This window comes from Saimiri boliviensis, chromosome 15 (assembly GCF_048565385.1).
Source record: "Saimiri boliviensis isolate mSaiBol1 chromosome 15, mSaiBol1.pri, whole genome shotgun sequence".
Classification (NCBI taxonomy): domain Eukaryota; kingdom Metazoa; phylum Chordata; class Mammalia; order Primates; family Cebidae; genus Saimiri; species Saimiri boliviensis.
The window spans coordinates 36,496,246-36,628,870 of record NC_133463.1 but is presented as its reverse complement, the minus strand read 5'-3'; the positions used below and the strand labels follow the sequence as shown (position 1 = coordinate 36,628,870).

Sequence of the window (132,625 nt, the reverse complement as noted above, 5' to 3'; positions counted from 1 at the left end):
TCAATAACTCTGAAGAGCTGTTTGACATCTTTGCTGAGCTCTTCAGATCTGGCCATCTTCTGTTTTCCTTCCAAGAAAATGGTATCGCATCTTACCAGAAATTGATGCAAGAACTTTCTTACAATTTCTGACCTTACACTGCTGCTGCCATTATCATAAGACGAACCTCTTTTCTTTTAAAATCTGTACCCATGCCTGTTCTTGTCTTCTTCTTCTTCTTTTTTTTTTTTTGTGACAGAGTCTCGCTCTATTGTCAGGTGCCAGGCTGGAGTGCAGTGGCATAATCTCGGCTCACTGCAACCTCTGCCTCCCAGGTTCAAGCAATTCTCCTGCCTCAGCCTCCCAAGTAGCTGGGACTACAGGCACACACCACCATGCCCAGCTAATTTTTGTATTTTTTTAGTAGAGATGGGGTTTCAACGTGTTGGCCAGGATGGTCTCGATCTCCTGACCTCGTGTTCTGCCCTCCTCAACCCCCCAAAGTGCTGGGATTACAGGCATGAGCCACTGCACCTGGCCTCTTGTCTTCTTATCTCTGGTTTCATGATATGATTTTACCCTTCAGTTCAGGATCAATTTCTCCATGGGCTTACACTCATCTCCTCTCATCTCCCCAGGGTTTTGCTTTATCAGCTATCCCTTTCTCCTACATGTTTTTGGTTTCTCTCTTTGGTTCATTTACCTTACCCCAAAAGCATTTACTTTGTCCTCTCCCCCCAATTCCATTAACCCTGCCATTAATCTCTACAAGGGATCTTATAGTTCTATAGTAATCTCATTTATGCCAACACTCCAGTTTTATGGATGAGGAAAATACAGCTGACAAAAGTTAATTTGTCCAGTAGCAGAAAGCCAATTGATCGCAGAGTTGTGACAAGAGCAGTATCATCAGGTGGTTTGCTTCTCAGTACAGCTCTCTTTCAATCCCTTCAGCTCCCAATCGGAATGGACTTAGCTCCGGGAACACAACACAACTCTTTTTTTTTTTTTTTTTTTTTTTTTTTTTTTTTTTTTTTTGAGACTGAGTTTTGCTCTTGTTACCCAGGCTGGAGTGCAATGGCACGATCTCGGCTCACCTCAACCTCCGCCTCCTGGATTCAGGCAATTCTCCTGCCTCAGCCTCCTGAGTAGCTGGGATTACAGGCACGCGCCACCACGCCCAGCTAATTTTTTGTATTTTTAGTAGAGACGGGGTTTCACCATGTTGACCAGGATGGTCTTGATCTCTTGACTTCGTGATCCACCCGCCTCGGCCTCCCAAAGTGCTGGGATTACAGGCTTGAGCCACCGTGCCTGGCCAGCACAACTCTTGAGCAATTCCTGTGATGTACAATCTGGGGAATGAAGGCAGGATCAAAAACCAGACAGGCCAGCACGTGGCTCACATTTGTGATGTGGAGGCTGAGGCAGGAGGATTGCTTGAGCCCAGGAGCTTAAGGCCAGCCTGAGCAACATAGTGAGATGCCATCTCTAGAAAAAAAATAAAAAGCAAACATCCAGAGGGAGGAGCATTATTAACTGTAACTCCCTTTTCTCCAGCTCAGACCTGCCCTTTAAGGATGTCACCGATCACATGTCTGTCACCTTCCACTAGAGGTAAGCATGACTCTCCCTTTCAGGTGAGCCTTACTGATATTCTTCAGTAGTGTGTCAGAAATCAGTCAAGGAGTGCCACAGTTCATTTATTCTATTTCCAAAACAATGCGGAGAAACCCTCCAGCCATTTCTGAAAGACATGGTTCTTCCTCACCGCGGCAGCACAGGCCGGTGTGACAACATGGCTTTGGGGCTGGGTGCCAAGGGGTTTGCTTGCAGCTTACTGCTATTGGGGATGTCTAGTTAAAAACAAAATCTCCTGCCACCCTAGAAGACAAGAATTACAGGCAATCCACTAACGATTATGAAGACAAAAATAAATCTCACATTTCATATAGGCAAGCAGATACAGCCATTTTATATGTGTTCTTAAGAGAACAATAATTAGTCCTCAAGTAAGAGGACTTGACAGCACCCTCTGTCACACATTGTTCATGCCAAATTCACTTGGTAATTAGGGCGACCACTCATATTAACTAATTGGGATGATACAAAGGAAAAGTTAACTTATTTTATCTTTATGACAGGAAGTGGGTTTAAACTTGAAGCCAGGTAAACACCTGAAGCTAGGCTCTCAGTCTCCCGCAGAAATAGGAGATAGGATAAGGGCATCATCTTCTTTGATTATTACTTCTCAAAGGAATGGCTGTCCTTAGAGAGACACTGTTGCGTTGTAAGGCTGGCAAGAGGCTTACTTAGTCTTAGGGGGAAAAAAAAGATTTGCATACATTTCACAGAGACAAAGAATCTGGAATGACAAGATTTATAAAGCAAATGCTCTAAGAAAAGGGAGGAGGGAAAACCTCTTCCTTTATTTTCAACAGGGAGAATTAAGCCTCTTACTCTTAATTTGTGTTTGCCCTTACATTCCCAAGCTGGCTAAGCCTGATCACCCTCTTCAACCTCTTTTCCTGGGGCAGAAGCTGTGAGCCTTAATTTCATTCAAACACAACACTGTATTTTGGATACTGTGTGTCCATTTTTAATTTTTTAAAATTAATTAATTAATTTATTTATTTATTTATTTTTGGGACAGAGTTTCACTCTTGTTACCCAGGCTGGAGTGCAATGGTGCGATCTTGGCTCACCACAACCTCTGTCTCCTGGGCTCAGGCAATTCTCCTGCCTCAGCCTCCTGAGTAGCTGGGATTACAGGCACATGCCACCATGCCCAGCTGATTTTTTGTATTTTTAGTAAAGATGGGGTTTCATCATGTTGGCCAGGATGGTCTCGATCTCTTGACCTCGTGATCCCCCCACCTCGGCCTCCCAAAGTGCTGGGATTACAGGCGTGAGCCACTGCGCCCGGCCTCATTTTTTAAAAATAAGACTCTAACAAAAATATTAAACTACACTGGCAGGGTGCAGTGGCTCATGCCTGTAATCCCAGCACTTTGGGAGGCTGAGGTGGGTGGATCACCTGAGGTCAAGAGTTCGAGACCAGCCTGGCCAACATGGTGAAACCCTGTCTCTACTAAATATACAAAAATTAGCTGGGCATGGTGGTGGGCACCTGTAATTCCAGCTACTCAGCAGGCTGAGGCAGGAAATCACTTGAACCCAGGAGGTAGAGTTTGCAGTGAGCAGAGATTGTACCACTGCACTTCAGCCTAGACAACAAGAGCAAAACTCCATCTCCAAATACATACGTGTGTGTGTGTGTGTGAGTGTGTGTGTGTGTCGGTGTGTGTCTGTGTGTATAAAACTGTACTAAGCATAATTTCTAGACAACAATGCTTTCAATAAGGCATTTTGTAGATTTTTCTTTTTCTCCCTTCGGGTACTTTATTTCATGGGCAATGATCTTGTTGAATTTGCCTAGTAGTTATAGCTTGTGATTCTGTGAGAAAAGAAAAATAATTAAATAGTGGTATCAGGGGCTCTCTGCTAATTTTGGGCTAATTACTGGCCATTCTCTATGTGCGTGATGATAGTGAGCGTTTGCTAGCTGTTCTGTATGTGCCATGGTCTGTTCTAAGTGCTTTAAATATATTATCTCCTTTAAATCTGAGGAGAAGTTTGTGAGGTTGGGACCCTTACTATTATATCTGCATCTCACAGATAAGGGAATCAAATGAGAAACTTTCTAACTTGCTAAACATTATACAATTAGTTAGACATGTAGCTTGTCTTGAACCTGAGAGGTCTGACTCCTAAGGTTCCACCCCACCAGCAAAGAGTAAAATACAGTGGCCGAAAGCAGGGATCCTGTAGTGGAACAAGTCTAGGTTCGGATTCCATCGCTGTTGTTCATTAGCTGAACAGTTTGCCTACCTGTGTTGTGCCTCAGTTTCCCAAATGCTGATAATGATAATATAAGCCATATAAGTGCTTGTGACGATTAGCGAAATGTGTATACAGAAGGTGTGCAGAATCTGACACACAGAAAATGTTAAGAAATACTAGTTTTCTTGAGAAATACATCCTCAGACACTGAAGTCAGGCTCTATGGCTCCCCCTCATGGAAATACTGTAACACTGCATTGGAATGGCCTCTTGGTTTTAGGCCCGTCCTCTGTTCCTCAGTAGCACCTATCAATGCTACAAATTCTCCTCTAAATTACTTTTGTGATAACTCAGTTAGAAAATGGTAACAGTCTCAGTACTTCATTCAACAAAGCGTTTGAGGGCTCACCATGCACCAAACATTATGCTAGTTATGAGGGATAGTGGATGGTAAATTTAAAAAGGTAGGCACCCCACCCACAGCCTCTAATTCATAAGAGAAAGAGGCAATTGCAATTGTAATAAGAGCCACCCCCTCCAAAAAAAATCAGTGCTCTATGAAAACATATAGTTGAGACACGGGCTGATTTACCTGAAGCTAGTAAATTTCAGGGCCTCTCGGTTGCACAGCTCTTCCAAGGCCCCAGGGCCATTTTTTTTTTTTCAGTAAAATTCACAAAAGGAAGTTATTTTAACAAAAAGAGTTAAAATAATTCTGTTTCCATTCCTATTTCTGTCAAAATTCCTCTCATGTTGGATGATATTGGAGTGATCACCAGCAGTGTGGGTTTCTGCTAAATTGAATTGGGGAATTAATTCATTTCTTAGATTAACTGAGAAAAACTTGTGTTATTTTTTGTCACTTCAGTATAGAGTTAATGCTAGCTGTCCTTTGGTCGGGCTGTCTTCCAGCAGACTGGACTATACTTTCTGCTCACCTTATGACACGTACATGCAGGGCCAGAGGTGGTATTGAAACGTAGAAGTGGTCAGTGGTACCCAGCCCTGGAAGTAAATGGGAATTGGAGGAGGAGCAAAGTTCGAATAGTTTAAAGTGTATGGAGCCATATGCTAGTATCAAATTATGTAAAACTGTTAGCAGAGGATATGGTTTCATGGATGCGTAGTCAAAACAGAAGTTTGTTCCTGTCATGAATATTCACAATGCAGAATTTACTATTATGAATGTACCATACTTTTTCTGTATATGATAATAATCACATGCAATAGAAATTTGTAGATCTGTAGTGGTCCTATGAACGGCAAGTGTTAGTGTGCATATGATTTAACACTTGAACTCCCTATTCTCTCTATTAAAGATATGCTTGTAAAATCTTCAATAAATGAAGAGGTGATCAAAGAGAATGCAGCCCAGAAATGTAGATGGAAATTATAAATAGAAATGTGTTAGACATTTAAGCAATTTGAAACATTACCTTACATTTGTGTGAAATTTAGGATACTATGACTTTTTTGGCATTTGTAATTTGTTATAATTTCTTCTTATATTCTAAGTTAATATTCGTTTTTGCATCTATTTTGTATTCTTTTTCTTAAATGGCTTCCCAGAGTTTGTAAGCTTCAAATACCACCAAACTTGGATGCTTCCCTAGTGTGAAGACCTGAATTAGTGTAGAAGTCAAGGTAACTTTTCCAGAGAAAACAACATCAAAGCTGACCCCTGATTATGCGGTCAGAGGCAGCCATACTAGGGTGATGATGTGGAAGTGGGGAGAGGAGGCATGTGTGTGAGGGGAGCAGCCATTACTGGAGTGTAGGAGTCTGCCAGGCACTAGGGCTGAACCATCAGATAGGAAACCAGAAGTCATGGTATGTTTTTAGGTCCTTTGATTTCAGAAAAGATTAAAAATAAAAGATAATATAACCAGTTTCTTCTGTTCATATTCAAGACAAACCAGTAGGTATAAATGTTCAACCTTATATCCAAGGGTGAAGGTAATATCTTATTTTATTTAAATTCCATTCCTAGCCCTATCCATCCCGCCATGATTGTGGGAATTTGGGGAAATTCAACCTTAGTTATCTTTTTTTTTTTTTTTTTTTTTTTTTGAGATGGAGTTTCGCTCTTGTTACCCAGGCTGGAGTGCAATGGCGCGATCTCGGCTCACCGCAACCTCCGCCTCCTGGGGTCAGGCAATTCTCCTGCCTCAGCCTCCTGAGTAGCTGGGATTACAGGCACGCACCACCATGCCCAGCTAATTTTTTGTATTTTTGGTAGAGACGGGGTTTCACCATGTTGACCAGGATGGTCTCGATCTCTCGACCTCGTGATCCCCCCACCTCGGCCTCCCAAAGTGCTGGGATTACAGGCTTGAGCCACCGCGCCCGGCAACCTTAGTCATCTTTAATGCCCTGTCTCCTTTCTTTCCTCTCAGGATCATGAGAAGGATCTTAATTCATACAGGCTTTTGGGGAGGCCTCTCTGATTTTCAGCTCCTAGTGGTTATATTTTTCCTAACTGGTTTGTTCGTTTGAGGTTTCAACCCTCTGCTTCTGTATTGAGCTTGGGGAATGACAGTAAAACAGAGCCCAGAGTCCAGGCTGCCTAAGTGTTTCATGTAGCTTTTTCCCTCTGACACATTGTAGAGTGTGGGTGATGTAGTTTGAATGTGTGTCCCCGCCCACATCTCATATATTGAAATGTAGTCCCTGGTGTGGGAGGTGGAACCTGGTGGAAAGTGATTAGATCATGGGGGCAGGTTTCTCATGAATGATTTAGCACCATTCCACTTGGTGCTATCTTCAGGATAGTGATGGAGTTCTCCTGAGATCTAGTCATTTAAAAGTGTGTCCCTTTGCCTTCCATGAGTGGAAGCTTCCTGAGGCCTCCTCAGAAGCAGACGCCACAATGCTTTCTGTACAGCTTGCAGAACTGTGAGCTAATTAAACCTCTTTTCCTATAAATTACTCAGTCTTAGACATTTCTTTATAGGAATGCAAGAATGGACTAATACAGTAGGTCTACCTAAAACTTTGGAACCTTCTGTCTTTTTCATATCTAGTGCATGGTTGTAGTAGACAGACCCTAAGATGGTCTCACGAGTCCCGGTCCCTGATATTCACCTGCTGTATAATTCCCTTCTCTTGAGCATGGATAGGAACCATGACTCATTTCTAGATAACAGTATGCAGCAAAGGTAAAAGAATTTTGCAGGTGCAATTAAGGTCCTGTGAACAGTCCCAAACTCACTGTTCCATAAGGAAAGTTAAGCTTGGGAACTCAGTCACCAATACCGTCTTTTCCGGTTCCCAAACTGACAACTGTCATTTCAAAATCCTAGGACGTGGCGCCATTTCCTCCACTCCCTCTTTTCACATGTTTACTTTGTCTTATGTAAACTGTAGATTTACAGAGGCTAATCAGAGCCTCAAAAGAGTGAAGCCGTCTGCTCTCTGCCTACCCCACTTCCTTTTTTTTCTCTCCTGTTTGCTCTTTCTCCTTTAAATACGGAATTTCCTAAAACCCCGTTTGGAAAAAGCACAGGTCACAGATGCTCCTGTGAGTTGCATTTTTTTCCCCCCGCATATCCTCAACCTTGGCCAAATGATCTCTAATCAACAGAGACCTGCCTCGGTCACTTTTTGGTTTGCAGTCCCAAGTCAGTTGATTTTAGTTAATCTAAAGGAGATTAAGACTATTTTGAGTGGGCTTCACTTAATCTGGTGATTGTCCTCAATAGACGGGCTGGGGCTTCCCTGAGGTACAAAATTATCCTTGCTGGCCTGATGTAGTAAGCAGTCTCTTGAGGAAACCCACAAGGAGAAGGATAGAGGTGACTTCTAGAAGCTGAAGGCAACTCCAGCCAACATCCGCAAAAACCTGGGGCTCTCAGTCACATGGCTATGAGGAAAATCATTCTGCAAACAATCTGGAGGAGCTTGGGATCACATCTTCTCCAGTTGAGCCTCCAGATAAAAACAGCCTAGCTGACACCTTGATTGCAGTCTTGTGAGACCCAGAGCCAAGGATCCAGCTAAGCCTTGTCTAGACTGCTGACTGCTGGGAACTGAGATAATAAATGAATAATTGTTTTAAGTTACTAATTGTGTTACCCCATTTTCACAGAGCTGTAAAGAAATACCCGATACTGATTAATTTATAAAGAAATGAGGTTTAATTGAGTTATGGTTTTGCAGGCTATATATGAAGCATGGTGGGAGAGGCCTCAGGAAACTTACAGTCATGATAGAAGGCGAAGGGGAAACAGGCTGGTTACATGGCTGGAGCAGGAGGAAGAGAGAGGGTGGCAGGTGCCACACACTTTTAAACAACTGGATCTGCTGCGAACTCTCTCAGGGGAATAGCACCAAAGGGAGGAATCTGCTCCTGTGATCCAGTCACCCCCACCAGGCCCTAATTCCAACATTGTGGATTACAATTAGACATGAGATTTGGGTAGGGACACAAATCCAAATCATGCCACTACTGTTGCAACGTCTTAGAAACAAGATGAACCCTACTTAAAATTTGGTTTGGAAGTCAAGAATGATGGTGCCATAAATATATCAAGAGCATAGGAAAAGGTTTATTATTGATATATTCTCAAGGCTTTTTTGGGAGGATGGAGCAGGCCTCCTAAACTGGTCTAAAAGTTATTTAAGAGAACAAGTGTTCTGGGCTGAATTGTGTTACTTCCCCCTTCCCCCAGCCAAATATATACGTTGAACTCTTAACCCCCGTAAGTCAGAATGTGACTATATTTGGAGATAGAGCCTTTAGGGAGGTAATTCCAGTTAAATGAGGTCACTGAGGGTGGGCCTTAATCCAATATAACGGGTGTTCTCATAAGAAGAGGCAATTTGGATACAGAAAGGTGAACAGGAGGATCATGTAAAGTCACAGGGAGAAGATGGTCTCACAGTGACTTCACAGGAAACCAACCCTGCCAACTTCTGGCCTCCAGAATTCTGAAAAAATAAATTTCAATTTAAGCCATCCAATCTGTGGCACTTATGGTCCTGAACCAAACTGAGGATCAGGCTATTTCTCATGGCCAATAACAAGATACGGATGAACTGAGGAGGAAGAGAGTTTTTATTTCTCTAACTGGTTACAGGGAAAAGGCCTGGAAATTATAGCCAGAACAACTCAAAATTATAAAGTTTTTCAGAGTTTATATACCTTCCAAGCTATATGTCTACATGTAAATGTGCATTCATCTAAATACATAAGTGATTAACTTCCTTTAATCTATAACTAAGGTCTGAGTCCTGAAGACCTTTCTCTGGAGCCTCAGTAAATTTACTTAGTCTAAATGGGTCTCGGTGGTGGGTGATTACCCTTATCTTGTGTCCTGCTAAATTACGGAGGTTTGGGGAGTTCCTTCAGACCTCCAAAACACTCATCTGTGGAGGCCTGGGGAGTTTCTTCAGACTCTCAGTAAAACTCGTTTAATCCTAAACGGGTGCTGTTAAGAATTCCTTAGTTATTTTTGTCATGCTTTAAGGCCCAGGAAAGGCCTAGGCAAAACTCTTGATGGGCTTTTGTTACACCCCAGCCTTTGTATAAAAAGGCACTGGCTTTTTTTTAGCTTTCAATATTTAACTTAACCTCTCAGTCGGTACTTAAACAGTTGTGATGGAGGCCTACCTTAGTGAAACCTGGCCTGCCACCCTTTCTCAGCCCTAGGAAACTAATATAGCAAGAAAAAAGAGAGTCTTGGTTTTTTTTTTAAAATAATGGTTAGGGGATGGCGTTAGACAAAGGGTTTCCACACATGAGAAAGGGCTTGGCACCCAGAGCCAAAAGAGGGAGCGTCTGGGCTTTCTTATCCACTTGCCCAGATGTGAGAAACAGGGGAAGAGCTATCAGCAATCAAACATCACAAAACAGAGTCAGACTTTTATCACAGCTAAGTTTGTGGTAAACACTTACTATTTCAGGGCACCATCTAACTCCAACGACAGTGTCTGTGTCTCTTTTCTTGAGCTCTTGCTCTGAAGCAAGCCCTGATGCCACTCTCACAGGCCAGAGTGCTGGGCAATCAACAGTCCTCGCCTTCAACTGTTGATGTGAGAGTTTGTGTGCAAATACTCCAGCTTCCTCATCCCTTGGATGGGATTTCTCTGAGGTGTGTGTTCTTCATCTCCATCCAGAGTTTCTCCTGTGGCATTAAGCTACAGATGCCCACAGTGCCAGCCGGTCAGATGACTTACCTGGGTTGTCTACCTTCTCTCCCCTCCTGGTGCTTCCCAAGGTTCTCAAATGGGTCACTTGTACTGGATACTGGCCTCAGGGTTTGCTTCAGGAAACCCAACATTGAGACAATGAATTAATACTGCTATCAGGGCATGGTCAAGGCCTTCCAGCCAAAGATCACTAGGGACAAACCTGCAGTTGAACCAGCTGAGTTTATTATTTTTTGCAGTGAAGGATACATGCCATGAAAAATTATAGGGTGTTTCAGTAAGAGGGTGTTAGAAAGAACTTTCTATTTATTTATTTATTTATTTTTATTATACTTAAGTTCTGGGGTACATGTGCAGAACATGCAGGTGTGTTACATAGGTATACAAATGCCATGGTGGCTTGCTGCATCCATCACCCCGTGATCTACATTAGGTATTTCTCCTAATGCTATCCCTCCCCTATCCTCCCACCTCCTGCTCTCCCTCCCCCAGCACCCCACCACCCAACAGGCCCTGGTGTGTGATGTTCCCTTCCCTGTGTCCATGTGTTCTCATTGTTCAACACCCACTTATGAGTGAGAACAGGCAGTATTTGGTTTCCTGTTCTTGTGTCAGTTTGCTGAGAATGATGGTTTCCAGCTTTATCCGTGTCCTTGCAAAGAATATGAACTCATCCTTTTTTTAATCCTAGAAGAAAACCTAGGCAGTACCATTCAGGACATTGGCATGGGCAAGGACTTCATGACTAAACCACCAAAAGCAATGGCAAGAAAAGCCAAAATAGACAAATGGGATGTAATTAAACTTAAGAGCTTCTGCATAGCCAAAGAAACTATCATTAGAATGAACCGGCAACCAACAGAATAGGAAAAAATTTTGCAATCTACCCATCTGAGAAAGGATTAATATCCAGAATCTACAAAGAACTAAAACAAATTTGCAATAAAAAACCAAACAACCCCATCAAAAAGTGGGCAAAGGATATGAACAGACACTTCTCAAAAGAAGACATTTATGCAGCCGACAAACATAAAAAAGAACTTCTTACAGGGTTTGGACTTTGATTTAGGAGATGGTCTAAGGAAGTTGGAGTTCACTCTAGAATGGATGTTGTCAGAAAGGTAGGCAATTCTGTGAGAATCCTAGTAAATCTTATTTATAGGTAAGGGAGATTAAGTCCATAGGTAGGGGAGATTAGAATCAGATTTAAGTTGTAATTGAAAGAGAAACAGCAACTCATTTTGGCTGAAAGCCATTATGTTTGGTGTTTTGTGGGTGGCACCATGAGTCGTTTTCGTTGATGCTTAGAACTATGAAGTTAACTTGCTTTGCCTCACCTTATTATGATCGCAGAGCAACCTTGTCTGAATTGGTACTCTGTGTGATGGTTTTAAAGTTTAAAAGGAGATTAGCATGCCCTAGGTGTGAGTCCCGGGTCAGGTTCTGAATATCAAGGTCTGCTTTCTTTTTCAGCATTTGGAAAATGCCTGGCACATGGTAAACGCTCGATATCATCCACCATCAGCCTGAGCCTGGGGCGCCACACCCATCCTGAATTAGGTATGAATATTCACATTTTACGAGTGAGGAAAGAAGAGTGTGATCGGAACTAAAGCATTGTGTCAACAGGTACATCACACTGGGATGGAGAGTGATGTCCTGAGTCTGCGTTTGCTTCCAACGTGTGTCACTTGGAGAAGAAAGCCCTGGCCGGGCGGTCGGAGCCACGCCGCGTCTCGGCGACAGGGGGCGCTGTGTCCTGCGAAAAGTCAAAGCGCCGGAAGCCGCCCTGGGTGTCTTTCAGCCTCTTGGTCTTACCGAAAGTGAGGCCGCGTTTTACAGCCAACATATTATTATTCGGATAATAGGTAAATTAGCGCCACCCGGACCCCGCACTTCAACACGCACTGAAGGGATAAACACATACTACCGAAAAAGGTTTTCGCCCTTGGTGGGCAGGGTATGGGGCGCGCAGCTGCAATCTGCAAACCTTTGCAGGGCGCAGGGGTTCGTGCACCCGCTCAAGAACACAGAAACCTCCATTCTCCGCCCTGTAAAGCACTCCGGGCCCAGGGGGCTGGAGAGAGCACTGGCGAGGCCGAGCCAGGCGGCGCCCTCGGCGTCAACCTGAAGGTCAGGCTCGCGGGCGTCCGGGCCCAGCCCCGAGGACTTTGCGGTTCCTGGCCCGCCCCCGCGCCCCGCCGCGGCCGCCGCCTTCCGGCCCGAGTTCCGGAGACTCAGCATGACGCTGCCGGCCAGGGTTTTCTTTGCTCGGGGGTCCCGGCTGCCCGGTGGCCTTGCTCCGCGGCGGGTAAGGCGCCCGGGGGTACGGGGAGCGAGGACAGGGCGTCCCGGGGCGCAAAGAGGGAGGACAGGGCGTCCTGGAGCGCTGAGGGAGCACAGAGCGACTCCGGGCGCGGGGAGAGAGGACGTCTCGGAGCGCAAGAGAAAGGGCGGGAGGTCTTGGGGTACAAAGAGAGGGCCCGGCGTCCCAGGGGCTCAGGGAGCGAGGACAGGGCGTTTGGGGGCCCGGAGAGGTCCCGGAGCAAAGGGCAACGCCGGGAGTGAGCACCGGGGCCTGGGTCGTCTTCGGCTGTCAGATGAAGCCCTGGTGTGTGGAGAGGGTTAGGAGAGACACGTGATTTTCGAAGTTTTCAGTTCTGCAAGTTTCCAACCTGTGCATAAATAGATAGAAAGAGGTAGGGAAGGATACAGCGCACGTCCGACCGTGGAGGCGTGAGAGAGGGACCTGGCCGAGCGAGCACTGGCCTTTGACGTCCTTCGTTGTGAGGAAAGCCCATCTATGTGTTAGTTATGGAATTGAACACTAATACAAACAAATTCTCAGTAAAAATGAAAGAAAAACAAAACCTCGGCTGTTTATAGACTCCCCCTCCCAGATGTGTAGCTGGGAGAGGTACGTCTCACGCTGGTTCCACTTCTCTCTCGCCCATACTTCTGTCACCATCTCCCCATTGCACCCATAATGGAAATAAAATACTGCAAGTGAAAAGAGCTAGGAAGAAGAAAGAGAAACCAAAACAAAAAAGAAGCAATGCTATCCAAGACAGGCCCTCCCCACAACTAAATTACAAAATCGCAATAAATAAACTGAAAAGCAGATTTTCTTTAGCCAGGTAGAAAAATTAATATGTCCATTGTGAAAAAACTTCTTTTGATTTGATAGAATGGGCAGCCACAGTGTTCTTTTTTTAAAAAATATGAGCAGCAGTAGTTCCAAATATGAACACAAAGAATTAGTATGGTGGTTGCCTCAAGAGATCTTTCTTTTAAAAAGTGAGCTCTGTTCAAGGTTAAAGTTTTGCTGATTTTTTTTTCCTCTTCCTGTGAAAACTGGGTTATAGGTCATTGTAAAGGAAGCCTGTATATTCTGATTCTTTCTCAGTGACATTTCTCATTTGAAATCTACAACAGCTCTTTGATGCCTTCAGAGATTTTATTTTATTTATTTAGTTTTTGAAAGACGGGGTTTCACCATGTTGGTCAGGCTGGTCTTGAATTCCCGACCTCAGGGGATCCACCCACCTTGGCCTCCAAAGTGTTGGATTACAGGCGTGAACCACCACGCCCCGCCTGAGATTTTATTTTTTAACACACATCATTAGGATCATAGTAATAAGGTCACACAGACCTTATCCCAGCTCTTCTGACACCATTAGACAATACCATTTGAAAGGGAGAAAATGAACTCGTTTAAAAATTAATTGTAATCTGACAATTTTGGAATTTATTTGCTGAAGAAAAAAGTGGAAGTTTTGAGGATTGGGGTTGGGAGGCATGAGAGGCCCACCTGATAGTGTGGTTTGTCCCCTTCCTAGCACATGTAGCCTCAAGTTTGAATTCCTGGGAGAATAAAAGGCTTTGCATCTGTGAAGTGGGAGGTTGTTCCAGGGAACATCATGTTTTTGTGGGCAAATACAAGTTGTTATAATTAAAACCCCTAATTTGAATATTTTTGTTACCAAGAACCAAGGCAAATGTTTCATTTGTCATAAAACCTATTTGTAAAGTGCTATATTAAATTGTGCTGCTGGCTAGTAGGCCCCAGTTCAACTGAATGGATATTTATTGAGGACGAGCTTTGTGTCTGGCCCTGTGCTATGCCCTGGGACTCAAGATAAAAAAAAAAAAAATGAGCCCTGCTCTCAACTGCTCTCAAGTTGCTCTCAGTTCTATGGGGGAAAACATTCAGTCATTCAGTTGCTTATGAGGAAATACTAATTAAGTAAGTACTTACTAAGTGTTGGACATTTTTGGCAATTTGTGGTTGAAAGACATTCCTACCTTTAATGCACTAATAGTCTCATATATGTTTTTAAAGCCATAAATAATAACCAATAAGTAGGCCTTGAAATCAATTTAGTGAAACAAAATAGATGTTAAAAAAATTAATGGGAATAGAATAGGATGTATCTAAATTCATCTCATATAGTAAGGTTGTTTTCTGTGAAACTTTAAAAAAAACACTTTGTTTTTTAGATTCATTCTTTGATTACTATCATGCACACTGCCATTTTTCTTTTCCTTTTGTTTTTATCGAGTAAAATCTAACTATTTTTAGAAAAATGATTCCTGACCAATATTAATTCAGCAGCGCAGTTAAAAAAACAGTAACAAATGACCTCAAACTGGCCACCCAAAAATAACTAGGGTTAACATTTGGGGAACGTCATTCTAGGCGTCTGTTCTGGTGAAAGGATGGATAGGCATGATTTTACTTGGATGTCACATTTTCCCTTAGAGTGCCGTCAACATTGTTTCATTGTTTTCTCGTGATGAATATTGTCTTGGAGCAGTATAAAACCAGCTAGATATGTTTTTTTTCTTTTCTTTTTTTTTTTTTAAATCTGGAAACCTAAATATTTCTTTATCCAGTGTAAAATTCTAGAATATAGGCTCTGTGCAGGCAAAGATTTTCACCTGGTTTGTTTACTATTTATATCTAGAACAGTGCTTGGTATAGAGTAAACATGGAACAAATATCTGTTAACATGAAGGAACATGTGTACTGTGTTGCTATGAACATGTGTATGTTGCTATATAAAGCAGATTTCTCACTATGGCTCACGTTCAAAAAAATCTGAGAAATGATAGTCTAGTGAGTCACCAGCAGACATCAATAGACTGTGAAGATGCAGACATGTATTATAATGACCAAAACTGTGTGTACTTTAGAGGAGGCAGGGAGGGCTTCATGGAGGAGGTGGCCCCAGGAGCTTACTGTTAAACCAGGAGTTGGAATTTCTGTGGTCCCAATGGCAATCTAGACCTAAGGAATAACATGTATCAAGAAGTGAAGGAGTGGCTTATTTATGAAAATTCAAGTGGTTTGGAATTGTGGAGTTGATGAAGTATGGGAACAGAGAGAAGCATGAAGAGATGATATTCGTCAGGTTGCTGGGGTCCAGGGCATGGTGGGCTTCTCTTATGTAGCAAATTGAGCACTTACTATTTGCTAGGCACCTTACTAGGGATATGAGGGTGAGAAGAAGAGCTGATTCCTTCTGTCAAGAAGCTTAGAGTCCAGTGGCATTATGTTACGATGTGCTGCATGTTAGGTTGGGTGTTCTTGCTTTTGGAGGGGATCCAAAATAAATAGCATCTGTTTTTTCCAGTCTGAAAAACGAGTGAAGACGGAAGCCAGAGTATCACTTTTACTGTGGTTTGTGAGAGGCAGCCGGGCCCGTCAGCTGGATTTTCTGGAGTAGACAGACTTACCTAATTCTGGAGGAGGGTTGAACATTGTCCTCTGAAAGCAGCTAGATCCCAAGAGGAAGAAGACCAAGGAGATTGTTCATATTCAATGATTCTGTCAAAATTTGCCAGTCATATCAACTGTCTCTGCAGGGACAGATTGTACCTTACTTTGTGTTGCTATAAAGGAATACCTGAGGCTAGGTAATTTATAAAGAAAGGGGTTTATTTGGCTCATGGTTATGATGCCTGGACAAGTTCAAAACTGGGCATCTGCATCTGGTGATGACCTAGGGCTGTTTGTTCTTGTGGCAGAAGGTGAAGGGGAACCGGTGTTTGCAGAGATGGAAGTGAGGAGGTGTTGGGAGGTGCCGGCAAGAGAGGAAGTGAGAGAGTGTTGGGAGGTGCCAGATTCTTTCACACCCTGCTTTAGTGGAAACGAATAGAGTGCAAACTCACTTGCCACTGCTAGGATGAGGATGGCACTACGACATTTGTGAGGGATCTGACCCCATAACCCAAGCACCTCTCGTTAGTCCCCACCTCCAAGGGGATCACATTTCAACATGAGGTTTCAAGGGACAAACATCCAAACATCCTTAGTGGGTTGACTAAGGGGACAGAGAGAAGCCTTGAGTTGTACCACCTGAGCTTCTCACAGCAGGGAGAGGTCCGGACTGGAGAAGAAGCATCTCCTGCTCATGGGGGAAGTACGTCCAGTTTTATGAGAGCGTTGTTGTTGTTGTTTGGTATATATCAAAGCTGAGACCTGAAAGTCGAGTAGGAGTTAGCCAAAGGGAGAGATGTAAGAATGTTTTAGACAGGAGAGTAGCCTATGGGAAGGCCCATCATAGAAGGCCCGTCATAGAGAATGAGGAGGCAGGAGGTGAGAGACAGGTTAGTGAGCAGCCTATGGGCTGCGTAAAGGAGTTAGAACTTTCTCCTGAGGGGTGGGAGTGGGGATGAGAGTGGAGACAAATAGCCAAACCCTGGGTAATCCTCTCTTCTGATAAGCAGTGATGGTAGCCTCAACGAGGGCATGCTTTGAGTGTCAAGTGATATTTAGGAGGTAAAATCAGAGGCCTTGGTAATTGGTTGGTAGTGAGGATGGGAGATGGGGCTGTGGTCGGGTGAGATGTTGCCATCCAAATTGTGACCGGAAATGTGATATCATCAGGTAAAGATTGGAAATAGAGAGACCAAATGTCAAAGCACCAGTAATGAGGGTCTGAACTGAGGGTGGCATTAGAGCTATCGGGGACTGAAATGAACTGGGTTTGGTTTGAATGTGTGGGGATAAGACAAAGATTTTTGTGTTTGGCCCCTGAGCTAAGGACAATGCTACTCTCTTGAGTGATGACATTAAGTGGGGCCTGGAGGGAGAAGAGGAGTAAGTGACATTAGTCTTGAAATGTCAGTAGGGTCTGGAACTCCTCAAGTGGTATATAGATAATTAAGCTGCAGATTTGGAGGTAAGTAATGTGAATTCTGCCTGGGAGTGTTAGGGAAGACACCAGAGCTCTCACAGCTGTGTTTGAATGATGGGAGCAACTTGTGTAAAGACAGGGAAGAAGGAAAGAGTTTGTGTTTGGGGAACCCTGAGTACTTTGTTTTCCTGAGTGTAAATTTCAGGGGAGATGAGGCAGGAGAGAGGGGCAGCTAAGTCATGAAGACATGTGCTGTGGGGAGCGAAGGAATCTGGATGTTGTGTAGCTACCAGGAGCATTTAGAAGTTCCTAAGGAGAGAAGTAGCGTGATCCCATTGGCAGTCCTCTGGAGATCAGTTAGAAGATGACACAGAGCAGGCCCTCAGTGTTTGTGAATGTTGTGAGACGGGTTTGAAATCGGGTGGTGGATAAAGAGAAGGACACTGGGGAGGTAAAGAGGAGGAGGGAGCCACCGAGGTTGGGGGCAGGACAGGGGGTAGGGTTGGCATTAGTGGATGAATCCTGGCCTTGGAGCTTAAGTATGCATCTGAAGAAATTTCAAAAAAAACTTTCTCCCCAGACTACAAAGAGAACTTTATAATATTATTAAAAAAATCTAGATCTCAGATATCTCCTAAAGGCCATCATACCTATGTATGGGGTACATGTGATATATATGGGGTACCTATATATGGGGTACATTCACATCAAAACAGGGGTGAATTTTAAAGATAACCAGAGTTTTTTATAGCCCATAGTAGAAAGCATGCCATTGATGTTTAGCAACTTTTAGGTTTTGCAGAAAATTCTAGGCAGAAAATGATCAGCATTCTCAGCTGTCCTGTGCTCTTCTCTTCCTAAGTTGATAAATCACTCTGAGATCTAAGTGTCAGGGTAATTATAAGTAAGTCTAGAAGAAGAGGCCAACTGTGCTTTGATCCCTTCTAGTCTGGGAAACACTCACACTGCATTGTGCCATAAAAGCAGTGACAGAACTGTAGGCTTTCGTAATTGCTGGAATGATGAAATGATGTTGCCATTTACCTTTAGCCCTGATTTGTTCTCTATGCTTCAAAACCATATTTCCTACTGCAGCTTATATGTCTCTACCTGACCATTCCAGAAGCATCCCAAGTGTAGTGTTTCTAATGCAGAACTCATTATCCTCAGTGCTCCAACTTTGTCGTCTCAGGCCCATCCAGTCATTTCAGTTAGGGCATCACTCTGCATGCAGCCACTTAAAACTAGAAAATTCAGTTACCGTCTGCAGCCCTCGCCTTACCACATCTGGCTAGTTGGCTTCTGAGTTTAGGCTAATTTACATGTTAAATGTGTGTGGAATATGTTGTCTCCTCTTAATTTCTGCTGCCCTCAGTATCTCTCACCTAGACTCATAACTTCTGTCTGATGAGTCTATTTCCTTTTTTTCTGGCTCAAAGTGAAACCTTAATTTTTCTAGAACTCAAAGGCAGTGCAGATGGAACAGGGATATTGAGGTAAAGGTGAGAGAGATGGAAAAATATCTCTCAGTTCTTTTCAGTAAACACGATACCTGTTTATATGCTTTTAATGCAATAGGCAAAAGTGTGATGAAATAGATCAAGTACAAAAGCCAATGCTCATGTTGTTGAGCATGAGGCAAGAAGAAATCACAGAGCTAGTGGATATCCTAAATACCCTGACTTGATCATTACACATTCTGTGCATGGAACTAAATATCACATGTACCCCATACATAGGTAAAAATGTTATATATAAATAAAATATTTTTTTTTTAAAAAGAAATAATTGGACCAGGCAATATTAGTTACACTGGTAACTCATTATGTCCTCATTTTCTGGGACCTTTGCTCTTGCAAGTAATTTTATTTGCTAACTTCCCACCACTTCACGTGATAGCCTCCTGGTCTAAGCCATCATCATCTCTTGCCTGGCCTGTTACACAAGTGTCCTGATAGTCTCTGCTTACAACCTTGCCCTCTACTCCATGGCAGCCAGATCCCCCTAAAAACTTAAGGCAGATCATGTCCATTCTCTGCTTAAAACTTAGCAGATGTTTCCCACTTGACTTAGAGTAAGTCTGCATAGTGGCTGACTCGGCCTGCATCATCCAGTCCCCTTTACCTCACTGATCTCTTCTCCTTTTCCAGCCACACTGGCTTCCCGACTATTCCCTCATCCGTAAGCATGCCCCTGCTTAGGGCCTTTGCTCCCATTCCTTTTTGCCTAAAACCCTATGATTCATTCTTCTCCTTCAGATCTTTGCTCCAATGTCACCTTCTCAATGAGGCCTTTGCTGACAACTCTATTTAACATAGCAATGCTCTACCCCTATTCTCTTATTTTCCCCACATTACATATTAGCTTTCAATATACTACATATTTAACTTAATTCCTGTATCCCTCATTCCTCCAAGGATAATCTTGCTGAGGTTAGAATATTCTGTCTTTTTTTTTTTAATTGCTGTACTGCCGTGTCTAGAACAGTGCCTGGGGCATAATAGATGCTCAAAAAACACTTGCTTAAAATGAATAAATGAATGAACTCTATATCCATCATAATGTCATGTTTATCCCTAACACATTTTTATGTAAGCAAATTCTCGAACCCTTTGCAAGAGCAGAGATTCTAATTTTTGGTTTAAAAAAATTGTCATTATAGTTTTGGTTAACATGAATAGGGGATCAATAAGAGATGACTCAAATCAGAGGCAGGCAGGACTGAAGACCATAGCTGAAACCATCAAATTGCCTCTTAGCTCTGTGATTTCATCTCTTTTTATTTTTTAGTACTGGAGAGGAATCTGTTTAGTCTGCATCTAACTGAAGACAGATAAGTACTGTAATAAAATGGGATGTACACCCTATAGCACAGAGCACCTACATTTTCAAGGACTCATGTTCACTGCTATAAAATATATCATTACTTAAAAATGTAATTTCTGTCTTGCTCCTGGGCAACTGCGTAGTTCAGCCTGGCCATTGGAGCTTGGAGTCCAGCTAGACACTTTCTTTTATATTTGTTCAGTCTTACCTTCAAGTTGCTGTGGCAACAAGGTCTGTGCTTTGCAGAAGCTGAGAATATCAGTGGCCTCTGTTTAGTGCCCTGCTGTAAGTTAAGGAGCAGGCAGATGTGCTTAAGCAATCCATACAGTCATGGAGCATGAGTTAACAAGGCTTGTGGCAAGCCTTGGGTGTGTTACTCAGTTATTTTAATGTCCTCAGGGCAACTATTGGCATTTGGGGTGAGACAGTTCTTCATTTTGCCATGCTGTCTTTTTCTGCACTGGAACATCCAGTAGAATATCCCACCTAGAACTCCTGATCTCAGGCGATCCACTCGCCTCACCTCCTAAAGTGCAGGGATTACAGGCATGAGCTACTGTGCCCAGCCCGATGATTTAGATTTTCTATTCTTGGGCTTATTCTAACTTTTAAGATGTCATAATTTAGGGTCACTGGAAATGACTAATTTTTTAAAAACAGTGGCAAAGAGCTGGATTTCAATCATATATTCACGTAAGATTCTGCATGTCTGTATACATGCATTTTCCAATGGAATTGGAGTCTGGCCAACCAAATGTTGGCTCAAGTTTTAAAAACATTGGCCAGGATGACAAAACATATTTGGCCTAGAATCACTAATCTACCTCTATTTGAGATATTTACCCTAGACATTTTAGACTAGCCACATATACTTAAGTAATTTAGGTATGTATCTCATTGATACACATCCCTTATCCTTGAGGGGAAGGTGTAGTGTCAAGACTCTCAGAGTTGTCATTTTGAAGATTAAAAGTGTGATCATGTCTCATTAGTTTAGATGCTGTGATTCTGGAATACATGACGGAAGAAGCTGTTGTTTATATGATGTAGGAGAATGATGAGTATGGTGAGGAAGGTGGGTGATAGCTAATTTTTTGAGGGAGAGATTTAGAGCCTGTAACTAAAAAATAATTCTGTATTGTCAAAGTTGGAAGACTAGAAAGTTTTAAGAATTTTAGATCATTAAACATCTCCAGAGAATTCAATCTTGATATGAAAGATGTTATTTATATTTTTGAAAACAACTTATATCTCTAAAAACCACAAAACAAGACTTGAAAATCTTTAAAAGCCTGTTTTGTGTCTACTTTTTATAATTAAATAAAAAACCCAGCCAAAATAATGTTTCATGTTATTAAGGATGCTTCTTTGTAGAAACAGGGGATTGAATATGATGTGATCCTGTGAGGTCTGATCTTCTTGATGGGTCTTAATGTTGAAATGAACATCTTCCTTTTAGGGAGAGAAGATGGCTTGAATTTATATCAACATATATGCTGTGTATTGTTAGAGGGTAATGTGAATTAAAATAGCATATCAATTTCTTCACTTTGGTTTGGTGGGGAAGTGGAATCATAAGGTCAGTATTGATCAGATCAAATAAGATAAATAAAACAGTGCCACATGATAACCTGTTACATTATAGACACTGTGAATCACGTGTGACATTTTTACCTTTATATCCTTTTCTCTACCGGTTAGGAGGTTGAGGAAATGTTTTAAAATAAATTTAAAAAGAAAGTTTGTATGCAAATATCTTGTTTAATTATTTTCATGAAGTCCCACATCAAATTCCCTATACACATGAACATTAAAAAGTTAAAAATTGTGGTAAAGCCTTTAGAAAATTAGAATACATTTTTTTCATTATTATTACTTAATGACAAATTTATCATTCTACTTGAGTAAACTTCTTGATTCATCATCTTGATGTAGTAGTTCTGAAGGCAGGTCACAGCCTTAAGGAAAACTGCCACTGATGTAGAAAAAGATTATTGTAGAGTTACTTGGATTACTATGCTTTGGCAAAAGGATATGAAAAGAAAATGCTTTGTCAACATGAAGCTAAAATAAATATGATGACTGGCATGGAACATAACAAGATTTACAAATTTATCTTCAGTTATTTTATACATGATCTCAAGTTTTATCTTTTGATAACTTTTTTTTTCTGCTTACAAAGATCTAATCATACGTATTGGATAGATATTGAAAGTGCTAAAAACCAACCAAACATAAAAATCCCCAAATAATTATCTATAATTTCATCACTTAGCTATAACTGTAAAGTAATGGGTGGACTCTGAAGTTAGAGTCTTTAAGTCTTTATTCCTTATTATTATTTATCTTTAAAAGTTAGCTACTTGACCTTTGTATGCTTCAATAATTTTTTTCATCTATAAAATAGGAGTAACAATAGAATCTACCGTATTGAGCTGTTTTGAGGACTGTGGTAAATATTGAATGTACTACTTATTGTTGTTATTTCCTTCTAGTCTTTTTTTTCTAAGTATATATTCTTATTTGTAGTTAAAAACATGCTGTATATTTGTTTCTTTCTTTTTTTTCATTTAACATCACATCATAAACATTTTCTTGTGGAATTTCCAGTTGATGAACAGCCTCATTCTAAATCATTGGCCACATTTCTTATTCTTTTCTTATGATAAATTTCAAGATACCCTGAATCAACTGATGACAGTCTATTTAGCTTACAGGAATATTCTGAAAGGAAATGGTAGCTTCTGGAGTTTTAACTGTAGTTTTAATCTTGCCACCATGACCTAATGGAATATCACATAACCTCCCTGGTGTGATCATTAAGCTTAGCAGAGCTTAGAGAACAGACAGAGGAATATGCAAGCTTGTTATAAGAGAAGGCTTAGGAGCCTGTCAGTCTATGTTTGAATGTTGATTCTGCAACTTCGGCAATTTTTAAAAATCACTCTGAGCCCTTTCTGTATAATAGGATAAAAATAATACCTATTTCTTGTTGTTGTTGGGAAGATTAAATAGTTTGATATGCAATCCTGGCAGGTGGTAACTACTTAATGAATATTTTTGAAAACAACTTATTCCTATTGTTCATTGTATTAAATACCTAAAGTTTGTTTTATGATTAAATGTGAGTGAATGGCAGTAATGTTCACATGTAATGTAAGTACAAGCTGTTATATATAAAATAGGGTAATAGAAATATTTTTACCCCCGAAATGGATTGATTTTTCCTCCATGTAAAGTAAGTAACAGAAGTATTCTGTTTTATGTTTTGTGTCCAGAAACCAGCATGGGAAAAGGCATTTGATTTAATAAATCTTATAAATAATTTTTAACAATTTTCTTCAGTGATTCAAAGGTGGGAAGTGATTTTCATCCAGATTATTCTTGTTGAAAGACAAAAATACTTTATGTTCATTTTTTAAAAATTAAATTTAAGCAAAATACCTACAGATAATAATGATAGCATTTATAGTGCCTACTATATGCTACACACTGCTCTAGGTACTTTATTTATTATAACTCATATAATTCTCACAATGCCATATGAAGAAATTTATTTTATTGTCCCCATTTTGTAGATGAAGGAACTGAGGCACAGAAAGGTTAAATAACCCATATAATACTCGCAATGTCATATTTATTTTATTGTCCCTATTTTGTAGGTGAAGGAATTGAGGCACAGGGAGTTTAAATAACCTGCTGAAGGTTATACAGCTCAGGACAAAATTCTGTGACATATAGTCTAGCTCCAGAGCCTGTACTTTTAAACCAGAAAGCAAAGAATAATAATGAGTACAATGCCAATGTGTTTGCAGTGAGTTTATGTTAATACAAGAATTTGATTACTATTAAATTCAAGAGCATGTTTTAAAAAATTCATCTGTTATTTGGAAATACATGTGTGCAAATTTCAATTCATTTTTCCCCTTTTAGTTTTTCAGTTATGGGACAAAAGTATTATATCAAAACACTGAAGCTTTACAGTCTAAATTCTTTTCACCCCTTCAAAAAGCGATGCTACCACCGAATAGTTTTCAAGGAAAAGTGGCATTCATTACTGGGGGAGGCACTGGCCTTGGTAAAGGAATGACAACTCTTCTGTCCAGCCTGGGTGCTCAGTGCGTGATAGCCAGCCGGTAAGTCCATCACATCAAGTCTATTGGTGACGCTTTTGAAGAAACTGTTCTGTGCCCTAGTATTGAAAACACCATTCCCAAGAGTTGTTTGATTTGCATTTTAATCTTATGTGATATATTTGAAATATTCTTTAGATTATTTATATAAATCTTTCTAGAAAAAGTCAGGTACTGATAGAGATGAAAAAAAACAATGAAAATTGTGGAACTGATGTGTTTGAGTAAACATCCACAATTTTCATTACTTGAATTTCCCCAATTTGGTGGTAGAATATTTCTTTTTCTCTATGTAAAGATGAAGTTAAAAAGTACTACATGGAGCCAGGTGGGATGGTGTGTGCTTGTAATGCTGAGAAGCTGAGGCAGGAAGATTACGTGAGGCCCAGAATTGGAGACCAGCCTGGGCAGCATAGTGAGACCTTGTCTCAAAAAAAGCAATTATTTTTTAAATACTACATGAAGGTTGCTTTGTTTTCAGTGGGAATTATTATGATTACTACTGTAATTAATAATTAACTTTATTCTGGGATAATAGATGCAGTACTTTCATTTTCTTTTCTTTCTTTCCTTAATTTTTTTTGAGACAGAGTTTTGCTCTTGTCACCCAGGCTGGGGTGCAGTGGCGCGATCTTGGCTCACTGCAACCTCCACGTCTCAGGTTCAAGTGATTCATTTGCCTCAGCCTCCTGAGTAGCTGGGATTACAGGCACTAGCCACCATGCCAGGCTAATTTTTGTATTTTTAGTATAGACGAGCTTTTGCCATATTGGGCAGGCTGGTCTCGAACTCCTGACCTCAAGTGATCTGCTTACCTTGGCTTCCCAAAGTGCTGGGATTATATGTGTGAGACACCGTGCTTGGCCAGTACTTTCATTTTCTATAAGGTAAATAGATATTTCAAAATATCTATTATTATGATGAATATAGGAAGAGTAAGACCAGGTGGAAGGAATTTCTTCTTATTAGGCATATTCTGGTACCCTATAACTGTAAGTCTGAGGCTTTAGAGACTGGTTTAAAAATTCACTCTTCCACCATTTTGAATGGTGTAAAATTTTTGGTAGGCCAAGTAGTCATCCAAACAACAGTCACTGTGTCATTTGCAACTTCAGATTTTCCAGAACATTTTTATTTTTACATTGTGATTTTTTTTTTTTTTTTGAGATGGAGTTTCACTCTTGTTACCCAGGCTGCAGTGCAATGGTGTGATCTCAGTTTGCTGCAACCTCTGCATCCCAGGTTTAAGTGATTCTCTGCCCCAGCCTCCTGAGTAGCTGGGATTACAGACATACACCACCACTCCCAACTAATTTTTTGTATTTTTAGTAGAGATGGGGTTTCTCCATGTTGGTCAGGCTGGTCTCGAACTCCTGACCTCAGGTGAGCTGCCTGTCTCAGCCTCCCAAAGTGCTGGGATTACAGGCGTGAACGAACATGCTTGGCACATTGTAATGTTTTTAAGCATTTTAAAATATTTTCATTTTAATAATTCATAATTTTTATTCTTTTTTTTTGTAGAATGAGAGACTGTGTGAATAAATGTAGACTCTTTGAAACCATAAATTTAGTCCAAAACCTACTTACATTATACCATGAATGCATTTTCTTTGTAAAGCCAGCTTATTAAGGAAATAATTTAAATTTGTAAGTAGATACTGTTAAGTGGTTTAAAAGTGACTAATAAATTAACATCAAATACAGAAAAATGATTTAAATTTGACTTTTAGAAAAAATTCACATTGATTTTTGTATATAAATAATGTCTATACGTTCTCAGAAATGCTTTTCTTTACACTGTATTCTTCAATTTATGAAATTGAAAAATATAATATGAAGTCATACAAGGCGTTTATTTCTAGGAAGATTGATGTTTTGAAAGCCACTGCAGAAGAAATTTCTTCTCAAACTGGAAATAAGGTACGTTAAAAATCAGTTATTTAATTTAGATTTAGGAACTATAACATTTCAGTTAATTTGTTCATGCTTTTGATTTAAGAAATCTGGAAAATATCATATTATTTTTGTTATTTTGCAGGTTCATGCAATTCAGTGTGATGTAAGGGATCCTGCTATGGTTCAAAACACTGTGTCAGAACTGATCAAAGTTGCAGGACATCCTAATGTAAGTGTAGTGATGATGAAGCCAAAGGACAAGACACTTAATATTGATAATACCCACCAACATGTACAAAGGAAATAAAATATTGATACACATGTAGGACAGGGAAGCCCCAAGCTGGGGCTTAGCCTGGGAAGGTTCTTGCCTTCACCCAGGAAATAATTCAAGGCTGAGCTACTAGTAGAAAACAGCTTTATTGAAGCAGCAGCAGTGGAATGGATCTGTGACTGCTCCTTCAGAGCAGGGCAACCCCACAGTCAATGTGCTGGGCAGAGCAGTGGAGAGGCAGTTTTATAGTCATGTTTATACCCACTTTTAATTACATACAAATTAATTAGGTTTATGCAGAAATTTCTAGAAAAGGGTTGGTGACTTCTGATTCGTCAGTTTATTGCCATGGAAAGGGGCAGTAACTTGCTGGCATTGCCATGGCAATGGTAAACAAACATGGTACATTTAGTGGGTATGTCTAAAGAGGGGGTGTTTCATTCAGGACATGGTTTAACTAATCCTTAATTTGCTCCTGTGATGGAGCTCTGCTTCCAGAGTTGAGGTCCACCTCCTACCTCAATATGAGCAAGTGCTGTGTTGAGAAGCACTTATTTTCTGTCCCTAGGAAAATGCCAGCTCTGCTAAAGCATCGAACAGAGTAGGAAGACTGCTACACAACTTCCTTTCAGGAATACTTAAAGAATCCATCTATGACTGATCATAAAACAAACTTGATTTCACTTTAATAAGATTATGAAATAACAAGAGCAGTCATCCAAGAGCACAGCATTGAGTTTAAATGATTCAAGGTCTTTGCTTCTTCTAATAACTTTTGATTATCTTCCTCAGTGAAGGAGAACAATACAAACATGAAAAACTATAAGAAATTCAAAATTTCTCCTTTTAATACCTGAAATATGCATTAACATTTTGCTGTTGCTTGGTACATTTATTGGAATAGGAAGCTATTTGTTCTAGTAGTCTCAAAGAGGGCACTTTTCCATGTTACAGATATTTTCAGAGAGACCAAAAACATTGAATCTCCTGTAGAACTAGGCAGAATCTTTATTGATGGTAAATAGATCATCAACCACAAGTTCCATTGGTTAAGTTAAACTAAAATGACACAAGAAACAAAAAGGCATTTCTTGAGATTTCTTGAAATTAAATGTGGTCACATTGTAAATATGTTTAATCTGTATTTTCTTTTTTTTTTTAACTTTTAAAATTTTATTTATTTATTTAATTATTTAGAGACAGGGTCTTGCTCTGTCACCCAGTTTGGAATGCAACTGGCACAATCACGGCTCAGTGGAGCCTTGACCTCCTGGGCTCCAGTGATCCTCCCACCTCAGCCTCCAAAGTAGCTGGGAGTACCGGAATGCACCACCACACTGTGCTAATTTTTAAAACAAAATTTTTGTAGAAATGAGGTCTTGCTTTGTTACCCAGGCTTGTCTTGAATTCCTCCCAAAGTGCTAGGATAACAGGCATAAGCCACTGTACGCAGCCTTAATTTTCTTAACAAAGGGAGTCTATCCTAATTTAAAGATGGCTTAGGATTCTGAAATTTGGTACCTCACAAAGGAGATTTTCACAGACTCAGACTACCAAATCTCATGGTATTGTTTTGAAGTTAACTACGAACTTCCACTTTATTGTATTATTTATATTAATACATTTCAGAAACAAAAACCCTGCACGGAAAATGTTTTTCCTCATCTAAAAGTTTCTGTAACTTGCCTTGTTCATTTATTAGATTGTAATCAACAATGCAGCAGGAAATTTTATTTCTCCTACTGAAAGACTTTCTCCTAATGCTTGGAAAACCATAACTGACATAGTTCTAAATGGCACAGCTTTCATGACACTAGAAATTGGAAAACAACTAATTAAAGCACAGAAAGGTATGTTTATTTGCTTTTCTCATATTTGTCTCCTATGTGTGCAAGGTTCTATGCTAAGCTCTGTGATACTTTAAGAGTCAATGAGACAGTCTACACTTGTATAACTCACAATGTAATGGAGAAAAATGATAGTTAAATAATTGTCATGTGTTATGATTTGAGCAGTAATAAATAATATGTTTCAAGTGCACTGGCAATCCAGAGACAGGAATGACTAACTCTCCCTAGGGTCAGTGATCAGATTGAGGAACAAGATGCAATTTAAGCCGAAAGTTTAAAGATATAGATGTGGAGAAGGAGGAGGGAAAGGACACATGAATGCCTGTGGCTGGAGGCTTGGTGGAGAGGAGGTACATAAGTACATAAGGGAATGATGAAAAACTTGATGTCATTAGAGATGGGGAAAGGAGTAGGGAATGACTTTGGGAAGGTGGTTTAGAGTGTAATTGGAAGTTCTAAATAGCAGAATAAGGAGTTTAATGTTAATTCTGAAAGAAATGGGAAGTATTTTTGTATGGATTTCCATTGAAGGCAGAACAAAGAATGTGACTTGATTGGAAAGGTTATTGACAACAAGGTGGACAATAGCAGGAAAGCCATTCAGGAGGATTTGCTTTTTCTTTTAGCTTGTGATTGATTGGATGGGAAATAAAGTAGGAGACATTTAGAAGATAAGATTAACAGGCCTTACTGCTTCAATGAGAGTGTTTTCAGATGGGGTGAAGAGTTTGGGTAATGATGATATCACTGAGAATAAGAACACTGGAGGGAAAATAGATTTAGAGGGAACTTACTAGGAGAACATTTTTGTTAGTATATGAATGAATTTCTTTATAAAAGTTCATATGTGTATGAATGGTAAACATATTCAATGTATGTATGTGTACATTCATATGTATCTAGAACCAGCATACGTTTATTCACTTAACAGACACTTACTAATGACTTTTGTATAGCAGGCCCTATTGTCATGCTGAAAGCACTGAGAAGGACAAGACTGTCCCTGAATAATTTGGGGAACTTGAAAGATGGGGTATTTTCCCAGCACAGGTGGAGAGTATTCCGAACAAGGAAAATGAAGCAGAGTTCTCATGCTCCTCAGAGGATGTCCTTTGAGGGTTGTGGGGAGGAAGGAAGGAATGGAGCTGGCCAGGTTCCTCCCTGTGGTTCAGAAACCTTTGCCTTATGAGATTCAGTTTCTTCTTTTGTGCAGCACAGGTGATCCTAGCACCTGCTTGAGATAGGATGTAGGAGCAGACAGTGGGATGCTACAGAGGCACTAGCTCTTGTGTGTGTGTGTGATTGTGCATGTGTGTGCATACATATGCACACTAATAGCTTCTATCCTTTCTCTATGCGGTTATTGAGATGGAAGTTCCTGCTTACACATTTCCATGACAGCATAGAGGATATGATTTATATTTGGAGTTTGGATGATAAGTGTTTGATTTTTTTTTTTTTTTTTTTTTATGGAGGGGCAGGAAGATTGATGAGTGGGAAGGGAGAAAGGGAAGAGTGTGACTCCTCTCTCTTCCCGTCTCTGCCCAGGGAACCTTGGTCTCTGTATCTCTCCTGTGTCTCTGCCCCTGTCTGATTTTCTTTTTCTCTACCCCTTGCTCATGTCTCAATTTCATTCTCTACTGCTCTGCCTCTGTCAACTCCTCATTTTTGGTTCTCTGTTTCTTCATCTCAGTCTCTTTCATTTATTTGTCCTTCTTTACCTCATTGTCTCTTATTTCTTCCCTCATTCATGTCTGTGACCCTCGATTTCTGTCTGACTCTCTCTTCTTTCCTCATTATTGTCTTTCATTTTAACATAGACTCTGATCTATTTTCGTTCATCACATTGGATTAAAATTCTATGGGCGTCATTAAAAATAGATTAGATATCTTTTTAAAAGATGGAAGCCAGTTTTTATTCTTCCAAGATTCCTGTCAGTTATTGATGCTATAAAATCACACTTCGGAGAACTTGGACCACTGGGCTGAGGGGAGTACATGGTTAAAGGATTTGTTCTGGTACTGCATCGGCAGTCAAGGAATTCAAGTGTGTTAGTGTGTGTAAAACCTGGAAGTCAGCTCAGGGGCCAGCAGTCTGTGGTAATCTGTGATCAGAAGTAGGTTAGATGATGGCATCTAGGAAGTCAGCCAAGGTGAGATATCTACAAAGTCAGAGCAGAGAAGACAAAGGTACCAGAAGCTGGAAGACAGAAGCTTACTTGCTGTGGAGAGGAACTGGTGGTGACTCGGAGGGGACTGCAGATGGCTGAGGATCAAGAGTGCAGTGGCCCTAGGAAAGGCAGAGAAACTAGAATTTGTCAGGCGGCACTGATGCAAAATGGACAATTATAAATAAACCAAAGATTTAAGAAATTTCCAAAGACATTAGCTGAGTGAACTCTCACAGCTACAAAGGTCAAAAAATAAATAGGTCGTCCTTATTGGGAAGGATATTGAAAGTATCATGGTGAGGTTCATTCCTCACTAGAATCTAATGTACAAAAATGAAAAAAAAAATAGTAGTATGGAGAACACTACCCAATTTTATTAAAAAATTGAGAGACCTTGCAATCACAGAAGACTGAGAGACTAATACAGAGTTTTAAGAGTCTGAGCATGGAAGATATGGATAGGATAAATATTGAATTTTTCCATCAAATCCTAGATTGTTAGGGAAAAAAAGTACTTCCTAAACCTCACAAGAAGTAATTTTAGGACAGAAAAGAAAATTATTTTGTTGAAGTGACTTTAATAATTGTCTTTTTTTTTTTTTTGAGACGGAGTCTCCTTCTGTTGTGATCTCAGCTCACTGCCACCTCGACCTCCTGGGTTCAAGTGATTCTTCCACTTCTTGACTAGATTATAGGCATATGCCACCATGCCTGACTAATTTTTGTATTTTTAATAGAGATGGGGTTTTGCTTTGTTGGCCAGGTTGATCTCGAACTCCTGATCTCAAGTGATCCTCCTGCCTTGGCTTCTCCAAAGTGCTGGGATTACAGGCATGAACCACAATGCCCAGCCATAAATAATTGTCTCAGTTTGGACTGCTATAACAAATTACCACAGACTGGGTGGTGTAAGCAACAGACATGGTCAGATTTTTGGTGAGGGCTCTGTTCCTTGCGTCCTTAGATGGCCTTTCTTTGATGTCTCCACGTAGCTAGGGATCTCATATCTTCTTATCTTTCTATAAAAGCATTAATCCTACTATGGGGCACCACCCTCATGACCTAATCCAGTACAAATTACCTCCCAAAAGTCTCACTTCCAAATACTAGCACATTAAGGATTAAGGTTTGATATAGTTTGGTTCTATGTCCCCACCCACATCTCATCTTGTAGCTCCCATAATTCCCACATGTTGTGGGAGGGACCCTGTGGGAAATGATTGAATCACGGGGGTGGGTCTTTCCTGTGCTCTTCTCATGAAAGTGAATGGGTCTTATGAGATCAGATGGTTTTAAAAAACAGTAGTTTCTCTGCATAAGCTCTTTTTTTGCCTGCCACCATCCACGTAAGATGTGACTTGCTCCTTTTCTTCCACCATGATTGTGAAACCGTCCCACCCATGTGGAGCTGTAAGTGCAATTAAACCTCTTTCTTTTGTGAATTGCCCACTCTCAGGTATGTCCATCAGCTGCATGAAAATGTGCTAATACAGAGTTTCAGCATCTGAATTCTCAGGAGGCATACACATTTAGTCCATAGCAGAAATACTTATGTACCATTATAGTGTTTTAGAACTTACAAAGCTCTTTCATACTAGTATATAGTATGAAAAAAGTACAAAACTCAAGTATAAACCTAAATACAGGTAGATTTTTAAAAGATGTAACAGGTAAATCAATGCCATAATACAACCTCTTTTGAAAAAAAAAAATTAGAGATGGGGTTTCTCTACGTTGACTAGGCTGGTTTTGAACTCCTGGCCTCAAGAAATCTTATCTTGGCCTCCCAATGTACTAGGATTGCAGGCATGAGTTACTATGTCTACTTACTATAATATAATTTTAACATATTATTTTTATAATAGTTTGCTAAAATTGAGGTAAAATCTACATATAGTGAAATGCAGAGATCTTAAATGTGTACAAATTTATGTTTCAATAAACTTACAAACTTAGACACACATACCCCAATCAAGACAAAACATTTCCATTACCCTCAAAGATTCTCCTTCGCTACCTTCCAGTCACTATCTATTTAAATCCTTAGCCCATTTCTTATTGGATTATTTTGTCTATTATTCATTTGTAGAAATTCTTTATATATTCTCTACTGATTACTTTGTCAGATATAGTGTGTATTCAGAATATTTCCTCCCAGCCTATGGTTTGTCATTTCATTTCCTTAACAGTATCTTTTGATGAGCAGAAGAAATTTCAAATTTGGATTAAGTTTCCAAACTGTTTTCTAAACCGGCTGTACTGTATTGCCAATAGCATTCCCGATAGCAGTGTGTAAGTTGGAGTTGCTCCACATCCTTGCCAAATGCTTGCTATAGTTAAGCTTTTTAAACGTCAGCCTTTCTAGGTTTGTGTAGTGGTTTTTCATTTGTGGTGTTAACTTACATTTTCATAGTGACAAATGATGCTGAGCATCGTTTCATGTGCTTATTTGTCATTAATATATATTTTTGATGAAATGTCTGTTCAAATCTTTTGTCTTTTTTAAAAGTTGAATTGTTAAAATATTTTTTCTATGCTTTTTCTATCTGAGAAATCTTTGCCTAACACAAGGTCACAGGTAATTTCTCCATTGTTTTCTTTTTGGTAGTTTCATAGGTTTCCCTCTTACTATTTAGGGGAGACAATAATTTTAAATTAATGTGTGCATATGGTATTGGGTAAAGGTTGAGCTTAATTTTTTTGCTTACTGTATTCATTCTTTTCCTCATCAAACTGCCCCAGACTATTGTTGAAAATCATTGAACATATACAACATGTGCCACATGCAAGTGTACCACTTTTAATCTTTTATACTGTATTTTTACTGTGTCTTTTCAGGTATATGTATATATGTATATGTATATACGTGTGTGTATATATATATATGAGTCAGTTTCTGAACTCACTATTCTGTTCCATTGATCTGTATGTCTATCATTATTTTATCTTCATAATATATATATGAACACATAATATATGGGCTTGTTTACTTTTACATATATTGTATGTTTTATATATTATATGTATTCATTACTTTAGCTTGATATTAACCTGAAATGAGATAGTATGTTTCCTCCAACTTTATTTCTTTTGAAAATTGTTTTGGGTCTTCTGTGTTCTTTGCATTTTCATATGAATTTTAGAATTGACTTGATAGTTTTTTTTTTTTTTTAACTATTGTGATTTTGACCAGGTTTGTGTTAAATTTGTAGGTTATCTTGGGAGAATTGACATTTTTTACAATATCATGTCTTCTAATCTCTCAATATGGTACCTCTCACCATTTATTTAGGTCTTCTTTAATTTCTACTAGCAGTATCTACACAGGCATTGTACATGTTTTGTTAAACTTCTCCCAAAATATTTTAATTTTTGGTGTTATTGAAAATGGCACTGTTTTCCAAATGATATTTTCTAGTTGTTTTCTTGTAGTATTTAGAAATAACAATGGATGAGTTTTGTGTATTGATGTTTCCCCTAGGAGCTTGCTAAACTCACTAAATGGTTATTACAGCTTTTTTGTTGTTGTTGTTGTTAGATTTCTTTAGATTTTATACATTGATAATACTGTTAGTGAGAAAAAGACGTTTTTGTATTTTTCTTCCCAATTGGTAAGCCTTTTATTTTCTTTCTTGCCTTACTTTACTGGATGGGATCTTCAGTAAAATATTGAATAGCAGTGGTAAAAACTAAGATCCTGTTTTCCCTCGTATTAAGAATGAATCAAATACATTTTCTCCTGATGCTAGGAGGAAAGCACTTAGATTGTCACTATTAATTATGAGTTACCTGTAAGTTTTCATAAATACCCTTTATCAGTATTAGGAAGTTTTCTTCTATATCTAGTTTGCTTGATAGCTTTTTAAAAAATCATGAATAGGTATTGAATTTATTAATTCTTTCTATATTTCTATATTTATTGAGATGGTCATATTTTCAGCCTGTTAATATGGCAAATTATATTAATTAATTTTTGAATATTAAACACCATTGCATTCCTAGGCTGAATCTTGCTTGGTTATGCTATATTATCCTGGTTACATATTGCTGGATTTGTTTTGCTGAAATTTTCTTAGTGCTCATTTTGTCAGTTTCCATGTGTTAGCTTTTATTGAGCGTCTTAGCTTCTATGCTTGTTTAGTTTAGTGATTAGGATTTGAGGGAAGTTTATATGCAGATGTTACCTCATTCTTTGCACCTGCTCTGGCAGCTTTGTCAAACAGGTCATATGTTGGCTACGGCCTTGCGTTGTGAAATTGATAGTTTAACATAATTTAACGTGAATCCAACAAATGCCTCTTGTGTCCTCATCAAAGACATGTAAGTGTTTGAAACAGTGTAATAGTCTTCATATTAGGATTTTTTTAAAAGAACCTTAAATTACTTAACATTCAAGTTAAAATGTTGTCATATCTATTACTGTCTTAAAAATAAATTTTGATTCCATCTACAGAAAACTAATTTTTATTTTTTATTTTCTTGCATATATTGTTGAAAAAATATATGACAGCCTACTCAGATGTACTTGATTTTGGACTAGCTTTGAGGTTGAATCACATGGATTACTTTATACTAGAAAGCTAGAATTCCTTCTACCTAAGAACATATGAGAATTCTATAGTGATTGCTACAAGTTCTGTATTAAATAAAGATACATGATGTAACAGGTGTTGGAATAAAGAACAAGCAAAAAAGTGAAATATTATTTATAAAGACATGACCTAATTTTAACCAAATTTTCACTTATTTTTACTTCCTTCTTTCCTTCCTTTCTTTTTTTCTTATAAAACGCTTCCCTTTTTTTTTTTCTTTCACATCTAACATTTATTGAGTGCTTATTTTGTATCAGGCTTTGTTCTAAGTGCTAAATACTTATTAACTCATTTAACACTTGTGCAGTGACCTTGCAAAGCAAGTGCTCTTCAATTCCCATTTATAGACATGGGTAGAAACTGAGGTACAATCTTTTTTTAATATAGGAAGTGAATTTTTAAATACTCACATTTACAATGAGAAACTATGACTTATTAATTAACTAAGTGTTAACTATCACTATTAAAATTCACAATTGACATAATTAAAAAAATTAGTTGTTTTAAGTGGTCTAGTTAAGAAAAAGAAAGAACTGTGACATTTTGTTCTAGTTATGGTCAGTCACTTAGTTTACACCTTATTCTTGGACAGTTAGTGAGTTACAACATTTTATTATTACTCAGCTTTTCCATCTATAAAATCGACTTGATAATAAATTACTATTCCAATATTTAGTAACAGAACAAGATGTTAGGTGTAGAAGCCTCATGAAAAATACAAATTGCTTTACAAATGTACATGTGTTTTTTCTTACATGTGAATGGGCATCTGATAGCCCAACTAATATAAAGACTTGATAGAAATAACTTTAAGAACTTCAGGGAATTTAAGACTAAGAATTAGAAGCGACCCAAGGAAGCTTGAACTATATAGAGCTTGCGTTGGGGAAAGAGTGAAGTGAAAGCAACTATCTAGGCAGATTAATCCTGTAAAATAAAGAGGAAAAAAGGAAGTAATGAAGGAATGTTTATAAAACAAATTGTGGATTGGATGTGTATTATAGGAATTATGTCTGAAATAATCTTACCAGCAGCCTTGTGATAGAGGAAGAGAATAAATGTAAATCACCAACTGAAGAAAGAATAGAAAAAAAGGACAATATTAGTCAATAGAGAAGAAGAAACAGTTTTCAAGGCCAGAGGCCTTGGAAGCATTGAACTAAGTAAAATACCCTATATTGTTTTCGCAGTTCAATTAAATTGTCAGAAAACACAAGATTTTTAAACATCTTGCTGTTCTTTGGGAGTTTCTGACGTGCGAACTGTAAACACAAGAATAAATTTGAAAACGTTCTTTTTTCAAACCCGTAGATACTGTGCTTGGCCAGTTACTCTTCCTTGTCTTCTGTAACGCAGCACCCTCGGCCTCTCCAGTCTCACGTCTCTCTGTAACAGCCCCTGTTTGACTGCTCCGTTACACATGCTCCAGTTAGAATCATTCTTTCCCTGAGCCATAGAGTCTCCATTCTCAGCTCTAGTCCACTCCTCAGTGAAGGATTACCAGTTCAGAGGCTAGCATGCACACTTTAGCATAGTGGTCCCCAGCTTTTTTGGCACCAGGGAGCATTTTCATAGAAGACTGTTTTTTCACAGACCAGGGAAGGGTCTGTAAAAAAATTTTCACAGACTGTGGTTTTGGGATGAAACTGTTTCACCTCAGATCGTCAGGTGTTAGATTGTCATAAGGAGTGTGCAAGCTAGATACCTTGCATGTGCAGTTCGCTATAGGGTTTGCATTTCTATTAGAATCTAATGCCACTGCTGATATGACAGGAGGTGGAGCTCAGGCAGTAATGCTGGCTTGCCCACTGCTCACCTCCTGCTGTGTGGCCTGGTTCCTAACTGGCCATGGACCATTATGGGGCCTGGGTGTTGGGGTCCCCAGCTTTAGCACTTAAAAACATGCTACACGTGGTTATTGTTTCATGTTGTAAGTCTCCTATTCCATCAAATTTCCATCCATTAGAAATTCTTTTATCCATCAACGTGCATTACTTCTGCCCCACCTACAAAGCCTTTCCCTTCCTTTTCCACCGTTTCCTAACTCAGCACTGCACACAAAGGTGGTGCTTTGTTTATGCAGTGAAACATTTTGGAGACCTACAAAAGGAAGGCGAGTTGAGTACATGCTTAACACTTCTTTCAATTATGCCCTTCAACTTTACTGTTAGAGGTAAAAGATGACCACTCATTGATATGATCAACTGGAATTGAAGCCAATGCACCTTATTTCAGAAGTGGGAAGACTAGGGCATAGCAGAAGGCTTTTCTTATTTGTCAGTAGTGTGCATACAAGGTGTATGTTGCTTCAAGTATAATAGGACCACATGAGTACATTTCTTTGTATTGTGCCCAGAAATTTTATTTTTTCTAGAACAGTGGGTGCATCTAAGGAATATTTTAAAACACTTTTAGTTTTCAGTTGAAATTTATTAAGGCTGTATTAGTATCCCTTTAATATCACTTTTTGCTAGAGTCATCTTGTTTGATAGAATAGTTCTACCATATCTGTTTAAATTTCTTTTTTTTTTTTTTTTTTTTTTGAGATGGAGTTTCGCTCTTGTTACCCAGGCTGGAGTGCAATGGCGTGATCTCCGCTCACCGCAACCTCCGCCTCCTGGGTTCAGGCAATTCTCCTGCCTCAGCCTCCTGAGTAGCTGGGATTACAGGCACACACCACCATGCCCAGCTAATTTTTTTTTTTGTATTTTTAGTAGAGACGGGGTTTCACCATGTTGACCAGGATGGTCTCCATCTCTTGACCTTGTGATCCACCCGCCTCGGCCTCCCAAAGTGCTGGGATTACAGGCTTGAGCCACTGCGCCCGGCTGTTTAAATTTCTTAGAGCAACTGTGTACCTTTTGGTGTTTCTTGAAGATAAAGTAAAGGTAAAGTGATTTGGGAATTTTGAAAATGAATTATTTATTCTAAGTACATAATTAGAAATTTCTTGGCAGTGCAGTAGTGGTTACATAGTAGTTAAGAGTGCAGGCTCTAGAGCCTAACTGCCTAGTTCCAATCCTGGTTAATACTTATTTGTCCTATCAACTTGGATAGATTACCTTGCTGTGCCTCAGTCTTTTCTGTAAAATGATGTTAATAATAAATCCTTCCTCCTAGGATTGCTGTAATGATTATATGAGCTAATGTCTGTAAGGTGTTAAGAATAGTTACTGACGCAGACTAGTATTCAGTAAGTGTTAGTTATGAACGAAAATGTTAAGTTTCCCCCAAGATAAATGTATTTTTACCACATCTTTTGTAAGAGGACCACCAAGTATCTGAAACAGACTTTGACTCATAATTAAAATTGGCCAGAAAAACCAGAGCCCTGATATCACTTATTGTAATTAAACTTAAAAATAGCAACCTACTTGAGGGATGTATTTATATTAAATGTTTAAATGAGAAAAGTGTTTCCTTAGTAAGTAATATTATTTGTATAGGGTTATTCTAATTTTTAAAAGTTATAGTCCTTTTTTGAATAACTTAGAGAATTAATGATTTTTAGATTTTCATATGGCCTGTCATTGAAAAATGGCTGGGAGACAGGTATCCTCTGTGCCTTCATCAAAAAGGCAGAGAAGTTTGTCTTCTTACTGTGATTGTCAGTAATATTAATTGCCAACAATAATAGTAGAACAGTTAGAACTGCAACCAACAGCTCAGTTGTGTATTTCATCAGTACAAGGAGTTCAGTGTTGCTTATATGTGACATATAATGCCTGGAGGGATAGAAGATGAGGCCAAGTGATGTGGACTTTGTCCTTCGGAGATAGGTAAAGTTAAACAAGGATTTAAAAAAAAATTTCTTAAAATGCTTTATTTCCCTTTGTTGGAAAGTTGATATAATATACTATACTAGTCTCCCATCATGACCACAACAACAAATTACCACAAACCTAACAGCTTAATATATCATACACTTATAATTTTATAAATCTGCTTTTCACAAGTAATGCACAGAGTTTCTTGTCCGGTTTCTCTGCTTCAGATCTTATAGGGCGAATATCAAGGAATCACCCAGCAGAGCTCACGTCTTGGAGGCTCTAGAAAGAGTCTATATATATATATGTATGTATGTATACACACACACACACACACACACACACACACACACACACACCCACCCCCACCCCCATTTAGGTTGTTGGAAGAATCAAGTTTCTTGTGTTTGTAGTACTAAAGTATATATTTTCATGGTTGCTGTCAGCTCAGGGCCACCTCATCTCCTAGGGATCTCTCTGATCTTTACATAGGGACTGGTACATCTCAGAGTCAGCAATACCATAACGTCTTACTCATGCTTGGGGACTGACTTTCCCTTCTGCCACATCTCTCTTGCCTGCTCCTTAAAATTAATCTTTCTGACTACAGCCAGAGACACTTACCTGTTTTTAAGGGTTCGTGTGATTAGACTGTGTCACCTGGATGATCCCAGAAATGCCCTCCTCTTAAGTCTGTATTCTTTATTAACATCTTCAAAGTTATTTTGCCATGTAACATAAGAAATTCAGTTCTTGGGAATTAGGGCATCAGCATCTTTAAGTGGGGTTATTCTGCCCATATATATTTCTTACCTTGTTAGAAAGGAAGCCCTCAGAACAATCAGTAAATTTTGAAATAAGTAAATAATTATGTAATATCTGTAAGGTAAAAGATGCTTCATTAGATATGGCACCTGTATGCACTGCTCAGCCTGTGTAGCAGCCCTGACCTACAGGACTTCAACAAAGTCTTGGATGTGTCCATTTAACTAGGCGGCTGGGATGCCTGTTGGAGTCTTGGCTTATATAGTTACCTTCCACTCTGGTGATGTTTCCTAACACAACTTGCCAAATTATTAATACACAGCTAGTAAATGGCAGACTTTTTGCATAAGAGCAGAAGAGAAATAGGGGGAATCAACAACAGCAGTGAATTAACAAGTAGTTCTTAGAATCTAATGACATTTGCTGGACATGACTTACGTTTCTGTTTTACAGGTGATAAAACTAGGGTCCAGTGCAGGGATGCGACTTCCCCAAAGTCTCAGAGCTACACAGCTAGTAAATAGTGGACTCGGTTTCTGAGCCCAGGTGTCTGTATACTATACTACTCCCCTTCTGTTGGTCATTGGAACTAAAATTGTTTAGTGATTCTTTCAATTTTCATTGTATTGAAACCAGATTTTAGAGCTTTTGAATCTTCTTTTAAAATCAGAACATAATCTTATACATATCTTAGCTTTTTTAAATAGATAATGTGATTTTTGATGTTCTTTTATTTTTTTCCATTTCAAAATAAAAGATGGGCTAGCATAATATTTATTTCATTGATTGCTTCCCTTCTTTATTTTCTTAACCTCATTAATAATATAGATTCATTTCTGTTGTCTGCTCTAAGCTGTTAGAAACTTACCTTTTACAAAGCTCTGTACAAGAAGGAAACTATATGTGACTAACCCTGGGGATCTAGGAATTCTTTACTTTGAGCTTTAGCACCACTTTTCATTTTTTTGAAGTCTAGCTGCTAATTGTTTCACCTTGTGGCATTAATGCTATCGGAGCAGTGCAGTTTCCAATTTTTACCTGCCTTTTACACTCAGGAGAATTAAAAGCAGCAGTATCTCATTCTAAGAAGTGGGCTCCCCAGATTTTCTGGGCTGAGAAAATAAAACCTAAAGGGGTAAAGAGAATAGTAAAATAACTTTCATTTCAGCATCTAAATTAGATGGCTTAACTCCTTTCCCACACTTGGAAAAACGTATCTGTTCAATCTTAGGTGAAAGGTAGTGCACTTTCCATTGGAGCATTTGCTTTGTATTTGTCACTTTTAAAGCATTTTTTTTTTTTTTTTTTTTTGTAATTTTGCTGTAAGAATGTTGCAGTTAGCATCTGTTTTGTCAATGTACTGTAATGGAGCCCACTAATGTTCTACATCCCTCCTCTTTCACAGAGTACGATTTTGGAAGCAAAGTAATTTTCAGTGATCTGAAAGGCTGTTTGATATATAAAAGGAATTACCAGAATGACTAACATAACCATTCTTATTTTTCCTATCCTCAAAATGGTACTCCTGCCCCCTCCTACACCCCCATGTTTCCCAGGATGTGCTGAGTTTTCTCTCTACTCTGGAAAATGCTGAGAGAAAGAGAAACTAAATATGTGGAGCAGAGAAAAAACTTATCTGAATATTCTTCAAAACACTTTCCTTGTAGTCCTTCAAATTTAAATTTTCTTAAAGTATTTACTGTTATGTAAAAGATGTAAACTTTTTTGATTCTTTTGTAAATATTAAATTTAGAGTATTGTCTTATCCAATGTTAGGACTAAATAAGAAGTAAAAAATTCACTGATTTCTCAGGAACTAAGGATAAGCCTTTTAAGCCTTCATTTATTCATTCATTAAGTTAGTTGTTGTTGTTGTTGTTGTTTTTTGAGACATAGTCTTGCTCTGTTGCTCAGGCTGAAGTGCAGTGGTGTGGTCTCAGCTTACTGCAACCTCTGCCTCCTGGGTTCAAGTATTCCTCCTGCCTCAGCCTCCTCAGTAGCTGGGATTACAGGCACGCCCTACCACACCTGGCTAATTTTCATATTTTTAGTAGAGACAGGGTTTCACCATGTTGGCCAGTCTGGTCTTGAACTCCTGACCTCAGGCAGTCTGTCTCCTTGGTCTCCCAAAGTGCTGTGATTACAGGCGTGAGCCACTGTGCCTGGCCTCATTCAATTAGTTGAGAAGCTACTGTGTCCTAGACACTATTGACCACTGTGTAAACAGTGTCACTTTCTAGTATCTCATTCTAAGAAGTGGGCTACCCAAATTTTCTGATTTTTTGATTTTTATACAGTCAGTCATTTTAAAAAGAAATTTAGAAAACAAGAAAAAATATTTTATATTTACCTATTTACCATTTTTGATCTTTCCTTTTGGCGATATGAGTTTCTCTATAATATCATCTTCATATCACCTTTATTTTTGAAGGGTAGTTTTGATGGATATGAGATTCAGGATTAACAAGCTTTTATCTTTCCGTACCTTAAAAATGTAACTCCATCGTCTTCTAGCTTACATTATTTCTGATCAGAATACAATGAAAATTTTTATTTATGTTTATGTATTTTTATTGTTTATTTTTACATTTGGCTGCTATTAATCTATATATCACTGGTTTTCAATTACTGATTTTTTTTTTTTTTGAGATGGAGTTTTGCTCTTGTTACCCAGGCTGGAGTGCAATGGCGTGATCTCGGCTCACCGCAACCTCCGCCTCCTGGGTTCAGGCAATTCTCCTGCCTCAGCCTCCTGAGTAGCTGGGATTACAGGCACATACCACCATGCCCAGCTAATTTTTTTGTATTTTTAGTAGAGACGGGGTTTCACCATGTTGACCAGGATGGTCTCGATCTCTTGACCTCGTGATCCCCCCACCTCGGCCTCCCAAAGTGCTGGGATTACAGGCTTGAGCCACCGCGCCCGGCCCCCAATTACTGATTTTGGTAATGTCTTGATATATTTTTTTTCCTGTTTATCCTGCTTGGGATTAGTTTAGCTTTCTGCATCTGTAAGTTATAGTTTTTACAAAATTTGGAATTCTTTTAGTCCTTATTTCAAGTACATTTTCTTCCTCTGTGACTCCAATTATATGTTTGTTAGAATGCTCGATACTGTTCCGCAGGCAATGAGGTTCTACTGTTTTTTCTCCTCAGATTTTTTTCCTCATTTGTCCTTCACTTTGGATAGTTAACATTGCTGTGCCTTCAGATTCATGGATCTTTTCTTCTGCAGCTAAGCTTATTTGTTCAATTTTTCATTTCAGATATTGTATTTTTCTGCTTTAGGAGTCGTATTTGTTTCTATTTTGTATTTTTCACTGTTTTCATCATACTAATATTTTCAGTGAAATCTTTAAATATATTTGTAATATCATTTAAAAGGCTATTTGTCAGTTAATTCTGTCTTCTCTGGGCCTATTAATGATTTTTCTCCTGGTGAGATTTCTGTGCTTTTCATGTGCAGTACTTTTTTATTGCTTGCTGTGAATGTTATGTTATTGTGAAGGGTCATTTTAAAGCTTTATTTCAGCAAGTCTTTAGTAGCCTTTGCTTTTTTGGGCCAATTTAATTCTTCTACAAAGGTTTTTTTTTTTTTTTTTTTTTTTTTTGAGATGGAATCTCACTCTGTTGCCCAGGCTGGAGTGCAGTGGCAAGATCTTGATCATGGCAATCTCCGCCTCCTGCAGTTTAAGCAATTCTCTGCCCCAGCCTCCTGAGTAGCTGGGATTACAGGCATGTGCCACTACACCCAGCCAATTTTTTATATTTTTAGAAGAGACTGGGTTTCACCATCTTGGCCAGACTGGTTTTGAATGCCTGACCTCATGATCCACCCGCCTTGGCCTCCCAAAGTGCTGGGATTACAGGAGTGAGCTGCTGCATCTGGCTGGCATTATTATTATCATTTTTTTTCCTGAGCTCTCTACTAAAAGTCTTCAATGTTCAATGAAGCTGCTTAGAACTCACATGTCTCCTAGCCCTGTGTGATCTCTGGGAATTGTATCACTTAGAGCTCCCTGGTAGTTGTTCTTTGCCTGGCCTCATGGAATCTCACACTAAACATGTACAGCTTATTATTTGTCTAAAGCCTCAGTGAGACTCCATTCAGCTTTTTGGAGTTCTATTAATATCTTTGCATACTTTCCTCCTTGGAGGAGCTCTTAGAAACCTTAGTTTCCTCAACCTTCCCAAACTGATCTCTATCTTCTTAACTCAGCGTGAATGCCATTTTCTGCTTGGGTTCCTCCTCCTCATCCTACCATCTATAGTACCTTTAGAAAAAAATCTGGGGTATCTTAGGGCTTATTCATTCTCCTTTCAGAGATCACAGTCCTTCCCTGCCTGCTGTGCAGTATCTGTATATAATTGTAGCATATATCTTACTCAGGTTTCTTGATGTTTATAGCAGAAGGGTACGTTCATTATGTCTAGAGGCAGAAGTCCATGCTAGTTTAATTTTAATTCTGATTTATTCTTATTCAAGTAGTACTTAGTTATGGGAATCCTGCCCAGAGTTACATTTTTAAGGTATGGAAAGATAAAAGCTTGTTAACCCTGAATTATACAAGGTGCAATAGGGGCAGGCCTCTGAGATTTGGGCTTTTGTATTGACTTGCCAAGCATACATTCCAAGTAAGTGCAGACCGAGCCATCCTAAATCACATTAGTAGCAAGACATATCAATTTTCTTAGGTTATTCTCTCATTACTTTAGAGTGAGTGAAGTTTTAAAAAAATACTTCAGTTTTTTTATGACCTCTTGAATCAGAACCCATTCTTATAAATCATGTTTTCCTTATGTGAAGTGATATAGCTGTATTGCTAATCAACTGTGTCCTTTTAAAATTTCAGGAGCAGCATTTCTTGCTATTACAACTATATATGCTGAGACTGGGTCAGGTTTTGTAGTACCGAGTGCTTCTGCCAAAGCAGGCGTGGAAGCCATGAGCAAGTAAGTACCTCCTTGTCAACTCTGTTGCTGAACATAAATAATACAGTTTGGTGGCTCAGGGAACTAAATTGCTGCTTTCTGGTCTCCATCCAGAGAAAAGTAAAACAAAGACTTGGATTCACCTGAGACACAGATTTTATCTCCTAGATAAGTCCTGTTCATCTATAGCAGCACTGTCCTTTGGAACTTTCTGCAGTGATGGAAATGTTCTGTAAATATGCACTATCCAATAGCCACGCGTAGATACTGAACCCTTGGAATGTGGCCACTGTGACAGAGAAACTAAATTTAAAAAATTAATAGCTGTATATGGCTAGTGGCTAAGTATTAGACACCACAGGACTGTAGCTTTTTTTGTTTTCTCATAGATCTTTAGCAGTGCCATCCCTAAGCCCTCTCATTGGCACATCTTTGTTCTTTTATTGCACATACTGTATAAGATTAATAGTACTAACACAGACCATGAGCACTTGCCAGGTCCAGTGGCATTTTCTCAGCAGAGTATGACTGCTTTTTTTTTTTTTTTTTTGGAGGGGACAGGGCTTCACTCTGTTACCCAAGTTGGAGTGCAGTGGTGCAATCACAGCTCATTGCAGCCTTAATTTCCCAAACTCAAGCTATCCTTCTGCCTTAGCCTCCCAAGTAGCTGGGACTATAGCACCTGGCTAATTTTTAAAGTTTTTTTGCAGAGATGAGGTCTTGTTATGTTGCCCAGGCTAGTTTAGTACTCCTTACCTCAAGAACTCCTCCTGCCTCAGCCTCTCAAAGTGCTGGGCATGAGCCACCATACCCAGCCATGATTGCTTTTTGAATTTGTTCTCCATTGACCTTTTCCATTGTCTTTGATATAATGGGGGTTCTCATCATTTTGTGGCTTGGGTGGCTTACTGTAATCATGGCATATTTCTTTGCTAGCAGTCTCTTTCCCCTGTATTTTTATTCACATTTTCACTAGAATTATCTTTCTAAGAACATGTAAGTCTGCTCATGACATTCCCCAGCTAAAATTCAGATCATTTCCGGTCACTCTTTGGAATAAAAGCCAGAACTCACTACGGCATTCTAAACAGACTTGTCTCGGGCCATTGTTAATTAATTTATTTATTCAGTAAATATTTATTGTATGCCTTATGTGTGCTTGGTCCTAGGAATATGATAGTGAAGGAAATAGAACAGTTCTCATTGTCAGCTGAGTTTAAATTTTTTTACTATTCCATTTATTTTTATGCTTTAATTTACATTGAACTGTTCCATATTTCCCTAAACTTACACTACATTTTCGTTTATCTATGCCTGACTTAATATTGTTGGAATTTTTCTGTGGTGTTTTGTGTACTTCCTTCGGGATATTTTCTCTTTAATCATTCCCTTCTCTCTGTGCCTTAAAAGTTTGTTTAATCCAATCTAGTGAGAGGGCAAACTTCTAATAAATAGATTCTAAAATGAAGATAAGATACCAATATAGCAGAGGCAGAGAGCAGGGCATGGCTGGCTTTTTCATAACATTAAGCAATCTGATGTCCCAATTTGAGTGTGAGTCTTGTGAGAGAAGGGACCATATGTTTGCATCCTTAGTACCTAGAAGGGCATGGTCCATAGGTGGTGCTCCATGCTTGTTGAGCTGAATTATTGTACTCTTCTTTTAATAGTCCCAGTGCATTTTAAAATATTTAAATCAGTAAATACACATTAGTTTGAGTTAGAAATATTTATTCACAGCTGAATCTTAGTCTGAATAGAGATAATTACCATTTTTTAAGGTCAGGTGGTGTTGGAAATAAAGGATGAGAACTTGACTATTTTGGCAGTATTTGTACAATGTCAATATTTGTTTTGTTGGGACTATTTTATCTTGTTAAAACTTTCCATCTCATGTCCTTTAAGAACTGATTTCGTGCTGCTTTTCTTTGTGTTCCTGCATATAATAGACGCTCAATAAACACGTGCCTTCTTTTACAGCTTGAGTTCCCATTGACCTTCCTCTTATACTTTATAGTACACAGTCATACTAAATAAGGCATTGTAGGCTCCCAAATTCTGCATGTTGTTTGGGCCTTCGCCTTTTACCCATACTGACCCATATGCCTTGGCTGTTTTCCTTTCTCCATTTGTGTTAGTCTGTTCTCACACTGCTATGAAGAAGTTTCTGAGACTGGGTAATTTATAAAGAAAAGAGGTTTAATTGACTCACAGTTATGCATGGCAAAGGAGGCCTCAGGAAACTTACAATTACAGTGGAAGGCTCCTCTTCACAGGGCAGCAGGAAAGGGAATGAGTGCCAGGTGAAGGGGGCCCCTTATAAAACTATTAGATCTTGTGAGAACTGACTCACTATCACGAGAACAGCATGGAAAAAACTGCTTCCATCACTCAGTTGTCTCTGCGTGGTCTCACCCTTGACATGTGGGGATTATTACAATTCAGGGTGAGATTTGAGTGGGGACACAGAGCCAAATCATATTACAATCCTACCTTCTTAATTTCTCATCTCCTTCTCCTTTCCTCTGCCTCTTGCAGTAAACTCCTATTACTTCACCCACCAACTCAAATGTTACCTCTTCAGAGAAGCCTTCCCTGTCACTCCCACTTAGGTTCTTCCTATAAGCAGGTATGGCTCACATCACAGAATTCCTAGCCTAGTAACTAGTTCATTATATAACCAAGCCCACCTCTCTTGAGAGGAAAAGACTGCTCTTTTGAGAGCAGGGATTGATTTTATTTGAGGCTAAACAATATTTATAATTTTGACACATAGCAAGTGTATGATAAACATTTGTTGAATGAATAATAATGGCTAACATATTGAATATATTGTTCTTAGCATTTAAACACGCAGAGCTAACTGTATGAGGTGGATTCATTATCAAATTACAATAGTTCTTCAGTTTATCAGCTAGCCTAATGATAGTTGAAAGAGCATGAGCAACTGAACGAATGTATCTGGCATACCTCTGAGTAGAGAGAGGATGGCTTTTCCTCTAGGCAGATTTTCTTAACAGGTTGCTCAGTTTTTCATAGGATAGTATAGACTCTGCTCAGTACAGTCATTCTATTAAGACATGAAGCAACTTAGAGTAGATACATTATAAATAAATGCCCAGAGTAGCTATGGCAATGAACTTTGTCAAAAACATCACTCAGAGAAGCAATTTTTATGTATGTTTTGTCTGCAAGAAATACAGCCCACCCATTTCACTAAAATGCATTCATGGATTAAGTCAGATTAATAGGCTATCCTTAGGTTACTTGTACCCTATTCTGTAGAACTGGTTTTACCGAACTTGCCTTTGAAATGATGCTGTAAGACTATATTAATGGATACGTGAGTTTCATAGAACTTAGCCTATTTTTTTTAAAAAAAATTATACTTTAAGTTCTGGGATACATGTACAGAATGTGCAGGTTTGTTACATAGGTATACATGTGCCATGGTGGTTTGCTGCACCCATTAACCCATCATCTACATTAGGTATTTCTCCTAATGCTGTTCCTCCCCTAACCCCTCAGCCCTTGACAGGCCTTGTGTGTGATGGTCCCCTCCCCGTGTTCATTTGTTTTTATTGTTCAACTCCCACTTATAAGTGAGAACATGCAGTGTTTGGTTTTCTGTTCCTGTATTAGTTTGCTGAGAATGATGGTTTCCAGTTTCATCCATGTCCCTGCAAAGGACATGAACACATCCTTTCTTAGGGCTGCATAGTATTGCATGGTGTATATGTGCCACTATTTTTTAAAAATCTAATCTGTTGATGGGCATTTGGGTCGGTTCCAAGTCTTTGCTATTGTGAACAGTGCTGCTGTAAACATATGTGTGCATGTAACTTTATAGTAGAATGATTTATAATCCTTTGGGTATATACCTATTAATTGGATTGCTGAGTCAAATATTATTTCTGGTTCTAGATCTTTGAGGAATCACCTCACTGTCTTCCACAATGGTTGAACTAATTTACATTCCCACCAACAGAGTGAAAGAGTTCCTGTTTCTCCACATCCTCACCAGCATCTGTTGTTTCTTGACTTTTTAATGATCGCCATTCTAACTGGTGTGAGATGGTATCTTATTGTAATTTTGATTTGGATTTCTCTAATGATCAGTGATGATGAGCTTTTTTTCATATGTTTGTTGGCTGCATAAATGTCTTCTTTTGAGAAGTGTCTGTTCATATCCTTCACCCACTTGTGATGGGATTGTTTTTTCTTGTAAATTTGTTTAAGTTCTTTGTAGATTCTGGATATTAGCCCTTTGTCAGATGGATAGATTATAAAACTTTTCTTCCATTCTTTAGGTTACTTGTTCACTCTGATGATTGTTTCTTTTGCTGTATAGAAGTTCCCATTTATCAACTTTGAACTTAGCTCATTTTATGTATTGCAAGGGTACAGTGTTTTAAGGAGATTGTTATACCACAATTTTTCTTTTGTAAGTCTAGGAAGACTTAAACAATTTTTCATATTAGAAACAATTGTGCTTTTCCTGAGCAATTAGCTTGTTCTTTCTTTATGGGTACTGTGGATTGTGTAACTGATTAGGCTTGCCTTTTTTTGTATAGAGTCATAGAGTAGATTCAAATTTGTGATGTGACTATTGCAGTTTTATGGAACTTCACACACTTCAATACATTGAGATATTAGCTTCATTCTTGGCTTCTTTATATTTCCTAATCCTGGCATTTCTCTCTTTATCTGGCTTTTTTTCTTTCCTTCTTTCTTTCAAATTATTATATCTTTCTCATTTGCATTCTTTTAAGCTACCTTGTCATTTAGAAAAATTATAATAACTGTATACACACAAATATACATATAAATGTAAATTCTTAAAATAAATTTAGATTTGAAAAGAGCTATCTGTCAAGTAAGCTTTTAAAGCAAGTTCCTTTGAAGTTCTTTATTTTCTATTAGTGTTATAATTTGCTTTAGGACATTAAGCAAGATTTTGTTAGATTCCTATTTCCTTTCAAGTTTAGTTCAACAATTATATTAAAGCCTAGTTAGACATGGATGTGGTTAATATTTTCAATCGATGTAATCTTTTACTCAAATAAAGCATTTGTGATGTTACAGACATTGTAATCCAACATACAGGCCTATTAGTAAAGTGATAATGAGCTCTGTAACTACAAGACTAAACTCCAGAAAATGTGAGGGAAGGGCATGAAGCACTCATGTTTTTATGTGAGTAATGAATACTCTAAAAATGTATATTGACATTGGACTTAATGTTCTTTTTTTTTGTTGTTTTTTTTTCTTTTTCTGGACTTAATGTTCTAATGTACAAATGGTAGGTGGTATAGCATAGTGGTTAAGGACACTAAAATGTAAACAGTAGGCTGTACAGTAGAGTGACTAAGGGTACAGACTGAAGCAGAACTCTTGAGATTGACAAATTGGCCATATGACATAGAGAAAATAATGTAACCTCTCTGTGTCTAAGTTACATTATCTGTAACATAGGAAACAATAATAGTACCTACCTGTTGGGGTTGCAATCTCTGGCATGTAGTAAGCATCTAGTGAGTCTCGGTTATTACTATTTTTAATATACAGTTAATATCTCAGAATGTATGTTGTTGATTTTAATTTTTAGATCTCTTGCGGCTGAATGGGGTAAATATGGTATGCGATTCAATGTGATTCAACCAGGGCCTATAAAAACCAAAGTAAGTTGTATTTTGCTTATCATTACATTGTGAATGATTAAATAATGAAACACTAATAAATATATTCTGGTTGTTATGTAAAGGACTTTCCAGAGATGCCTGGGTTTAGAGCCCTGGTTCTAGGGAATAGGCAGTAGATGCCTGGGTTTAGAGCCCTGGTTCTAGGGAAAAGGCTTTTGCCTTTATTTATTATCAAATATAAGAAATAAAGGGGCAGGCAGGAATATAGCAGCTATGCAATTTCTTCATAATGTCTATTTCAGTGCCTTAATCTTTTGAGATCTTTTATGCCATCAGTTTTGGCACTTTGTCTGATTTGTTTCAGTGGTCTGTTACTGTCCTCTATTTGTCAACTTTCACTACATTTTAAAGGCTCTTACATTGTCTGACATCCTGATTTTTTTCAAATCAAGAAAATGTAACTATATTTTTAGTTTAAGAGATGCTCTTGTAATTTATTATACAGGCTTAGTCTTGCTATAGGTAGCATTTTCCTTGACTCATGCCTATTCCCTTTCACTCTCAGTCAATTATTCATGCCATCTAACGCCCACATCTCTCTGATTATAAATCCGTCTGACAGCATGGATTTCACCTGTAAGTAATAATCCTTGCAGATACTCATTTCAACTTGTAATTATCTCTATTGTTGTTACAGCTGTTGCTCAGAATGTCCACAGCTTCTCTGCTCTCTCATTACCCCAGAATAACTTCACTCTCACACTCTTGGTTTTCACCTAAAGCAAGAATTTATAATGCTAACCAGATGTAATGTTGAAAGCCCAGGCAAAATTTGGTAACTTTTTTCAGTTCTGTAAACATATTGGAAAATAATACTAAGGGATATTTGGATTATAGGTAGCTCTGGGTATTAGATAATAACTTGGAAATGGCCATATTAGTTTATTTAGCAGTTTAAAGGATGGGAAATGGAAATAAAAACTTCCTGAGTGACTGGAACTTGACGGACTATCTTATTTATCTGTCATGTCAATACTAAACAGTCTAATAAAATTAGTGGAGAAAACCTTAAAAACATACCTTAAAACACATGATTCAAGATGGCCCTGTCCTAGGCATACCTGAAAAGAAGCTTATAGACACAGAGGCTTCTCTCCAAGACCCCCATATCTAGGGGGAAAAATCACCTGCATTTTTACTTAATTTATTTAACATGTATTTACTGACTGCCCTCTGTATGCAAGGGTACTGAGAAAGATACAGAAATATCTCTGAGAAAGTGCTTACCAGCAAGGAATTTATAGTCAAGCCACTGAGATAGGAGTTGTACCCAAATAATAAGTATTCACTGTTAAAGAGATTAAAAGAAAGCTGAAGTGTAGAAACTCCCTAGCATGCACTTTTTAGAACCAGGATTGGGACCAGTTGCTACACCTTGTCTCTGGGCTTTATACCCTCCTGGGAAGAACCAGAGGTCTCTCATGGAGTCCCCTGAGTGTTTGTTCTGTTTTATGCCTGTGTTACTGAGAATAACTGTCACCTAAATTTCAAGGCACTAGTACAGAAAAATTCAGTTGTTTTTATTAATCAGTGCACATCAGTAATTCATCTGGGTCTGTTCTTCACATCATTGGCAGAAAGCAAATTGGCCAATTTAGTTGCAGTTTTTCTCTCTCTAGAAACTAATTGAATTTCGACATACTTGTTTTCTTCCTTTTCCAATATTTTGGGATGAAAGAAGAAAATAAATTTCTTCTTAAATATTTCCCATGAGTCACTTTTCTGTGTTTACTAAATAAAAAGCTAGTAATACCACTGCCTTTACACTAAACTTATACATATTTCAGAGTACTTTAATATACATTTTTTTATTTGAGGCTTATAATAATTTTGTGAGGTAGTAAGATATATATCCTCATTTTACGTAGAAGAAACTAAGATTAAAAGGGTTATATTTTCCAGTGATCTACTTTTTTTAAAGAAGAACTTGGTGAAATTATTTTTTACTTACAAAGTCTAAGATGTTAAGCTGCATGGTAGCATGCCATTTTATACACATTTTTTTTTCTTAAGTAGGAAAGGAGTTGCACTGAAAAACTCAACACAACCTAATTGTTTTCTTAATTTCTAAGGGTGCCTTTAGCCGTATGGACCCAACTGGAGCGTTTGAGAAAGATATGATTGACAGAATTCCCTGTGGTCGCCTGGGGACTGTGGAAGAACTTGCAAATCTTGCTGCTTTCCTTTGTAGTGATTATGCTTCTTGGATTAATGGAGCAGTAAGCGTTATTTCTCTTTACTTTTTTTCAGGAGTGTGTTTAGGGCAGGGAGGACTGTTGTGGAACCAATCGTGACAATGCTGTATGTAAATATGATTTAAAATATGTATTTAGCTGTAAATAATATCAAAATATTACATATATTGTTTAGCCTATGACATTTATTCAGTGACGCATTCATCTATTCTCACACTGCTAAAGATATATCTGAGCCTGTGTAATTTATAAAGAAAAAAGGTTTTTAAAAATTTATTTTATTGCATTTTAGGTTTTGGGGTACATGTGAAGAACATGCAAGATTGTTGCATAGGTACACACGTGGCAGTGTGATTTGCTGCCTTCCTCCCCATCACCTGCATCTGGCATTTCTCCCCAACTCTCCACCCACTACTGTCCCTCCCCTATTTCCCCCCGACAGACCCCAGTGTGTAGTGCTCCCCTGCCTGTGTCCATGTGTTCTCATTGTTCAACACCCACCTATGAGTGAGAACATGCGGTGTTTGATTTTCTGCTCTTATGTCAGTTTGCTGAGAATGATGGTTTTCAGGTTCATCCATGTCCCTATAAAGAACACAAACTCATCGTTTTTTATGGCTGCATAAATTCCATGGTGTATACGTACCACATTTTCCCTGTCCAGCCTATCATCGATGGGCATTTGGGTTGGTTCCAGGTCAAGAAAAGAGGTTTAATTGACACAGTTCTGCATGTCTGAGGAGGGCACAGGAAATTTACAATTATGGTGAAGGAGGAGAGTCACGTCTTACATGGCAGCAGGCAACAGGGAGAGAGAAAAGGGAGACAAAGATAGAGAGAGATGTGTGTGTGTGTGTGAAGGGGAAGGAGCCCCTTATAAAACCATCAGATCTTATGAGAACTCACTCACTATAATGAGAACGGCATGGGGGAAACTGCCCCAATGATCCAATCACCTCCTACCCGGTCCCTCCCTCCACACCTGGGGATAATTGTGAGGATTACAATTCAAGGTGAGATTTTTGTGGAGACACAGCTAAACCATATCAAGTGATAAATTAATAGATACAAGTTACCTTGGTAGATATACCTTTTAGATGACCTTCGAGATTTGGTAGAGTTTTGAAATTGTGAAGATGTTAGAAATAGGATTTTAAACTCTATAAATCAATTTAGATCTAATCATGAGTTTTATCTTTAAAATTTCATCTTTGATTAAATTGCCAAAGAGATATTCCATCCAATTAGTATGGGAAAATGGTTGGTGTTTCAGAAAGTTTTTAAAAGAAGTTAGTTTCAGAGTTAAAAATTTTTTTTCCAGGTCATTAAATTTGATGGTGGAGAGGAAGTACTTATTTCAGGGGAATTCAACAGTCTGAGAAAGGTAATGCCATTTTGTGTGTATAATGTAATATGAGCAGCTAGGATACTAGCTTTAAAAACATGTAAAAAGCACATTAAATTGACATGTCTTTGTGTTAGGTCACCAAGGAGCAGTGGGACACCATAGAAGGACTTATCAGGAAGACAAAAGGTTCCTAAGACCACTCCGGCCTTCATCTTGCTTATAAACAAGGGAATAGAAATGAAACGATCTCCATCTCTTATTTTTCAACTATTTCAAGTCTAATAAATTGTTAATTAATCAACATTCATTGAGTATGTATTACATACCATGCCAGTGATAGCCATTGTATATTCAAAGATGAAATATAGTCCTTCAAAACATTAAAAAATAAAGGAGGCACAGGGAGAGTAGGTAAAGGCTTTGATAGAGGTAAAAAATGCTTAGAAGTGCAGAGAGAACAGATCTTTTTGGCTTGGAAAATCAGGAGAAACTCAATGGTGGGAGTGGCATTTGAATTACATATTGTACTATACCTATAATGATAGGGCCTAAACGAAAGAAATTAGAGGATACATACTACATTTAATAGACTATGCCTTTCTAGTATATTTTCTTTTCACTAGACTTCTGAATTATCTTCTCTGGGTAATTTAGTATTAAGTTAATTTTTACTACGACCTTTTTGTAACCTTTAATTTTTAGTATGACCTATTTGTAGCCAGGTATTTTATTTAATACTGAATAAGCTGTAGCCCTTGCCCTCTTAAAATTCATTATCTAGCAAGATAGTCAAACTTATAAATAATTATTTATGATACATTGTGATAGGTATCATTACAGCAGTATTTAAATATGGAGGAGGAAGTAATTCATTCTGCGTCCAGAATTTAGAGAATGTGATGCTTAGGAGATAGCATGCCATCCCAGCTGTAAAAGAAGAATAGATTTCTCTGGGTAAAAAAGGTAAGCAAAGTCTATAAAATATTTTTGTTTATCATCTGAATAAGTTTCACCTTTGGTTTGACTAGTCTGTCATCCTGAGAATCAAATAATAAGAAATCCAAAGTCTCAAGTCTACAGAGTTATACTTTTGAGCCTATATTTTTAAAATGTCCACTTTGCTTTCCCAGGAGTCACTCATAACATATTCACCAGACTGACTATCCCCATTGCCCAAGTTGCCAGGAGAGGAAACCAATTTCCATCTTTCCTCATCTGAATAAATCTGCAAAGGAATCCAGTTTTCCTGTTTGAATTTGTATGCCACAAGCCCCATATGGAAACTCCTATTACATTGACAGTTAATTGTATACATAAATTACATTTATTACATTTAATTGTGTATATATAGAGGAATGTTTTAGGTATGGAATAAGTGGCCTGACATTTTCTCCATATGCTTGCAGTACAATACTCTTAAAATAAAATGCAGACAGGTACCTAGTCTCTATTTTACCTTTAGTACTAACTCTGTGTATTAGTCTGTTCTCATGCTGCTAATAAACACATAACCAAAACTGGGTAATTTATAAAGGAAAGGAGTTTAATTTACTCACAATTCAGCCTGGCTAGGGAGACCTCACAATCATGGAAGAAGGTGAATAATGAGCAAAGTCATATCTTACATGGCGGCAGGCAGGAGGGCTATGCAGGAGAGCTCCCAGTTATAAAACCATCAGATCTTGTGAAACTTACTATCACACTACTGTGTTGATATTGTGTTCACACATCTGTAGTGATAGTTTATCACTCATTCCATTTCCAAACCCACCTTCCCATCCACCTCTCCCCAAACACACAAAGACCTACTCTTTCCCTCCACTGATTCCACCAGTATAGCCATATTTCTCCTTTTGGTTAAATTGATACTAAATGTTTACACTTATATAACTTAATAAGTATTATTTTTCCCAGTGTTTTCTCAACCTTTTTTTTAAATTCTGATTATATGATAAATCAGATTCTTTTTAAGATAAATACTTTTAGTATTCTATTGTTTTGATGTATTATAATTTATTTATTGGAAATAGGGCTATTTATATTTATTATTTTTATCTTTTAAAATTTTTATAGAGACAATTTCTTGCTATATTTATCAGGCTGGTCTTGAACTTCTGACCTCAAGTGATCCTTCTGCCTTGGCCTTCTGAAATTCTGGGGTTATAGGCATGAGCCACTGAGCCTGGCCTTTGTGTTAAAAATTATTATTATTTATTTATTTTAAAATATATTTTATTGTACTTTAGGTTCTGGGGTACATATGCAAAACATGCAGGATTGTTGCATAGGTACGTACATGGCAATGTGGTTTGCTGCCTCCATTCCCCCATCACCAACATCTGGCATTTCTCCCCATGTTATTCTTCCCCAACCTCCCTACCCCCTGCTGTCCCTCCCCTAATCCCCCACAACAGACCCCAGTGTGTGATGATCCCCTCCCTGGGTCCATGTGTTCTCATTGTTCACCCACCTATGAGTGAGAACATGTGGTATTTGTTTATCTGTTCTTGTGTCTGTTTGCTGAGAATGATGGTTTCCAGATTCATCCATGTTCCTACAAAGGACACGAACTCATCATTTTTTATGGCTGCATAGTATTCCATGGTGTATATGTGCCACATTTTCCTTGTCCAGTCTATCATCAATGGGCATTTGGGTTGGTTCCAGGTCTTTGCTATTGTAAACAGTGCTGCAATGACCATACATGTGCATGTGTGTTTATAATAGAATGATTTATAATCCTTTGGATATATACCCAGTAATGGGATTGCTGTGTCAAATGTAATTTATGTTTCTTTGTGGTGTTCTTTGTATTTCCTGGACTTGAATATTGGTCTGCCTTGCTAGGTTGGGGAAGTTCTACTGGATAATATCCTGAAGAGTGTTTTCCAGCTTGGATTCATTCTCTCTGTCACATTCAGGTACACCTATCAAATGTAGATTAGGTCTTTTCACATAATCTCGTATTTCTTGGAGGCTTTGTTCATTTCTTTTCACTCTTTTTTCTCTAATATTGCCTTCTAATTTTATTTCATTGAGTTTATCTTCAATCTCTGATATCCTTTTTTCTGCTTGGTTGATTTAGCTCTTGAAACTTGCGTATGCTTCGAGAAGTTCTCATGTTGTGTTTTTCAGCTCCATTAAGTCAATTATATTCTTCTCTAAGCTGTTTATTCTTGTTAGCATTTTGTCAAACCTTTTTTCAAGGTTTTTAGTTTCTTTGCATTGGGTTAGAACATGTTCTTTTAGCTCAGAGAGGTTTGTTATTACCCACCTTCTAAAGCCTATTTCTGTCAGTTCCTCAGACTCATTCTCCATCCAGCTTTGTTCTTTTGCTGGTGATGAGTTGTGATCTATGGGAGGAGGAGAGGTGTTCTGGTTTTTGGTGTTTTCATCCTTTTTGTGCTGGTTTCTTCCCATTTTTGTGTATTTATCTACCTGTGGTCTTTCTAGTTGGTGACTTTTGGATGGCGTCTCTGAGTGGATGTCCTTTTTGTTGATGATGAAGCTATTTCTTTCTGTTTTTTAGTTTTCCTTCTGACAGTCAGGCCCCTGTGCTGTAAGGTTCACTCCAGACCCTGCTTGCCTGGGGATCACTTGTGGTGGCTGCAGAACAGTAAGGATTTCTGCCAGTTTCTTCTTCTGTTAGCTTTGTCCCAGAAGGATACCCACCAGAAGTCAGCCTGAGCTCTCCTTTATGAGGTGACTCTTTGGATATATGGAGGTCAGGGAGCTGCTTGAGGAGACAGTTGCTCCCTTTTAGGAGCACAAGTGTTGAGCTGTGAGCTCCGTTGTTCTGTTCAGAGCTGCTGGGCAGGTATGTTTAAGTCTGCTGCAGCGGAACTCATAACCGCCTTTTTTTCCCAGGTCCTCTGTCCTGGGAAGGTGGGGCTTTATAAGTTCCTGATGTGCTACTGCCTTTTTTCAGAGATGCCCTGCCCAGTGAGGAGGTAGCCTAGTCACAGTCTGTGAGCAAAGGCATTGCTGAGCTGCCGTAGGCTCTGCCCAGCTGCTGTGTGAACTTCCTTGCAATTTTTTTTATAGAGGTATAGTTAGAACTGCCTCTGTAATGGCAGATTGCCTTGGTAATGGTGGACTGCCTTTGTAATGGTTGACTGCCTTGGTAATGGCAGACTGCCTTGGTAGTGGCAGACTGCCTCAGTAATGGTGGACGCCCTTCTCTTGACAGAGCTGAACTGTCCTGGGTCCAGCTGTGCTTGCTGCGAAACTCTCAATCTAGAGCATTACAGATTGCTGGTCTTTGTGGGGGTGGGACCCGCTGAGCCAGATCACCTAGCTCCCTGTTTCAGCCCACTTTTTTTCAGTTGAATGGGTGGCTCTGTCTCCCAGGCTCCAGTTGAAACAGCTTCCCAGATTTGTGTGAGTTTTTGTGCGGAGACCCAGCTGAAACAGCCGTGCTGGAAACTTGTGGTGCTTTTTAGCCTGGGAATCTCCTGGCCTGTGGACAGTAATAACTCGTTTGGAAATGTGGTGTTCACTCACCCTCTGCGTTGTTCTCTCTGAGAACTGCATTCCAGGGCTGGTGCTATTCGGCCATCTTGGATCCCTCCAAGCAAGATTTTTTATTTTTTAATGTTTTTCAAGAATGCTGATGCCTCTCCCAATGCATTTTAAAATTAGTATTACTATTACTTTTGATTGATAAATCACAATTGAATTCATTTATGGGGTGCCTTGTACATTTAAGGGATACAATGTGATGTTTTGATAAATGTGTATAATGTGGAATGATTAAATCAAGCTAATTAACATACACCTCTCTTACCTATTGGCTTTTATGGAGACACTTGAAATGTAATTTTATTAGTTATTTTTAAATATACAACACATTATTACTGACTATAGTCGTGCTGCAATAGATCTTAAAACCTGTTCTTGCTATATGAAATTTTGTATGCTTTGATCAGAAATCCCTAACCCCCTTCTCCCCACTCCCCTAACCTCTAGTAAACTATCATTCTTCTTTCTTTCTTTCTTGGTTTTTTTTTTTTTTTTTTTGAGATGGAGTCTTGCTCTTGTTGTCCAAGCTGGAGTCCAATGGTGCGATTTCAGCTTACCACAACCTCTGCCTCCCAGGTTCAAGCGATTCTCCTGCCTCAACCTCCCAAGTAGCTGGGATTACAGGTGCATGCCACCACGCCCAGCTAACTTTTGGTATTTTTAGTAGAAAAGGGGTTTCACCATGTTAGCCAGGCTAGTGTTGAACTCCTGACTTCAGGTGACCTGCTCGATTCAGCCTCCCAAAGTGCCAGTCATCATTCTACTTTCTACTTCCATGAGTTCAACTTTATTGGATTCTATACATAAGAGAGATCATAGGTTACTTTTATTTTTCAGTATTATAAACTTTGAACATTTTTGTGTGTAACACATTTTTAAAATTTGGAAGTTTTTCCTCATTTCTAGAAATAGTATTAATCAAAGTTATGAAGCTTTTAAAGTTTTTTTGATATACATATCCAATTGTTATTCTAAAGATTTGTATGAGTTTAAACCCCCCTGAGTAATGTGTGCCAGTGCCCGTTTCAACAAATACCTGCCAACAATGACAACTATTCAGCTATTTTACATGTAACAAATGATAGTTCCATTAAAAACTTATTTAATTATTAGTGAGATTGCATACTTTTTTATACTTATGAATTTCTTGTCTTTTTACCTATTGGTATCTTAATGGAGTATTGTAAAAACTTTGACTTGTATGAGTTTGCATGCAATTTTTTCTTCTGCTAAAGAAAAAAATAGTTCTTTTAATAGTTTCTTAATCATTTATTACATCATTATTATGTGTTATTACAAATGGTTGATGAGAAAGTAAAGCTTGCCAGCCTGGCAGAGAGGATCAGAGAAGAGAGATCATGGAGATATTGACTAACAGATACTTTTTCCTGAGTCTGAAAGATTATCCATATTGTTTATGGATAATCACTGTATTCTTTGACAGACCACATGTGGACTGTAACCACATCGGTGTTCACCTTAAGAATGATTACTTTGTCACTCAATACCTTCTGTAAGAGTCCTGCTTCTGTTACACTAGTGGAAGAGTTAGTACTCAGTAAATTGAAGATTATTGGTAACAGTATCACTCATCTTCCGATTAACATGTGAAAACACCTCCAGGAAATGTTTCAGGTATAAAGTGACAGCCATTGTTTCCTTATTGTTCTTGTGGAAACTAAAGCAATGAGAATTTAATGACTTTGAATTATAGAAGTTTAGAGCTGGAAAAGCCTTAGAAAATGCAAATTCTCAATGTTTTTATTTTACAGTTGAGGAGGCTGCAGACCTAGAAAGTTATATGACTTGCCCTAGGTCACACAGTAAGTCAAGCTCACGTCTCTCACCCAGGTGGATATTTCTTGCGATCATAACTTAAATCAAGAGACAATACCAGGGTTTTTAGGAGATAACAGTTACATTACAAAAGCCTTGAAGAGGAGAAAGCCCATCATTTTTTTAGCTTGTTAGTTGAAGTATGACTTCTAAAAATGCACAAACCATGAATTGTCATAATACAAATGCACTCAGGTAACCATTCTCCAGGTCAAGAAACAGAACATTACCAGGAACCCAGAAGCCTCCCTTCTGCCTACCATCGTGACTCCCTTCCTCCTTCTCACAACTAACCACTGTCTTGAATTCTGACCCTATCGTTAAGCTGTTTCGGGATTTATATAAATAGAATCACAGAATATGTATTCTTCTGTTTTCTTTCTTTCTGTGTGGCAATTGCCAATGCACTCTCATTGTTATATTTTATAGAATATAAGGAGTATATGAATATGCCACAATTTGTTAGTTCTGCTCTTGGTGGACATTTGGATTATTTCTAGTTTGAGGGCATGCTAAATACAAAGCTACCATGAACATTCTATTCTTTTGGCAAAAATTTATACACCTTTCTCTGTTAGACTGATTATCCTTAGAAGTGAAATTGCTGGCTTATAGGGTATGCATATGTTCAAATTTAGTAGATACTGTCAATGGCTTCCAAGACTATTTACAATTTAATCTCCCACCAAGCTGTTTGAGAACTTCTACTGTGCTGCATCCTTACCAGTAGTGAGCATTTGAACTCTTTTTACTTTAATCCATTCATGAGTGTGTGGTGGCATCTCTTTGTTTTAATTTTGTTTGAGACAGGGTCTCACTCTTGTCCCTTAGACTGGAGTGCAGTGACATGATCCAGCTCACTGCAGCTTCAACTTTCTGGGCTCAGGTGATTCTCCCTCTCTAGTAGCTGGGAATACAGGTGTGTGCTACCATGCCTAGCTAACTTTTTGTAGAGACAGAGTTTTGCCATGTTGCCAGGCTGGTCTCAAACTCCTGGGCTCCAGCGATCCTCCTGCCTCAGCCTCCCAAATGCTGGGATTACAGGCATGAGCCACTGCACCTGACCAATTTGCATTTCTCCTGATTCCTAATAGAGTTGATTACTTTTTATATGTTACTGCATTTCACAAGGTATCTTCTTGTGAAATACTTGTTTAACTTTCTTACACATTTTTCTATTGGGTTATATTTTTAAATGTTGGTTTCTAGGAGTAATGTTAATGTATTTTTGATATGTGCCTTTGTCAAATGTATGTGTTGCAAATATCTTCTTCCACTCTGAAATTTGATTTTTCACTCTCTTAGTAGTTTTTTTTTTCAAAGTTTATAGTCTTTTTATGAACAGAAATTCTTAATTTTAATATCAAGTCCAGTTCTTCATAATTGGATGTGAAGAAGTATTTTCATGCATGAGGTACTGAAGATATTCTCCTGTGTTGTTTACATATGTTTCACATTTATATTGATAATAAACTTGGAATGAATTTTGTTTGTGGTACGAGGTAGTCATTGTGCCAGTAATTTTATATTTGCCTTTCTAGATTCATTTTTTTTTTTCATTCTTGACGCTTTTCTCTCCTTGAGGAAGCAGATCTGTCATGTATAGGTAAGTATGACTGATGTAGCTGAGGTGTAGGAATTTCTTTCCTTGATAGTGCTCAGGAATTAAAGTCAACCATGATAGTCCTGTTGCTAGCTTCATGACAGTTATTGCTACCAGCTCTCTAGGAAGTCTCTTCAGATACTTCCCTAACGTAATTTGTTTTTGTTGTTTTTCTTTCTTTGCCCATGCTGTTACTGTAACAATGCCATACTTGGTAGAGTTTTGATGCATACTTGGTAGTGAACAGTTATTTTTCTATGATAACTATTAACTATTCAGTTTTATTAGTTATCTATGAATGAAATTTAGGAAAATTCTGTATGTTCCTTTGGAGATTCCTTTGGAGATCTTTCATGAAGAAATATTTGACTATGTCAGTTGGGCAGAAAACTTGAAATATTTGGATACTTTGAGATTTCTTTGTAAATTTTAATGTTAGAGACACCCCTGAATTTAATCAAGCATCCAATATTTCACAGAGTCAATTTGTGTTTATTTAGATTCCTTAGGCCATAATAATTTGAGCACCCTACATTTCCACCTGCATCCATCATGAATTGCATGTCAGCTGACATTTTGAAGAAGAAACAAATACAAGAGATTAAGGTTATTTTCTTCTTTATTTATTCTTAGTAGTTAAATTCAGTCTAATGTCAGTGCTTCCATTTACACGCTAAAGGCAAAGCCAATCTCCCACTCACTCACTCACATCATTTAATGAATTTTAGTTTTTGGCAGATCTCATTTCTATTTGTTCTTGAGGGAAACAGATAGCTCACATTTTTTTTGTTATTTTTATGAATTCAGAAAATAAGTGTTGAATTTATAGAATGAGGACATTCAAGCTGACCCAGAATGATCATTAGCTCTTAGGCAGTAACTATAAATTTCACATGGACACATCTCTCATAGCTCCCTGTTTCACAATCACAGAATCTAAAATCACCAACTGTTACATGTCAACTAAAATCAGTATAGGATATTCTAGCTACAAGTATGTGAAACTGTGACTTAGATGTGTGTTAAAGAATGTTTTAGAATCTTCTTGCTAGATAAGATAAATGATTACATTAGCATTTCTTTTCAGATGTTATTTTTTAAACTCATTTGAAACTATTTGCAGATAGAAATAGAACTATTCTGAATGCTGATCTCAATATGAAATATAGAATCCACAGAATACACAAAAGTATTGATGATACAACATTCAATAATCAGGATGCTATGAATTTTACATTAAAATTTAATTATGTAGTAAAAAATAGAGTTGTTATAGCTAGAAAAAAATATTTTCAGAGGCAGCAGATACCCTTGGTGGAAATGAACAGTTCTACATAGAAAGAAAATCCAGGAAGTATGCAAACTAGACACCAGAATACGCAGTATATTAAATTTAATCAGAGATTACACAGAATATGACATAAAACAGCTGTTGACTAGAATAATTATAATCGGCAACATGTGAAAACAGTTTAGAAAATGGGTTTAGGTCATATTCTCTGACAGTAGGCTTGTTGGAAATACAGGCATAGAATCAGACAGATTTATGTGTCATCTGGTGCTTCCTTCCCTTGCTACCATATCAACTTGAACTGATAGTTTTGTATGGATTCAAGCAGTAGACCTGCTGTTGATTGGTAAACTAAATCTGTAATGAGACTGTTAACTTCATAAAGCCACAATTATCTATTTATTGCTAATTTGATGAGTATTTTAGATGCAAAAGCACATTCCTCCTAATATGGTGGGAAATATAGCTTAGAAATATTTTGTGGGACAGTTTGATGATTGTCTAAAGTAAGAATGTTTGGCTTGTCATGTATAATTGCATTATTCAGTGACAAATATGCATTTGCACATCAGTGACAAGAATTTTAGAGATGAATCCTGATGGAATTTTTAGGGAAATCTTGTTCAACTAAATTTATGAAAGCAAGAATATGTTATTTTTTAAAATTGGGTGTACTGACTGGCCTAAGCAGACTTTCTTCTTTTCAGTCATATAGTTACAAAAACTGTGTATTACAAACAGTATAGAAACAAGCTGAAAAGAATGAGCCACACATCCTGGATGATTATCTATATGCAGTTAAATTTACATATATAAAAGAAAATACAGCCTACTCCCTTATAGTGCACAGTTATTTTTTAGATACAATGTATCACTAGCAAGTGGTTGTGGCCACCAATTCTAGTTATCCCCAGCACAGAGAATAAGAGCAAGATCCGTTCGGTACAGCTTCCCTCCATCCGACAAAGCCATTATGTTCTTCTTGTATGTTGTAATATTATTAATATCCAGATCCTGTATTGAACATAAATGGCATTGTAATCCAGTTAAATATGGAAGTTAATTAACCACTGTCAAGTGATAAAATGTGAGATGAAAACTACTTGTTACGTCAATCCATTAACAAAACAGCTGGATTAAATTCTTAGACAAATGTGAATAATCACAAGGTTGTTTTTTAAAATCTATTTATCACAGTTACCCTGATTTAGGCCAGAACTAAATTGAGTTAAGAATTGAATTCTATTTCTGCTCCTCTCTAAATTTTTAAAGTAGGTTTCCAAAATGAATGTGCAGTTGCTTTTGGATGGGTCCATAGAGTCTGCTTAAGAAGTAAGTGCCACGGTAACTAAGTTACCTGTTTATTCTTCTCACACAGATCCTTCAGTAAAGCATCCAGTTCATTTTCATCTATGTATCCATTGCCATCCTAGGGGAGGGGAAATAAAATAGTATACAACCAACTTGATCTACAGTAGTGGGAAATGAAGTAAATGGAAATAATTGGAATCTTTTTAAAAAAATTATACTCAAGTTCTGGGGTACATGTGCAGATCGTGCAGGTTTGTTACACAGGTATACACATGCCATAGTGGTGGTTTGCTGCATCCATTGCCCCGTCATCTACATTAGATATTTTTCCTAATGCTATTCCTTCCCTATCCCCCAACCCACTGCTATTCCTCCCTTAGCCCCCACCCCCCAGGCCCCGGTATGTGATGTTCCCCTCCTTGTGTCTGTATGCTCTCATTGCTCAACACTCATGAGTGAGAACATGCAGTGTTTGGTTTTCTGTTCTAGAAAGTCTCTCAACTGCATACATGGCAGATACTCTAATCTCTTATGTCAGGCCACCCAAGTTTTTAGCTGCTCCAAAGTTGTAAGATATGCAAGGTATTAGTTACCTCTCATTCAATACCTTACATTTGTATAATATTTTGAACTTTTCAAAGTACTTACACATGTAATTCACTTAATGTTAGTAATTCACTTAATGTTAGTAATTCACTTAATGTTAATAGTATCTTCTGGGACAAGTGAGGAAACAGGGCTGGGGAAGGTATGTTGTTCCATGTCACACCAGGTGGTGGCAGAGTTCTACTAGAGGCCACAGGTCCAGGAGTAAACAAATTAGAAGCAAAGGGTGTGACCTAGTGACATCACAAATAACCTTTATTTTGCTGGATATTTTCCCCTAGCTTAATCTTCATTCAATCCTGCAAACTGGTGTTATTATTATCTGTTGTTTACAAATGAAGAAATTGAGGCTCACATGAGTTTGGTATCTTGTTCAAAGTTTCAAAGCAGATAAATCATAATGTGGGATTCAAATCTAGGTTAGTGTAATTTGGACATACCATAATATCTTTCCTATGAAAGAATGAGTTGGTTGTGTAATTTTAATAATTATTTTCTTTATATAAAAATGATTTTCTTTATATAAAAAGAAAACCCTAAAGACTTCACAAAACACTGTTCAAATTAGTAAACATATTACAAGTTGTGGGATGCAAAATTAACAATTGAAAATTAGTTATGATGATAAACTGTCTGAAATGGAAATTACAAAATCCTATTTACAATAGCACCAAAAGAGTAAAATACTTAGGAATAAAGTTAACTGAGATGAAAAACTTATACATTGAAAATTATAAAATACTGATGAAAGAAGTTAACAAAGACATAAACAAATGGAAAAACATCCTGTGTTTATGGATTGAAAGGCTTAATATTGTTAAAATGTCTATACTACTCAAATACATCTACAGATTCAATGCAATCACTTCCAAAATCCCAATGGCAATATTTATACAAATAAAAAAAATACTGAAATTCATACGGAACCACAAAAGATCCCAAATAGCCAAGAATCATCGTGAGAAGAACAAACCTGGAGATATCACACTTCTTGATTTCAAAATATATTACAAGCTACATTGATTAAAACAGTAGGGCACTGAAGCAAAAACAGAAACATAGACTAATGAGCTCTCAGTTTCACATGTTATGGTCAACTGATCTTTGATAAGGTTACCAAAAACACAGAATGGGACAAGGATAGCTTTTTTTCAACAAATGGTGTTGGGTTAACTGTACAGCCACATGCAAAAGAATGAAATTGAACTTTTAGCTTACACCATATAAAAAATAAATTCAAAATAGATTAAAAAATTAAACGGTAAGATCTGAAACTGTAAAACTCCTAGAAGCAAACATTAAAAAAGCCTTTATGGCTTTGGTCTTAGAAATGATTTCGTGGCTATGAAACCATAAGCAAAGGCAATACAAGCAAAAACAGACAAATGAGACTATATCAAACTTAAGCCCTTCTGCACAGCAAAGAAAACAATCAACAGAGTGCAAAAGCAGCCTACAGAATGGGAGAAAATATTTGTAAACCACATCCCCAAAATGGTGAATTTCCAAAATTCATAAAGAACTCCTGTAAGTCAATAGCAAAAAATGAATAATCCAATTTAAAAAAAAGGGTTAATGAATTGAGAAGACATTTATCCAAAAGGGATGTATAAATAGGTAACAGGTAAATGAAAAAAATGCTCAACATCCCTAATCAGAGTAATAAAAATTAAGCAAACACTTGACACCTGTTAGAATGGCTATTATCTAAAAGATAAAAGACAAGTGTTAGTGAGAATGAAGAGAAATTGGAACTCTTATACACATTTGTGGAAATGCAAATATGGTGCATCCACTATGAAAAACAGTGTGGAGAGTCATCAAAAAATTAAAAATAAAACTACATATGATCAAGCAATATCAGCATAAGACAAATACTGCATGATGCCACTTATATGAGGTATCTAAAATAGTCACACTCATAAAATAGAATGTCATTGTCAGGGCTGGGGGAAGGAGAAATGAAATGTTACTAATCAGTGAGCATAAAGTCTCGATTATATTAGATGAATGAATTCTAAAGATCTGTCAATATTGTCTCTATAGTTTACTATATTTTAAACTTAAAAATTTGTTAAGATCTCATGTTAAGTGTTCTTACTGCAATGAAAAAGGAAAAAAGTAATAATTTTTTACCTGATCATAGAGCTCAAAAGCCTTATTGAACTCTTTCCCACACATTTTGATTCCCTAAAGACAGTGAAGAGAGTAAATGTTAAAATGCTATTACTATGTTTCAGTATGTTTCCCTTGACAAGTCTCCCACATTCTAGCTTTTCAAGGAAAATATTATTTAAGGTAGTAAAAAGTTAAATACCTGGAATTTAAGAAGAAAATTCTCCTGCACTGGCAGTAACCTTTTGAGAGAAAACATTATATTAATATATTATATTTTTTGAAAATGAGCCACTTATAGTAACATTTTTCATGGTTCCTAAACTCACCTGGCCATCTCAGTTAACTCCAGCTTCCCATCATTATTTGAATCAAATAGTTTCAGCTGAAAGATAGAATGCCATTATTCTAGCTATTTGAGGAATGATTTATTGCATGAAGGAGACGAACTTCAAAATAAAGCTGTTTGAGTTATCATCTACTTGTATATATACAGTAAAATTTTAGAAACTAGCACTGCTAAACTTTCAATGCAACTTTTCAGTTCTGTAATGTGTCAATTGCTAGAGTTTATCAGAATAATACAGAATACTCAAACAGAGCAATAGTGGTCTTAGCTAAGTTCCTAGAACACTCTGTTTTTAAATTGCAAATACATTTGTATGTGTGTCAAGATGTGGAAGGGATGGCATCTGATGGTTTACTGTACTTCTGGAGTCTCTCCAACAAGAAAATAAATATTTAATTTATTTCAACCTTTTAGAGCACAGAACACAAACCGAAGCAGAAAACAGATAAATAAATCCTTAGAGAATAAAATTTTTGAATAATTTTTGAATTATTTTATTTTCTATTGGGTATTAGAAACTCAATAAAGCCATCCAACTTTCCATTGCACTTATATAGACATCATTCACAAAGACACATCTAGATGTAAACACACTCATACCCATATTTGGGAAGCATTTATCTTTTTAGACAGTAGCAACTATTGGTGTAATATATCAAAGTAGTATATATTAATTACATTAAATGTATAAAATGTGTATACTAATTGAGCACTAAATATGTGAAAAATTAACATTGTTTTTAAAGAAGAGAATGTGTCCAGTGTTATAATGGATATAGGTTTAGTGACATCTTTTTAAGGAGGAAATGAAGAGTATTCTATGGTTTAAGATGCTCTAAGAAACTTTTGTAGGAGGCGGATTTTTTTAGGGTTCCATGCTGACGAAACAGTTTATAATCCATTGACTGTAATATCTGATATTGTCACACTCTACCAAGATACTGGACAGATCTATCACTTAGTTTTGTGCCCGTAGGGAAATATTTCCCAGCATATATATTTAAATTTTAATTAGCTCTTGATTAATTTGCTTCCTGGATTTGAACTGGTTTATGACATTTAATCAGATGTCGGGCCAATCCAACAGAGGGAAACTCCCATCTGAGTGGATTTTGAAAGACTGCTTCAATATTCTACCTGGAAAGGAGCCTTTCTTTAAATAGGCATCCCTTAAGATTAGAACAAAGTGGAAAATTGATAAATGTAGGTTATTGTCCATTACCCAAAAGTTTTTCAGAGCTTAGACCTGCCGATTGTGGCAAATAGCAAGAAACTCTCCCCCATTTGTTTGCTAGTGCTATTGTAAGTGGAGATGTAATGAGGAATTAAAGATGATCAGGAAAATCTTTTTGGTTGTTTTGAAACTAAAGCGTAGCCCCCACTTTATAATAAATAACATTGTTTAGGGAATAAGGCAATAGTAAAGTTCTGGTAGGTTTTCCACCCCCCCCCTCAGCCCTCCCCCCCATAAAAGTAAGTTGAGATGCTGAAAACAAACCTTGGTTACATCAAATATAATCAAACCCTTTATAAGATTGTTTCTCAGAGTAATTAAAAAGTCTAACTCCTTTAATATAACAGCAGCAGCTTCTATAGTATAGAGCTATATTTATGGTTTATTGATTTAAATCCATAGCATAAGAATTCACAGTACCTTCACTGTACTGAAAGCATGTATGAATATATGTATCTCCTGGTAATCCTACTTTTGTGATGAGTCAAAATAAGCAAACTTCATCCAATAGAAGCTAACTTCATAGACATTGGTTTATTTTATCTGGAACCTTATTTATTTGCTCATTTTTTCCCCCTAAACAGTAGGTGCCTATGTGTAAAACAGTTTTCTTGGCTCTATTATCAACATTCTATAGAAGATAATAGTTATCACTATTTACCATAGCATCAGCCTCAGGGCATATTTAGATTTCCTCACCCTAAGCACCAATATAAAACGACCAAAAGAAAGAAGGAAACCCATTTTAAGTTGCTTAATTAATAAATTACCTAGACAGTCTCTTTAAACTGTAACAAAGTATAATTTCCCAAACTGTGATAAAAATGGATTCAGTACTTGTATAATAAGTGAGTTTTTGCTGATATAATTTATATATATAGTTTACCTTATACATGTGTAAGTTATATAATTTAGTGATATAATTACACTGGCTTTGGAAGAAAAGCAAGTCATCTTTTGATAGATAAAAATTACACAGCTCTACAGGGAAGAAAATGCTCATATGTTGAGCCTCGAAGCCAATGCCTGCAGCACATAAAATGACAAGATGTAAGCATCCCTAAGTATTTCAGTGTTCAAATGGAATTCTACCTATGTGCATATGACACCCACACCACTGCTTATTTATTTCATCCTGTGTAGTCTTGGGAATTAGCAAGAACATTATACTATTTCATGAGCTCTTGGCTGCAATCTTTTCAAGATCAGTCTTACCATTAGGTCTGTATACTCAGCTAATTTTGTGTCATCAACGGTCTTGTTTGCTTTTTCCAGCAGGTCTTTTAGAAAGTTCTGTTAAAACAAAGAATGCTTAGATAAATTTAATTGACAATATATTGTCTAATTTCATTTCAGAATGCCTTCGAACAGAACATACCAGGAATGCAAATAAAGTCTCTTTTTGAGGGTAGAAGCAGGTGAGTAGGGGAATTTATAATAGAGGAAAGACCAACCAGGTAGTCCTCTTGGTATTCCAGCAATGAAACTACCTCTGACAGGAGTAATACCTGCTTTTTACTGAGACTTGATTGGTCATTATCTGTACATTAGCATGATTTCTTGATTTCAGTTAATCTGAATAAAACCTTTTAAAACAAGCTAGCCCAGTGGATGCATTTCTGCTTACTGATACCTTCACAAGTACTCAAGGGATTGTTCTGCAAGAAACACAAGGGCCTTTATACCTTTGGAATATGTACAAAAAATTACTAGTAAAGCAGATAGAGATCTATCTATAATTTCAAATCCACTTCTGCACCCCCCACCCCACCCCAGGCTATATTTACACATCAGTTTATAGCTACTGTGATGCTTATTTCTCCAGAGGGCCAGTTGGTTAGTTTTTGGCTTGATGCAGTCCAAAGCACTTTGGTTAAAATGCTTCTGCTGACTATTCAAATTAACAAAATTGGCCACAGATGATGTCATTGAATTTTTGAAAGATACATGAATCATATTAAAATAGAGATTGAAGTGGGAAGGATGAAAAACAAGATGATTATTAACTTGACAGCTGGAGCTTAAGAGTGAATTTAATTTTTTTAACAGAAATGTAAATCAAATAAAAGCTTTACAAAGATTTGCCATATAAGTGACATGTAAGCACTTAAGCATATAATAGTCACTCATTTTGTATAGTGCTGTTCATTCCTAACTCCTTTATTTTCTCAGAAAATGAATGCAATTAGGAAAAACTGGGCAGATACTGTATCCAGATATTATTGATGGGTTAGATTTTTTCAATTCAGCAATGGCTTATCTCCCTCAGAACTGTACCAGTTATGCGCTGATTTGATACCACTTTTTAAAAGGAAAGATACCCTTTTCTTAGTTTGATAATTTCTTTTCACTTTAAATATTCCACTTCAAATCCAAAGAGAAGCATGGAAAATTCAGTTATCTGTTGGGGTTGAATTTTATTTTTGAGCCTTACAGGGCTTTTGTCAGAGATTAATTGGGTTAAAAAGCCTCATCAGAGACTAAAATGGTGGTCACAAAAATAGCCTGGGAGAAACCTTGGGATGCAGAGATTCAAAGTCGTGTCTCGGAGCAAGTGATGTTTTACTCTATTATGGATCTTAAATTAGCTTTCTTGAAAGATCCATTAAAAAAGAATACCAACTTATCTTCAAAATTCCCCAGGGAAGAGGACTTCTATTTAGAATCTCTGAGAATAAAATTTAGAGCAAAGGAGACTTTTAGAGTATTTTGAGGTCAGTATTGGAAATGAACTAAGGTTTTCATTATTAACTAGAAAGGATCTTTAAAAGTATTTTTGGTCTAACTAATAAAATAAAAACACAGTGGCTTAACTGTTACCTTGTGGGTTGTTGAGCTGCAGGTTTGTAAATACATTATTTTCAGTGACTTTACATTAAAAATGCTTACATTTTCAAGAGGATACACTTGAATATGTTTTAGCCATTTTGCCATGGCCCAAATGTCCCAGTTCCATCTTTAAAATTGTATTCTACTCAAACTATGTTGAATTATGACTAGCACTATTTGATATTCCTGTTTCCCAGCATAGCAGCAAAAGATGTAGCTCTTAATAAACAAAGTCTGAAAGAGTGCAGTGCTGTGGGTGGGGTGGGGTGGGGTATCATTCTTAGCATTATCAGATATTCTAGGTCCAAATCTAGGTTCTCTTCTTAGGCAGCTGTGTAATCTTAAAACATTAGAGGGATTTTTGAAGATTCTCTAATTAGATCTCTCTACACCCCAATCTCACTGTTTGTATATTAGGAGTGATAGCACTGGCTTTGCATATTTTCTGTGAGGATTAAATGTTAAAATACATTTCAAGCACCTTGGTACCTTGTACTCTGCCTGACACACAGTCAATAAATATTAACTCACTTATATTTTAGTCACTCTATATTTTAAAAATAGAAAAAGTAGGGTCTTTCAGATGGACATGTTTAGGGATCGGTTTGAGGAAATGAGAAGAATACTTCCATATTCATGAAAGGCTGGTAAATTGAGTTCATGAATAATATAATTTATTATATGCTACATGTCACAAAAGCTTTCATGTGCAGAATATTACTGGAGCTTCACAATAAGCCTGAGTGGGAGGATTTATTACCCTCATTTTAAAGATTAAAGAAAATTAGAAAGATGTAGTAATTAATGAGGTAAGACTTGATTTAATATCTCTGCCTTTTCTATCTTCCCTAAGTGATAAATTCATTTTCTCAGTTGCAATTTTTCAAAATTTTAATTATAGGAGATTTTTCTTTATCATCATTGTTGTTGAGAGACAGTAGGTTGTACAGAATGTCTACAGGCCTTGGAGGCAGACTAGCCTGGATTTGCACATCACACCTCAGTCCGATTTCTGTGTGGCCTTCTGTATATCATTTAACTTCTCTCAGCTCTTCCTCACTGGGGTAATAAAATCTCATAGAACTCATGCAAAGATTAAATAAGACATTATGTGCAAAATAGTTGGCATAAAGTAGCTATTCAGTGACTTTTTCTTTTGTAATAAAATCCATATGTGTTTATTTTGAGAAGTAAAACTTCAAATTTTAATAAAATGAATGGCTTATTAGGCTTATCTATAATTCTGTCTCTGTCTTACATTTGTGTACTCCATAGAAAATGTTTATTTCTTGCATTACTCTACAGAATTTTAAGAAGCAATTGAAGTCTTTTTTGATCTGGTACTTCATTAACAGTGCCGAAGAGTAGTTGAAAATGTGACTGTTCAACATTAGTTTCTTTTGTGGGAGGTTTTTTAAAAAGCTAGGAAGCTCTTAGTTCTTAATTGCATTTGAAAAGGAAAAACTTAGCACAAGTTTTTATTTGCTTACCTTTAGCTCCTCAGTTTCTATGAAACCACTGTGGTCAGTATCATACTTTCTCCATGTCTGTAAATAATTTTGGATAAGGAAAACAAACACATTTTTAATAAAAGGAACAATTTTCCTACTTTCAGCAGCTTTCTTAAAGGGACAGCTTTCTTATACCTTCATGAATTCCTCACAGGACTTCAGCTGCTGGCATCGGAAGAGCAGCAGGAAATTCTCTTCTGTGGGTAATATGTGAGCCAACTGGAAAAGATTTAAAAAGAGAGAAACATGTTTTAAGGAGCTCAAAAACAAGTCTCTGTCATCACCTGCTGCTTAGTTTTTCTTCAGCGTATTCCCTCACAGGCTAGAAAAGTAGAAGAAAAACATTAGAGTCGGCGTTCCCTTTCTGGTACTTTCCTGTGGTTTCTTCAATGCTTGTGTGCCCTTGTGTGCTTGGTTCTTGGGCCAGTGAGGTGGCTGCAGCAGACCTGTGCTCAGGAAGAACTAGCGTGGCCGCTCGTCTGCTGGACATTCAGGCAGATTTGTTCTGTTGGCTTGAACCCTTCATGTGTTCTATGCCACAGATCAGGGCTCCCTTCTCACAGGGTGCACAGAATGGCACATGTGGAGGCTATAAATTTCATGTGAAGTGAAACCGTGAGGAACATACATGTGGGGAAGGGAGTGAAGGGGGAAAATGAATTCTCATACCGGAGGAGAAAGCCTGCTATGAGATACAAGGGAAGATAAACCAAGGACCACTGTAAGGCAACGGAAAAGAAATTCACCATGAATGGCGGGGCATTAAACAGGAATAGGAAAAGCCAGTTCTCAAATTGTTGCTTTCTGCTGAAAGGACATCCATTGCCTAAATCCAGGGCTGGGGTTTATTTTCTATTCTCCACGGCATGCCTCTATGATATTTTCCCTTAGATGTCATTTCATAACTTCAATCCTCTATTTTTTTTTTCTGGAAGAAAAAAGGATTCCATATCCCATTTTATGACTAATCTATTGCATGCACAGAAGGAAGGAGCTGGATTGATGGCTCCACTGCAGATGTGAGATCTATTTCTGGCCCAGCAGCTAATTAGCTGTGGTCCCCAGCAACCCCGAGCCATTTCTGGACTTCAGTACCCTCATCACTAAAACAAGGACTTGAAATAGAAGCCAGTGTTTCTTGAATATATTGGGATCAAAACGTCTTCTGTTGGAAACACTGCATTTTCACCATTAAAGAATGAATATACACAAAATATATGTCATCTGATTTCCAGGATTTCATGAATTCCCTGATTCACAGGCATGGACCCTCTTCCCTGGATTTTAGGCCAAGAGCCTGTAGTCTAGATCAGCCTTAAAGTCAGAGTAAGTTCAAAAAGTTCTACCAAGTTATAGAAAAGATTATCACAATTATTTTTTTAAATTCATCCTTTTAGGTTTACATTTAAAAATTTAAAATTTGATATAAAATGCACTATTCTGTGTTAATATGTAAGCAATCTCACTTTACTTATACCTGTGTATGCCCTTTAACTTATCTTATTTTTAGATTTTTGAAATAGTATTTCAAATTAAAACCACTAGGTTTACAGGCACTACATATGTGGGTGAGACTAAGAGAAAGGGCCAAACCTCCTATCAAGTTTAATATGACCTAGTCATAAAACATTTTCTTATTTATTTTTAAAGAAAGGTCACTAGTGTGGGTAGATGATAATATATCTAAAAAGTAAAAATGGGGGTTTAAAATTTTCCAGTACTTTTAAAAAAATTAGCTTTTGGTACCTAAACACATTTGCATCATTGCAGTGTGTGTGTGTGCATGTGTGTGTGTGCGTGCGTGCTTGTGTGTGTGTGTGTGCGTGCGTGTGTGTGTGTGTGTTTGTGTGTGTATGTGATATCCAGGTCCCTTATTAAACTCAGGACATACTTCTGTGACCTTTGCATTCTTTCAATTCCTTTGAATACTCAAATCATAAAATTCTGTACCTCAGAAATAATTAATTTAATTTTATTCAAAGACCACATTTTTCAAATGAGGATGCTAAGGCCTGAAGAGGTAGAATGACTTGACCTGATGATTGGCAGACTGAAAATCAATTTAATTTAGTGATTATTAGTAGATTAAGTCAACAACATGCTTCTTGAAGACAGTAATAGAATAGTTTGGTTGCTTCTTTGCTCTTGGACTGTAAATAATGAATTTGTTGGTGATTTTTACATGTGACAATGAGATAGTTTGAATATGATAGGCTGTTACCGATTGAAATCTAGAGCCCTGTCTTCCTCACACCCCCCTCCATTTTTTTCCTCATCTGCAAGTGGGCTGCTAGTGGAAAGTAACTATAAATCATTTTCATTATTAAAGTATCCAGATACCTGGCAAGTTAGGCCAAGAATGTAGGTCTCCCCCAGAGCCAAGGGAGAAGAGGAGAAGGGAGGGAGAATGGCAGTGAGTGGACTAGGCATGGAGAGGGGCTCTGGAGGAGGGAAAAACACCCACACCCCTCCAGACTTTTGTTGAGCCTGGCCTCATCTATAATACTTTCCTGGAGGGATTCTGAAGAATGTCTATTTGAGGATTTTAAAGAAGATGGGAAGAGAAGAGAAAGTAGCCCAAGAATGAAGAGGGAACAAAGATGGAAGACAATAAAAGACATGAAAAAGGAAGAAAATATGTCAGAGGCAGACATTTTAAGAGAAAGATTAAAAAATGGAACTGGATGTTATATATACATTTTGGAGGGTCTGCATGATATAGAAGGTCTAGCTAGATTTTATTAAGGTTTTGCATGAACATAAGTGTTCATTTAGGAAACAGGAGATAGCTAATACTAACTTGTCCTTTATTTATTGGTATGCAACATGTTAGATACTTCTTGGAGTTTTTAGGTGACCTTCCTATAGACCATTAATTTCAAGCGGGCAGGGAATAATATTTTTCTGCATTCCCTGAATATCCAGCATGGTATCTAGCATGTTATATGCATGAAATAAATACTTGTGGATTAGTTGGTAATTTTACTTTATTAAAAATGCCTACTTAAAAGGATTTAGAGTATTGTTTGCTTATCTTCATTATAATTTTCTATTTTTTTGAATTTTTATAATTAATGTTTATTGCTTTGAAAAAAAGGAATAATTTTTTTTAAATTTTATATTTTCAGATCCACTGAATACATAAAAACAGAAAAGACAAAAGAATGAGCTAGTAAGCAATCACTAAATGTAAAATTAGGGAAATTGTCTTCGTTTCAAAATAAAAGTTCATGTAACTCATAAAGTTCAGAGGTCTCCTGAATGTCAGATACAGAGATAGTAAAATTGCTCTTCATGTCTACTATAAATGTATATTTCTTTCCCACACTGCTTTGGTCTTATACTTAAATTATTAAAAATACAGATTACATCTATGTGCAACATATTCAATCTGTTTTAATTTCACTGAACTGTTACTGTTACACTCAATACCATCCTATTTTATAAATGTTAGAAAGGAGTCTTAAGCACATAAAAGACTATTATAAGACAAACTAGACACTTAATGAAAGAAATTTATATGTATCTATAGGATGTGGCTATAGTGAATATAAGGTATGTCTTAAGGTATGTTTACAATGTGGTGGTCGTGTGTTGTCTCTCGGTTCTTCTGTCAATGTATATCAATCAATATTCAAGTTTCAGAGCTGGGCACAGTAATTCTCTAGCTGTAGCCTTTATGGCCATGTCTACAATGTCCCAAAGGTCTTTCATATAGGAGGCATTAAGTAGAGTTACTTTATTCTCAGATATGCCGTCACTGCTGTTCATAGAAGTACCCAATACTTCCTAATCCAGTATTATTAGTGATTCCATAGTTTTTGGGCTCCCTGCCTGCTCTTTTATTGAACTCCCAAAACTTTTTTATGAGTTGGATAAGAGAGTGAAGAGTATCAAGGGGATGAGTGGAAGGTAGGTAGCTATGGAAATAAACAGAATCCCTCAGAGCTTCATTTCTGAGAACTAGTTGCTTGTCCTCAAGAGTAGGAAAAAAACCAACTTTCTACTTGCCTGTCTCCCCTGCCAGCGGACATGCTCCTTGAGGATAGGGTCTGTGTCTTATTTACTATTTCTTTGCCCAGCAACTGCACAAATTTTATTAAATATTTTATTGAAGCAATACATAAAGTCAATTAACTATTTGTCTAGCATCAGGATAGACTGTAAATAAATGGAGGTAAAGTTCCTTTGGAGATAATTTCAATAACTTATTATTAAGCTGTAAATAGGGGTTGGGGTGGACATTGTGATATGCCAGAGCTCCCTTCAAGTGCTGGGAGTGTTGCTGCAGCCTCACCTGTCAGGGCCCATTGAAGGAATACCTGGAGTGAAGAGAGCTGTGTCCCCACGGAGGTGGTATCCTACGACTGATCAACATGTGATATAAAGACCCAACCCTCTCACTCAAAACCAGAGACATTCCCGAAGGGTCATCCCAGCTTCAGAACTCACTGTAGAGTCAGCTGATGTCTCATTTGAGACTGTGTCACAACCCAGCTTCTCCCTCTGCCCAGACCTATTCTCTTTACTACTATCCCAGGGATATTGATCCCAAGAGCACTTCCTAATAAACCTGCCCATTGCTACTCTTCCACTCAGTTCTACTTCCCAGGGAACTCTACCCATAACAGGGGTCTTTACATCTCTATTTTATTTCTAGCATAATACAGAGCCCTTGCCTGATGTTTTGGAGTAAGTTGAAATCCCTTGCTGTGGCTCATTTGGCTACTAAATATGAGGCACTGTGCTGGTGACCACAGTCACAACTAGTGAGAACTGTATAGGGAGACAGATACTTTCAAACAACTTTTTCCCTGACAATTTCAAAGCAAGTGATAAATACAACAATAAAGCTAAGTTCTAATTGTGAGGAGAGGATACATGAAAGGCTACTTCATTAGTGATATAAATTACATCACAGTGCACATGAGGCAGAATTCCTAGCTTTTAAAGACAATCATGATATGGCAACATTCTTGTACATGTATTAGCCAAGTATTCATTTTTTTTTTCATTTGAGAATCAGAAAAGCCTTTTCCCTAGCCAGTGAGAAGTACGTCCAGGAAATCTGAAAGGTAGATAACTATCAAAAATGTAAAGCTCTTTGAATTTAATAATTTGAATTTGACAAATTATATAAGAAGTGTGGGAAAAGCTTGGCATTCAGAAGTTGGGGTAGAATTTCTAGTAAGTTATTTATAGATGTAACAATAATTGAAAATACATTTGTTGAGTTTTTACAGTGTGCCAGCGTGGAGCTATTTGTTCGACACATATTAATTGATACTGATAATCATTAACAACCTTATGAAGTTAATACATTGTCATTCCTGCTCACAGCCAAGGAAATAGAGGATCAAAGAGGGTAAATGCCCTGCTGTCACATAGATTGTAGTTGGAGCCAGATTTGAAGGCAGTGAGTCTGACTTTCTTGGCTTTAAGACTCTGTTCCTTACCTTCATCACCCTCCATTAAAATCTTCAATTAAAAAAAATTCCTAATAAATTATTTAGAAAAATCTATGTAGACACAATTTTAAAATCAGATTTCATTGTCAGTCATTTCCTCAAATTCTGAGGTGGAAAAGAGTCTTCCATGAAAAATTATTATTCACCATGGCTAAACTCACAGGCTCAAATCCCATTGCAGATGAAAAGAGGGAAAGGCTGGAGAAGAGCTGCTTCCCTGGGAGGGTTGTTACAGTTTTAGGATTAAAATAGCTTTTAGGTCTATTTTTCAGTGGATGCACTGACCTGGACAAATAGAAACAGTAAGAATGGAGAGGATGGTAGGTTTGTCACACATTGCTCAAAGAATCAGGTGAAAAACTTATAGATTTGACATCCATTTAAGAGAAATACCTACATTTCATGTGAACACCAGAGAAGAAAGGTCTATTATCTGCTAAATCATTCAGTCTTCCTTTTTAATTATTTTAATCAGCCCTCTTTGTAGTAGAGCTATTAGTCTGAATAAATTTAGAACAGTTTTTGACCATCACTTTATTTGTTAAATTATCTCAGAATTTGAATTCTCCTGTTTTGAGTTTGTATTAACAATTTATTTCTGAACCATATTTATGTGAATTTTTAAATCTATTTAAAGACATGAAATTAGAAAGTTCAGAAAGAAACATATTTGCTTCTAGTTAGCAAATGCATGTTGTTAGAAAGTGTCAGTTAACTTTATCAGATCAGAAGTTTGAAAGTTAACCATTACATTTTCTAATTTTTTGAGTGACATCTTTCGGAGGCAAACCAATTGGCCTGTTCCATCAGGGAAGCAGACTACTGCATGAGTATCATTTGGTTTACTTTGATTCGATTTTTTTGAGTTTGTGAGTACAACTATTAAGTGAGCTTAACATATAAGTAAATCCATCTTGTTTCCCCTTTGATTACCAAAGTTAATTTGTGTTTGATGTCAACAGGTAGACTATTATAAATTTTAGAAAGCATAGGATTTTGCATTCCTATATAGCTGGCTAGAATTTATGTATTTATGTCCTATATTATTTATAGGATTTCTAAGCAAGTGATATACATCAAATTGGAAAAAGAAAGGATGAACTTCATTTAATACAACTTTCTGGCGACACTAGAGAGCACAATGTAAGTTCATACATTTCCTCCTCCCCCTCTCCCCATTTTCTACATGTAATCTGTAACTTTTAATGACTATTTCCCAATTATTTTCAGAATTTCTCTTTTCTTCACTCTTCACCACCACAGAGTGAATCAACATGCATATCAACTACGGAAGCAATCTCCTATTTATTCTCCCATTCTCCAATTCTCTTCTCTCAAACTAATGTCTTCTTCCAGACGCCTTACTCCTATGTCTTGGCTGATAGCTCAGGTTAATGAAAAGAGTTCTAGAATCAGAACGAGATCTAAGTCTGTATATAGACTTTGTTACTCCCTGCCAGTGGGACCTTGGATACATCATTTGGCCTTTTCGGGCTTCAATTTCTTCATCCTTAAAATGAAGAATGTTGGCTAGTTCTTCCCAAGAGTCTCATCTAGCAAAAAGTTCCATGTCCTGGGACACTAAAACCTTCCAATCAGTTTATATGTATCTCATTTGTCTCCCTTTAAATTCTTTCTGCTTCAGCTGATCAAAAGTTCTGCTGAAATCATGTTTCAAGTGCTTTGCCCAAATAACTTCTCTGCAGAACACTTTGTGCATCCCTATTCAACCCGGCTAAACTTAGAAACTTGCCATAAGTAATCAACCAACTGAAGCCTGAAAACCTTTCCTTTTAATGCTAAAAATGTACAGATTATTTATTATTAAAAAAAAGGCAGAGTAGTTTGGGGGAACATGGCCAGGTTCTGACTGTTCTACCCTGTATTTCTTACTTTTTCTGTGACCTTAGGCAAATTCTATTGAAGGTTCACATTCCACAATTATAAAATAGATCTTTATTTTGTATTTAAATTTACTTAATTTTCTTATCATGAAGATCAAATGAGATAACATAATTGAAAACGCTCTGTAAATTTTATAATTTTATACAAATGTGAATTCTTTTATTGTGTTTATTGCTATAAAAGCTTTTCACCTCTTTATTTTGGACTTCATTGCCTTCTCTATCTTCTTCTGTTACCTATATTTCTCTATCTTTCCTAACACATAAAGCCTTTTCTTTCCTGTAACAGTTTCTTTTCTAAAACTTCTGAGGAAATTTCCTTCATTAACCCTCCAGGACAATGCTGCTGCTATATGGCCTCTAACCTCTCATTCAAAATAGAGCTCAAATAATGTCATAAATTATTAGACTGTATGACATAAAGTAAAACCTGGATTCAAAACATGCTCATCCATTTTATCCTTTTAAAAATGTAAAATCCATGTGAATCAGATCAATGCTTTTTACTGCACAATCTAGTATTGCTGAAAAAATGAAATTGAATAAATAGCTGATCCCATTAGAGTCCTTCAAGGTGAAGTATGTTAAATGTAAGGTGATAGTCTTTCCTTTACTAGGATTATAAAGTATGTCAAATTCTAAAAGAGCCAATTCGTAATTTCACTGATGTCATATTTTCAAACTAGTTTTGAATAATTAGATTTACCTCATCTCATTTATGTTTAATTTAAAAGTTATTTTCTTATCCTTCATGGTTTCATATCTTGATTAGTTGGCCTATATGTCAATCTGTAAGTCCCATTACTATTATCTATTTATATAGTAATGAGTTACACATAGGTTAAGGGGAAAGTATGTACTCCAGGGAAAAATTTTAATTACAAAGATAATAATAGTATGCCCTCTCTTAACTCTATTTGTAGTAGCTGTTTAAAAATAAGTGTATTTCACATTGGCATCACAAGTGTCCTATAAGATCAATTATTTGAAAACCAGGTTATTTCTCTGAATCAAAGATAAATTATTCCTGAATGTTGAGAGCCAGAATACTTCACAATCTAATACACTGAGAAACAGTATATAAATAACATAATTATGCTTATGATTTGGCATATTTTAAATTATGACCTTATTAATTTTTCTAGACAAAGGCTTCCACCCAATTTATCTAATAGGCTGCAGAGATAAGAAAGAGGCTGAGACACCACAGGCTGGAACGGGAAGCATCAACTCTTTCACAAATCTGAGAATGCAGAAGAATTGATGCATAATCCGTTTTGCTTCCTTGATTCACAGACAAAAATAAGTTGCCCTTAATAGGGAAAGTCATTGTCAAAGGATAAGATTTGACACCCACAGTTTTAACTTTCAGAGACTCATAAGAAAACTGTACCTATAACAGATCATAAAATATTCACTCACTTTAGTTAAATTCTTGTGTTTTTACTAAGGCCAATTGTCAAACCAGGATGCAGCTTTTTGCCATGAAAAATAAGGATTGTAAATATTTCATAGGAACTGCAAACATTTTACTTTATATTTTAAAAGTCAAGTCTACACTGTTAAGTGGTAGAAAATACTGATGGACCATATGCTTAGACACTGTATTGAAGTGAGGCTGGGTAATGGAATGTGATCGATACTCATCTAGAAGTCAGGGACTTGTTCCTCTAACTGCAGCTGTGCCAGCAAACAGCTGTATGACCAGAGGCAAACCATTTTATTTCTCCAGGGTCTCAACTTTGTAATATGTGAAATTTAGGTCCTGGGTTAGGCAAACTCTTAGATGTTTTTCATTTCTGAATATTTTTGAACTTCATGGTTCTGAACAGAAGATACTATGTTAGCTAGGTGAAATAAACCTTTCTGAATGGATCTTGTTATATTGTATTTGACTTGAATACAACTTCAAAATGGAAATTCATTTATTAAAACTAAATCAGAAAAATTCGTAAATTCCTTACCTCTACAATTCCTATTTTTCCATCATCTCTTTGCCCATACTGATCCACGAAAGTTTTCATTTCAGGTGATAACTCCTAAAATTATATAAAAGCAGGTAAGAAGTTTGTAAAAAAAAAAATACCCAGTTATGCTTGTGATGGTGTTAATAACTTACAGCAAAGGAAAATGAAAATTAGAACCATTTAGAATTATGCATACTGATGAACTAGTCTCATAAAAATTAAAGGCATAACTGATACACAGTATTTATTCGTTCCAAATAAAAGAGTTATAATCATGATGATCATTTCTCAATTACTATGATTTATCTTCTATTATTAATTTTGAGAATATGCTACCCTTTGAAAGCGTAGTCAGAATCATTCCATTTGTAACTTTGAGTGAATTTAAATATAATCACTATCAATATACTTTAAACATTGCTTGCTTCAGTAAAGATTATCTTGTATTGCTATACTATCTCATAACATTTTTCTTATTCTAACATAATGTTTTATCTATAAAAAGTAATACATATTTTCAATTTGAACAAGCAAAAAGTGTGAATGTTAAGGAGTAACTCACTGTAAGCAAAGATTGTTTTAAGCATAAAAGAGGAATTCATCAATTAAATACATTTAAAAATTAAGTAGAGAGCTATGAACTATAAACTAGTGATCTGAACATAGAGCTGGTATTCAGGAGGTTTAGTTTTTACCCTTGGGTCTCCAACATAGCCCATTTAAAATAGCCCTGTTGCATTAACTGAAGCCTATTTAAAATAGGTCAGCCCTTACTAATGTTCTATTCTATGTCCTTGGGAAAGCAAATTAAGGTCTCAGTTTTCATCGTAGCTAACAAGATGGTGGTATTATCTACCACACAGGATTGCTCTGGGGATAGATAGGTTAATATAATTTAAGGGCTATATTGAGACTAAATATCATTTTTGCTAGTATTTACAAATCTGTTTGGAAAATGTAAACATCTTTAGTAGAACTAAGATAATAAATAGTAATAAAGCAATTTAATTATATTTTGTCTTTAAAAATACTTACTGTAGATAACTTACAATTTGTATTTACTGAATACTGGGAATATTAGTTCCTGCTTTTTTTTTTTTTTTACATATACCTTAACATAAACAAAAACCAAAGCATCTGTCCTTAAATTTTAAAATGGCGTAATGCCACTAGTTTAAGCAGCAGACTTGACATTTAGTTTGTGAAGTTTCTGACAAGTATGTCAAAATCTATTTTTAAACAGTGCAAAACATATAATCATCATCACGACCAATTATAAGTGTATAAAAATGAGTGCAAATATGAAGACCAAGCACTACGTTTAGTGCAAAAGGATAGTTTCTGAAAATATATTGCATTGTTAAATTTCATTATTGTTATATTCACCTAGTGAAAATTTGGAAATTCATGTTATTAATATGAAAAGCTGAACAATGTAAATTGTATTTACAATCCAGAAAAATGCTAATAAGGTATTAAGCAGCTTGTTATGATTCTATAACTATGCTTGTTTACTATTATTACTTTATAGTCTAATAATTGGAGCTTTGAATATTCCAAAAAAGAGAAAAAATAATTAAACTCTAAATCTCCAACATGAAGACATTGTTTACAAAAAGGTACAAATAGTAAAGTAAAAGGAAGAAGAGAAAAAAAATTTTTTTAAGTTCATGAATATTTAAATTTCTAGGATGAAAATAAATCTCAATATTAAAATCACTTCTGGAAAAATTGAAATATATTCATTTAGCTGCTGGAAGCATCTTCCAAGGTTTTAATTCTAAATTTTATGGAAAGTAAGACTTTTCCAACTGGATTTTTAAACAGGTATTTTTAAATAAGGAAGATACTTGCTTTTATTAGATTAGCCAAAGATACATCGAGTTATAATGACAGTGTTGCATAAATTTATTTACATGGCAATATATAAGATATGGGGAGGGTAGAGAGTATATAAAATATTTTAATGCTACTTTATTCCATTCTGTTACGCTTTTAGATTTATATAATATTAAATCTGGGTAAAACAATCCCTAGAGCACAATCTAGTTTAAAATCAATTTGGTCAATGATTTTTGTAACTGATAGTTCTGAGTTCTGTAATGAATTATAATACATTTAGAGCCCTCTGGGATTCTTTTGAATATGCTGAACACAGATGTATATTACACAATTTTCAATTTAGATGGGGCAAAGAGATAATTCTATTATTAAACTTTACATATATCACTCAATATTAGAGGTGATGATCTGCTGTATGATATACATCATTGGTAATGTAAAATCTCTTTCTAAACATAGTCAAAAAGGCCAAAGACCATTAATATGTAACTCATCCCAATTCAAGACTGCCTTCTCAGACCGTGTTACATAAACCTCAGCAGAGTAGTACAATTTTTAACCCATTTTCCTCTAGACAACTATCTCATCTATGTTTAGAAACTGATTATATTTTATTTTTATGCGGACGACATGTTTTCTTAACAGGTTAACTTATGCCCAAAGGGAGTCATTTACAATTATTAAGAATTGTCATTTGTTTAATTAACTAATGGCTTAAATAATCAACACAGCTCATTTTCAAAACACCATCAATTGCTTCCTATCAGAGTATCACTTCACTTTTTTTTTTAAACAATACACGAAATTAAAAAAATTGTTTTACTTTTTACTTCTCTACCTTTTGGGTTTCTTGCTTTCAACAGAAGTGAAGACCTTTTCTTGCTAAATTCAGTTACGTTTCAAGTTGGGCAACTTTCCCTTAGTGAGGAGGGTCAAGACAGGATGTTTTCTCATCTCCCCAACTACATCAACATCACAACAATAATAATTGGTGATAGACTAAGAGATCCATAATCTGCAGATCTGTTTTTTGACCACCAAGGGGCAGAAATGCATTTCCACCCCCTTATTTTTCACACAGTAAAAGAGAAGTTAAAAATTACCTAATCAAACTCAATCGCAGATGTGGTGATCCGCTAAAGAATCTCACGTACCCACACTTTCCTTTGAAGATCTATTAAAGCAAATACTAGTATAGAATATATATATTTAAAGCTCCGATTTCAGATAGCAAGGGTTTTCCCTTTAGAAAATCTCTTTCTCGCTGTCTCTGCTTCTCCCTCTTTCCTCCCTTCTTCTGTCCCTCCCTCTCCCACCCTCTCTCTGTCTCATTCCCCCTTCCCCTCTCTCCCTATGCAAGTAGGAAAACTGTTCCTTCCATTCGCAGTCAATAAACGTTTACATAACCCAGAAAGCGCTTTACCCTGCTGGCTTTTTGTGAAAACACAAGAATGTTTTAATTTGGGGATTGAAGGTCTTTTTTTCCCTCTTTCGCCAGCTCGAACCTACCAATCCAGCCTTCTTCCGCGCCTGCTGGAGCTCCTGGATCAAGTTCTGCAGCTCCTTTCCTTCCAGGTAACCACTTCCTGCAAAGACAAAGAGGCACCCAGATGTCAGATAACTCATTCCGAGTGTCTTTCCCGTTCACTTTCCAAGAGAGTTATCTTTCTGGCGACCCGAGACGCTCGCTCTTGCCTGGACATTGATTAACCAGCAAAGCATATAGACACGGCAGCGCTCCCTTCCTGGAGTATCAAACTTTAGATCCACTGAGGACAAAGGAGGATGGTTGGGGTGCTGAGCGCAGCCACAGAAACTTTGGGGGGACAGTGTCCCCCAATTTCTGCGCTCTCTCTCCTTCTACCATTACAGTTCCTGGAAAGACAAGTTTACGGTTTTGGGATTACGGTGGAAACAATTTAAACTTTCAGAGTGAGGGTTTGGCGGCCAGTCGGGGAGATAAGAAGATAAGATTAGACCTAAGGGGGAAGAAGTAAAGAATAGAAAGGAGGGATAATGGGATCAGGAGGCTCAAAGGAGGGCAAAGAATGGGAAGGGGCATGGAAAAAGGTCTGGAAACAGATAAAAAGAGAGAAGATAATCACCGTCAGCGTCGAAATGAAGCCAGATCTCGAAAAACTGTGAGGCTGTGATGAGGGATGATTGCAGGTGGGATTCTGCCATTGTACAGCGGGGTGTGTGCCTGGGTGTGTGGATATGCGTGTGCGTGTGTCCGCGCGAGAGGGGTGTGAGCCAAAGCTCAGCGTGTGCGCGAGTCAGGGCTGCGGAGGGAGACCTGGGCGCGGGCGCTGCCGGGCGCTGTCCTCGGTGCTGCTCAGCTCAGCGTTCCTCCAGAGTTCTCTCCCGACACCCCGCACCCAGTTCTCAGTATTTATCCCGACGGCCCCAAGCCGGGCCACGCCTCCTCCAGCCTCCCATTCCTCACTCTCCGCCTCTTGCTGTCACCAACCTTCTTCCCCTCCCTTCCAGTTTTCTGCTCTGTTCCCAGGAAAGCTAGCTGGAGCCGGAGTTTGGGCTTGTTGGAAGCAGCAGGTGGTGGGAGATCCTTTGCTCAGAGGTTGGATGCTGAAAACAGAGGCTCATTTCCCCCTACATTCTCCTAGTCCAGGAAGAATCTTATTCCTGAATATTATAGTAAAACTCTTGTTACTTGGAGAGGTTTTAATTTTCAGGTAGAAGCGGAAAGCTGATGACGGGTAGAATCACATAAATGATTATTATATTCATGTGTGATTTCTCCAAGACTTTTCAGTATTTGTTTGGAAAAAAAAAAAAGCCTGTGAAAGCTTGGCGCACATTAGAACAATTTGATTAATGTATTCAATGACTTGATTGCTATCAGTACTCAATTTTGTGCCATCAGATCAATATTTCTTAAGATGGTTTATATGAACTAACCTTGCCAACGTGAAAAGTGATATTATGGTTTTCTTTCCAGCTTGAAGTAGAATTGTAATTGGAAAGTGATACAGTTAAATTATAAAACCCTAAAATCTTAGAGAAGGAAGTTATCTTACAGGTACTAGAGTTTACTGCCTTTGAATTTAGAAAGTGAGTAAACTAAAAGAGAAAGGAAGTATATAACCCAGGTTTATAAGTAGGTACATTAGTGCTACCACTGCAGCCTCATTCAGTGGTCTTAACACACATACGTCTCCTTTCTATGCTAAGCAATCCCTACTGGATAATTTTTCAGAAATTGGAAGTCACCATCAGAGTTGGAAAAACTATCTAAACTAAATAGATGTTATGATATATATATGTATATATGTTCTATATTATATATACATATATGTTATGCATTTTAATATAATTAATGATATATTTAGATTATTTCATATTTATGTAAATACTTCTAGAGCATTTGGCTTTGAGTTTTTAAAGACTCAAAAATGTATCCCCAATGTCTAATTACAGTCCACTAAAAAGGTATCCCAAATGTCTAATTACAATAGTACTATAAAAAATGAAGGAACAAGAGAAAATCTACACATAATCAATATAAGCTTAAAGTGAGTCAAAATGAATTTACCAAGTTCTGTATTCTTTACATTGTGTAGTTGAGTTTTGGAACCCTCAAATTTATGTTTTTGAGTTTATGGCTCTATCCAGTACTAGATTTGTGGAGTTTTTTATAAGTATCTTTTTAAGAGATCCATTAATTTGAAGTTGGCCTATTTCAATAATCTTCTCAATGGAATCCTCACTTTCATAGTACTTTGCAGTTCATATATTATTTTTACATCAGATACCTCATCTGATTCTAACAGATTGTCCTATTGGTCATCATATTAGTGGCCAGGATCTCTGTGTGAAAAATATTGTGTGTGAACTTGGAAGCCAATGCTAGAGAATAAACTTTGAAGAGAGGGTGAGATCACGATGACTATGGAGTGATTTGAAGAAGAACCCCTACCCTTGCTAGATTTGACAGAGCTAACAATGCCTAGACTTTGGATACAGTTCTGAGTTAAAGGAAAATGCTAGGATAGGAATACAGACCGAACAAACTGATGAAAAAAAGAGCAACATTTCTTCTATTTAAAAAAATAATAATTACAATGAATTTTCTTTCTTTTTCTTTTTTTTTTTTTTGATATTTGTATCCATAATGGCTTTTTATCTACTTTCCTCCCCCAGCAAATAATTATCCACGCCCCTCCCTCCTGTTTCACTCTTTTTTTAAATTTTATTTTATTATTATTATTTTTTTTATTGCATTTTAGGTTTTGGGGTACATGTGAAGAACATGCAAGATTGTTGCATAGGTACACACATGGCGTGTGGTTTGCTGCCTTCCGTCCCCTCACCTGTATCTGTCATTTCTCCCCATGCTATCTCTTCCCACCTCCCCACCCCCCCGTCCCTCCCCCATTTCCCCGCAACGGACCCCAGTGTGTAGTGCTCCCCTCCCTGTGTCCATGTGTTCTCATTGTTCAACACCCGCCTATGAGTGAGAATATACGGTGTTTGATTTTCTGCTCTTGTGTCAGTTTGCTGAGAATGATGGTTTCCAGGTTCATCCATGTCCCTACAAAGGACGTGAACTCCTCGTTTTTGATGGCTGCATAATATTCCATGGTGTATATGTACCACATTTTCCCTATCCAGTCTATCATCGTTGGGCATTTGGGTTGGTTCCACTTCTTTGCTATTGTAAACAGTGCTGCAATGAACATTCGTGTGCACGTGTCCTTGTAGTAGAATGATTTATAATCCTTTGGATATATACCTAGTAATGGGATTGCTGGGTCAAATGGGATTTCTATTTTTAGGTCATTGAGGAATCGCCACACTGTCTTCCACAATGGTTGAATTAATTTACATTCCCACCAACAGTGTAAAAGTGTTCCTATTTCTCCACATCCTCTCCAGCATCTGTTGTTTCCAGATTTTTTAATGATCGCCATTCTAACTGGTGTGAGATGGTATCTCAATGTGGTTTTGATTTGCATTTCTCTGATGACCAGTGATGATGAGCATTTTTTCATATGTTTGTTGGCCTCCTGTATGTCTTCTTTTGTAAAGTATCTGTTCATATCCTTTGCCCATTTTTGAATGGGCTTGTTTGTTTTTTTCTTATAGATCTGCTTTAGTTCTTTGAATTTTCTTTCTTAAAAGAGACCACACACAGTGGTACAAATTCCTAAACATTTCCACCATAATCTTTTTGTTTTTTAGAATTTTATCTTAAATTCCAAAAGTATTACAAGACAATTTGTAAAAGTTAAAAATATGTATATGAAAGTAATCTTTTTTCTTATTCATTTTCCTGAAGCTATGGCAACTTCCAAATTTCCATGTAGGAATGTATAGGTGTTGTGACTTGAGGGAGAGTGAGAAATAAACGGGAGACTTCTTGGAGCTTTGTGCAAATAGCAAGCACACATTTTTGTTTGCGTGCTTCTTTTTATGTTTATATGGAGTGGTTTTTGAAGGAATTAATGTAGACTATGGAGATCTAAAGTACCTGTTAGTGCTGCCCCTACCATGAGGTAATCAATATTAAAAGCTCCATGCTTATGCAAATATACAAATCCACATCTAAAGGTTTTTTTGTTGTTGTTTGGTTTTACAGAAAAGTGACTATGTTCTCATATTATTCTCCAACTTTTTATCATTAATTCAAGGAGATTCCTCCAGTATTAACATCAACATCTAATTTATGTTTTTTATAGTTTAATAATATTTTATTTTATTAATTATAATTATAGATATTCAGATTTATTTCTAGTATTACCCTGTGACACACAATGCTGCAATAAACACCTTTATACGTTTATATGAGATATACATGTTACTGATTATGACAAGGGAAAGTCCCAAAAGTAGTATTGTTAGTTAATAGAATGCATATTTTAGATTTTAATACACATTTCCAAATTATTTCCTCCATTTTGTAGCAATTTACACTCCAATGTCTAAAGTCTGAGGATGATTTATCATCATTAACTATGAATGTTATTGCTTTTTAAACTTTATGCTAATCTAATAAGTAAAAAATAGATTGTTATTGTTGCTTTAATTTTCATTCACTATTAATTCTTAAAATTTACCTTTTGATTTTCTAAGGTGAAATTGTTATTCTTCAGATATTTTTTTAATGGCAGAAATATAATTTTATAAAAAGTGTTTTTCCTTAAAATTGTTATTGGTACTAGACTGTCACTTAAAATCAATATCTTTTTTTCAGATTGTATTTTGGGGCATTTCTAGATTAAATTATACTTTATATTACTAGTAAAGAACTGTATGCTACAGATCAATAGATTTGAGGGAATTTGAGGAATATTTCTTCTCTCGTTCATTAACTAGTTAGGAAAGACCTTCTTAAGGGCTCAGGAATGTTTTAATTTCTAGGCTTCTGGGAGAACTACAAATGCTTTCAATAATAAGAAGATTTTTCCATAAGATTGGAACTTCTAAAAACAGCACTGCAAACAAAGCATTTTTATGACTTGCTTTATAGGCTTCATTACACAACATTAAGGTAAATGGGTTCATAATCCAATATTGACACAAAAGTAGAAGCAATTTATGTTTCAAAAAAAGTATCTGGGGTAATTAAACTGCATTTCCTGTTTCATGTTACTGAATTACCGCATCTCCATTCATATTCAGGCTACCACAGTTCTAATTCACTATGCAAACTGGAAGTCTTAGAACTTCCCTGGTTTAATGAATGCTTTCTTAGCCTCCATTCAGAAAAAACAACTCCCCAAAATATTTTACTATGGGTTTAATTGCATGAGGAATATAAACATCACTCTCTCTTGGTGTCCTAGCCCCTCACAAAGGTGTCCTTAATAGATTAATGAAGCCTGCTGGGGGAGTTCACGGTTTTACCTACAGTGTTCTCGGAAAGATCCCTCATCAGCATGATATTGCCATTTGAAGAACTTTTCTCACAAAGCAAGGGATTTGCATAGATTTAGTCAGAGAACCCTGTCCCCTGGGCTGGCTAGGAAAATAATTATATCATTTTGGGTGCCAGAGGCTTTTTTAAAACAAGAACTGACCAAATGTAGCTCATATAGGGCACCGTAGAAAGTCTTGGAAACAATATGTGGCAAACTGTGGACTGAAATAGGAGAGTGTGGCTTGGTGGAGCTGCCTGCAAGTATTTGCAAGGCTTACATAAGAAGAGGGGGCAGATTTTCTCAGAGACACCAGAGGTGACTTTTAATGCCCTTTAAAAAATATATATGTGTATATATATATACTTCTCAAGTTTGAGGTCTTCTACAAGAATGGGTACTATGGGTACTACTGCATGAATGATGCAATTCCCCCATAAGAACACTCATTCACTCACTCAGAAATATTTATTGACTACAGTATATTATTCAGGATGCCACAATGTTAAGCAAGACAGAGTCTTGGATCTCATGGACTTATAGTTTAGCAGGGAAGAATGTAGAAGTAGAAGCTGACTGGCAAGTGTCTACTGGGAGAGTCTTGGAGGGGATACATGCAGTGAGGGTTTTTGACTCTGTAAGTTCTGTGATCTCTTCCACCTCTTTAATTCTATAATTTTGTGACTGGTAGTTTTGTGATAAGCAATATACATTTGCAAAATTGATTTCTAGACAGGAGTATAGACTGTGGCCTTGAGCAAAATGATTTTCTTGGTTATTAACTGGCATACTTAGGATAATTTTGAAGCCCTTGGCCTCGTTAAATTCATCTAATCATCTGAATAAAAGCTAGAAAATAGTTACAAATATTTTAATTTACCATAGCTATATTTTCACTTTTAAAAGATAGCGAATCCCCTGATATATAAAGAGAAAAGGGTATAAAAAGGAGAGTCTGATTTCAAAACATATTTTATATAGTTTATCTAAAGTCATCAGGCTTCTGCTATACCAATTTTCATCTATTTTAAACTCCACTTTTTTATTTTATTATCTCTGATATATGATGCATCTTATACCTAGTGCTCTATAATTGGCAAATTGATATATGATAATCATGCATCTTAAATCAATTGTATTTTGAACTTGAGGAAATTTGTAAATCTCCTTAAAAAATTTCAGTGGGTACCATTTGCATGAAGAAAATATTTTAAATCCATAAGCCTAGACTCCAAATAACTTTGCAATATATTTTCAGCCTTATTTGCAACACTATTCTATAACATTCAACTCTCTAGCCACAAATAAAAAATAAATAGGTAAATAAATAAACCCTATATATTTTGAGTATGTCTTTGCTCATGTTATTCTCTTTTTTGGGAAATTTGCTTTCCTTCCTTCTTCAGCATTTTCCTATTGAAGTATTATCCATCAGCAGCCTTGTCCAGGTATAGACTGTGCTACCTTGTTCTCTCTTGGCCTCTCACCAAGGATACTAGTTGAGTAGTTTGCTCTTCTCTGTCTTCCTTGCCTGTCGGCTATTCAACAGTTATTTACAAATTGGCTTCAAAGGCCCAACTTTAAACCCCTCCTTAGACAACCAGTTTGTCTCCTGCTCCCGAGAGTTAACCATATTGATACTGAAGTTAGTAGAGACACCTGATTGACATAGCACACTATAGCCCAGAATTCTTGAGCTCAAGTGATCCTCTGTCTCAGCCTCCCAAGTAGCTGGGACTACCAGCACATGCCAACACGCCTGGTGAGTGTGCTCTTTCTAAAAGACCTGCATGACCATGTCCTTACATCCAGTGTTTTCCCACTGTATGGTATATGAAATTTCCTCTAATTTCACTTCGTCCTCTGACATCCGTTTTCTCAATATTCTCCTCCCACCTCCATCTTTTTTTAAAGCTGGGTTGAATTATTTTTCTCCAAATATTCAATTCTTTGAATATTTTTGTCTGCCGTTTCCTCTCCCTCTGATCTTCCAGGATTAAGAATCACTACATCTTAAGCTTTCCTTGACCTTTTCTTTTGTTGCTCAAAACTGATCATTCCTTTATTTGTACTTCACCAACCTTGTACTTAGTTTTATTATGAAATTTATTACACTGATACACTTATTGGATTGTTCTTCTCCCTTGTCCATGAGCCCATAAAGACAGAAATGAGGTCTTCCTAATTTTTGTCCCCTTTGGATCAAGTATTGTGCCTAGAACATAATAAGTGTTTAACAAGATGTTGAATAAATTAATAGAGATTTAGAATAGTAAGATTAACATGCCATATATTAATGACTTTGTATAGTTACAAGGAAGGACAAGACTTTATTGCAGTGGCTCTCCAATAGGGCTGCACATTAGAATCACTGAGCTTAAAAAAAAAACTCAATGCCCAGATTGAAAGAATATTAAATCAGAATATCAAAGAATGGGACACAGACATAAATATATTTAAAAATTATCAAGGTGATCCAAATGTGCAAACATTATTGATGAATAAATACTGCTTAAATATTTAGTAGTTTTAGTAGATTTATTGAAAGTTCACCCATTTTAAGTGTGCAATTCATTGATTTTTAATAAGTTTATAGGGTGGGAAACCACCACCAAAATATAGTTTTAGAACTTTTCCTTACTCCCTGCATTTATATTAGGCCTACTTGTAAATCTCTACTTAAAACACTCCTCCAGCCCCGGGCATCCAGGCATCCACTTAACTTGCTTTTGTTTCTATACATTTTACTTTTCTGGACATTCTGTACAAATGGAATCATCCATGGGTAGTCTTTTGCATTTGGCTTCTAATGTTAAGGTTTACCCACATTGTAACATGCATCAACATTTCATTACTTTAAAAAAATTTTCCATTAGTTATTGGGGTACAGGTGTTATTTGGTTACATGAGTAAGTTCTTTAGAGGTGATTTGTGAGATTTTGGTGCACCCATCACCTGAGCAGTATACACTGCTCCATATTTGTAGTCTTTCATTCCTCACCTTTTCTCACTCTTCCCCCCAAGTCCCCAAAGTCCATTATATAATCCTTATGTCATTACATCCTCATAGCTTAGCTCCCACGTATCAGTGAGAACATACGATGTTTGGTTTTCCATTCTAAGTTACGTCACTTAGAATAATAGTCTCCAATTTCATCCAAGTCACTGAAAATGCTGTTAATACATTCCTTTTTTATGGCCTCATAGTATTCTATCATATATTCCCTATATTTTTATTACTATTTTTGTGCTTTTCTATATAGTAATATTCCATAATATTTCATTGTATAGATACAGAACATTTGGTGTATTCATTTATCAGTTAGTAGACATTTGGATTATTTCCTGTTACACATTATTAATGCAGCTATGAATATTCACATACAAAACTGTGGGCAAATGTTCTAATTTCTCCTGGAAAGATTATTAGAAATAGAATTGTTAAACTTCAAGATACATTTAGATTTAACTTTAAAAAAAATTTCAAACTTTTTGCCAAAGTAGCTTTATGATTTATAATCCCCTTAACAATTCATATAAACTTTAGTTTCTCCACATTCTCACCAGCAGTTGTTATTGTCTGTGTTTCTGAGTATAGCCATTGTAGTTGATGTGTAGTAGTATCTCATTACGGCTCTAATTAACATTTCTCTTATGATTAATGATTTTGAGCACTTTTCATGTTAATAGTCAATCACATGCCTACTTTGGTGAAATGTCCATTCAAGCCTTGGTTCTTTTATAAATTTGGTTGTTTTCTTCTTGTATTAAGAGCTCTTTATTTATACTGTATATAAGTCTTCCACCAGACATATGATATGCAAATATTTAACCCCGCTCTGTTAAAAGTCTTTTTATTTTGTTAATAATGGTGTCTTTTAAAGTACAAAAGTTTTGTTTTAATAAAATGTATCTTTTTTTCTTTTTATGGCTTATGTTTTAGTGTTGCATCTAAGAGATCTTTAATCCCACACCATAAATTTCTTTTTCTAAATTATCTTTTATTTTTTACATTCTAGTTCTTAGATTTTGGTCTACAATCCATTTTGAGTTAATTTTTGTGTATGATGTGAGGTAAGGGTCTAAGATTACTCATTTACTCGATTGCATCTGCATCTCAAAATTTCCTACCATCATTTGTTGAAAAGATTGCTCTCTTTATATCTATTTATCTTCATAGATTTGTTGAAAATTAACTGATTACAAATACAAAGGATTTATTTCTGGATACTAATTCCTGTCCTATTGATGTTAATGCCTATACTTATAGGGATACTACACTGTCCTGATTACTTTCAACTGCACTGTATATTTTGAACTTGAGTAGTATACATTTTCCATTATTTTTTTTTTCCAAATTGCTTTGGCATTGTTAGGTCCTTTGTATTTCCTTAAAATTTTGGGTCAGTTTGGCAATTCTATGCAAAAGCCTGCTTTATTTTTACAGGGTTAGTGTTGAATCTGTAGATCAATTTGTTAGAGAATTTCCATCTTAACAATATTTAATCTATATGTGATTATGAAATGTCTTTTCATTTACTTAGATCTACTTTAATTTCTCTCATGACTTTTGCAGTTTTTAATCTATAAATCTTGCACTCTTTTGTTAAATTTATTTCTGAATATTTAATTCATTTGATTCTATTTTAAATAAAACTGTTTTAAAATTTCACATTCAGATTGTTCACTGGTAGTATGGTAGAAGAACAGCTGACTTTTTTATGTTGACCTTACATTTCTGTGACATTGAAAAATTCATTCTAGTATTTAGTAAATTTTTTATGTGTGTGTGGCTTCCTTAGGATTTTCTACATGTTGGATCATTTTACCTGCAATAAAGACATTTTTAGTTCTTCATTTTAAACCAGAATTTCTTTTCTTTTTTTCCTCTTCTTCTTCCTCTTCCTCCTCCCACCCTTTACTGCCACCTCCTCCTCTTATTATTTCTCTTCCTCTTCTTTTCCTTATCCCCCATTTCCTGCCCCTAGTTTTTCTCAGAACCCTCCAGAACGATGTGAACAGAAGTGGTAGGAGGGGACATTTCTGCCTTGTTCTTGTTCTTAGGAAGAAAATATTCCAGGATCTCTGGGATGTTGATTTTTCTGGCCAGAAACCTCTGTGGCCATTGTGCTTTTGCTCAAGTTCTTGTCCTGCGTCCAGGAAGAATGTGGTGTGCAGACAAATGAAGAATGAAGAAGAATAATTTTACTAAGTGTTAGAACAGCTCAGAGGAGTGAGTAACTCCTCTCTGTAGGCAGGTCATCCTGTTGAGTGTTCAGCTCTAGCAGAGAAGAGGTTCTGTAGAGGGTGGCTCCTTTCCGCAGGCATCTCTGCAGGTCTCTGAAGCGCTCAGCAGAGAGGGCAGCACCTCTCTGCCAGCAAGTCGTCCCTGCAGCTCTTGGCAGAGAGGGTACTTCTCTCTCAGCTGAAAGGAGGTCCTGGAAAGGTTATCTCTGCAGCTCTCAGCAGAAAGGAGGCCGCTGAAAGGATGGCTCCTCTCCACAGGCGTCTCTGCAGGTTTCTGAAGCTCTCAGCAGAGAAAGCAGCTCCTCTCTGCTGGCAAATCATCTCTGCAGCTCTCAGTAGAGAGAGTACTTCTCTCTCGGCAGAGAGGAGGTCCTGGAGAGGTGGCTCCTCTGCGATGGGGTCTCTCTGGATCTCTGAAGCTCTCAGTGGAGAGGGTAGCTCCTCTCTGCCTGCAGGTTGTATCTGCAGCTCTAGGCGGAGAGGGTACTCCTCTCTTTAGCTGGTTGTCCTATTGTCTCCAGCTATCAGCAGAGAGGATACGCCTCTCTGCAGCTGGTCACCCAGTCCTATCAACTGTCTTTACCTTCTGGGTCCTCGGGCTGTCCTCTGCCCTGCTCTGGTTGAGCCCAGGGCTCTTACAGACCTCTGAGGGGAGGAAGTGCGTGCAGATTGGTCTCTGTGCGACCACGGGTGGGCCCAGAAGAGGCACCAAACGAGGTGAACTGGCTGTTTGGCCTGAAGGTGGGCCTGACTGTAGACCTGCCCCCTTCCACTCAGGACTCTTTCTGCCTCCCACTGCCATTCAAGGCCTGGGTTCTCGGCCCCAACCCCACTTCGATCAGAGCAGGCCCCAGAAGCACAGAGAGGCCAGGCAGTGAGAGCAGACACCCCAGAGCCTGTAGGGATGGCGGCGGGGGAGGGTCCTTCCTGCAGTCCCGAGGGTGCAGGCTGCAGAGGTATCCAGGTCCTGTGGTTGGAGGGCGGCTGTAGCTGCACCCGAGAAGGCAGATCTGGCCTGCTCCAGACCCTCCCCAAGAGCACAGGGAGCCTCTGATCCAGGGATACAGTCTGGGCAGCTGTCTCACCCAGGAGGAAGGGGATTCTGCCTTCTCCATAGGGCAGGAGGCCTGGGTCTGTAGTTGGGTTTTGGGCAGCTGCAGTGGCACCACAAGAGCTCCCGCTCTAACTCAGAAGGGGCGGGGCTGCCGCCGGCTCCATGTGTTCAATGTTTTTAACTGTTTATGCATTTATAATGGTTTTATATATTCCTGATGTGTTGATGCTTTTATCGTTAGAAATGATCCTTCTTTGTCTCTTGTAATAGTTCTTGTTTTAATAGCTATTTGTTTGATGTTTATATAACCCCTCTAGCTTTCTTATGGCTACTCTTTACCTTGTGTGTGTTTTTCCATCCTTTTACTTTGAATCTATTTGTAGTTTTTGAATCTAAGGAGTATATCTTCTGGACAGCATGCTGCTGGGGTTTTTCCTTCTTGTTTAACAACATCTGCTTTTTTGAATGAGATATTTAGTTCATTTATGTTTAATGTGATTATTGATATGGTTGTATTTACATCTGTCATTTTACTCTTTATTTTTTATTTGTCCCATGTACTTTTAGTTTATCTCTTCCTCTCTTGCTGCTTACTTTTGTCCAATAAGACAAAATAAATATTTTTAACAAACTATTTTAGTAACGTTTAATTTTTTACTACTTTTGAGTCACTTTTCTAGTCATTGTTGTAGGTGTTAAATATGTATTTTAACTCCTCAACCTACTCTAGAATAATTCTCCTGAATTTTGCTTTCACTGTCTCTTCTTTCTCTTCATGTTTATATAGGTGTATATGTGTGTGTATTATATAATTATATAATTATACATTATATTATTTAATTATACAATATATAATGTATGTTATATATTAAATTATGTATAATTTATAAATGTTATAAACTCAAGAAGTGTCAAATTTACTGTATTATACAATCATTCTTTTAAAGAACTAAAATGAGAAAACATTTATGGTTTTTATATTTATACATATATATTTACCATCTATCACTCTTCATATTTCCATATTTTTATTCAAATTTTCATCTGGTTTCACTTCCTTTTAGTCTGATAAACATCCTCTAATTTTTTTTGTTAGGTCTGCTAGCAATGAATTCTATTAGGCTTTGTGTGGGAATGTCTTAATTTCATGTTAATTTTCAGAATTATTTTGCTGCATATAGAATCCTGATTGACTACATTTTAATTTTAATCATTTGAATGTATCATTCCATTGCCTCTGGCCTCTGTTGTTTTTGGTAAGAAGTTAGCAATTGATAGTTTTGCCTTTTTTTCTTTTCTTTTTTCTAACTTCATATGATGAGTAATTTTACTCTCAAGATTTTCTTTGTCTTTATCTTTCATCAGTTTAACTATGAGACATTTGAGTGTAGAAACTCTATCCTACTTAGGGTTCATTGAGCTTTTTGAATATGTAGATTAACATTTTTCATTAAACTTTGGAATTTTTGGTCATTATTAATTTTTTTCCTATTTTTTTCTCTTTTTGCTCTTGATCTTGGACTGTCAATACACATACTTAGTTTGGTTGATATCGTTCCAAAGGCCTCTGTAGCTCTGTTGGCTTTTCTTCAGTCTTCCTCTCTGCTCTTCAGACTGAATTATAACTACAGTTCTATTGCCAAGTCACCGATTCTCCCTTCTGCCATCTCAAATTTGCTGTTGAGCCTCTTGAGTAAATTTTTCATTTTAGTTATTGTAATTTTCAACCCCAAATTTCTATTTCATTCTTTTCATTGAAAAAATAATTTCTAAGATTTTTAATAAGCATATTTATTTATTTAACATATATAAGGTAAAGAACATGTTTTGATATGTATACACAGGTATACCTCAGAGAAGTGAGTTCAGTTCCAGATTACAGCAATAAAGCCAGTATCACAATAAAGCAAGTCACACAAAGTTTTTGTTTTGTCAGCACAAATAAAATTGTATTTCCAATATACTGTAGTCTGTTGTATGCAGTAGCGCTATGTCAAAATAAAAAAAAAATCCAATGTACATGCCTTAATTTAAAAATATTTTATTGCCAAAAATGCTAATGATCACCTGAGCCTTCAGTGAGTCATCATCTTTTTGCCGGTGGAGAGGTTTTGCCTTGATGTTGATGGCTGCTGACTAATCAAGGTGGTGGTTCCTGAAGATTGGGATGACTCTGGCAATTTTTAAAAATAAGACAACAATAAAGTTTGCCATATTCATTGACCATTTCTTTCATAAAAGATTATAGCATAAGATGCTATTTGATAGCATCTTATGCACAGTAGAACTTCTCTCAAATTTGGAGGCAATCCTCTCAAACCCTGCCACTGCCTTATCAACTAAGTTGACGTAATCTTCTAAATTCGTTGTCATTTCAACAATGTTCACAGCATCATTACCAGGAGTGGACTGACCTCAAGAAACTACTTTCTTTGCTCACCGATAAGAAGCAACTCCGTATCTTTTACAGTTTAATGATCAGATTATAGCAATTCAGTCACATCTTCAGGCTCTACTTTTTTTTTTTTTTTTTTTTTTTAGACAGGCTCTTACTCTGTCACCCAGGCTAGAGTTCAGTGACATGAACATAGCTCACTGCAGTCTCAACCTCCTGGGCTCAAGCAATCCTTCTGCCTCAGCCTCCTGAGCAGCTGATACTATAGGCATATGCTATTATGCATGGCTAATTTTTTGATTTTTTTAGAGATGGGATCTCACAGTGTTCTCAGGCTGGTCTTGAACTCCTAACTTCAATCAATCCTCCTGCCTAGGCATACCAAACTGCTGGGATTACAGGTGTTTTTTATTTTTATTTTTATTATTTACTTATTTATTTTTTTGAGACGGAGTCTTGCTCTGTTGCCAGCTCGAGTGCAGTGGTTGTATCTCGGCTCACTCCAACCGCTGCCTCCTGGGTTCAAGCGATTCTTCCGGCTCAGCCTCCCGAGTAGCTGGGACTACAGGCGCGTGCCACCATACTCAGCTATTTTTTTTTTTTTTTTTTGATTTTTAGTAGAGATGGGGTTTCACCATGTTGGTCAGGATACTCTGCATCTCTTGACCTCGTGATCCGCCCTTTCGGCCTCCCAAAGTGTTGGGATTACAGGCGTTAGCCACCGCGCCCGGCTGATCACTTATTAAATATACCTCTTGGCCTTCTTTAGAGAAACATTCATCCAGTTATTTTGTCCATTAAAAAAATATTTATCCTTTAACGTTTATTTTTATTTTTTATTTTTTTTGAGATGGAGTTTCGCTCTTGTCACCCAGGCTAGAGTGCAATGGCGTGATCTCGGCTCACCGCAACCTCCACCTCCTGGGTTCAAGCAATTCTCCTGCCTCAGTCTCCTGAGTAGCTGGGAGTACAGGCATGCGCCACCATGCCCGGCTAATGTTTTTTTGTATTTTTAGTAGAGACGGGGTTTCACTATGTTGACCAGAATGGTCTCGATCTCTTGACCTCGTGATCCACCCGCCTCGGCCTCCCAAAGTGCTGGGATTATAGGCGTGAGCCACCGCGCTCGGCCTCTTTAACTTTTATTTTAAGTTCTGGGGTAGATGTGCAGGATGTGCAGGTTTGTGTTACATGGGTTAACGTGTGCCTTGGTGATTTGCTTCATACATCAACCCATATGGTTGTGTTTTTTAGCTCTCTTTTCTGTTTCGTTGACCCAAGTGTCTGTTTTTTATAACAATATTGTACTGTTTTGATTACGTAAAGCTTTGTCATATAATTTGAAATGACAAAGTGTGATGATTCTAATTCAGTTCTTTCTCAAGATTGCTTTGACTAAAAAAGGTATTTTATAGTTCAGATGAATGTTAGTTTTTTTTTTTCTATTTTTGTGAAAAATACCATTGGAATTTTGATAGAGATTATGTTTAATTTGTATATTGCTTTGTGTTGTATGGACATTTTAACAATATTCATTCTTCCAATCCATAAGCCTGGGATATCTTTCCATTTACTTGTGCCTTTCCTTATTTCTTTTAACTTTTTATAGTTTTTAGTGTACAGACATTTCACCTCTTTGATTTAATTTATTCCAAAACATTTTATTTTTGATGTATTGTAAGTAGGATTGTTTTCTGGGCTTCTTTTTTGATTAGATCATTATTGGTGTAAAGAAAAGCAATTGATTTTTGTATATTGACTTTGCCTTTTGCAGCTTTACTGAATTTATTAGTTCATATAGTTTTTTTTTTTTTGTAGAGTCTTTAGCATTTTCTGCACATAGGATCATCTGCAAACAGGGATAATTTTACTTCTTCCTTTCTGATTTGAATTCCTTTATCCTTCTACACTGATTGCTCTTGCAATCCAGTAAGTAATACTAGATTGACTAGAAGTGGTGACAGTAGGCATCCTTGTCTTTTACCAGATCTTAGAGGAAAAGCTTTTAAGTTTTTCCTCGTTGATTATGATATCTTTGGCCTTTTCATACATAGCCTTTATTGTGTGCAGAAGTTTCCTTATATATATATATACATATATATATATACATACATATATATACACATACATATATATATACACATACATATATATATATACACATATATTTTGTTTAGAGTTTTTGTTAAAAATGGGTGTTCAACTTTGTCAAATTTTTTCTTTGTTGAAATGATCATGTGGTTTTTATGTTCCATTCTGTTAATGTACTGTATCACTTTGATTAATTTGTATATGTTCAACCAAACTTGCACTTTAGAGATGAAGCCCACTTGGTTGTGGAGTACAATCTTTAATTCTTTCTTAAATTCAGTTTGTTAGCATTTTATTGAGGATTTTTGCATCCATGTTCACCAGGTATATTGATTGGCTTGTAGTTTTCTTCTCTTACAATGTTGCTGTCTGGTTTTGGTGTTAGGGTAAAACTTGTCGCACAGAATGTGTTAGGAAATTTTTTTTTTTTTTTTGCTTGAATCCTCTGAAAGAGATTGTAGAGAATTGGTACAATTTTTTTTCTTAATATTCAACAGAATTCACCAGTGAACTCCTTTAGGTTTGGTGCTTTTTTCTTTGGAAAGTTATTAATTATGGATTCAATTATTTAATAAATAAAAGTCTATTCAGATTGTCTTTTTCTTGTATAAGTTTTGTCAAATTGTGTCTTTTAAGAAATTGGTCTATTAGTTCAATATAGTTTACAATTTATAAATTGAGCATACAATTGTTCATAGAATTCCCTTATTATCCTTTTAATGTCCTCAGTATCTGTTGTCATGTCACCTCTTTTATTTATGATATTAGTAATTTGTATTCTCTCTTTTTGTTTCTTAGTTAACCTGGCAAGAGTCATATTGATCTTATTGATATTTTCAAAGAACTAGCTTTTGCTTTTGTTGTTTCTTTATAGATTTCCTTTTTTCAGTTCATTGATTTCTGCTCTAATTCATTGTTTCTTTTCTCCCACTTTAGATCTAATTTGCTCTTCTTTTCCTAGTTTCATAGGGTGAAAACTTAGATTTATTTTGTATCTTTCTTGTTTTTTCTTATATGCATTGAATGCTATAAATTTCCCTCTAAGCACTACCTCCATTGCATCTTAAAAATTTTTATGTGTTTTCATTTTTATTTAGTTCAAAATATTTTTAGATTTTTCTTTAGATTTCATCTGTGATGTATGTGTTACTAAAAAGTATGGTAGGTCAGTCATAATAGCACACATCTGTAATCCTAGCAATTTGGTAGGCCAAGGCAGAAGGATTGCTTGAACTCAGGAGTTCAGAACCAGCCTAGGCAATGTGGTAAAACCCTGTCTGTACAAAAAAAAACAAGAAAAAATTAGCTGGGCATAGTGGTGTGCACCAGTAGTTCCAGCTACTTTGCAGGTTGAGGTGAGACATTTGCTTGAGCCAGGAGGTCAAGGCTGCAATGAGCCATAATTGCACCACTGCACTCCAGCCTGGGCCACAGCATGAGACCTTATCTCAAAAATAAATATATAAATTATAAATAAATATATAAATAATAAATAAATAAATAAATAAATAAAAAGTATGTTAATTTCCACTTTTTTTTGATTTTCTTATTATCTTTCTGTTATTGATTTCTAATTTAATTGTACTGTGGTCTGAGAGCAGATATTTCATGATTTCTGTTCCTTTCCATTTGTAAAGGTTTGTTTTATGGTGCAGAATGTGCTTTATCTTGGTGAACGTTCCATGTGAGCTTCTGAGGCATGTGTATTTTGCTATTGTTAAATGAAGTTATCTATAAATGTTGATTACATCAGTTGATTGACGATGGTGTTGAGTTCCACTATGTCCTTAATAATTTTTTGTCTATTGGATCTGTCCACTTCAAATGGAGGTATGTTGAAGTTCTCAAGTGCAATAGCATATTCATTTATTTGTCCTTGCATTTTCATCAGTTTTTGCCTCATGTAGTTTGATGCTGTGTTGTTAGGCACACACATATTAAGAATTGTTATACTTTCTTGCAGAATGACCCCTGATCATTGTGTACTGCTCTTTATCCATAGTTGTCCTTGCTTTGAAGTTTGCTGTCTTAAAATTAATACAGCTACTCCTGATTTCTTTTGATTAGTGTTAAATAATATATTTTTCTTCATCCACTTATTTTTAATCTATATGTGCCTTCATATATAAAGTGGGTTTCTTCTGGACAACACAGAGTTGGGTCTTTTTTTTTTTATCGACTCTGACAACAACTGTTTGTTAATGGTGCATTTGAACCATTGATGTTAAAGTGATTATTGATATAGTTGGATTAGTATCTACCATATCTGTTATTGTTTTCTATTTGTTGCCCTTGTTATTTGTTCCTTCTTTGCCTTCCATCATTTTTCTGCCTTTTATAGTTTTAATTGAGAATTTTATATGACTTCATTTTCTCTCCTTCCTTAGCATATTAGTTATAATTCTTTCTAAACTTCTTTTTTTTAGTGACTGCCCTAGAGTTTTCAGTATACATTGACAACTAATCCACATCCACTTTCAAATAATACTATTGTGCTTTATAGATAGTGTATCTTCTTAGGGTCACAAAATAATCCTAATTCCTCCATTCCATCCCTAGATTCATTGCAGTCATTCAGTTCACATATATAAGCATGCATAAGTGTATATATATATATATATATATATATATATATATATATGGCATACATAATTGAACACATTGTGGCTATTGTTATTTTGAACAAACATTTGTTAGATTAAGAAAATATTTATTTTACATTACTTATTCCTTCAACGGTCTTTTATTCTATATGTAGATCTGAGTTTCTGACTTGTATCATTTTCCTTCTCTCTGGAGAACTTAGCATTTTTTTACAAAGCAGATGTACTGGCAACAAATTTTCTCATTTTTTGGTTGTCTGACAAAGTATTTTCTCCTTCATTTTTAAAGGATAATTTTAAAGGATACAAAATTCTAGGTTGGTGTTTTTTTCTCTAAACACTTTAAATATTTCTCTCAAATTTTTCATTGCTTGCATGGTGTATGAGGAAAAGCTGAATACAATTTTTGTTTTTGTTCCTTTTACAGGTAAGGTGCTTTTTTTCCTGTGGCTTCTTTCAAGTTTTTTTTCTTTATCTTTGATTTTCTGTAATGTGAAAATGATATACCTAGATGTAGTTTGTTTTTTGGTTTGTTTGGGTTTTTTTTGGCATTTGGCCTGCCTAGTGTTCTTTGAACTTCTTGAATCTATGGTTTTATGTCTGATATTAATTTGGAGGAATATGTCAAACATTATTGTCTCATATTTCTTATGGTCTTTTTTTGTTTGTTTCTTCTTCTGTATTCCCATTATGAGTACATTACATCTTTTATTATCATTCTGTAGTACTGGGATAGTCTCTTTTTTCACTTTGCTTTTCAATTTTAAAAGTTTCTGTTAATATATCCTCAAACTCAGAGATTCTTTCCTCAGTTGTGTCTGGTTTATAAGCCTGCTAAAGGCATTCTTTAATTCTGTCGCAGTGTTTCCGACCTGTAGCATTTCTTTTTGTTTCTTCTTAAGAGTTCTATTTCTCTGCTTACATTGTGCATCAGTTTTTGCAAGCTGTGTATCCATTAGAGCTTTTACACATTCATTGTTGTTGTTTTAGATTACTGGTCTGATAATTCCAATATCGCAGCCATGTCTGGCTTTGGTATTTGCTCTGTCTCTTTAAATGATGTTTTTACCTTTTGATGTGCCCTATACTTTTTTTTTTTTTTTTTTTTTGATAGCTGGATATGCTGTACTGGGTAGAAAAAAATGCTACAAATAGGCCTTTAGTAACGTGACGGCAATGTGTGTGGGGAGGGGAAGCATTCAATAATCCCATGAATATGACTCAGTCTTTTAGTGATCCTGTGCTTTAAAATAAATTTAGTGATCCTGTGCGTCTGGACTGTGAACTTCACAAGTGTCTCAGGTTTTTCCTCCACTCTTAGGTTGGATAGGATGATTAGGGTGGGCTGGAGGAGTTGGGTATTTCTTTTTCCTCACCGTAGTAGGCTAGAGTGGGTTGCAGTTAGAGATTTGTTTCTCTCCAGGTCAACTAGGCTCTGAAAATACCCAGCAAGTTAAGGTCTGGTAACTAGTTTCCCCTGAGGGCAGGCTTTATTAAGAACAGAGTGCTGTGGCATATTTCAAAATGGTTCAATTTCCCCCACTTCTGCCATAAGCAAAAGGGATTTTTCTCAGATATTTACTTAGAAATCTGGGAGCTCTTAGAGGTGAATCTCACAATAGTGTGTGTGTGTGTGTGTGTGTGTGTGTGTGTGTGTGTGTGTGTTGTAGGGGGTGCCCACGATGGTGTCTCTCTGGAGTTTTTAACTCTCAGACTTGTCTGCACTGTTTCCAGCAACTTGTCAATTGCAGTTCAGGTTTTCCTGCCTTTCCACAGTTTCCACTTGTAACTCTCTGCTCCAGAAACTTGCGACTCCCTTTTTAAACCTGTTTCTCCAGTTTTGTGATTAGCAGTTTATCTAGTGACCTTATTGCTCTTCTGTATCCAAAGAGTTGTTTGTCTAATCTATTTAACTTTTTACTTGTTTGGATGGAGTGGTCATTTCTAAGCTCCTTACATTTAAAACCAGAAAACCCATCTTTAGAATTTTGAAAGAGAGGAAACTTTGTTTTTATTTTGAAATTTCTTCAATAACTATAATCAAGTTTCTGGGGCTTTAACAACCCCCAGTAAATAATTCTCAGTGTACTTGCTATTCAATCATGTTATAAGTCAAGTTCCCTCATCACTCCATCTAATCAGATTCTCCTGCATAAAAAAATTTAATGAGCCAGTTAATGCTGTTGTATTTTATGAATGTACTTTTGGTTTACATGTTACTGGGCATTTAACTCTGGCTTCTTTTTACTTTTTCCAATGAACCCTTTAAGAAAAAAGAGTTTAGGCTGGGCTCGGCGGTTCCCAGCACTTTGGGAGGCTGAGGTGGGCAGATCACAAGGTCAAGAGTTTGAGACCAGCCTGGCCAATATGGTGAAATTCTGTCTCTACTAAAAATACAAAAATTAGCCAGGAATGACAGCGGGCACCTGTGGTCCCAGCTACTCAGGAGGCTGAGGCAGGAGAATCATTTGAACCCAGGAGGCAGAGGTTGCAATTAGCTGAGATCGTGCCACTGCACTCCAGCGTGGGTGACAGAGTGAGACTCTATCTCAAAAAAAAAAAAAAAAAAAAAAAAAAAAAAAAAAAAAAAAAAAGACTTCAAAGCTATGTCAATAAGAGAAAAAGAAAAAAAAAATGCTGACCGCTTACTGTCACTATGCTAATGACAATTCATCTGTTTTCACGATTAAACATTTTTTTCCTAGGAATGACAGTCTGTAAATGTGGGCATGAAGCAGGCTGGTGTGCCAGCTAACTGTTCTTATACATGAGAAAGTGAGGATATCAGAATACCAAAAATATTTTGTATTTTTTTCAGTTTCAATTTTCTTTAAAATAAATTTTTTAGTCATCCAGCCCAAAATATCATCTTTTTGTTTTGTCTTGTTTTGTTTAGGGAAAAAGAGTAGATTCTGATTGCATTTGTTTATGGTTTACCTAGTGTCACAGAGGATGTGGGTTGAGGCTGAAAATGTGGAAAGGGAGATAGAACGTGGGTAAAATTCATGACAATATCAATAATGGACTTACATTTTTTTTTTCGAGAGTCTCGGGAGTTTAAACAATTCAGCGTCTTTTAATGTTATCCTATCATGCATCATTCATTAAAAGATAGCTTTTATCCCTGATTAAGCGCTACAGGGTAATAGGAAAAGCACAGACTCTCCGGTTAGGAAAACCTACTTAAAATCTTGATTTTGCTACTTGCTAATTGTGTGATCTTGGTAAAGAGTAGTTCTAAAATCTGAAAAAATGGTGATTTCTACCTCATTTTGTTCTGAGAATTAAAAAAGAATCATATGTAAAGTGCTTGGTGGGATGCTAGCCAGTTCAAGTAACTGGTGATTAATGCAGTTATAATAAGCATCTACTAAGGTTAACATATTAAAATGCTCAATTTAGACTCAAGATTCTTATTTTAAGATGCATCTAATCCTGAAACATTACAATTGACTAGGGCAACTATTTCCATGCCTTTTATGTTAGAATAATTCCATGGCGATTTTACTGGTGCCTGATTATTGGATGGTTATTGTTAATTTCCATTCATAGGTCATAATTCATTAACCACAATTGCCATTTTGAATGGCTTTTTGATTTCCACATTGCAAACAATGCCAGCATGAAGGAAAGTGAGGGCTGTTGATCCTAAGAGATAAGTACATTTTTGAGGCACTTTGTGATTGCTAAAGCTGAGTGCAGTCTCAGTGACTCTTGGGTTATCAGAACCCCTTTCAATTAGCCATGGTACAAAAATCAGTAAATCTTCTGGGAAAAATGTCTTCAAGGGAGATGAAAAGAGGAGTATTTTAAGGTCCCAACAAAAATGAGGGTAAAAGACGATAACCAGTAACAGATAAAAGAGAAACAAACAAAATCCATCAGACACAACAAATTTTATTCCAAGATCTTTGTGAGTGCATTTTTAGGAAACAAAAAAACATTAAGAATGTTCCCTGGCCATTAGGGAGCATTGGTAAGTTGGAATCTTCTCTATTTTGTTTCTGGGAATAATGAAGCTTTGGTATACTCAGAGCTGAATCAGATTGAAAGATTTTACATTATACGTTTAATTCCTCTAGGAAATGTTGTTTTTCTTTTTCTTTTCCTTTTCAACATCACATATGTGCCCAGGGAGAGCCTTGATGAACACTAAACAAATATCTTGTTAGTTAGATGGAAAGCAATTATAATGTTCTTACACGCACAGCTCTCAGCACCGTGAAGGTGTTTGGTGCCATGGAAATGCAAATTAACAAAGCACCAATAATTGCAATGTTAATGATGATGAGTGTTGTTTAAAAATTATTTGAAGATAAGCAGAGTGTTATCTATAAGTAAACATACACCAAGTATGTGTGTGGGTATGCAAACATATATAGAGCCATTTTCCACTTTATGAAATATATTTACATCAATGAAGTTGAATTTCAACTGATTTTCCAAAGCAAATCATATTTTCTAACCCAACCCACTTACATAATTGGAAATGTTTTCATGGACAATGATGAAACTGAAAAGCAAATACTGGTCTGGAATTTGTTAATAAAGCTTTTATTCATCAACAATTTTTCAACAATCACTATGTGCCCTCCATTGTATAAGTTGGGGATGCAATACTAAATCAGGTGCTCTCTGTTTTCAAGGGGTTTTTCTTTAGTTAGAAACACAGAGAAGTAAACAAGGAGTTTCAACACAATGTGATATGTGCTACAGAAAGAGTCCTATGGGAGAGTTGGATTCTTCTCCAACTGTGGTGGGAAAAGTTTCTTGGGTGTGATGGTATCTAAGCACAAGAAGGAATTATCTAGGTAAAAGTAGAGTTGAAGGTAGATTTTTGGGGTTAATGCTGATGGTAGATGTAATGATGATGGTGGTGGTGGTAAAAGGAACAACATGTACAAAAGCACAGAGCCTAGAGGGAGCATAGCGTGCTTCTGGGCCTGCATCTTTTAAGTAGTGCTGAGAGAATTTAATTTGGGGGAATGGAGGGAGGTTGATGGTGAGAGATGAAGTTGGAGAGGTAGTCTGGGGTCAAAATATGAATAAATCTATAGCCTGTGGAAGAAGAATTGCTGTTCAGTGGTAATGCTAGTAAAGTGCTCTTGGAATAAAATGCTCTATTTTGTAGTACTTGCCCATTTCTGTGGTGTAAATACTCCCACCATGGCTGTATGCTACCAATAGTTGAGCAACTGGCTTGCAAAATTTTTTTTCTGGATATTTAACAAGTGGCTCTTGAGAGCCAGTTCCAGCTGGTTCCATTCATCCCACAACTAACTGCTAGAGACTAGATTAGCATAGATCGGATATTGGGATGGAGGCTATAGATAAAAAGACAAGCATATGTACTGGTTATTGTAACACACCAATACCTTTTATAACCTTCCCATTTGTAGGTTGCAAGTGAAACTTACTGCCTCAACTCCAGTGCATGCTTCTATACTCACCAAATCTGCAGCTCATTTTCCTATGGTTTACTTTCAGTCTTGTGTGGGTAGAACTTAGATTCTTAGTATTATTATAGAAGAGATCTTTGAAATTTTCTAGCACAACCCTTTTAGAGTGTAGGAAACTGAAACTCATGTTACAACTAATATTTGCAGAGCCATGTATATATCCTGTATGACTTTTCCAGCCTTTCCCATTGCAACCATTAGCCATCCTCAGAATCTCCCTAACCCTGCAATTTCTTTACACTCTCAGTCACTTAATTTTAGTTCTTTGTTCTCCATCTAATTATTTATGATTCAACTAAGCTACGATATCACACTTTGCTGGTTTCAGACTCAGAATTCCCTTATTTCAACATTGTAGATGTTATTCTAATTATTTTTTCACTGTAGATAAATATTGTGTCTGGCTGTTCTTAACTGTTTTGTCTTTTGGTTGTTAAAAGCTTAAGTATGATATGTGTTGGCATAAATTACTTTGAGTTTATCTTGTTTGTGGTTTTGTTTAGCTTTTTAAATCTGTAGGTTTATATCTTTTGCCAAATTTGGTAAATTTTCAACTATAATATGTTTCTTTTGCTATTTTTCCAAGCCTACATTTTTTTTTCTTCTGCTTCTGAGACTTCAATGACACAGCTATTAGATCTTTTGTTATAGTACCATTTGAGTCCCTGTTTAACTTTTTTTCAGTCTATTTCCTCTCCATTCCTTAATTTGAGTAATATTAATTATTCTATTTTCAAGTTCACTGATACTTTCCTCTGTCTTCTCCATTCTGATATTACAGCTGTTGCTGAGATTTTTTTCTTTTTTGTTGTCTTATGAGATTTCACTTGGTTCTATTTTGTATTTCCTATTTCTTTGCTAAGACTTTCTATTTTAAGTAGTATATTCATAATTGCTAACTGATACATTTTTGTGTTTCTTTGTTAGATAACTTTACCCTGGTGTTGTTGATAGTCTTTTCTCATTTGAATCGTGGTTTTCCTGATTCTTGGTATGATGGGAGATTTTTTTTATTGCATCCTACATATTTTTGGCATGAGGTAGTGACACTGTGGATTTTATTTAAATCTTATGATGTAGTAAGTCTCTTCTGACTCTCTGCTTGTGGGCAAACATGGCTGCAGCCTCATTACTAACTCTGGAAGGTGGAAGTGCAGGTCTTCACTCAGCCTCCACTGAAACCCTAGATAGAATAGGGGTAAAGTGTCTCATTATTGCTGGATATGGGTGGGAATCAAAGCTCTTCACAGGCTGCATTGACACCACTCTGGTTGCGAGGGAAGGGGAAGCTGTTTACTGCCCACAGGTGCCTTCCATTGACATCATGGGGGTGGGAGTTACTGTTGGGTGGGATGAAAATCCTGCTCCCCAACTCCAGCTTCTCTGATTAACCTCCTACCCTCCAGCAGAGGGGTGCCTTATTATATAGCTGGGTGAGAGTGGAAGTGTATGTTCCTCACTTTGCCTTGGCTGTCAGGCCTGGGGTGTGCCATAGTTTTCTCTCTCTGGCTGTACATTTTTTGTTTTGCTAGGCTACCATTGTTTTTGATCTTTGGCAACAAAGAGTTGGGTGTTCTTGTTTTCTTCCCTGTTACTGGCTTTCTGGGTTATTGTCTTCTTTAGCACTTAAAATAAATCTGTAAGTCTTTTCACCTTTTATTAAAAATTTATCTTAGAAGGCCAATGGATAAAACAAAAAATTAAGGATTTTTAAATTCAAAATGTGGGAAAAAGACTGAAAGCCAGAACTGTCTCGAAATGGAATCTTAGTAGGTGGGATATTCTGTATCATTAGCTGTTGAAGATGAAATTCAAAAATCAGAAAGGGATTGCACTAACATTTAAAAGATCTCTTTCAACTCTGAATATCTGTAGTATTTGGAAACTGGCAGCTTCAGAAAGTCTTCCCCAGTGAAGAGAGTTGTGGCTTTGAGGCATCACAGGTTGAATATGCATCCCATGATCCTTCCACTATACAGTGTTTTCTTATCTACACAGTAGAGATTAAGAATAGCAGAGGGAGGCCGGGGGCGGTGGCTCAAGCCTGTAATCCCAGCACTTTGGGAGGCCGAGGCGGGTGGATCACGAGGTTGAGAGATCGAGACCATCCTGGTCAACATTATGAAACCCCGTCTCTACTAAAAATACAAAAAATTAGCTGGGCATGGTGGCGCGTGCCTGTAATCCCAGCTACTCAGGAGGCTGAGGCAGGAGAATTGCCTGAACCCAGGAGGCGGAGGTTGCGGTGAGCGGAGATCGCGCCATTGCACTCCAGCCTGGGTAACAGGAGCGAAACTCCGTCTCAAAAAAAAAAAAAAAAAAAAAAAAAAAAAAGAATAGCAAAGGGAGGATGTGGGGTTATAAAGGAGTGTGAAGTAGTTTATAAGAGCCCAAGAGGCTGGGCTGTGTTTTCAGGATGTTGATACTGTGTTTGGTCTGCTAAAAACTTCATGATCAGGTTATAAAAGTATTTCTAATATTTAGCCCAAATAATTTTTCTGTATCCTGGACAGGTAAAAGAAAGCTTTGGCTTTTACGTAAAGTAAATGCGTTTGCTCCTGACAGGAGCAAAATAAGAAAGTATTTGGAGTTAAGAACTTTTGATCTTAATAAATGAAATGTAAATTTTCACCTACATGTATGTAATACAATATTCCATTATGCACTTGTCCGTATCTGAGAGGTCATAATTATCCCTTGAGAATATATTCATTTTAGCCACATATTGGAACTAGGGGGATCCATTGGTAGTAGATAGGGGAGGCTGTTTACTGGAGCATTAAATACTGGAGATTTTGGATTGTATAATTACAAATTCTCTTTATTCTGGAAATAACATAATGTGATTCAAAAGGAAATACATTACATGATGGGCATCTCAGTAAAGTGTTATATGGAAAAAAAAAAAAACCCAAACTAAAGTACATACCCTTAAAAAGTTAACTAGTTCATCACTTGATTCCTATGAACTTGAAAAAGGTTGGTATTGCCATAGGGAATGATAAGGAAATTAGATAGTGTAATTAGAATTTGCTAATGCAAACTTGTTGTTATTCAGCTGTGGAATTACCCCCAATGAGACTTATTTGCCATGTCATCAGCTATGCATATTTTCAGCTAGCTACATTGGGGGATCCATCAACACTAAAGACCAGTTTGGCATTTGTTCCCAAGTGTCATTTTCATTAACATTGGTGGCTGTGAAGTACAAACAGTGAAGGAAAATTATTTCCCTTTGCAGTTATCATGAATTGCAAAATGAGAGAAGTGGCAAAGCAGTGCATTTTTTTTTCTTTTTTTACTTTTAAGGATTTACTGAGCAATATTGTTACATGGTTTTTTGTTTGTTAATGGCCAGAAGATTAGATTTTTCACTATTCTTTTATGCTCAAATTGTGATCCTTATATATTTTTTATTAATAATGATTTATGCAGGCAAAGAATAAGTGACCAAAAGTCATAGCATGGTTAGGAATTTTGTTGGCTAATAGAGTCTTAAAAATATAAAATTTAGGATTTAGTGAGAAAGGATTGACATGTGATGAAAATTAGAATGAAGAGGATTTACTACCCTTTAGTCTGTATGCATACACAAACATAAACCATGCGTATTTATGTATAAAAATATATGTATGTATACATATATAATCTATGTATGTATATATACCCATATATCTACATGCATTCATGTGTGTATACATATATAAATTGATGTATATATAAACCTTTTAGCCAGCTTACTTCTTAATGTCTTACTTTTTAAGTGAAAGTACTATTTTCTTACCTTGCTATTATTATTACTACTGTTATTGTTATTGTTCTCTTGCACCTTAAAATACCTTTAAGTTTCTCTTTCTAAAATTTGCTGTACAATAAGTACATGTTTTTAGATTTTATTTCTCTGTGACATATTTTCTCATTTTTATTGCTGTAAATTTTACTTAGGTTAAAAGAAAAACTTAAGACAAATTAATTTTAACAGAGTTTAAATGAGCAAAGAATGATTCCTGAATCGAGCAGCCTGCTGAACCAGATGGGTTCAGAGCAACTCTAGTGCTGCTGCATAGTTGAGAAGCACTTAGGGACAGGAAAAGGAAAGTGATGTCCAGAAAACAGAAGTGAGGCACTGAAACGGCTGGCTTGCTTGCAGTTGATTCACATTTGCCTTATTTAAAAAGAGTTTGAACAGTTGGCCGCATGTCAGTGCTTGAAGTATGACTGCTGTGGTTGGTTGGGACTCAACTACTTTTTACTAGATTACAAATGGTTTACATATCCAGTTAGGTTACAGTCCACTGTGTGAAACCTTCAGGGTTGACTTCACATAGAAAAGAAGATAGCTATACGCTAAACTTACTTTAACATTTACTTAAAAAGTTGTTTTGGGTGAATCCTTTGATAGCGGTGTCCATTATCTTTATTCTAAATAATAGCAGGAATTCAGATTTATATTAGGTGACTGTGATTGCTAACTCTTTGAGACATCTGTTTATCAAATTGAAGGCAAAATTAACTCCTTTGTCTTAGTTTTAAAAGCCATTAATAATTTCAAAACTTGATGTTGTACAAACTGGAAACTTCGTTTCTTTCATATCGCTTTACATTTGGAACTCAAAGTCCTTTTTCTTTAGTACAAACTCACAGCTCTAAGCAAGCTGTGCCACTGTCTGTAGAATCAGGCCTCTGAGGAATAAAGAGACTTAGAGAGATATAAAATTTATGTAAAGAGAAAAGGGTGAAAACAAAAACATAGCTCCAATATATTTTGGAGTGGTACAGCATTGTGATTTGAGTTTTCATCAATTCTGTCACTCATGTTCCTCAAACCACAGCACCAATTATTTTATTTAGTCAATGATTACAGTGAAAAGTATATTTTCCAAGGTGGAAAAATATAGTTCTGACTCCTGAAATTCCAATTTTGGTGAATCCCAAATTGATGGTATGGTATTGAGCAGTCATTTCATCCTGCTGTGACTTTTTCCTTGCCCATAAATTGAAGAGATAGGTAAGGCCCATCCTTTAATGTGTTAATATAGACTAAAGCTTTTTCAGTTTGTGGGAATTGATGTCTTTGAATAGTAACTGAATACTTCCAGGAAATAGAAAGTCTATTCTCTACTTAAAACCCATCTTTGTTCTTGTTTGTTTGTTTGTTTTTTGACCTTTCTCTATCCTTAGTCCAGCATTTAACAACCTTCATTTAAAATGAGTTTTTCCTTGTAAACAGAATTTAAGCCTCTTTACTCTTATTTTTGCTCTGCCAGAGAAAAGAAATGTACAGACTTTTTTTTTATCTCAGAAAAACTGGAGCATCTCATCCCATTGTTTAGAAAAGAATAAATGGTTGAAAGTGTTATATACTAACACTTGGTGATATTTGACTATCATGGTACAGTTTAGAGCAAGGATGTTTATGTAAATAATTCCAACCAAGCAGTTGTTGAGAAAACGTATATTTAGTTAAGCAGTATCTTTAATTTTTGTCATGTTTATTTACCTTCTAATCCACAAAATGTGATAATTTTCAATGGTCCTCATTATCATTAGTGTAAATTAGCAAGTGAGTTTCTCCAGTCTGTGATTTCTTATTGATAGATAAACGTCGAGATTGCATTGTTTAAAAAAACTAGATAGAGTAGTACAATCAATGGGAAGCTAGCATACTATAGAATACCTTGCTTTATTCAAGGAGTTCAAAACAAACCAATGTACTAGGAGTAATCAGGATGATGGAAAAATTGTTTCCTGTAAGAAGATGCAGTAACTCTTTTACACCACTAGGGTATTAATAGTAGCGGGAAAGAGGCAGCAGATTAGAATCCCAGAAGAGCTGTTAATCCCAGGAGAGAATCAGGTAGGTTAAGCCAGTCATTGTACCTTCTTTCCTTTTCTTCTATCAAGTTATGGTAACTTTGGAGGAACATAATACCTGTTTTTATTTATTTTTTAACTCTTAAGAGGAAGAGATTTTATTTAGAATGTCATAATTTCTCCTGAATGCCTAAATTAATTCAATTTTCCTTTTATTATCTCCTTAGCAAAAACAGAGTAAGAGCAATAAAATATTCATTTTCCAGCATCCTTTCCTGTTTAGGAAACTGAGTCTGAGATAGGCAAAGCAATTCTCTCCAGAGTAGTCTGAATTTGAATAAACTACCTGACCCTGGAAAGAGGGTTTAATTCTCTTAATATGTTGTTGTTTTTCCATTCCCGTACAGAATTAAAAAGATTACGAGCTAAGTTCATGGAAGAGGTGGACTAATGTTTTCATGTTTTAGATTCCAGTCTGAGCTCTGTTGCTTGTTCATCAAGGAAACTTGGGCTCCAACTACTTGTACTAGTTTGTAAATATAATTATTCATATGTAGCAGTCAAATAAAGATAAAATAAACTCATTGTCAAAAACATCTACATTACCTACTGGTTTGAGCCCTGTGGAGGTAGCATAAAGAGGTTTGGTGTCATGGTTTTAAAATTGAATCTAACATGTATCATGCTTGTGAATTTGGAAAAATTATTCAATTTTTCTGATGCTGGTTTCCTCCTTTGTAATACAGGATAGTAAGACTTATCAACACTGATGAAAGACTTAAATGAAAAGATGTATGTGCTCTCTTGGTGATCTCTTGCTTCTTTGGCTATCTTCTTCATCATCACTGACTAACCTCACATTTACTGTGTGCATCTGCTCTTCCATAATACCTTTCAATACACCCAACCTAAGTAACAACTTTATGATGAAATGATTAGAGAAAGTTAACCAATGTCAGAGAATTTGACAGTGGAAATGTACTCAATCACCCTCTTACTTTTGCTTTTAGAATCGAATAAATGTTTAACTTATTTTATAAAAATCAAATTGGCCGCTTTTTTCATTATTTAATCAGAGAAATAGATGGGCACTTTGGTTATTTGGTAGACTTAGGTGCTAAAAATATTGCTTATTGCAATCCCATTACTGGGTATATACCCAAAGGATATTGTGCACTGTTTATAATAGCAAAGACTTGGAACCAACTGAAATGCCCATCAATAATAGACTGGATAAAGAAAATGTGGCACATATACACCATAGAATACCATGCAGCCATAAAATAGGATGAGTTCATATCCTTTGCAGGGACATGGATGAATCTGGAAACCATCATTCTCAGCAAACTGACACAAGAACAGAAAACCAGACACCGCGTGTTCTCACTCGTAAGTGGGTGTTGAACAGTGAGAACACATGGACACAGGGAGGAGAACATTACACACTGTCTGTTGGGCGGTGTGGGGCTAAGGGAGGGATAGCAGGTGGGGAGATTGGGGAGTGATAACATTAGGAGAAATACCTGATGTAGGTGACAGAGGGATGGAGGCAGCAAACCACCATGGCATGTGTGTACCTATGTAACAATCCTGAAAGATCTGCACATGTAACCAGAACTTAAAGCATAATAATAATTTAAAAAGAAAAGAAATAGACATTAAAGAAAAAATATATAGTTTCATAGGTTTTATGAAATTTGAACAAGCTTACTACTATCTTACATTTAGAATAAATGATTAACAGTCAAAAAATATTGCTTATGAAAATTATATTGTGACTAGGTTATATCTACAAATTAATTTACTAAATAGAGGGAAAACATCAACAAAGAATTTGTTTATACAACTAAATTGTTCATCATTTAAAATGAATTCAAACATAGATAAATAAATAATCTTCCAGATAAATAATATTCCACTCATTATTTCTGCTCTTAGAGAACTTGTTATAAATAAATGATTTTTAATGAACATTTCTTATATTTTTCATACAAACTCCTTTGTTAACCTGCCATGACAAAACCTGAGATTGCTTTAAAAGATAATTATATAACTATAAACTTTAAAAGACTATACACATTATTTATACAGCAGACAGTGCTGTTTTTACAAACTATTGCATTTGAGGGGGTAAATACATGTTTGGAACATAAAAAGCTTTTATACCTCTAGGCTTAGATTATTTATTTAAAAAATTCACTTGGTTGACTGGCTGATTTGATTTCATAGAATTACATTATATCTAGGCTAATATACACTGTGTTAAAAGTACTCCTTTGTGTATGAAAAAAACATTCTGCATGTCTTTTCGTGGTGTCAGTAAAATTTTAGTATAAATAAAAATATTATAGTACTTTCATGTTAGTTTGATCAGGCTAACAAAGAAAATATATTTGGCATAGCATGTTCTTTTCATTCAAGCTAATGGGTGTCTGTGAAAGAACGTATATACACAGCATCTTTTGATCAATCTAATGAAACTCAGATCCTTTGATCTTGTAAATGACCTCCTTGGGTAGCTAGCAAATGTAAGTTGGCAAATGAGTTGCTGTGTCCAAACCGTTTGAGATGCCTAATATTAAAATCAGTCATTCTCTTATCTACAAAACATTGTCATTTGTTGTATCATCTGCTGATGCTTACTCAACATTAACATTCAAAAATGAAAAAAAAACCTTGATTATTTTTTCTATTGTATGCATAGTCTCTTTGCTAAGAATTTCAAATATCTTGGAACTATAGATATTTTGTGAGTAGATATTGCTCCTCAACACCATTAAAACTCAGCTATATTCTGGATCAATATCAAATATGTGCTTTAAGTCACAACTGTATTCATAAGCTCTAAAAAGATCCCCTATTTTATACTGCTTATGGATAATGTAAACATTTATTCAGACCAGTGATTTCATTGGAAGGACAGTATTTTGTAGATAAGACAAGGACTCATTTTAATATTAGGCTTCTCAACCAGTTTGGACACAGCAACTCATTTGCCCTCTTACATTTCCTAGCTACCCAAGGAGGTCATTTACAAGATCGAAGGATCTGGGTTTCATTAGATTGACCAAAAGATGCTTCATTAGGAATGAAGACGCCAGTCAGATGGCTCTTTAAAAAATACTACAATTTTAGGCTCACTGTGTGGCTTACTCCTGAAACCCAGCACTTTGGGAGGCCGATGGGGGCAGATCACTTGAGGCCAAGAATTCAAAACTAGCCCGGCCAACGTGGCAAAACCGTATCTCTACTAAGAGCACACAAAAATTAGATGGGCGTGGCAGCAGTCACCTGTAGTCTCAGCTATTCAGGAGGCTGAGGCATGAGAATTGCTTGAACTCAGGAGGTGGAGGCTGCAGAGCCCAAATGGCACCACTGCACTCCAGCTTGGGTGACAGAGTGAGCCTCTGTCTAAAAACAAAAAAAGAAAGAAAAAGAAAGAAAAATATATAAAATTTGGAATTTCTTATTCATTTTTGTTTCAAAAATTTTTTTAAAATATAATTATGGTAAAAATTTTAAATCCCCCTATAATACTACTTCATAAAGTTATTTACTGTAATTATTCATATATTTTTATGCATGTATAATCACAATGATACAAAATGAATGTAAGATGCTTCTTCAACTTAAAGGCATTTTGCAGACTGCTTACTATGTGAAAACAAAGGGGTGCGTAATCTTTTTGGGAACTTATTTAATGTCTTTCCACAAACAACATCCCATTTAATGTTCTTTGCTATTACGTCTCAATAAACATCTTTGTGCATATACCTCTGTCCTATTATTTTTGTAACATATTTTCAGAAATAAACTGCTCAATTAAATAATATGTAATTTTGAAAGATATTCAGATGGCTGTCCTGAAGATATTTTGAAACTACATTTCCATCAAAAATATGTGTCTATTTTCTTGCATCCTTGCTAGCACCAGACCTTAAAATATTTTAAAACTTTTCAAAACTGCAAATTTGTCATGTTGAAAGACAATAGAATCTTGATATTCTTATAATAGCTAATTAGCAATTTTTCCTATTGTCATTTTTTTTCTTATTCTGTAAATTGCTTGTTTATAATCTCTATTTTCCTATTAGGGTATTATATAATATAATAATAAAATATTACTAAATAATATAATATTAGGGTGGTATTAGGATATTCACAGCATAGTTATATATTATAAATGTTTGTCTATTATTATTCAGATATTATTCACAGTATAGTTATATACTATGAATGTTGCTTATCTATTATATACATTATGATATTTTTCTGTTTAGTTGTTTTTACATTTTATTCAAACTTTTGTCTTATAAAAATTTAAATACAGTTACATTACTTTATAGTTTCTGTATTCTTTATTACCTAAGAAATAACTTTTGCTGTTCTTCAATATTAAAATGCTATTCTCCTTTGTTTTATTATAATAATTTTATGTTAAAATCATTTGAATATTTATATATCTGGATTTGATCTGAGACACACAAAACTTTAATTTCAAGTGTTCAGCCAGCTGTTTCAAAATTGTTACATGTATCTATCCTTTTTTCCCACTGATTTGGAGTGCCACATATATAATACAAAAGTTTTCGTATATTTATGGATCTCTATTTTATTTTGTCATGTTCATCTATTTGTCTTTTTCTATGCCAATGACATATTGTTTTAATCACTATAGCTTTTTATAAATCTTGCTGTCCAGTAGATCAAATTCTCACTTATTTTTCTTTGTCTAAAATGCCTTGGTCATTCTCATAAATATATTCTTCCTTAGGAAGTTAATAACCAGTTTGGTAAGTTCCATACTTCCCATTATTTCTATAGGGAACTACAGTGCATTACATTTCTAAACATGTTGGAGAAAACTGACCTCTTTACAAAACTGAGTCTTCCCATCTAAGAATCTGCATATCATGAAGTTTATTTAGAAAGTCTTTTTATGCCCTTCGGTAAACTTTTACAGTGTTCTTCACAGAGATTTTATAGTAGTATAGTTTTTTTAGGTTTATGTTTAGGAATAATATAGTTTATATTTTTATAGAACTATGAACAGGGCTGTCCCATTCAAACATCTGATTATTGCTAATTTTCAGGATTTACTACTTTTGTGTTTTAATACTGTAATTTATTCATCTACTACACTTTGTTATTGCTAAGTTCTTCATTTGCTGAAGAACTTAGCAATTTCTTACTTCAAAGGTAAGAAATTACCTTTCTTGGATGGATAATTATGTCATCGCAAATCCTGATAATTTGCTTGCTTGCTTTCCTAGATTTCCCTCTCTTCTTTTTCTTGACTCACTGTGTTGACTGGAAACTTCAGAGCAATGTTCTGTAATGGAAGTGACAGCAAATATTCTTGTTTTCTTTTTGACTTGAATAGAAATGCCTCATTTTCATCATTAGAAATGATGATGCTTTCTTTTTTTCTGTTAGTCTGAATCACATTAATGAAGCTCTACTCATAATATAGGGATAGATAAATTTTATAACTTTCTATCATCTGTAGAGACAAATGTATGGTTTTAATCTGTTGCCATATCAATATAACAAACTACAGTATTAGACTTCCTGAATTGTGTAATCCTTGTTTTCTTGGAAGTCATGTAGTAATATGTTTTTGATATAATTCTGGGTTTGATTTTCTAGTATTTTCATTAGAATGTTTTTCATTGCACTCTCAGGTGATATTGCTTTATAATTAGTGTGTGAGTGGGTGCATGCTCACAGGTAGACATCCAAATTTGACTAGTTTTTAGAATTAAGGTTATAGTAGCTTCATAAACTTAACAGTTAAAGCTTCCTTTTCTGTAATGTTTTAAATAAGATAGACATAATCTGTTCTTTAAATTTTTCTGGAAGTCCTCTTGGTTTGCCGCTGTATGGGAACAGCAGATTTTGAAATGTTCTCCTTTATTCAAGTCATTATATCAAACTTGCTATTTGTTACTCTTGTCTCATTTTTCTATCAAATTCTGAGGGAGGTCTGCTAAAATTTCCAGTTGTGCTTGCGATTTTCTTTCTTGCATTGATAATGGATTTTCTTTATAAATTTTGACTAATTGTTTGGAGCAGAAGTGTTATCTCAGCTTGGGTTTCAGGATTTCAAGGGCAAGTCGTTTCTAGGAAGTGTAGGTAGGTAGGGGCATGGGGAATTGGGACAGAGAAAGTAGGAAAGCCAGTAAAGGATGTATTACCAAGCATTTGTCATTTTGAGCAACTGGAGCTTAATCCCTCTGGGACAGTTGTGGGAACCAGTGTAGAAAACACATTTCTATATTATACTGACCAAAGAATGAGAGAGCCAGTGAATTTATGGAACTTCTCTTGTTAGTTGCCGGTTGAAGACTACCAGGGATAGGAGACATTAATCCTCCAGCATTTCTGGCCTACTTTGTCTGAAGTCAGAATGGGCTCTGGCAGAGAAAGGTAGCATTAACAATTTTTTTTTTAAAATTTCAGTTGATGTTGGGCCCACGTAGGGAAGAAACAACATCTGCTATCAGCTTTCACTATTTTAATAGGTTTGTGATGCTTTGTAACTATAATTCATTCATTCATTTATTGAATAATTGTTCACTTTCACACAAGAGTGATAGTTTGACATATCATGCACATAATTCTAGGATAATAATCCTTTTCTTGAAGAATTTCTCAAGTTATGATTCATAGACTTGGTTTTCAGAACAATATTCTTTCTGCTAATCATTGCTTCTGTTGATTTATCTAGTCTGTCAATTTTCTAATGATTAAAAAAGTGTTCTCTTTTTGTGCTCTTTTTTTGATAGCAGTTTACTTTCAGAAAAGCAATATTATTTTATTCAAATCTCAATGAAAATTCTAATTAGAACTTTTTAAAAATTCTCTCCTGTTTCTAGAATTAGCATATCCTCTAGTAGTTATTTCTTCTGATCACTCAGTGTGGTCACTTTCTTTTTTGCCTTCTGTTTTTTCCCCCCACAGTTTGGGAAGCTTCTGTTGTCTGGTCATATTAATAATGATTAAAATGATGAATTTAGATTAATTGATAATTAATATTAGCAGGAATGCTCTCTCTTGGTAGTTATGTGGATTACTAGTTATAGACTGTGTATTTTCAAGGGGAATATGATTTTTAAAAATTGGAGAAAGATATGTCAATTTTTAAATTTGCAGTATAAGTTAATTGAGAAGCTTCTTTCTACTATTATCAAAGATTTATAAAAGAAAGAACATTTTAATTTCTCTGAAGTAGGAAAATATAAAGTACAGTCTCAAGTAGAAATTTGGCAGTATATATGTGTAAGGGCACTGATCTTTATTTTCTCACTTTCATATAGATTAATGGCAGCTTTTTCTCTGGTGGGCATTGGGAGCCAATGTAGTCTAATTTTTGCCCTCAGACCTCATCTTACACTTGCCCACTTCATGAGTAGTTGTGGATGTTTTCAGGTAGCAGAACTCCACTTTGTGTGCTGCCCATACCAAGGAAACCCTGGGTGCAAATGCTGTGGCCACACCCTTTATGTAAGAAGCCCCAGTGGGTGTCCTGAAATTCTTCAGTTTACTCTCTCCAGTTGCTTCCCAAAGCCAGTTTTGGTCAGGAAAAGTACTCTTTTGACTTCATTCTTTTTTTCTGCTGTCTCTTCCACCAGCTACCACCTTTGAAACTGTATCCCATTTCCCTTTCGTGACTCAGTCTTATGCTTGTAAGTGATAGTTTACTCTCTATGTTCTGTCAAATATTTATTGCTCTTTGTTAATAGTTTTTTGAGTTTTGTCACATGAATGGGGGCTTTCTTGGCTTTAGCATTGTGGAAAGAATATTAGGTTCTCTTTGTTAATTTTGGTGGATATCATCGAGGTGTTTTTATATCCTGTGGCCACTTTTACAAGTTACCTAGCTTTGGCCTTCACAGTTAGCAGTAATGAATGCAGTAGATATATTAGGTAATCATTAGAAGCATTTATTCAGTGGGAAAGAAAGAAGAAAGGAAACTTACTATTATTTAATTACTACTAGGCACAGGTACTGCTATAATTTTTAATTCCTCTGAAACTCTGTAAAATAGTCATTGTTGAGGTAGGAATTATTACCTTTGACCAAGAGAGAAATAGGGGCTCAGAATGTTTAAGTACCTTGTTTCTCATGTAGTTAATTAGAGGCAGAACTTGGATAGAACATAGGTGGGTCTGGGTCCTCAATCCATATATTTTTTTAAATATTTCACTAGTTTTTCTAATGAACTATTGAACAGTCCTAATTCTTTACTGCATACTTAATGAGGACCCAGCCAAACAAGTATTAATAACTTACTTGAAAGTGATTATTTTTTAAATAAGGTTTGGTTATCTTAGATTCTTAATCAGAAATACTGATCTAATTCTTTCTTTCATTCCAGCTCCTAGCACAATAATAATTTAAAACTAATTGGATGTTTTCAATTATTTTAAAAAAATTTCATGGAAACTGTAAGCTCTGTTCTTGGAAAAATTTAAATATGCACAAAATTTTATGCATACTTGCAGGGGTTTCAGGAATCTTTCTGATGTCTGTCAGTGGATCCCAAGATGAAGTCTTGGTTTAGAAGAAAGGGATGATCGCATTTGGTCGGTTTGTTTTTGGATGACACAATGCCATCCTTGAGACTAAATGTTTAACAATATATAAGGCTCTCTGAATTTAAGAGAATGTATTTTTGGATCCTGATAGCTAACAGGAAGTGCAACTTCCAAGACCTTTTCTTTTTCTTTTTTTTTTTAAATATAGTATCTAATATGCACTGTCTTTTGGAGACAAATTCTGTGTTTGTGTAGCAAAATCCAGTGTTTAAATAAAATATATTAGTCTTGTTGTGTTGTTGGTAACAATCAATCTCCAAATTTTAAAAGTTTATTTCTTGCTCTGTAATGTGTCATCATGGTTGACAGGGGGCTCTGCACAAGGGTTGATGGAGGCTACAATCTTATAGCAGCATTATCTAGAACAGAAATCTCCACTCAGACATCATAAAAAGAAGAGAGAGCCTGGAGAGTCATGCATAGCCTATTTTGCCCCAATTTCTTTGCTAAAAGTAGTTGTATATCTTTACCTAGATGCAAAGAAGCTGGGGAGTATTAGAGAGCAGATAGAATATTTAATGAAGATTACTATCTCTGTCACAACATGGTAAGCAAACTAGCAACTAATTCTTTCTTGCAGTTGCTGCATGTAGCTTCTGGAACTGTTGTCAGACCCTTTGGAACAAATATCCAGATATATAACAAGAAGTTGATCTCCTAAAAGGACTATGAGGCTGACTGCTATGTACATCATGCTCTAGGTTATTCCGAACATTCACAATTGTGTCATATTGTTTAAAGTGATAATTTAGAGTGCTCTTTGTTTTGTAAACTTTTAATTTTTGTGGATCCATATACCCCATATTTATGGGGTATATGAGCTGTTTTGATACAAGCATGAAATGTGAAATAATCTAGAGGGTTCTTTGAACCATTTTGATTAACAGTACCGCATGGGCTGACACAGGTAGTAGATCTTGTGGGAGGCTAAGAGGATGGGTTTCAAAAGTGGGTCGAGAAGTAAATTCTGATAATTATCCCTCTTTTGTTCACCCTCTTTCTGCTCTGAAATAAGTTCTTTGGAAGTAGGCTCTATATAACTCATTTCTAGTTATGAATCACTGTACTGGTTCTGCCAAGAATGCTAGGGTTTCCCTCCACGTTGTGGTTACTACTATAATTTATGAACAAAGTAAGTGAGAAGAGGGAAAGATCTTCCTTCTGTGTATTTCTCAGGAAAGGCTTCTCAGAGGAGATGTCATCTGAGCTACCTTTTGAAAATAGGTATCTTTTATTTGTGAGCAGATAATAATATTCCAGTGCAGAAGGGAGCACTGTGAGGTATAAGGGGAGAAGCCTGGCTAAAGTCAAGAAGACATGTCTGGGAACAAAGGAGAACACCAATGGGTTAAAACCTTCGGTTTTTGTGAGGGAAGTGGTGCAAAATAAATAGAGAGGTTTGCGGTTGCTATAATGATGGTCTCCAAAGAATCACACCTACCAGTAGACCCCCTTGGTAAAATTTCCTCTCATTTTGACTAAACTTGACCATAGGATATAAGTTGAAGCTTGATAAATGCTCATGCATGGGGCTTGCCTGCTTGGAGGCTTGAAGTCATTAAGGCTAAAACAGTTCAGATTATCCTATTTGAGGATGAAAGATTCATGGACAAAGAGTAACTCCCATCTCAAAAAAAAAATAGTGAGAGAGATCATGTGGAAAGAGAGAACATAAAGAGACGGTTCTCATGGAAAGAGCAACGCCACATTCTCTGGGAGGAACCAGCCCCAGCTGACAAGCAGGCACGTCAGTGAACCTGAGCAAGATCAACAGAAGTGCCACCTGACTAACCCACAGAGCTGTAAGAAGTCATAAACATTGTTGTTTTAAGCTACTAAGTTTCGGGATGGTTTCTTAGGCAGGGATATGTCATAGATACAGAAGGTAATTTTTTTTTACTTATTCAACAGATATTTATTGAGTTTATGAAGTGTTTACTATGTGCAAAGCACTATGCTAGAATTTGAGCATAATTTGTAGAGCCTTGTATTACTTGGTAAGGAGTCATTTTCTCTCTTCCCTAACTCCAGCCATTACAAATTCAATTGCTGTTGTTTTAATTCAGAGCTTTGCCATGTCTTGCCTATTGTAATAACATCCCAGTTCTCCCTTTCATCCCAGCTTCTTTGTTGTAAAACAAAAACCTGACCTATATGATCCTCTGTTTAAATTTCTTCAATGGCTTATCATAACCTTCAGATCAAATTTTTAGATTCCTTTACATGCATCATCTAATACCATTTATAGTCTCTTACCATTGTTTAATAACTTGTGGTTTTCTAAATAGGCCATGCTTACTGTGGTATTGCAACCTATATACATATTGTTATGTTGGCCTGAAAGGCCTTCTCTCATTTATTATCCTAGGAAAAAAATTACACATAGTGTAGGACAGAGTCAAATGCCTACATGCATACATTTTTCTCCAATAACTCCAGATGAGATGGATCATTCTCTCTTTTTTGTATCGTGTTACCACTGTCCATTGCATATCACTCTAATATCATAACACTTGTCACATATGTTGATACACTGTTTTTCCTTCTAGATTGTGAGGTTCTTGAGAGCAAAGGATTCTATCTTTTTTTTTTTAACCTTTGTATACTCAGCTCTTTAGTAGAAAATATGTAGTAGATACTCTATAAATATTTCTTGAGTAATGCCTTTGTGTGTAGGCCATAGAAAAAATCACTGAATATTTTATGGGAAGGAATCCTTAAAAAATTAACTCAGACATCAGTGTGAAAGAGAGAAGAAATAAAGGCAAGTTTATCCCTTTCTTAAACCATTTAACCATTGAACTACTTCAGTAGTTCATGAGGATGGTTAGAACTAAGGTTGAACTACTTCAGTGAGACGTGAGGATGGTTGAACTACTTCAGTGAGATGTGTGGATGGTTAGAACTAAGGCAGTAGGAATATAGAAGAGGGAATATACTTAAAAGAGGCAAAATGGTCATGACATAGCAGGATCTCTAAATAAGGAGGAAGAGTGAACAATTAAAAGATTTTTTTTAATGTCTAGCTTGGACAAATGGGTAAATAAGTAAATGGTGATATCACTAACAGATATAGAAAACACCAAAAGAGCAGGTTTTGTGAGGAAATAAAAAAGGAGTAAGAAGGAAATAGTCATCAACATTCTACCTGTCCAGGGTGAATTTCAAGGTTGTGGCAGCTATCTCTGGTAAGGGAAACTAACTGTTCATACTAACGAGGGTTACTTTTAGAAGGAGGATCAAAATAACCATGGCAGTAGAAAACCCCTGTGAAGGATAGCTTTAATGAATTAGTTCAGATTTAATTTGGAACTAATATGAAAGGGAAATAAACCTAGATTGGCAAAATACATGCCGAGTAATCTTTAAACTTCTCCCAGGAGGAATCTGATACACAATTAAACAATTGTGTTTCATGGTACAGTCTACGATTGTAAATTCTTCAAGAAAACGAGGTACCTAAATAGACAGTAATAGTCCCATTTGATGCTACTACTAAGGTAATTATTATCATACAGAATAGCAATGGTCACTGACATAATGGAGTGAATTTGATAGCTCTTTCTGCAGGAATGGCATTGTAGAAAAGATCTTCTTGAAATTTTATCTGCGTGTTACAAAATTGCAAGAGTCTTCTCTTAGATTCTTCAATCATTTATTGTCCAACAACAATTATCCAACAGCTAGTATACCAAATTCATGTCTTTTCCTCTCACTAGAAGTCTAATGTTTTTGACAGGACTTCATTTCTGTGTTTCTTACATCATTGGGTCATAGATGAAGAGTTTCAAATAACACAGGAGTCCCCAGCCTTTTTGGCACCAGGGATCAGCTTCGTGAAAGACAATTTTTCCACTGACAGTGATAGGGCTGGGGAGAGAGGGATGGTTTAGGGATTGAAACTGTTCCACTTCAGATCATCAGGTATTGAATTCTCATAAGAGGTGCACAATCTAGATCCCTCACATGTGAGGGATTGTGCTTCTATGAGAAATCTATTGCTGCCACTGATCTATCTGACAGGAGGCGGAGCTCAGGTGGGTAATTGCTCACCAGCTGCTCACCTACTGTGTGGCCTGGTTCCTAACAGGCCATAGACTGGTATCAGTCCCAGGGGTTGGGGATGCTTAAATAACACATTGCCCATGACAACACTCTCTCATCATGCTTGTTGCTCTGGGCAAGATGACCTTCCTGTTTCAATTTTCTCAGAGATAAATTCATGAGAAATAGCTTGCTAGAGGAGGCAGTTGAGAAATTATGCCATATATTATTTCTTCAGAGTATCTCTTAATAAAAAGAAAAGACAAAATGAAATGTTGTGGGATATTAAAAAAACTCATAAAACTAACACTTCAAAGCCTTGAGTTTTGAGATAATTAGTGCAGCAAAGAAACACTTGATGCATCTGCAAAGCAGAAATTAAATAGTGCAATAGAGGGGATCAAAACACAAATGGGAGAAGCTGAAGACCAAACTTGGAATGTGAATTTTATCTAGACTCCCAACTACATTGCTGTAAGAACAAAAAAGAGATTAGAGATAGGATCTCATGTAGTTTAAAATATATCAAGAAGCAGTAATAGTTGGTAAATGCTACTTGAGGTCCTCTTTCGTTGTTTTGCTTAAAGCAAAAAAAGTGACATATTCGAGGCTCACAATAGATTTATTCCCCATCTTCTAGTCACTAGTTCTGTGAGACAGCGCCTGACATTATTCTGATAACTACAATGAGTTAATGCTTCACTGAAATCTGGAGGCCAGGTGAGTTAGCTCCCAGAGGACATGAATGTCATCAACCAAATAAAATCTTACACAGCACCACATATAATCCTGATGTAGCTAGAAGTCTGTGCCTTACCTAGGAGGATGCATCTGCCCTCATCCCTCCTGCAGAAACTGCACTTGGGATATTGTACACCACAATATCCTTCTACTGTATCAGCAAGATAGAGCAGATCCTGTAACTGGAATCTGAGCTGATACTTGTGGTAACTTAGGAACACATAACATCTAGTCTCTTTGTAATTTGGGCAGTACTATCATGGAGGCTGCTTGATAAGTTAGGTGATAGTGAAATTAAGTCCTTCAGGTGCATTGTCAGTTTGTTGTGAAGCTAAGTTTATTTGCAAGGTAAGTAGTTCTGCCTGTGCAATTGCCAGCAAGTTAAATCAAGACAGAAATCTACCTCTCAAAGGAGTTGCATTTATTAAGAAGAGCGTGCCATTGGCTGTGATGAATATAGACACTATATTTCCAAGGAATAGCAAAGAGCACAGGGCCCCTAACATAGCTGATGCCTGTGAAATATTTTCATTTTATTTTAGCCGCAATATTAGCTACGTGTTTTTGTTTTTTAATGTTTTTCTAATTTAATTCCCTTGTTTTAAAAATGTATTTTGTAGGTATAGCCATGAGTTGATCCTATGGATTAATGATGGGCTCATTTTTCAATTTGTTCTACTTTTGGGATGTTTAAATTTTTCTATTAATAAAATAGTTTGTCTTTTAACCAGGTTTTTCAATAGTTTTTTAAAAGTAGTGTTTCTTATGTTGCTACAATTTCAAATTTCAAATTTGAAACTATAAGTTTTATGAATTATGCAATCTCTAAGTGGCTGTAGAATTTTCATCGTATTTCCATTTGCCTATTTACTTGTCAACACTTATTACTGACTGATCTTGTCCTTAGTTAATTCAGTCTTTAATATATTTAAGGAAGAAAGAACTCATTTAATGAATGCATGATACTGACCTGTATATTTAAGATCATATTGAGCAAATTTTACTTCTTATTTTCAAGGAATCTATTTTTTAAAGACAGATATGTGTCACACCTCAGATTTTGATAATATTTTAGTAAAGATTGTCCTGTGAGGATTAATTCTGGCAGGTCTGGAATTAGCCTGAATGCACTTGCTTAAGTCTCTATATGACACTGACTGTCAGCCATTTAAGAGTAGTGCTCTGCAACCATAAGTCTGATGATCTGTATTTATCCCTTGGCAGAGAAAATACAAAGAAAATAGAATTTCATGAGATATTTAATATCTTATCAAGATATTAAGTAGATTAGAGAGTTCAAGAAGAATGAGTATTGTGAAGAGATTTTTAAATTTGTTAAACCCTTTTCAGAGGGCAACCATCTGAAAAGAGGTTTGAATTAAAGAGAGAACAGAAACAGAAATTTGGTGGCAAAAGAGAAAAGGAGAAGTGAGACTAGAGTTTGAGGAGGAAAAAGGTTGACAGGAAATTTATTCAGGGTTGGTGAAGAAATAAAATTCTTATAGGATAAAGACAAGGATTGGAGCCAGGGGCAATCTGAAGTGCAAGAGATGAGAAGACTTGTTGGGCAATGCCTTGGACAAGGGGTGAGGATGAAATCAAGAGGGTGCTGTTTCTAGCTGGGCATGCTGGCTCATGTCTATAATCTCTCACATCTATAATCTCAGCCCATCTCTACTAAAAAAAAAAACAAAAATTAGTTGGGCATGGTGAGGGGCACCTGTAATCTAAGCTGCTTGGGAGGCTTAGGCAGGAGAATCACTTGAACTTGGCTTGTGCCATTGTACAGAGAGAGGGTGCTGTTTCTTTTGTGAAAGAAGAGAAAGAAAAAATATTAATTGTATAAAAATAAAGCATAACATATATTTTACAGGCCAGAATGTTTGGAATATTAGGATAGTCATTTTTACCATTTAAAAATGAATAGCACATAGTATGTAGGTGCATTGTTTCAAAGCAAAATATGTGAGAGGGGTACAGGTTGTTCTGGAGCAACAATCTCCTACCAATATTCACCTGTCTATATTTACACCTTCACAGCAATAAGCATTCTTGTATGGATTCAGGCTTTTTTTGGCCATCTGGCTTTGCTCTCCTAAGTGTTTTCTACCAATGGCTTTTAAGGCCCTCAATGCCATCTTTCTCCATGCATACATGTTCTGCAGCACACTACCGGGATAAAGAATGGCATATTTTTAACAAAGCATTCCATTAAAGTTGACAGGCCTCCAAACTGACACAGTCTGTACTATAATATTTTCTTTAACTTGCTCCCCAAATTAACTTATTCTTCTAAAATTATTCTTGACTATTACATTTATTAATTTTCCATTTAAAAATTTGTCCAACATTTTGCACATAAAATTTTAGTTAGCTTTACATACAGCATACCCTTCTAATTCCAGTCAAAATAGAGTATAATAGGAACTAGATTTACCTGCCTTCTGGAAACATTAAAAAGTGAGCAAATTATAAGGAACTACAAATTTAAAGTCACGAAGGAAAGGAAATAAAGGATAGTGATATATGAGAGATGAGAAAAATGAGATGAGTCCTATGATTGCCCTAGTTTTTTGCCTTAAGAGAGTTTCCAGGTCATGATGCAAGGAGAAGGAACCCAGGCAAAGATTGACTGACTCCCTGAGTTAAGGATACAGAGCTGAGTGGCCAAGAAAATAAAGGGGCTATAATTTACAAGATAAAGTACCAGAAAGGAGAGATCTGCACAGACAGAACTCTGATGATCTGCACATCATCTTCCTGCAGTGGTCAGGTAATTATTGATCAATACATGTGTGTTAGAAGACAAGCTGAGTCTGAGAAAGGAACTGCCTCAAAGTGTAGAGGTCACGGTGCCCAATGCTCACACATGTCAGTTACCACCAGCCAGCATGGAAAACCTCATGATTCATGAAACACTGGGTAAACTACATAGTGGGTCCTTGATACTTAGGAATAATTAACCCCAGACTGAGCTCCAGTCTTTTCTAGCAAATTCTAAAAGCAAGATATGAAAGTATTGAACTGCTTCCAATAATTTATAAGTTGTGTCTCAGAAAAAAGCTCAAGAATATGTATAGGAATATAAAAATATCCAGAACCTAACAAGGTAAAATTCTGCTATCCAACAAAAAAATGTCTGGTATCCAATAAAAAAGTATTGGTCACATAAAGAAGTGAGAAAATATGAGCCACAATGAGGAGATATCAACAAAAACTAACCTGGAACTAATATAGATATTAGAATTTTCAGATAAGAACATTAAAGTACTCATTATAATTGTATTCTGTTTGTTCAAAAAGTTAAGTTGAGACATGGAAGATATAACCAAATCTAACTTGAACTTCTAGAAATGAAAACTACAATGCCAGAAGTATAAAATACTTTAGATAGGATGAATTGCAAATTAGACATTTCAGAATAAAAGTTTAATGAACTTCAAGACAGAGCACCAGAAACTATCCAAAATCAAAAACAGAGAAGAAGAGAATTCTAAGTAAACAAAACTTAAAAGAGCATGAATGAGCTGGGCAAAAACTTCAGGTGGCCTAATGTACATGTAATTGGAGTCCCCAAAAGAGGAGACAATAGTGGGAACAAAAATATTTAAAGAAATAATGTCAAAATTTTTCTAAACGTAATAAAAATATAATAAAAATTTAACTTAATAAAATTAATTTACATAATGAAAATTTTCTAAATTTAATTTTGTTGTCTCACATACTGAGGATTTGCCCACAGATCC

At 36.5% G+C, this 132,625-nt stretch overlaps 2 protein-coding genes across 10 annotated transcripts; one reads left to right on the top strand and one right to left on the bottom strand.

Moving 5' to 3' along the window:
• The first annotated feature begins 11,837 nt into the window (after window positions 1-11,837).
• DECR1 (2,4-dienoyl-CoA reductase 1) lies at window positions 11,838-66,573 on the top strand. 9 transcript variants are annotated; one of them, XR_012514075.1, is made up of 12 exons: window positions 12,098-12,283; window positions 23,874-24,076; window positions 25,936-25,993; window positions 26,112-26,198; window positions 27,946-28,093; window positions 44,242-44,341; window positions 49,929-50,001; window positions 52,095-52,241; window positions 53,539-53,601; window positions 53,700-54,528; window positions 55,812-55,853; window positions 56,413-66,573. XR_012514075.1 is itself a non-coding variant. In XM_003940513.4 (10 exons), exons 1-10 carry the CDS (start codon window positions 12,215-12,217, stop codon window positions 53,757-53,759), a joined length of 1,008 nt encoding a protein of 335 aa, XP_003940562.1. In that variant the 5' UTR covers window positions 12,098-12,214; the 3' UTR covers window positions 53,760-66,573. The 9 variants fall into 9 exon arrangements, 4 of the variants coding, with proteins under 4 accessions (XP_074242990.1, XP_074242989.1, XP_074242988.1 ...); XR_012514076.1 differs by having other exon boundaries at window positions 53,700-53,876; window positions 54,394-66,573; XR_012514073.1 differs by having other exon boundaries at window positions 55,812-66,573.
• CALB1 (calbindin 1) lies at window positions 62,127-86,337 on the bottom strand. The gene is made up of 11 exons (XM_003940514.4): window positions 86,058-86,337; window positions 85,462-85,538; window positions 82,108-82,182; window positions 72,907-72,990; window positions 72,751-72,807; window positions 69,647-69,724; window positions 67,178-67,233; window positions 67,051-67,090; window positions 66,870-66,923; window positions 64,174-64,245; window positions 62,127-63,830 (listed from the first exon to the last, which is right to left on the bottom strand). Exons 1-11 carry the CDS (start codon window positions 86,134-86,136, stop codon window positions 63,717-63,719), a joined length of 786 nt encoding a protein of 261 aa, XP_003940563.1. The 5' UTR covers window positions 86,137-86,337; the 3' UTR covers window positions 62,127-63,716.
• Window positions 86,338-132,625: the final 46,288 nt, after the last annotated feature.

Bases quoted from the DNA above. Each gene is read 5' to 3' on its own strand.
- DECR1 (XM_003940513.4), top strand. From the start codon at position 12,215: ATGACGCTGCCGGCCAGGGTTTTCTTTGCTCGGGGGTCCCGGCTGCCC. The intron at 44,342-49,928 runs GTAAGTACCTCC...TTTAATTTTTAG, and splicing joins GGCGTGGAAGCCATGAGCAA to ATCTCTTGCGGCTGAATGGG. The intron at 50,002-52,094 runs GTAAGTTGTATT...TTAATTTCTAAG, and splicing joins CAGGGCCTATAAAAACCAAA to GGTGCCTTTAGCCGTATGGA.
- CALB1 (XM_003940514.4), bottom strand. From the start codon at position 86,136: ATGGCAGAATCCCACCTGCAATCATCCCTCATCACAGCCTCACAGTTT. The intron at 67,234-69,646 runs GTAAGACTGATC...TCTATCTTTCAG, and splicing joins CTGAGTATACAGACCTAATG to CTGAAACTATTTGATTCAAA. The intron at 67,091-67,177 runs GTGAGTTTAGGA...TTCTCTCAAAAG, and splicing joins GAGTTAACTGAGATGGCCAG to GTTACTGCCAGTGCAGGAGA.